We start from the raw sequence: 144179 nt of genomic DNA, 5'->3' as shown, positions 1-144179 counted from the left end.
CGATGTGACACACCCCGACAAAAGTGCCCCGCCCCATGTCGCGACATAGAGCCGCATATCACGATATGACATACCCCGACAAAAGTGCCCCGCCCCCATGTCGCGACATAGAGCCCGCATATCGCGATGACATACCCCGACAAAAGTGCCCCGCCCCCATGTCGCGACATAGAGCCCGCATATCGCGATATGACATACCCCGACAAAAGTGCCCCGCCCCCATGTCACGACATAGAGCCCGCATATCGCGATATGACATACCCCGACAAAAGTGCCCTGCCCCATGTCGCGACATAGAGCCTGCATATCGCGATATGACATACCCCGACAAAAGTGCCCCGCCCCCATGTCGCGACATAGAGCCCGCATATCGCGATATGACATACCCGTCAAAAGTGCCCCGCCCCCATGTCGCGACATAGAGCCCGCATATCGCGATATGACATACCCCGACAAAAGTGCCCCGCCCCATTATCGCGATATGACATACCCCGACAAAAGTGCCCTGCCGCCATGTCGCGACATAGAGCCTGCATATCGTGATAGAACATACCTGGTCAAAAGTGCCCCGCCCCCATGTCACGACATAGAGCCCGCATATCGCGATATGACATACCCGAAAAAAGTGCCCCACCGCCATGTTGCGACATAGAGCCTGCATATCGCGATATGCGTGCCGACTCACGTCCCGACATGGAGTCCATATGTTGCGATAGGACATACCCTGACAGGATATGCTGACCCCATGTCGCGACACAAAGTCCATATATCGCTACACGTCCTGTCTGGGTATATCATGTCCGGATATGAGACCTTTGGTGCGACAGCGGTACCAGGGTGGCATGGAAGCAAGGCGCCAGTCGTGATATACACTGCCTCGATATACATGCGATATACATGGGGTCCCTATCATGACATGCTGCGGAGGGCTTGGCGCGATGGTATCCCACATTTACGCGTTTTGCTACAGCGTGTCATGGTAAGGAAAGCAAAGGAAAACGTGCCTTAGAAAATAAAAACCATAGATCTTACAATCACGGTGATTTTACATACATTACAACCACAGCTTGTAAATGCATCGCCCCAAGGGTAATATCGAGTGAGGCGCCATGAGAATAAAAACTGCAAAGGTATTAAAATATTAAGTTCTGAAGATCTTGCTTGATTCTTTCATGATGCTTCTAAACTTGTATGAAACCCACGAAATTACTATTGTAGCGCATTCGCCTGGCGCTGCGGCCGAAGAGCGCCCGGCTGGGGTACTAGGAAAGCCGCTGAGCAGTAAAGCTGACCCACTGCAAAACGGGCGTACAGTTTGGTGAGATCGGCCGCATTCTTGTAAATAATTCCCTGCTTTCGCACCCCTTTTATACTTGTACCCAGTTGCCACCCTATCGCTGTGTAACTACCTGCTCGCTCACTCTCTCTGCTAGCGCCGGGGCGCGGGGGTGCTGTGCTGCCTGTGCCGAAAAATAAAAGCACGTGTTTCATTCAACGACTGTAGGAATCTCTGTGTCCGTCCTCGCCGACCCCGAAAATACTACACGTTTCTATTTTCGATGCCAAAAGACACCTACAGTAATTGGGAAATTCGTGACTTCCCACAAGACTTAACACTCAATTGTTACAGTCGCACTACAGTGCCAATTCATCGTACCTTTAATTGCAAGATAGTGTGCTAATAAAAGCGGCAAATACAGACTTTGGATGTATTTTAGCTCTGTAAACGTCGTTCACTTAAAAATACTGCAGGGCATTCAGAGGCGATCTGAATAGTTATCTGGAAAACGCACACTCGCATCTATCCGTCCATATTATCTTAATGCTATTCATGCATTCCAAAACTTGTAATGTGTTTACAGGAGAAATTTTAGAACCTCTTCGTGCTCACCCTCCAATTTACAATCCTCGATCGGTATAATCAGCAGAATTAGCGGAACCTTATGTATGTATACATAGTGTCTCCCTCACATACACACAGAGGTTAAGCAACAATTACCTAGGCTGCTGAACGCTACTGTGCCACGGCGGACACACACAAAAAACAATCAGTGCCTGCCTCTGTTGTGAGCTTTTGGCCTTCTAGACCAGACGCAGGCGTCGGGACTTGGAATTGAATATGGCGATAATCTCGTCACTGTCTAAGAGTCGGCAAATTCCCGTTCAAATGACAGCTAGTTTGCAAAGGTCTCTCATATGAGGACATTGTCTTCAGCTAAAGAAACGCTGCACGAGCTCATTTTCACTTGTTGCTTGTAACAGTTCTAAGTATTTCTTATGCTTGCTTTTCGATTATTCAGTATTTTACGACTTACTCAGAAGTTCATCATTTATTGCAAAACACAATGAACACAACGTAAAACGCAAGATTCAAAATCCGTCCGAAATATTGTATTTAAAATACCATGCAGAACCAATACTTCTATGTTAGAACATTGAGTTAGATATTTTCTTTTCATTTTTAACCATGTTCTCGAAAATGTATTGCTTGTGTACTCCTTTCATTGGTGAAGAGACGCCAGTTTCCAAATTGCCGCTGGTACAACACGAGAGCCCATATTCACATTTTTAGTATTCGTTTCAAGATCGATATAATTTAACAAAAAAAATAAAATTTAAAAGCACGAGCATAATAATAGAATCAAAATAAACTTTACATGTCTATTCATGTTTGAAGCACAAAGCAGAAGGTGTTTCCCCTACCTTAAACGATTAAAATTCAACAAATACCATGTATTCGTTACAGAAAGCAGCGGAGACGGTTATATTGCAAATAAAAAATGTATTTATTTCGAAGAGTACGGGACATTGTGAATCAATAAAGACGGTTCAAAATAAGCCGATGTAGTTATAGTGCAAATAAGGAAAGCATTTTAAAAAAAGATTCTCATTTACAGTAAACAAGCCGATCCACCTGGCGCTGCTGGCTTGAACAGCTCTCAGACCCGTGACTGGCTAAACCCCCCAACAGTTCGGCCGCGATTGGGTGAAAAGTGAGAATCGAAACTCTGATAGGGTAAAGCGCCACAGCCGAGGTTCCGTGTGTACTGTGTGTGCTGTATGAGCACGCTGGATATGCAGTAACACCTGCATTGGTTTCCAATTACTGATAATTCTAAATGAAGTCGCAATGAGGTCAAAACTGAATAGCAGACAAAGAACGTCATGGCATCCACAGCGCGGTCATGACTCCGATAGCATGTCACGATAGGAGTGCGCGCATCACGATCACATCGCGATACCCATTGCGACTGGAGCACCACAGTCATGGCGCCACTCGCGACATTAAGTCCATATATCGTGATATGACATACCTCGACAAAACACCCCCACCCCCATATCATGACATGAAGCCCACATATCGCGATGTGACACACCCCGACAAAAGTGCCCCGCCCCATGTCGCGACATAGAGCCGCATATCACGATATGACATACCCCGACAAAAGTGCCCCGCCCCCATGTCGCGACATAGAGCCCGCATATCGCGATGACATACCCCGACAAAAGTGCCCCGCCCCCATGTCGCGACATAGAGCCCGCATATCGCGATATGACATACCCCGACAAAAGTGCCCCGCCCCCATGTCACGACATAGAGCCCGCATATCGCGATATGACATACCCCGACAAAAGTGCCCTGCCCCATGTCGCGACATAGAGCCTGCATATCGCGATATGACATACCCCGACAAAAGTGCCCCGCCCCCATGTCGCGACATAGAGCCCGCATATCGCGATATGACATACCCGTCAAAAGTGCCCCGCCCCCATGTCGCGACATAGAGCCCGCATATCGCGATATGACATACCCCGACAAAAGTGCCCCGCCCCATTATCGCGATATGACATACCCCGACAAAAGTGCCCTGCCGCCATGTCGCGACATAGAGCCTGCATATCGTGATAGAACATACCTGGTCAAAAGTGCCCCGCCCCCATGTCACGACATAGAGCCCGCATATCGCGATATGACATACCCGAAAAAAGTGCCCCACCGCCATGTTGCGACATAGAGCCTGCATATCGCGATATGCGTGCCGACTCACGTCCCGACATGGAGTCCATATGTTGCGATAGGACATACCCTGACAGGATATGCTGACCCCATGTCGCGACACAAAGTCCATATATCGCTACACGTCCTGTCTGGGTATATCATGTCCGGATATGAGACCTTTGGTGCGACAGCGGTACCAGGGTGGCATGGAAGCAAGGCGCCAGTCGTGATATACACTGCCTCGATATACATGCGATATACATGGGGTCCCTATCATGACATGCTGCGGAGGGCTTGGCGCGATGGTATCCCACATTTACGCGTTTTGCTACAGCGTGTCATGGTAAGGAAAGCAAAGGAAAACGTGCCTTAGAAAATAAAAACCATAGATCTTACAATCACGGTGATTTTACATACATTACAACCACAGCTTGTAAATGCATCGCCCCAAGGGTAATATCGAGTGAGGCGCCATGAGAATAAAAACTGCAAAGGTATTAAAATATTAAGTTCTGAAGATCTTGCTTGATTCTTTCATGATGCTTCTAAACTTGTATGAAACCCACGAAATTACTATTGTAGCGCATTCGCCTGGCGCTGCGGCCGAAGAGCGCCCGGCTGGGGTACTAGGAAAGCCGCTGAGCAGTAAAGCTGACCCACTGCAAAACGGGCGTACAGTTTGGTGAGATCGGCCGCATTCTTGTAAATAATTCCCTGCTTTCGCACCCCTTTTATACTTGTACCCAGTTGCCACCCTATCGCTGTGTAACTACCTGCTCGCTCACTCTCTCTGCTAGCGCCGGGGCGCGGGGGTGCTGTGCTGCCTGTGCCGAAAAATAAAAGCACGTGTTTCATTCAACGACTGTAGGAATCTCTGTGTCCGTCCTCGCCGACCCCGAAAATACTACACGTTTCTATTTTCGATGCCAAAAGACACCTACAGTAATTGGGAAATTCGTGACTTCCCACAAGACTTAACACTCAATTGTTACAGTCGCACTACAGTGCCAATTCATCGTACCTTTAATTGCAAGATAGTGTGCTAATAAAAGCGGCAAATACAGACTTTGGATGTATTTTAGCTCTGTAAACGTCGTTCACTTAAAAATACTGCAGGGCATTCAGAGGCGATCTGAATAGTTATCTGGAAAACGCACACTCGCATCTATCCGTCCATATTATCTTAATGCTATTCATGCATTCCAAAACTTGTAATGTGTTTACAGGAGAAATTTTAGAACCTCTTCGTGCTCACCCTCCAATTTACAATCCTCGATCGGTATAATCAGCAGAATTAGCGGAACCTTATGTATGTATACATAGTGTCTCCCTCACATACACACAGAGGTTAAGCAACAATTACCTAGGCTGCTGAACGCTACTGTGCCACGGCGGACACACACAAAAAACAATCAGTGCCTGCCTCTGTTGTGAGCTTTTGGCCTTCTAGACCAGACGCAGGCGTCGGGACTTGGAATTGAATATGGCGATAATCTCGTCACTGTCTAAGAGTCGGCAAATTCCCGTTCAAATGACAGCTAGTTTGCAAAGGTCTCTCATATGAGGACATTGTCTTCAGCTAAAGAAACGCTGCACGAGCTCATTTTCACTTGTTGCTTGTAACAGTTCTAAGTATTTCTTATGCTTGCTTTTCGATTATTCAGTATTTTACGACTTACTCAGAAGTTCATCATTTATTGCAAAACACAATGAACACAACGTAAAACGCAAGATTCAAAATCCGTCCGAAATATTGTATTTAAAATACCATGCAGAACCAATACTTCTATGTTAGAACATTGAGTTAGATATTTTCTTTTCATTTTTAACCATGTTCTCGAAAATGTATTGCTTGTGTACTCCTTTCATTGGTGAAGAGACGCCAGTTTCCAAATTGCCGCTGGTACAACACGAGAGCCCATATTCACATTTTTAGTATTCGTTTCAAGATCGATATAATTTAACAAAAAAAATAAAATTTAAAAGCACGAGCATAATAATAGAATCAAAATAAACTTTACATGTCTATTCATGTTTGAAGCACAAAGCAGAAGGTGTTTCCCCTACCTTAAACGATTAAAATTCAACAAATACCATGTATTCGTTACAGAAAGCAGCGGAGACGGTTATATTGCAAATAAAAAATGTATTTATTTCGAAGAGTACGGGACATTGTGAATCAATAAAGACGGTTCAAAATAAGCCGATGTAGTTATAGTGCAAATAAGGAAAGCATTTTAAAAAAAGATTCTCATTTACAGTAAACAAGCCGATCCACCTGGCGCTGCTGGCTTGAACAGCTCTCAGACCCGTGACTGGCTAAACCCCCCAACAGTTCGGCCGCGATTGGGTGAAAAGTGAGAATCGAAACTCTGATAGGGTAAAGCGCCACAGCCGAGGTTCCGTGTGTACTGTGTGTGCTGTATGAGCACGCTGGATATGCAGTAACACCTGCATTGGTTTCCAATTACTGATAATTCTAAATGAAGTCGCAATGAGGTCAAAACTGAATAGCAGACAAAGAACGTCATGGCATCCACAGCGCGGTCATGACTCCGATAGCATGTCACGATAGGAGTGCGCGCATCACGATCACATCGCGATACCCATTGCGACTGGAGCACCACAGTCATGGCGCCACTCGCGACATTAAGTCCATATATCGTGATATGACATACCTCGACAAAACACCCCCACCCCCATATCATGACATGAAGCCCACATATCGCGATGTGACACACCCCGACAAAAGTGCCCCGCCCCATGTCGCGACATAGAGCCGCATATCACGATATGACATACCCCGACAAAAGTGCCCCGCCCCCATGTCGCGACATAGAGCCCGCATATCGCGATGACATACCCCGACAAAAGTGCCCCGCCCCCATGTCGCGACATAGAGCCCGCATATCGCGATATGACATACCCCGACAAAAGTGCCCCGCCCCCATGTCACGACATAGAGCCCGCATATCGCGATATGACATACCCCGACAAAAGTGCCCTGCCCCATGTCGCGACATAGAGCCTGCATATCGCGATATGACATACCCCGACAAAAGTGCCCCGCCCCCATGTCGCGACATAGAGCCCGCATATCGCGATATGACATACCCGTCAAAAGTGCCCCGCCCCCATGTCGCGACATAGAGCCCGCATATCGCGATATGACATACCCCGACAAAAGTGCCCCGCCCCATTATCGCGATATGACATACCCCGACAAAAGTGCCCTGCCGCCATGTCGCGACATAGAGCCTGCATATCGTGATAGAACATACCTGGTCAAAAGTGCCCCGCCCCCATGTCACGACATAGAGCCCGCATATCGCGATATGACATACCCGAAAAAAGTGCCCCACCGCCATGTTGCGACATAGAGCCTGCATATCGCGATATGCGTGCCGACTCACGTCCCGACATGGAGTCCATATGTTGCGATAGGACATACCCTGACAGGATATGCTGACCCCATGTCGCGACACAAAGTCCATATATCGCTACACGTCCTGTCTGGGTATATCATGTCCGGATATGAGACCTTTGGTGCGACAGCGGTACCAGGGTGGCATGGAAGCAAGGCGCCAGTCGTGATATACACTGCCTCGATATACATGCGATATACATGGGGTCCCTATCATGACATGCTGCGGAGGGCTTGGCGCGATGGTATCCCACATTTACGCGTTTTGCTACAGCGTGTCATGGTAAGGAAAGCAAAGGAAAACGTGCCTTAGAAAATAAAAACCATAGATCTTACAATCACGGTGATTTTACATACATTACAACCACAGCTTGTAAATGCATCGCCCCAAGGGTAATATCGAGTGAGGCGCCATGAGAATAAAAACTGCAAAGGTATTAAAATATTAAGTTCTGAAGATCTTGCTTGATTCTTTCATGATGCTTCTAAACTTGTATGAAACCCACGAAATTACTATTGTAGCGCATTCGCCTGGCGCTGCGGCCGAAGAGCGCCCGGCTGGGGTACTAGGAAAGCCGCTGAGCAGTAAAGCTGACCCACTGCAAAACGGGCGTACAGTTTGGTGAGATCGGCCGCATTCTTGTAAATAATTCCCTGCTTTCGCACCCCTTTTATACTTGTACCCAGTTGCCACCCTATCGCTGTGTAACTACCTGCTCGCTCACTCTCTCTGCTAGCGCCGGGGCGCGGGGGTGCTGTGCTGCCTGTGCCGAAAAATAAAAGCACGTGTTTCATTCAACGACTGTAGGAATCTCTGTGTCCGTCCTCGCCGACCCCGAAAATACTACACGTTTCTATTTTCGATGCCAAAAGACACCTACAGTAATTGGGAAATTCGTGACTTCCCACAAGACTTAACACTCAATTGTTACAGTCGCACTACAGTGCCAATTCATCGTACCTTTAATTGCAAGATAGTGTGCTAATAAAAGCGGCAAATACAGACTTTGGATGTATTTTAGCTCTGTAAACGTCGTTCACTTAAAAATACTGCAGGGCATTCAGAGGCGATCTGAATAGTTATCTGGAAAACGCACACTCGCATCTATCCGTCCATATTATCTTAATGCTATTCATGCATTCCAAAACTTGTAATGTGTTTACAGGAGAAATTTTAGAACCTCTTCGTGCTCACCCTCCAATTTACAATCCTCGATCGGTATAATCAGCAGAATTAGCGGAACCTTATGTATGTATACATAGTGTCTCCCTCACATACACACAGAGGTTAAGCAACAATTACCTAGGCTGCTGAACGCTACTGTGCCACGGCGGACACACACAAAAAACAATCAGTGCCTGCCTCTGTTGTGAGCTTTTGGCCTTCTAGACCAGACGCAGGCGTCGGGACTTGGAATTGAATATGGCGATAATCTCGTCACTGTCTAAGAGTCGGCAAATTCCCGTTCAAATGACAGCTAGTTTGCAAAGGTCTCTCATATGAGGACATTGTCTTCAGCTAAAGAAACGCTGCACGAGCTCATTTTCACTTGTTGCTTGTAACAGTTCTAAGTATTTCTTATGCTTGCTTTTCGATTATTCAGTATTTTACGACTTACTCAGAAGTTCATCATTTATTGCAAAACACAATGAACACAACGTAAAACGCAAGATTCAAAATCCGTCCGAAATATTGTATTTAAAATACCATGCAGAACCAATACTTCTATGTTAGAACATTGAGTTAGATATTTTCTTTTCATTTTTAACCATGTTCTCGAAAATGTATTGCTTGTGTACTCCTTTCATTGGTGAAGAGACGCCAGTTTCCAAATTGCCGCTGGTACAACACGAGAGCCCATATTCACATTTTTAGTATTCGTTTCAAGATCGATATAATTTAACAAAAAAAATAAAATTTAAAAGCACGAGCATAATAATAGAATCAAAATAAACTTTACATGTCTATTCATGTTTGAAGCACAAAGCAGAAGGTGTTTCCCCTACCTTAAACGATTAAAATTCAACAAATACCATGTATTCGTTACAGAAAGCAGCGGAGACGGTTATATTGCAAATAAAAAATGTATTTATTTCGAAGAGTACGGGACATTGTGAATCAATAAAGACGGTTCAAAATAAGCCGATGTAGTTATAGTGCAAATAAGGAAAGCATTTTAAAAAAAGATTCTCATTTACAGTAAACAAGCCGATCCACCTGGCGCTGCTGGCTTGAACAGCTCTCAGACCCGTGACTGGCTAAACCCCCCAACAGTTCGGCCGCGATTGGGTGAAAAGTGAGAATCGAAACTCTGATAGGGTAAAGCGCCACAGCCGAGGTTCCGTGTGTACTGTGTGTGCTGTATGAGCACGCTGGATATGCAGTAACACCTGCATTGGTTTCCAATTACTGATAATTCTAAATGAAGTCGCAATGAGGTCAAAACTGAATAGCAGACAAAGAACGTCATGGCATCCACAGCGCGGTCATGACTCCGATAGCATGTCACGATAGGAGTGCGCGCATCACGATCACATCGCGATACCCATTGCGACTGGAGCACCACAGTCATGGCGCCACTCGCGACATTAAGTCCATATATCGTGATATGACATACCTCGACAAAACACCCCCACCCCCATATCATGACATGAAGCCCACATATCGCGATGTGACACACCCCGACAAAAGTGCCCCGCCCCATGTCGCGACATAGAGCCGCATATCACGATATGACATACCCCGACAAAAGTGCCCCGCCCCCATGTCGCGACATAGAGCCCGCATATCGCGATGACATACCCCGACAAAAGTGCCCCGCCCCCATGTCGCGACATAGAGCCCGCATATCGCGATATGACATACCCCGACAAAAGTGCCCCGCCCCCATGTCACGACATAGAGCCCGCATATCGCGATATGACATACCCCGACAAAAGTGCCCTGCCCCATGTCGCGACATAGAGCCTGCATATCGCGATATGACATACCCCGACAAAAGTGCCCCGCCCCCATGTCGCGACATAGAGCCCGCATATCGCGATATGACATACCCGTCAAAAGTGCCCCGCCCCCATGTCGCGACATAGAGCCCGCATATCGCGATATGACATACCCCGACAAAAGTGCCCCGCCCCATTATCGCGATATGACATACCCCGACAAAAGTGCCCTGCCGCCATGTCGCGACATAGAGCCTGCATATCGCGATATGACATACCCCGACAAAAGTGCCCCGTCCCCATGTCGCGACATAGAGCCCGCATATCGCGATATGACATACCCGAAAAAAGTGCCCTGCCGCCATGTCGCGACATAGAGCCTGCATATCGCGATAGAACATACCTGGTCAAAAGTGCCCCACCCCCATGTCACGACATAGAGCCCGCATATCGCGATATGACATACCCGAAAAAAGTGCCCCGCCGCCATGTCGCGACATAGAGCCTGCATATCGCGATATGCGTCCCGACTCACGTCCTGACATGGAGTCCATATGTTGCGATAGGACATACCCTGACAGGATATGCTGACCCCATGTCGCGACACAAAGTCCATATATCGCTACACGTCCTGTCTGGGTATATCATGTCCGGATATGAGACCTTTGGTGCGACAGCGGTACCAGGGTGGCATGGAAGCAAGGCGCCAGTCGTGATATACACTGCCTCGATATACATGCGATATACATGGGGTCCCTATCATGACATGCTGCGGAGGGCTTGGCGCGATGGTATCCCACATTTACGCGTTTTGCTACAGCGTGTCATGGTAAGGAAAGCAAAGGAAAACGTGCCTTAGAAAATAAAAACCATAGATCTTACAATCACGGTGATTTTACATACATTACAACCACAGCTTGTAAATGCATCGCCCCAAGGGTAATATCGAGTGAGGCGCCATGAGAATAAAAACTGCAAAGGTATTAAAATATTAAGTTCTGAAGATCTTGCTTGATTCTTTCATGATGCTTCTAAACTTGTATGAAACCCACGAAATTACTATTGTAGCGCATTCGCCTGGCGCTGCGGCCGAAGAGCGCCCGGCTGGGGTACTAGGAAAGCCGCTGAGCAGTAAAGCTGACCCACTGCAAAACGGGCGTACAGTTTGGTGAGATCGGCCGCATTCTTGTAAATAATTCCCTGCTTTCGCACCCCTTTTATACTTGTACCCAATTGCCACCCTATCGCTGTGTAACTACCTGCTCGCTCACTCTCTCTGCTAGCGCAGGGGCGCGGGGGTGCTGTGCTGCCTGTGCCGAAAAATAAAAGCACGTGTTTCATTCAACGACTGTAGGAATCTCTGTGTCCGTCCTCGCCGACCCCGAAAATACTACACGTTTCTATTTTCGATGCCAAAAGACACCTACAGTAATTGGGAAATTCGTGACTTCCCACAAGACTTAACACTCAATTGTTACAGTCGCATTACAGTGCCAATTCATCGTACCTTTAATTGCAAGATAGTGTGCTAATAAGAGCGGAAAATACAGACTTTGGATGTATTTTAGCTCTGTAAACGTCGTTCACTTAAAAATCCTGCAGGGCATTCAGAGGCGATCTGAATAGTTATCTGGAAAACGCACACTCGCATCTATCCGTCCATATTATCTTAATGCTATTCATGCATTCCAAAACTTGCAATGTGTTTACAGGAGAAATTTTAGAACCTCTTCGTGCTCACCCTCCAATTTACAATCCTCGATCGGTATAATCAGCAGAATTAGCGGAACCTTATGTATGTATACATAGTGTCTCTCCCTCACATACACACAGAGGTTAAGCAACAATTACCTAGGCTGCTGAACGCTACTATGCCACGGCGGACACACACAAAAAACAATCAGTGCCTGCCTCTGTTGTGAGCTTTTGGCCTTCTAGACAGGACGCAGGCGTCGGGACTTGGAATTGAATATGGCGATAATCTCGTCACTGTCTAAGAGTCGGCAAATTCCCGTTCAAATGACAGCTAGTTTGCAAAGGTCTCTCATATGAGGACATTGTCTTCAGCTAAAGAAACGCTGCACGAGCTCATTTTCACTTGTTGCTTGTAACAGTTCTAAGTATTTCTTATGCTTGCTTTTCGATTATTCAGTATTTTACGACTTACTCAGAAGATTCTCATTTACAGTAAACAAGCCGATCCACCTGGCGCTGCTGGCTTGAACAGCTCTCAGACCCGTGACTGGCTAAACCCCCCAACAGTTCGGCCGCGATTGGGTGAAAAGTGAGAATCGAAACTCTGATTGGGTAAAGCGCCACAGCCGAGGTTCTGTGTGTACTGTGTGTGCTGTATGAGCACGCTGGATATGCAGTAACACCTGCATTGGTTTCCAATTACTGATAATTCTGAATGAAGTCGCAAATGGTCAAAACTGAATAGCAGACAAACAACGTCATGGCATCCACAGCGCGGTCATAACTCCGATAGCATGTCACGATAGGAGTGCGCGCATCACGATCACTTCGCGATACCCATTGCGACTGGAGCACCACAGTCATGGCGCCACTCGCGACATTAAGTCCATATATCGTGATATGACATACCTCGACAAAACACGGCCACCCCCATATCACGACATGAAGCCCAAATTTCGCGATATGACACACCCAGACATAAGTGAACTGCCCCATGTCGTGACATAGAACCCGCATATCGCGATATGACATAACCCGACAAAAGTGCCCAGCCCGCATGTCGCGACATAGAGCCCGCATATCGCGATATGACATACCCCGACAAAAGTGCCCCGCCCCCATGTCGCGACATAGAGCCCGCATATCGCGATATGACATACCCCGACAAAAGTGCCCCGCCCCCATGTCGCGACATAGAGCCCGCATATCGCGATATGACATACCCGAAAAAAGTGCCCCGCCGCCATGTCGCGACATAGAGCCTGCATATCGCGATATGACATACCCCGACAAAAGTGCCCCGCCCCCATGTCGCGACATAGAGCCCGCATATCGCGATATGACATACCCCGACAAAAGTGCCCTGCCCCATGTCGCGACATAGAGCCTGCATATCGCGATATGACATACCCCGACAAAAGTGCCCTGCCCCCATGTCGCGACATAGAGCCCGCATATCGCGATATGACATACCCCAACAAAAGTGCCCCGCCCCATGTCGCGACATAGAGCCCGCATATCGCGACATGACATACCCCGACAAAAGTGCCCCGCCCCCATGTCGCGACATAGAGCCCGCATATCGCGATATAAAATACCCCAACAAATGTGCCCCGCCCCCATGTCGCGACATAGAGCCCGCATATCGCGATATGACATACCCCGACAAAAGTGCCCCGCCCCCATGTCGCGACATAGAGCCCGCATATCGCGATATGACATACCCCGACAAAAGTGCCCCGCCCCCATGTCGCGACATAGAGCCCGCATATGGCGATATGACATTCCCCGACAAAAGTGCCCCGCCCCCATATCGCGATATGACATACCCCGACAAAAGTGCCCTGCCGCCATGTCGCGACATAGAACCTGCATATCGCGATAGAACATACCTGGTCAAAAGTGCCCCGCCCCCATGTCGCGACATAGAGCCCGCATATCGCAATATGACATACCCGAAAAAAGTGCCCTGCCGCCATGTCGCGACATAGAGCCTGCATATCGCGATATAACATACCTGGTCAAAAGTGCCCCGCCCCCATGTAACGACATAGAGCCCGCATATCGCGATATGACATACCCGAAAAAAGTGCCCCGCCGCCATGTCGCGACATAGAGCCTGCATATCGCGATATGACATACCCCGACAAAAGTGCCCCGCCCCCATGTCGCGACATAGAGCCCGCATATCGCGATATGACATACCCGAAAAAAGTGCCCTGCCGCCATGTCGCGACATAGAGCCTGCATATCGCGATATGCGTCCCGACTCACGTCCCGACATGGAGTCCATATGTTGCGATAGGACATACCCTGACAGGATATGCTGACCCCATGTCGCGACACAAAGTCCATATATCGCTACACGTCCTGTCTGGGTATATCATGTCCGGATATGAGACCTTTGGTGCGACAGCGGTACCAGAGTGGCATGGAAGCAAGGCACCAGTCGTGATATACACTGCCTCGATATACATGCGATATACATGGGGTCCCTATCATGACATGCTGCGGAGGGCTTGGCGCGATGGTATCCCACATTTACGCGTTTTGCTACAGCGTGTCATGGTAAGGAAAGCAAAGGAAAACGTGCCTTAGAAAATAAAAACCATAGATCTTACAATCACGGTGATTTTACATACATTACAACCACAGCTTGTAAATGCATCGCCCCAAGGGTAATATCGAGTGAGGCGCCATGAGAATAAAAACTGCAAAGGTATTAAAATATTAAGTTCTGAAGATCTTGCTTGATTCTTTCATGATGCTTCTAAACTTGTATGAAACCCACGAAATTACTATTGTAGCGCATTCGCCTGGCGCTGCGGCCGAAGAGCGCCCGGCTGGGGTACTAGGAAAGCCGCTGAGCAGTAAAGCTGACCCACTGCAAAACGGGCGTACAGTTTGGTGAGATCGGCCGCATTCTTGTAAATAATTCCCTGCTTTCGCACCCCTTTTATACTTGTACCCAATTGCCACCCTATCGCTGTGTAACTACCTGCTCGCTCACTCTCTCTGCTAGCGCAGGGGCGCGGGGGTGCTGTGCTGCCTGTGCCGAAAAATAAAAGCACGTGTTTCATTCAACGACTGTAGGAATCTCTGTGTCCGTCCTCGCCGACCCCGAAAATACTACACGTTTCTATTTTCGATGCCAAAAGACACCTACAGTAATTGGGAAATTCGTGACTTCCCACAAGACTTAACACTCAATTGTTACAGTCGCATTACAGTGCCAATTCATCGTACCTTTAATTGCAAGATAGTGTGCTAATAAAAGCGGCAAATACAGACTTTGGATGTATTTTAGCTCTGTAAACGTCGTTCACTTAAAAATACTGCAGGGCATTCAGAGGCGATCTGAATAGTTATCTGGAAAACGCACACTCGCATCTATCCGTCCATATTATCTTAATGCTATTCATGCATTCCAAAACTTGTAATGTGTTTACAGGAGAAATTTTAGAACCTCTTCGTGCTCACCCTCCAATTTACAATCCACGATCGGTATAATCAGCAGAATTAGCGGAACCTTATGTATGTATACATAGTGTCTCCCTCACATACACACAGAGGTTAAGCAACAATTACCTAGGCTGCTGAACGCTACTATGCCACGGCGGACACACACAAAAAACAATCAGTGCCTGCCTCTGTTGTGAGCTTTTGGCCTTCTAGACCAGACGCAGGCGTCGGGACTTGGAATTGAATATGGCGATAATCTCGTCACTGTCTAAGAGTCGGCAAATTCCCGTTCAAATGACAGCTAGTTTGCAAAGGTCTCTCATATGAGGACATTGTCTTCAGCTAAAGAAACGCTGCACGAGCTCATTTTCACTTGTTGCTTGTAACAGTTCTAAGTATTTCTTATGCTTGCTTTTCGATTATTCAGTATTTTACGACTTACTCAGAAGTTCATCATTTATTGCAAAACACAATGAACACAACGTAAAACGCAAGATTCAAAATCCGTCCGAAATATTGTATTTAAAAGACCATGCAGAACCAATACTTCTATGTTAGAACATTGAGTTAGATATTTTCTTTTCATTTTTAACCATGTTCTCGAAAATGTATTGCTTGTGTACTCCTTTCATTGGTGAAGAGACGCCAGTTTCCAAATTGCCGCTGGTACAACACGAGAGCCCATATTCACATTTTTAGTATTCGTTTCAAGATCGATATAATTTAACAAAAAACAAAATTTAAAAGCACGAGCATAATAATAGAATGAAAATAAACTTTACATGTCTATTCATGTTTGAAGCACAAAGCAGAAGGTGTTTCCCCTACCGTAAACGATTAAAATTCAACAAATACCATGTATTCGTTACAGAAAGCAGCGGAGACGGTTATATTGCAAATAAAAAATGTATTTATTTCGAAGCTAACGGGACATTGTGAATCAATAAAGACGGTTCAAAATAAGCCGATGTAGTTATAGTGCAAATTAGGAAAGCATTTTAAAAAAAGATTCTCATTTACAGTAAACAAGCCGATCCACCTGGCGCTGCTGGCTTGAACAGCTCTCAGACCCTTGACTGGCTAAACCCCCCAACAGTTCGGCCGCGATTGGGTGAAAAGTGAGAATCGAAACTCTGATTGGGTAAAGCGCCACAGCCGAGGTTCCGTGTGTACTGTGTGTGCTGTATGAGCACGCGGGATATGCAGTAACACCTGCATTGGTTTCCAATTACTGATAATTCTAAATGAAGTCGCAATGAGGTCAAAACTGAATAGCAGACAAAGAACGTCATGGCATCCACAGCGCGGTCATGACTCCGATAGCATGTCACGATAGGAGTGCGCGCATCACGATCACATCGCGATACCCATTGCGACTGGAGCACCACAGTCATGGCGCCACTCGCGACATTAAGTCCATATATCGTGATATGACATACCTCGACAAAACACCCCCACCCCCATATCATGACATGAAGCCCACATATCGCGATATGACACACCCCGACAAAAGTGCCCCGCCCCATGTCGCGACATAGAGCCCGCATATCACGATATGACATACCCCGACAAAAGTGCCCCGCCCCCATGTCGCGACATAGAGCCCTCATATAGCGATTTGACATACCCCGACAAAAGTGCCCCGCCCCCATGTCGCGACATAGAGCACGCATATCGCGATATGACATACCCCGACAAAAGTGCCCCGCCCCCATGTCGCGAAATAGAGCCCGCATATCGCGATATGACATACCCAACAACAGTGCCCCGCCCCCATGTCGCGACATAGAGCCCGCATATCGCGATATGACATACCCGAAAAAAGTGCCCTGCCGCCATGTCGCGACATAGAGTCTGCATATCGCGATATAACATACCTGGTCAAAAGTGCCCCGCCCCCATGTCACGACATAGAGCCCGCATATCGCGATATGACATACCCGAAAAAAGTGCCCCGCCGCCATGTCGCGACATAGAGCCTGCATATCGCGATATGCGTCCCGACTCACGTCCCGACATGGAGTCCATATGTTGCGATAGGACATACCCTGACAGGATATGCTGACCCCATGTCGCGACACAAAGTCCATATATCGCTACACGTCCTGTCTGGGTATATCATGTCCGGATATGAGACCTTTGGTGCGACAGCGGTACCAGAGTGGCATGGAAGCAAGGCACCAGTCGTGATATACACTGCCTCGATATACATGCGATATACATGGGGTCCCTATCATGACATGCTGCGGAGGGCTTGGCGCGATGGTATCCCACATTTACGCGTTTTGCTACAGCGTGTCATGGTAAGGAAAGCAAAGGAAAACGTGCCTTAGAAAATAAAAACCATAGATCTTACAATCACGGTGATTCTACATACATTACAACCACAGCTTGTAAATGCATCGCCCCAAGGGTAATATCGAGTGAGGCGCCATGAGAATAAAAACTGCAAAGGTATTAAAATATTAAGTTCTGAAGATCTTGCTTGATTCTTTCATGATGCTTCTAAACTTGTATGAAACCCACGAAATTACTATTGTAGCGCATTCGCCTGGCGCTGCGGCCGAAGAGCGCCCGGCTGGGGTACTAGGAAAGCCGCTGAGCAGTAAAGCTGACCCACTGCAAAACGGGCGTACAGTTTGGTGAGATCGGCCGCATTCTTGTAAATAATTCCCTGCTTTCGCACCCCTTTTATACTTGTACCCAATTGCCACCCTATCGCTGTGTAACTACCTGCTCGCTCACTCTCTCTGCTAGCGCAGGGGCGCGGGGGTGCTGTGCTGCCTGTGCCGAAAAATAAAAGCACGTGTTTCATTCAACGACTGTAGGAATCTCTGTGTCCGTCCTCGCCGACCCCGAAAATACTACACGTTTCTATTTTCGATGCCAAAAGACACCTACAGTAATTGGGAAATTCGTGACTTCCCACAAGACTTAACACTCAATTGTTACAGTCGCATTACAGTGCCAATTCATCGTACCTTTAATTGCAAGATAGTGTGCTAATAAAAGCGGCAAATACAGACTTTGGATGTATTTTAGCTCTGTAAACGTCGTTCACTTAAAAATACTGCAGGGCATTCAGAGGCGATCTGAATAGTTATCTGGAAAACGCACACTCGCATCTATCCGTCCATATTATCTTAATGCTATTCATGCATTCCAAAACTTGCAATGTGTTTACAGGAGAAATTTTAGAACCTCTTCGTGCTCACCCTCCAATTTACAATCCTCGATCGGTATAATCAGCAGAATTAGCGGAACCTTATGTATGTATACATAGTGTCTCTCCCTCACATACACACAGAGGTTAAGCAACAATTACCTAGGCTGCTGAACGCTACTGTGCCACGGCGGACACACACAAAAAACAATCAGTGCCTGCCTCTGTTGTGAGCTTTTGGCCTTCTAGACCAGACGCAGGCGTCGGGACTTGGAATTGAATATGGCGATAATCTCGTCACTGTCTAAGAGTCGGCAAATTCCCGTTCAAATGACAGCTAGTTTGCAAAGGTCTCTCATATGAGGACATTGTCTTCAGCTAAAGAAACGCTGTACGAGCTCATTTTCACTTGTTGCTTGTAACAGTTCTAAGTATTTCTTATGCTTGCTTTTCGATTATTCAGTATTTTACGACTTACTCAGAAGTTCATCATTTATTGCAAAACACAATGAACACAACGTAAAACGCAAGATTCAAAATCCGTCCGAAATATTGTATTTAAAAGACCATGCAGAACCAGTACTTCTATGTTAGAACATTGAGTTAGATATTTTCTTTTCATTTTTAACCATGTTCTCGAAAATGTATTGCTTGTGTACTCCTTTCATTGGTGAAGAGACGCCAGTTTCCAAATTGCCGCTGGTACAACACGAGAGCTCATATTCACATTTTTAGTATTCGTTTCAAGATCGATATAATTTAACAATAAAAAACAAAATTTAAAAGCACGAGCATAATAATAGAATCAAAATAAACTTTACATGTCTATTCATGTTTGAAGCACAAAGCAGAAGGTGTTTCCCCTACCTTAAACGATTAAAATTCAACAAATACCATGTGTTCGTTACAGAAAGCAGCGGAGACGGTTATATTGCAAATAAAAAATGTATTTATTTCGAAGAGTACGGGACATTGTGAATCAATAAAGACGGTTCAAAATAAGCCCATGTAGTTATAGTGCAAATAAGGAAAGCATTTTAAAAAAAGATTCTCATTTACAGTAAACAAGCCGATCCACCTGGCGCTGCTGGCTTGAACAGCTCTCAGACCCGTGACTGGCTAAACCCCCCAACAGTTCGGCCGCGATTGGGTGAAAAGTGAGAATCGAAACTCTGATTGGGTAAAGCGCCACAGCCGAGGTTCCGTGTGTACTGTGTGTGCTGTATGAGCACGCTGGATATGCAGTAACACCTGCATTGGTTTCCAAATACTGATAATTCTAAATGAAGTCGCAATGAGGTCAAAACTGAATAGCAGACAAAGAACGTCATGGCATCCACAGCGCGGTCATGACTCCGATAGCATGTCACGATAGGAGGGCGCGCATCACGATCACATCGCGATACCCATTGCGACTGGAGCACCACAGTCATGGCGCCACTCGCGACATTAAGTCCATATATCATGATATGACATACCTCGACAAAACACCCCCACTCCCATATCACGACATGAAGCCCACATATCGCGATATGACACACCCCGACAAAAGTGCCCCGCCCCATGTCGCGACATAGAGCCCGCATATCACGATATGACATACCCCGACAAAAGTGCCCCGCCCCCATGTCGCGACATAGAGCCCGCGTATCGCGATATGACATACCCCGACAAAAGTGCCCCGCCCCCATGTCGCGACATAGAGCCCGCATATCGCGATATAAAATACCCTGACAAAAGTGCCCCGCCCTCATGTCGCGACATAGAGCCCGCATATCGCGATATGACATACCCCAACAAATGTGCCCCGCCCCCATGTCGCGACATAGAGCCCGCATATCGCGATATGACATACCCCGACAAAAGTGCCCCGCCCCCATGTCGCGACATAGAGCCCGCATATCGCGATATGACATACCCGAAAAAAGTGCCCTGCCGCCATGTCGCGACATAGAGCCTGCATATCGCGATAGAACATACCTGGTCGAAAGTGCCCCGCCCCCATGTCACGACATAGAGCCCGCATATCGCGATATGACATACCCGAAAAAAGTGCCCCACCGCCATGTTGCGACATAGAGCCTGCATATCGCGATATGCGTCCCGACTCACGTCCCGACATGGAGTCCATATGTTGCGATAGGACATACCCTGACAGGATATGCTGACCCCATTTCGCGGGACAAAGTCCATATATCGCTACACGTCCTGTCTGGGTATATCATGTCCGGATATGAGACCTTTGGTGCGACAGCGGTACCAGGGTGGCATGGAAGCAAGGCGCCAGTCGTGATATACACTGCCTCGATATACATGCGATATACATGGGGTCCCTTTCATGACATGCTGCGGAGGGCTTGGCGCGATGGTATCCCACATTTACGCGTTTTGCTACAGCGTGTCATGGTAAGGAAAGCAAAGGAAAACGTGCCTTAGAAAATAAAAACCATAGATCTTACAATCACGGTGATTTTACATACATTACAACCACAGCTTGTAAATGCATCGCCCCAAGGGTAATATCGAGTGAGGCGCCATGAGAATAAAAACTGCAAAGGTATTAAAATATTAAGTTCTGAAGATCTTGCTTGATTCTTTCATGATGCTTCTAAACTTGTATGAAACCCACGAAATTACTATTGTAGCGCATTCGCCTGGCGCTGCGGCCGAAGAGCGCCCGGCTGGGGTACTAGGAAAGCCGCTGAGCAGTAAAGCTGACCCACTGCAAAACGGGCGTACAGTTTGGTGAGATCGGCCGCATTCTTGTAAATAATTTCCTGCTTTCGCACCCCTTTTATACTTGTACCCAATTGCCACCCTATCGCTGTGTAACTACCTGCTCGCTCACTCTCTCTGCTAGCGCAGGGGCGCGGGGGTGCTGTGCTGCCTGTGCCGAAAAATAAAAGCACGTGTTTCATTCAACGACTGTAGGAATCTCTGTGTCCGTCCTCGCCGACCCCGAAAATACTACACGTTTCTATTTTCGATGCCAAAAGACACCTACAGTAATTGGGAAATTCGTGACTTCCCACAAGACTTAACACTCAATTGTTACAGTCGCATTACAGTGCCAATTCATCGTACCTTTAATTGCAAGATAGTGTGCTAATAAAAGCGGAAAATACAGACTTTGGATGTATTTTAGCTCTGTAAACGTCGTTCACTTAAAAATACTGCAGGGCATTCAGAGGCGATCTGAATAGTTATCTGGAAAACGCACACTCGCATCTATCCGTCCATATTATCTTAATGCTATTCATGCATTCCAAAACTTGTAATGTGTTTACAGGAGAAATTTAAGAACCTCTTCGTGCTCACCCTCCAATGTACAATCCTCGATCGGTATAATCAGCAGAATTAGCGGAACCTTATGTATGTATACATAGTGTCTCCCTCACATACACACAGAGGTTAAGCAACAATTACCTAGGCTGCTGAACGCTACTATGCCACGGCGGACACACACAAAAAACAATCAGTGCCTGCCTCTGTTGTGAGCTTTTGGCCTTCTAGACAGGACGCAGGCGTCGGGACTTGGAATTGAATATGGCGATAATCTCGTCACTGTCTAAGAGTCGGCAAATTCCCGTTCAAATGACAGCTAGTTTGCAAAGGTCTCTCATATGAGGACATTGTCTTCAGCTAAAGAAACGCTGCACGAGCTCATTTTCACTTGTTGCTTGTAACAGTTCTAAGTATTTCTTATGCTTGCTTTTCGATTATTCAGTATTTTACGACTTACTCAGAAGTTCATCATTTATTGCAAAACACAATGAACACAACGTAAAACGCAAGATTCAAAATCCGTCCGAAATATTGTATTTAAAAGACCATGCAGAACCAATACTTCTATGTTAGAACATTGAGTTAGATATTGTCTTTTCATTTTTAACCATGTTCTCGAAAATGTATTGCTTGTGTACTCCTTTCATTGGTGAAGAGACGCCAGTTTCCAAATTGCCGCTGGTACAACACGAGAGCTCATATTCACATTTTTAGTATTCGTTTCAAGATCGATATAATTTAACAATAAAAAACAAAATTTAAAAGCACGAGCATAATAATAGAATCAAAATAAACTTTTACATGTCTATTCATGTTTGAAGCACAAAGCAGAAGGTGTTTCCCCTACCTTAAACGATTAAAATTCAACAAATACCATGTATTCGTTACAGAAAGCAGCGGAGACGGTTATATTGCAAATAAAAATGTATTTATTTCGAAGAGTACGGGACATTGTGAATCAATAAAGACGGTTCAAAATAAGCCGATGTAGTTATAGTGCAAATAAGGAAAGCATTTTAAAAAAAGATTCTCATTTACAGTAAACAAGCCGATCCACCTGGCGCTGCTGGCTTGAACAGCTCTCAGACCCGTGACTGGCTAAACCCCCCAACAGTTCGGCCGCGATTGGGTGAAAAGTGAGAATCGAAACTCTGATTGGGTAAAGCGCCACAGCCGAGGTTCCGTGTGTACTGTGTGTGCTGTATGAGCACGCTGGATATGCAGTAACACCTGCATTGGTTTCCAATTACTGATAATTCTGAATGAAGTCGCAAATGGTCAAAACTGAATAGCAGACAAACAACGTCATGGCATCCACAGCGCGGTCATGACTCCGATAGCATGTCACGATAGGAGGGCGCGCATCACGATCACATCGCGATACCCATTGCGCCTGGAGCACCACAGTCATGGCGCCACTCGCGACATTAAGTCCATATATCGTGATATGACATACCTCGACAAAACACCCCCACTCCCATATCACGACATGAAGCCCACATATCGCGATATGACACACCCCGACAAAAGTGCCCCGCCCCCATGTCGCGACATAGAGCCCGCGTATCGCGATATGACATACCCCGACAAAAGTGCCCCGCCCCCATGTCGCGACATAGAGCCCGCATATCGCGATATAAAATACCCTGACAAAAGTGCCCGCCCTCATGTCGCGACATAGAGCCCGCATATCGCGATATGACATACCCCTAAAAATGTGCCCCGCCCCCATGTCGCGACATAGAGCCCGCATATCGCGATATGACATACCCCGACAAAAGTGCCCCGCCCCCATGTCGCGACATAGAGCCCGCATATCGCGATATGACATACCCGAAAAAAGTGCCCTGCCGCCATGTCGCGACATAGAGCCTGCATATCGCGATAGAACATACCTGGTCAAAAGTGCCCCGCCCCCATGTCACGACATAGAGCCCGCATATCGCGATATGACATACCCGAAAAAAGTGCCCCACCGCCATGTTGCGACATAGAGCCTGCATATCGCGATATGCGTCCCGACTCACGTCCCGACATGGAGTCCATATGTTGCGATAGGACATACCCTGACAGGATATGCTGACCCCATTTCGCGAGACAAAGTCCATATATCGCTACACGTCCTGTCTGGGTATATCATGTCCGGATATGAGACCTTTGGTGCGACAGCGGTACCAGGGTGGCATGGAAGCAAGGCGCCAGTCGTGATATACACTGCCTCGATATACATGCGATATACATGGGGTCCCTTTCATGACATGCTGCGGAGGGCTTGGCGCGATGGTATCCCACATTTACGCGTTTTGCTACAGCGTGTCATGGTAAGGAAAGCAAAGGAAAACGTGCCTTAGAAAATAAAAACCATAGATCTTACAATCACGGTGATTTTACATACATTACAACCACAGCTTGTAAATGCATCGCCCCAAGGGTAATATCGAGTGAGGCGCCATGAGAATAAAAACTGCAAAGGTATTAAAATATTAAGTTCTGAAGATCTTGCTTGATTCTTTCATGATGCTTCTAAACTTGTATGAAACCCACGAAATTACTATTGTAGCGCATTCGCCTGGCGCTGCGGCCGAAGAGCGCCCGGCTGCGGTACTAGGAAAGCCGCTGAGCAGTAAAGCTGACCCACTGCAAAACGGGCGTACAGTTTGGTGAGATCGGCCGCATTCTTGTAAATAATTTCCTGCTTTCGCACCCCTTTTATACTTGTACCCAATTGCCACCCTATCGCTGTGTAACTACCTGCTCGCTCACTCTCTCTGCTAGCGCAGGGGCGCGGGGGTGCTGTGCTGCCTGTGCCGAAAAATAAAAGCACGTGTTTCATTCAACGACTGTAGGAATCTCTGTGTCCGTCCTCGCCGACCCCGAAAATACTACACGTTTCTATTTTCGATGCCAAAAGACACCTACAGTAATTGGGAAATTCGTGACTTCCCACAAGACTTAACACTCAATTGTTACAGTCGCATTACAGTGCCAATTCATCGTACCTTTAATTGCAAGATAGTGTGCTAATAAAAGCGGAAAATACAGACTTTGGATGTATTTTAGCTCTGTAAACGTCGTTCACTTAAAAATACTGCAGGGCATTCAGAGGCGATCTGAATAGTTATCTGGAAAACGCACACTCGCATCTATCCGTCCATATTATCTTAATGCTATTCATGCATTCCAAAACTTGTAATGTGTTTACAGGAGAAATTTAAGAACCTCTTCGTGCTCACCCTCCAATGTACAATCCTCGATCGGTATAATCAGCAGAATTAGCGGAACCTTATGTATGTATACATAGTGTCTCCCTCACATACACACAGAGGTTAAGCAACAATTACCTAGGCTGCTGAACGCTACTATGCCACGGCGGACACACACAAAAAACAATCAGTGCCTGCCTCTGTTGTGAGCTTTTGGCCTTCTAGACAGGACGCAGGCGTCGGGACTTGGAATTGAATATGGCGATAATCTCGTCACTGTCTAAGAGTCGGCAAATTCCCGTTCAAATGACAGCTAGTTTGCAAAGGTCTCTCATATGAGGACATTGTCTTCAGCTAAAGAAACGCTGCACGAGCTCATTTTCACTTGTTGCTTGTAACAGTTCTAAGTATTTCTTATGCTTGCTTTTCGATTATTCAGTATTTTACGACTTACTCAGAAGTTCATCATTTATTGCAAAACACAATGAACACAACGTAAAACGCAAGATTCAAAATCCGTCCGAAATATTGTATTTAAAAGACCATGCAGAACCAATACTTCTATGTTAGAACATTGAGTTAGATATTTTCTTTTCATTTTTAACCATGTTCTCGAAAATGTATTGCTTGTGTACTCCTTTCATTGGTGAAGAGACGCCAGTTTCCAAATTGCCGCTGGTACAACACGAGAGCTCATATTCACATTTTTAGTATTCGTTTCAAGATCGATATAATTTAACAATAAAAAACAAAATTTAAAAGCACGAGCATAATAATAGAATCAAAATAAACTTTTACATGTCTATTCATGTTTGAAGCACAAAGCAGAAGGTGTTTCCCCTACCTTAAACGATTAAAATTCAACAAATACCATGTATTCGTTACAGAAAGCAGCGGAGACGGTTATATTGCAAATAAAAATGTATTTATTTCGAAGAGTACGGGACATTGTGAATCAATAAAGACGGTTCAAAATAAGCCGATGTAGTTATAGTGCAAATAAGGAAAGCATTTTAAAAAAAGATTCTCATTTACAGTAAACAAGCCGATCCACCTGGCGCTGCTGGCTTGAACAGCTCTCAGACCCGTGACTGGCTAAACCCCCCAACAGTTCGGCCGCGATTGGGTGAAAAGTGAGAATCGAAACTCTGATTCGGTAAAGCGCCACAGCCGAGGTTCCGTGTGTACTGTGTGTGCTGTATGAGCACGCTGGATATGCAGTAACACCTGCATTGGTTTCCAAATACTGATAATTCTAAATGAAGTCGCAATGAGGTCAAAACTGAATAGCAGACAAAGAACGTCATGGCATCCACAGCGCGGTCATGACTCCGATAGCATATCACGATAGGAGGGCGCGCATCACGATCACATCGCGATACCCATTGCGACTGGAGCACCACAGTCATGGCGCCACTCGCGACATTAAGTCCATATATCGTGATATGACATACCTCGACAAAACACCCCCACTCCCATATCACGACATGAAGCCCACATATCGCGATATGACACACCCCGACAAAAGTGCCCCTCCCCATGTCGCGACATAGAGCCCGCATATCACGATATGACATACCCCGACAAAAGTGCCCCGCCCCCATGTCGCGACATAGAGCCCGCGTATCGCGATATGACATACCCCGACAAAAGTGCCCCGCCCCCATGTCGCGACATAGAGCCCGCATATCGCGATATGACATACCCCGACAAAAGTGCCCCGCCCCCATGTCGCGACATAGAGCCCGCATATCGCGATATGACATACCCGAAAAAAGTGCCCTGCCGCCATGTCGCGACATAGAGCCTGCATATCGCGATAGAACATACCTGGTCAAAAGTGCCCCGCCCCCATGTCACGACATAGAGCCCGCATATCGCGATATGACATACCCGAAAAAAGTGCCCCGTCGCCATGTCGCGACATAGAGCCCGCATATCGCGATATGACATACCCGAAAAAAGTGCCCCGCCCCATGTCGCGACATAGAGCCCGCATATCACGATATGACATACCCCGACAAAAGTGCCCCGCCCCCATGTCGCGACATAGAGCCCTCATATACCGATATGACATACCCGACAAAAGTGCCCCGCCCCCATGTCGCGACATAGAGGCCGCAGATCGCGATATGACATACCCCGACAAAAGTGCCCCGCCCCCATGTCGCGACATAGAGCCCGCATATCGCGATATGACATACCCCGACAAAAGTGCCCCGCCCCCATGTCGCGACATAGAGCCTGCATATCGTGATATGACATACCCGAAAAAAGTGCCCCGCCCACATGTCGTGACATAGAGCCCGCATATCGCGATATGACATACCCATCAAAAGTGCCCCGCCCCCATGTCGCGACATAGAGCCCGCATATCGCGATATGACATACCCCAACAAAAGTGCCCCGCCCCCATGTCGCGACATAGAGCCCGCATATCGCGATATGACATACCCGAAAAAAGTGCCCTGCCGCCATGTCGCGACATAGAGCCTGCATATCGCGATATAACATACCTGGTCAAAAGTGCCCCGCCCCCATGTCGCGACATAGAGCCCGCATATTGCGATATGACATACCTGAAAAAAGTGCCCCGCCGTCATGTCGCGACATAGAGCCTGCATATCGCGATATGCGTCCCGACTCACGTCCCGACATGGAGTCCATATGTTGCGATAGGACATACCCTGACAGGATATGCTGACCCCATGTCGCGACACAAAGTCCATATATCGCTACACCTCCTGTCTGGGTATATCATGTCCGGATATGAGACCTTTGGTGCGACACGGGTACCAGGGTGGCATGGAAGCAAGGCGCCAGTCGTGATATACACTGCCTCGATATACATGCGATATACATGGGGTCCCTATCATGACATGCTGCGGAGGGCTTGGCGCGATGGTATCCCACATTTACGCGTTTTGCTACAGCGTGTCATGGTAAGGAAAGCAAAGGAAAACGTGCCTTAGAAAATAAAAACCATAGATCTTACAATCACGGTGATTTTACATACATTACAACCACAGCTTGTAAATGCATTGCCCCAAGGGTAATATCGAGTGAGGCGCCATGAGAATAAAAACTGCAAAGGTATTAAAATATTAAGTTCTGAAGATCTTGCTTGATTCTTTCATGATGCTTCTAAACTTGTATGAAACCCACGAAATTACTATTGTAGCGCATTCGCCTGGCGCTGCGGCCGAAGAGCGCCCGGCTGGGGTACTAGGAAAGCCGCTGAGCAGTAAAGCTGACCCACTGCAAAACGGGCGTACAGTTTGGTGAGATCGGCCGCATTCTTGTAAATAATTCCCTGGTTTCGCACCCCTTTTATACTTGTACCCAATTGCCACCCTATCGCTGTGTAACTACCTGCTCGCTCACTCTCTCTGCTAGCGCACGGGCGCGGGGGTGCTGTACTGCCTGTGTCGAAAAATAAAAGCACGTCTTTCATTCAACGACTGTAGGAATCTCTGTGTCCGTCCTCGCCGACCCCGAAAATACTACACGTTTCTATTTTCGATGCCAAAAGACACCTACAGTAATTGGGAAATTCGTGACTTCCCACAAGACTTAACACTCAATTGTTACAGTCGCATTACAGTGCCAATTCATCGTACCTTTAATTGCAAGACAGTGTGCTAATAAAAGCGGCAAATACAGACTTTGGATGTATTTTAGCTCTGTAAACGTCGTTCACTTAAAAATACTGCAGGGCATTCAGAGGCGATCTGAATAGTTATCTGGAAAACGCACACTCGCATCTATCCGTCCATATTATCTTAATGCTATTCATGCATTCCAAAACTTGTAATGTGTTTACAGGAGAAATTTTAGAACCTCTTCGTGCTCACCCTCCAATTTACAATCCTCGATCGGTATAATCAGCAGAATTAGCGGAACCTTATGTATGTATACATAGTGTCTCCCTCACATACACACAGAGGTTAAGCAACAATTACCTAGGCTGCTGAACGCTACTATGCCACGGCGGACACACACAAAAAACAATCAGTGCCTGCCTCTGTTGTGAGCTTTTGGCCTTCTAGACCAGACGCAGGCGTCGGGACTTGGAATTGAATATGGCGATAATCTCGTCACTGTCTAAGAGTCGGCAAATTCCCGTTCAAATGACAGCTAGTTTGCAAAGGTCTCTCATATGAGGACATTGTCTTCAGCTAAAGAAACGCTGCACGAGCTCATTTTCACTTGTTGCTTGTAACAGTTCTAAGTATTTCTTATGCTTGCTTTTCGATTATTCAGTATTTTACGACTTACTCAGAAGTTAATCATTTATTGCAAAACACAATGAACACAACGTAAAACGCAAGATTCAAAATCCGTCCGAAATATTGTATTTAAAATACCATGCAGAACCAATACTTCTATGTTAGAACATTGAGTTAGATATTTTCTTTTCATTTTTAACCATGTTCTCGAAAATGTATTGCTTGTGTACTCCTTTCATTGGTGAAGAGACGCCAGTTTCCAAATTGCCGCTGGTACGACACGAGAGCCCATATTCATATTTTTAGTATTCGTTTCAAGATCGATATAATTTAACAATAAAAAACAAAATTTAAAAGCACGAGCATAATAATAGAATCAAAATAAACTTTACATGTCTATTCATGTTTGAAGCACAAAGCAGAAGGTGTTTCCCCTACCTTAAACGATTAAAATTCAACAAATACCATGTATTCGTTACAGAAAGCAGCGGAGACGGTTATATTGCAAATAAAAAATGTATTTATTTCGAAGAGTACGGGACATTGTGAATCAATAAAGACGGTTCAAAATAAGCCGATGTAGTTATAGTGCAAATAAGGAAAGCATTTTAAAAAAAGATTCTCATTTACAGTAAACAAGCCGATCCACCTGGCGCTGCTGGCTTGAACAGCTCTCAGACCCTTGACTGGCTAAACCCCCCAACAGTTCGGCCGCGATTGGGTGAAAAGTGAGAATCGAAACTCTGATTGGGTAAAGCGCCACAGCCGAGGTTCCGTGTGTACTGTGTGTGCGGTATGAGCACGCTAGATATGCAGTAACACCTGCATTGGTTTCCAATTACTGATAATTCTAAATGAAGTCGCAATGAGGTCAAAACTGAATAGCAGACAAAGAACGTCATGGCATCCACAGCGCGGTCATGACTCCGATAGCATGTCACGATAGGAGTGCGCGCATCACGATCACATCGCGATACCCATTGCGACTGGAGCTCCACAGTCATGGCGCCACTCGCGACATTAAGTCCATATATCGTGATATGACATACCTCGACAAAACACCCCCACCCCCATATCATGACATGAAGCCCACATATCGCGATATGACACACCCCGACAAATGTGCCCCGCCCCATGTCGCGACATAGAGCCCGCATATCACGATATGACATACCCCGACAAAAGTGCCCCGCCCCCATGTCGCGACATAGAGCCCTCATATAGCGATATGACATACCCGACAAAAGTGCCCCGCCCCAATGTCGCGACATAGAGGCCACATATCGCGATATGACATACCCCGACAAAAGTGCCCCGCCCCCATGTCGCGACATAGAGCCTGCATATCGCGATATGACATACCCCGACAAAAGTGCCCCGTCCCCATGTCGCGACATAGAGCCCGCATATCGCGATATGACATACCCGAAAAAAGTGCCCTGCCGCCATGTCGCGACATAGAGCCTGCATATCGCGATAGAACATACCTGGTCAAAAGTGCCCCACCCCCATGTCACGACATAGAGCCCGCATATCGCGATATGACATACCCGAAAAAAGTGCCCCGCCGCCATGTCGCGACATAGAGCCTGCATATCGCGATATGCGTCCCGACTCACGTCCTGACATGGAGTCCATATGTTGCGATAGGACATACCCTGACAGGATATGCTGACCCCATGTCGCGACACAAAGTCCATATATCGCTACACGTCCTGTCTGGGTATATCATGTCCGGATATGAGACCTTTGGTGCGACAGCGGTACCAGGGTGGCATGGAAGCAAGGCGCCAGTCGTGATATACACTGCCTCGATATACATGCGATATACATGGGGTCCCTATCATGACATGCTGCGGAGGGCTTGGCGCGATGGTATCCCACATTTACGCGTTTTGCTACAGCGTGTCATGGTAAGGAAAGCAAAGGAAAACGTGCCTTAGAAAATAAAAACCATAGATCTTACAATCACGGTGATTTTACATACATTACAACCACAGCTTGTAAATGCATCGCCCCAAGGGTAATATCGAGTGAGGCGCCATGAGAATAAAAACTGCAAAGGTATTAAAATATTAAGTTCTGAAGATCTTGCTTGATTCTTTCATGATGCTTCTAAACTTGTATGAAACCCACGAAATTACTATTGTAGCGCATTCGCCTGGCGCTGCGGCCGAAGAGCGCCCGGCTGGGGTACTAGGAAAGCCGCTGAGCAGTAAAGCTGACCCACTGCAAAACGGGCGTACAGTTTGGTGAGATCGGCCGCATTCTTGTAAATAATTCCCTGCTTTCGCACCCCTTTTATACTTGTACCCAATTGCCACCCTATCGCTGTGTAACTACCTGCTCGCTCACTCTCTCTGCTAGCGCAGGGGCGCGGGGGTGCTGTGCTGCCTGTGCCGAAAAATAAAAGCACGTGTTTCATTCAACGACTGTAGGAATCTCTGTGTCCGTCCTCGCCGACCCCGAAAATACTACACGTTTCTATTTTCGATGCCAAAAGACACCTACAGTAATTGGGAAATTCGTGACTTCCCACAAGACTTAACACTCAATTGTTACAGTCGCATTACAGTGCCAATTCATCGTACCTTTAATTGCAAGATAGTGTGCCAATAAAAGCGGCAAATACAGACTTTGGATGTATTTTAGCTCTGTAAACGTCGTTCACTTAAAAATACTGCAGGGCATTCAGAGGCGATCTGAATAGTTATCTGGAAAACGCACACTCGCATCTATCCTTCCATATTATCTTAATGCTATTCATGCATTCCAAAACTTGTAATGTGTTTACAGGAGAAATTTTAGAACCTCTTCGTGCTCACCCTCCAATTTACAATGCAATCCTCGATCGGTATAATCAGCAGAATTAGCGGAACCTTATGTATTTAGCCTGTATCGTGGTCACCGGTGACCACGCTGGTCTCCCCAGACTTTACTTTTTTTAAGATAAACTTAAAATAAACAACGTTTTTTTTTCAAACCGCTCCACAAATTTTCTCACATGCACGTATTCTCCAATATCATCACAACAAAACCATAAAGTTTGTTTCCACAGATATAACACTATTGTGCAATAAACCAATAAATTAATGAACTAGCAGAATCCCAATAAAAACACCCGGCCAGCACAGCATGTCAAAATCATACATTTTTACCAACAAAACCGCAAAAGCAAAAACCAGCAAAAAATATATATATCCCATGTTTTTACCTTATTCTGAAGCATAACATATATCCAAAATAACCTAGAAGACTATCTTATCTCCAGACCTGGAGGCTATTGAACGTTATTGACTTTGTAGTAAGTGTTTGAAAAAGGACCGCGAGAAATAAGGCAATCTGATTGGCAAAATACGCTGTCATTTATTATCATTTCAGCCATTCAGAGCACTTAGGGGGTAAGACTTCCTCTAGAGGCTTCAGGCCTCATTCCACCTGCCTTTTAGGTGTCAATCATTGACTCAGAAGGGGTAATCAATCAGTTTTTTATCAGTTTCTCATCAGTGCTCCTTTTTTTCACACCAGAAGGCAACTCTGAGGTTTTTTTTCATTGCATAACAGCAGATAAAGGCTCTCTAGCAGTGTCTAACGGTTTTTATAGCAATTGCAATGGTTTTTATTCTTATTATTTTCAATATTTTTATATTTTTTTTATTATAGGCGTGAAATTTCATTCCAGGTCCAGTCTTCACAAAACATGATGTAGAATTTTTTCTAATTGATCAATTTGTCCCAGATTTTTATCCAAGCTAGTAGTCACCTAGAACGAGGGTTTTAAATCATTCCCAGGATTCTGAAAGACCTAGAATTGAAAATTCTGACCTCTGAAGACCAAAAAAAACATTTTCGCTTGCTGTTTTTTTGGGTTTATATTTTCATATGTTTGTCTGCTGAGTGGACACATTAAGAAATATAAGAAATTTGACTGTTCACACTCACAGCCAAGGGGGTTACCTTCAATTTAAGACCTAAACCAGACTCTTGCTATGTTCTGCTGCAGACATATAACAAATGTATAAGGGGGAGGAAATTCCAGGCGGAAATTGTCTACATGTGTCAATGGTTAGAAGAGAAAAGAGTCGGCAAATTCCCGTTCAAATGACAGCTAGTTTGCAAAGGTCTCTCAGATGAGGACTTTGTCTTCAGCTAAAGAAACGCTGCAAGAGCTCATTTTCACTTGCTGCTTGTAACAGTTCTAAGTATTTCTTATGCTTGCTTTTAGACTATTCAGTATTTTATGAGTTACTCCGAAGTTAATAATTTATTGCAAAACACAATGAACACAACGTAAAACGCAAGATTCAATATCCGTCCGAAATATTGTATTTAAAAGACCATGCAGGGTTTGCCTTGAGCTCCGTGAAGTTGCCCCCCCCCCCCCCCCCCCTGCAGAGAGCACAATGAAATCCACCTCATTCGTTTGTGCCGAGGTTCCGTGTGTACTGTGTGTGCTGTATGAGCACGCTGGATATGCAGTAACACCTGCATTGGTTTCCAATTACTGATAATTTTAAGAGAAGTCGCAATGAGGTCAAAACTGAATAGCAGACAAAGAACGTCATGGCATCCACAGCGCGGTCACGACTCCGATAGCATGTCACGATAGGAGTGGGGATCACATCGCGATACCCATTGCGACTGGCCCACCACTGTCATGGCGCCACTCGCGACATTAAGTCCATATATCGTGTAAAAATACTGCAGGGCGTTTAGAGGCGATCTGAATAGTTATCTGTAAAATGCACACTCGCATCTATCCATCAATATTATCTTAATGTTATTCATGCATTCCAAATCTTGTAATGTGTTTGCAGGAGAAATTTTAGAACCTCTGCGTGCTCAACTCCTACAGATCGAGCTTGTATCGACCTGCTACAAGCAAACGTTCCAGAAACACTTGTATTCGGGAAGCCAGGCTGTACTCCTTAAAACCCAAGATGCCTGTAGCATCCCATGTGTCTTATTTGTTTCGGGACTGGTCTGGTCATCTACAGGCGGCTTTTTGAAAAAATGTAGATATATGCATTTGTTTTGCCATGTTGGCCAACAAACCAAAAGCCTAGCGCTAGAGAGCTCTAAGAGCGTCTGACGACAGCAATAGCCAATCAGGCTACGGCTACGCATTCACCGCCCCACAACTGTTACATAATTTTTTTATTGGTCACAAAAGATACAGCGAGCCAATAGCAAATCACATACGATGAAAAAATTCCAAAATCCAATTCGTAACATTAAAAAATCAAATCATGTAAGGCAAACAAGGGAAAAATCTTACATTACTTTGGACTGATTGGGTAGGCCTAGGATCAATCAGGATGGGCCTGGTGCGAAAAAGAAAATTCCCAATACAAGAAACTGTGCACGGTTAATAAAGCGATCTGATCTTATAAAACACCTCAAAGTGTCACCTGCAGCCCCAGATTTATAGTGTTACCAGTATGTGAAAATCATGTGTGGTTTCACATGTCCCACTTCTCCCTTTGGTATTTTTGTACTATTTTTTTCCTGATTATATTTATATTTCCATTCTATGTTTGGCTAGTTTTTATTCTAGCTGCAGTGACAACAGGCTGCTATATATAACTCTGGTTCCCTGGAAAGGGCTACAGTCGTTCCCTGAACTGCTGCACGGGATGACTCCTTTACTCACCGCGCAAATAATCACGCCGGAGGGGGCAACCTGTTGATAGCAGTTTTCAAAAGGAAGTACCGTAGATAATTAAAAAACCTTAGTGCTACTACGTACCCCACAGTTATGTTTAAATTTAAAAAAAAACTGTACATATCACAATGGTAAAAAAAAAAGTGCCTCCTAGATTTTACCACGCGCGACCCTTTGCGCCCACCGTTCGCATTTTGTTTAGGAAATGTGTTAAACATTCAACAACAGTAAAAGTGGTAGGAACGAAAACACCATCCCATTGATTTCGGGACCTTCATTTCAAAACGATTTGCACACACTTGAAAGATAAAATCGCATAAAGCTGTGTTCGGAAACATGTACAGTTAGCACATGTACGCTGTGTTTGTTTTCACACTGATCACAATGAAAATATTTGCATCTTTTAAACATAGTTGTCAGAGTTAGTGTCATAGTTCAATGCCGGTTTTGACTTCTTCCCCCCATTTTTTCTTTGTCTTTGATTGAATCCATTGTTGACCATTTGCGCAATCAGACACCATCCAAGCTCCAGGATCAGTACTAGAAAAATAATTCAGACTGCACAGCTCGCCCGCGTACTTTGCTCACTGTGGAATAGAGGGCCTCTGTATTCTTCTCCCCCGTGTCTCGCTCGGCCTGACCGGGGCCGGCTGGCTTAGCTTTCTGAACCTGGGCGTAGACGGGGAAGGAGGGCTCGGCGTCCGTGGCGTTGCCCGGGTAGCATCTCATCTCCTCGTACAGGTTGTTGCAATCTGACGTTTGCCTCCGCGACACCCTGCATTCGGCGGTCCACTTGCTCCTGACCTCACCCACCTCTTCGTACTCATTGGCGCTGTGGTAGCTGCTGTGCCTCCTCACAGACCGCTTCGTGGGCACGTCGGGCAGCTGCCTCGTTTCCTTAGTCACCGGTGTGCCCTGTTCATTCCCTGCAAACCGCGCAAAAAAAACAGTCTGAGCGCCACGCTGTCCGTGTCGCCTGTTACCGCAGCATTGTCATCTGTGCCTACTAATCCGCAGTGCAGGATTTCTAAATCTCAGTTTTGCACTCTTTCAATGACTGTGCATAGAGTAGTGACATGTGGCTCCAAAATATTCTCCTCCTAGCCACTTTACTCGTGTGTTTTTAAGATCTTCAATACGTTAAGGATGCTTTGTGGTTTTGCAATGTATAGTTCATCAGGTGGTTGGGGGTGTAAATAGCTGGCTCATGCTCTTTTTAGGTGTTTGGTTACTTTGGAGAATTTTCCAATTTAATCTCAGCCGGGACTTATCCCAGCAAGGCAGGATACATCCTGGATGTATCCTGACTGACACACACACACACACACACACCAATTTTCCAGAAGCCAATTAACCTTCCGGCATGTCTTTGGACTGTGGAAGGAAACCAGAGCACCCAGAGGAAACCCATGTATGCAAACTGCACACAAAGTGGAGTCTGGACTTGAGGCCAGGTCCCCCACGCTGGGAGTCAGTAATGCTAACCACTGCGCCACAGCGCTGCTTGTAATCATACTTGATTCAGATAATCACACCTAGCCCATTGTTCTCACAATTCATATGCAAATGTGTATTTTTCCTTTTCTCTGAAGTGACTCCGTGTAAAATGTGAATTTAAATATTTGGATGAAGAGGAGATCAGAGCAGTTTCTGAGTTCACCGGGGCTGGGGTACCCTGTTCCCCAGTGTCAGCCTGTTACTAACACAGTGGCACTTGAGCACCGAACGCAGTCGCTCTGCAGCGGAGCGACAACACGAAACGGCACCGACCTTTCCGTGACTCCCCTGCGTCCTGCCGCTGGGGTTCGGAGGCAGTCTGCGCGGACTCCTGCTGCTCCGCTGTTTCCGGTGGCTGGAACAGGAACAGCATGGAAAGACAGGGTGATGAAACCTAGAGAGGGGCAGACAGCTTCCTCTTCACGGGCCGCACAGGTGGGAGGAGCAGCGTCGTTTAACACTAAACGCGGCAATAAACGCCCACTATGTAACGCTCACATGCACTTAATTTCACTGCACCTGTATCCTACAATGATCAGTTAGCTGGTCAGTACTGACAGTGCGCGTCACTGCCCATGTACAAGCATGCATTTGTTTGCTCAGTATAGTCCTTCCAGTAGACGACAGTGATGACTTTCACTCAAGCTTCACTTCATTTCTCAGACCTTCGACTCTCTGAGTTCTTGAAGCGCATTTCAATGCTTATAGTCCCAACCTGCATATGTTTTGCACATAACGTAACCCACCACAATCTAGCCTTCACAAGTAGCCAACATATAGCTTTGCTTAATGTGAATTCTGTACTTTTCAGTTTATATCCTGAAATGAAATATACAATATATCATTGTTTATTTCATTATATTATATATAATGAAATTATATAATGACATATATAATGGCAATATAATAATTATATAATGGCAATATAATGAAATTATATACTTCATTATATATGGTTTATTTTTTATTTGCTCCCCATATTGTTTAAATGAGATTTTTGAGTCCACTTAAGCCCAGATGCCATTATCGGTTTTTAACAGCACACTGCTTTTTCTGCCCAGGGCCTCAGTAAAGACAGGGGGCATTTGCGACAAAGATGTCTTTAAAAGCCTATATTCATCAAACCTGTAGATTAAAACGATGTTGCATCATTTTGCGCAGGAGGTAACACACTGAGTAGAACCGGGACGTCTGCAGTTGCCATCCCTGAGCTGTGGCGATAGATGGAAAGCTGACTTGTCTGGAACGGTACTGGAATGTTTCAGTTTGTAACCATGAAGTGAGACATGCTAGCTGAACACATCTGGACATACAGCTTTTCCAGGATACTTGGAATGTGTAGTTGACTTACTACTGAGGAGAGATCTGCTACCCCGCTGGTCTTTGAGTCAGTGGGTGATTTAGGCTTCCTGAAAAAAGAGATGTTATTGAATTTAGCCTGCATTATCTCCAAGCATTTTAACTTCTTAAAAGAAAGAATTCCATTACAGGACAGTATATTACAGTAGCGCAGAACAGCAGTGTTGAGCAAAGTAACATTGTGTTGTTTTCATGGAGTTCATATGAGTGGTCTTCAGAGCAATGAGACTGGAGTGCAAAGATCTGTTAGATCAGAGGGACATTCACAGAAATCTATGCAACAGCAAGAGAGTCCTTGTAACACCAGCAGTCCCACATGCAGACCAGCCTGTGTTTACCGGTGCGGCATCCCCTTTGAACCGAGGGCAGGACCCAGCTGCCTCAACTGAGGAGGCCGGCTTCTGTCAGCTGAGGCCCAGGCCCGCCAACGCACCCCTTACCTCTTTCCACAGTGGCTGCACAGCAGGAGCAGCAGGACAAGGAAGACGCAGGAAACGCCGAGGATGCCAGCACTCCACGGCAGGGACGAGGTCAGGAAGAGCGTCTCCAGGGCCATGTCCCGCGCGTCTCCTGTCTCCCGTCTGTGGATGAGTATAAAACTGCTCTAACTGCGGACCGCAATCAAACACAGGCCTCCTGCGTTCGCAGCGCAGTTTGAGGAAACTCTTTTGGTACTGGAAAAGGTTTGGGGGTGTTGTCCTATCTGGCAGCCCATGAAACACCAACTTCCTGAAGCTTTTCTATGGCACTTCAATCCACACTGGCCTCCCTGTGCTTCCACAGATACGAAGGCTCAGGTGAGAGGACACCTGTACACCTGGCATGCTGCTCTGATATGAAAACTAATGGAACATACTGCCTGATTAGTCAAGCGACATTTTGACTAATCAAAATAAAGGTTAAGTAGTTCCAACTGATTTTCCTTTTGAAAGAAAATAGAAGTTACAATAGAAGTTCAAGTAGGCAGCTGCATCTGCTTGCGTAGGCTGCAAAGGAACAGGTAAAGGTTTATTCCAGCTGAAAGGAAAAGTAAAGAGGCACAACATTTCGGCTGCAGAGCCTTCTTCAGGTGTGTGGATATTGCTGGATGTATCAGTGTGGATATCCAGCAATCACATTACGTTTTTCTATCATAGTATACGAGTTATCCTGGTTTAAGGAGAAAGCAGTGATTTCCATCATTTTCAAAATAATTGTTACACAACAACAAAAGATAGATTTGTCCCTTTTATAAAGGAGATGTAAAGACAGTCAGAGCTAAACACAAAGATTCAACAGCAGAAACAGCAGATTTAATCATCTTATTTGGCTATCATCTAAAATTGAATTTCCCATCAAAATATTTTCCAGCCTCAGGAGTGTTTCAGTATTCTCTGGGTGATTGCTGTTGACCGAAGAAATCTGTAAAAGAGGTGAGGTATATGAAGTTTAGCTCAGTTTGACTTACCCAGCGTATTGAGTTCTAAAGCACTCTCCCAGCCAAGTCTCAAAGTTATGTTCCCTCAAGCCTGTACAGTGAATGGCAGACACACCACAGAGACCAGGAAGAGAAGTGATTTTGAGGAAATTGCACACTACCTGCTCTGCTCTTCTCCTATTTACTTCTATGATTTAATGTCCCACATCAGAGGAGGTTATTAGACACAGTAGCTTCCTCATTGCTCTGGATCCTAGTTGGTTCACACTCTGTTTTTGAAGTTCTGTTTTTTTCAAGCTGCTGCTATGCGTTCTAAATTTACCAATGGTGTTTGATTTTAGGAAATAAAAATAGTTATGGTTTCTGAAAAAGTGTAGGATCTTGATGACCATCTTTGCACCAGAGGCTATTAAAAAGACAGTATGATGCCCATCATCCTCTGCTAGCACATGGTTATATCTTTCACATTTTAGGTCAGTATTGCTATAGATCTAACAGAAACCTTCTTTAGCCACGTACGGACTATGTATAACCTTACTATGAGGATATTCTTAACACATCCATTTGTATGGGCCTGTATCAGAGGCTTTCAGTGCAAGAAGTCTGAAATGTAGAGGTGATTTCAACATCCTTTGACCAACCTGTTCCTTTGCAGCCTATGCATGCTGACGCAGCTGCCTACTTGAAATAGGTATTTGTCAAATTAAAAAAAGGGGAACTTCTGATGGAAGTTCCTACTCAGTTGGATGACCGAAGAAGAGTCCTTCCTCAATAACTGGCTCCAATCAGCTACTGCAGCTAAAGGTCTTTTTTATCTGCACCGAATCGGAGGTCTTCTGGAGTTCAGCACTGGGAGTGTGAGTCAGGCAGGCCCGGAGATACTGACATCACAACGAGTAACCAACACCATATGGGTGCTGCATAATGAGGACAAATGGACCAAAGACATGGCAGAGGGAGCCATTGTAGCCCTGGTGTAGAGTAGTAGAAGAGTAGTTTTGTCGGTAGGTTGTTAAGGAATACAGTATTAAAAACATATGCATTTATTGTCACACCATACTTTAGCAAAGTCAGTAGGAAAACTCAATTACCACTTGCATGAATGAATTTAAGAAACCTAGAAGTGGTTTCTTCTAGGTTGGAAGTATCATTGGAGCATAACTGTAGTTTAACACTAGAATATTAGGCCTGCAGACACAATGCATCTGGTGTTCAGACTTTACACATGTCAGTGGTCAAATCTACAGCGTCAGAGTTACATAAGAACGGTTACAATCGAGAGGAGAAGATTTTACTATCTAGCTTCCGTGATTTAACAAAACTCTCCATTTATAGAACGTACACTGTGATGGACAGCAACAGGAAATGATTTCATTAGTATCACAATAGGTGTACTGGGATCAATGCACATGCAACATCTGGCCACCAGAGGGCGACCATTAACAACAAACAAGTGATAAGAAGAGGAAAATGCTAATAATGCCTTCAAATATAAATCACCACAGTGGCTGATTTTTTTTTACAATTTATTACAAAACAAAAGTGATAAATAGGCATGATATTCACTATGTACAGCGGCACTAAAAAGGTGCACATACATTTTTATAACTCAGAGCAAAAGAAAACCTACTAGGATAAGTAAAAGAAAATGATGACATTATCCATGTCTTGCCCAGCTCTGCAAAACCACCAGCCCATCAGGATGGGACAGCCCTGCATTAATCTCTTCTGTGCAGCTCTTAAACAACAAGTGAGATTGTAAGTTACTGTTGTTTTGTTGCCACGTGTATGCATTAAGAATCACTTGAAATGAGACTTTGTGCCACAGAAATGTTAGGCAAGAGCATTTATCTTACAGTGGCAAACTATGACTTACAGTAATTCATAACACAGATGTGAATCATGCTGCAGAATTATCTTACATGCCACATCTAAAAAAAAATTTAGAGATAGTATTTTTTCTGTGCGATATATTTTCTTTTACAAGGTCAAATTAACAGTACTGCACCTCAGTTTGGAACTGCCATTCCTCACCGAGCTCAGCTCACTGAAGATGAAGAGGACGCACACACGCATGCTTTCGTACGTGCAGGCACTAAGCTTGATGCACCAACAGCAGAACTGACGCCCTGGACAGCGGGACAGGCACAATTCTCACCGTCTCGATCCCGCCTAACCCCAGCGGTATTCAGCCTGCTCTGCGGATCTCCCTGGGAGAATCAGCATATGCCACAACCCGGACCAGAATCCAAGATCTCTTAGGAGATTTACTTTGTCATTTTCCCTAGACCGTCCCACTGAAGCATGCACCAGGTGACTCTCCCACCTGGGCAACCCTCCATAAACAATTAGATTTAATAACTATATTTTTACCAACATCCTTAGAGCACTCGGTCACCAATGTTCAACAACGCCAGCTTCTGTCTTGCAGCATAATGATGGATTTAGGCGTTTCCTGAATGCATCCCAGGTTATTATTCAAAGTGCTCCTATGTGCTTACGTGTGTTATGGGCTAATGGTGAAAAATGAAATTATGTCTGTTTTAGTTTCAGGCCTAAGCTCAGTGGGAAGCCTGATGCATGGTAGCTCATTAATACATACCTGTACATCCTGATCTCAACAAGGGGAATTAGCTCTCATTTATAGCACAGCAACAGGCTTTTATCAGCTCAATATGTGGCTTGATTAATAGGTGTGTATGGCCTAAGATTTCCCCTTTTTACAATCACTGAATACTACCTGCAACTGCCTTGATATTTTCTGTATATTGTCTTTTTTTCTTTTTTAAAATGAACACAAACTCACCAAAGAGGACAGAATAAAGGAAAGAAACCTCTGAACGAATACACTATGCAGATCATCCTCTTGCCTGTTCTAGCACAGTACATTCATCACAGGAGCTGGGCAGGACTGCTGCCTCGTGAGCAGTCCCCATGGTGATCTCTGTGCCCCAGCCAATCAGCACTGCTGCCTACGCTGGCTGGTGACAGACAGCACGGAGCACAAAAAAAAAAAAACAAGACAAAAAGCAAAGCAGAAATCCACAGAGTTCAGGGATGCAACAAATTTGGCAAGACCCGACTGTACCCATCAAACAGGCCAAAGACATTCGCAAAATAAGCAGTCAGTGTTACAGTACAGCTGGGGAAAAGGCTACTGGAAGTGAAACATTCATGATTCTTAAAATCTGTGGATTTTGGTGCTCATGGCTACTAACAAGACTCCATGAGCATCTTCTTTAACAGAACTATTAACATGTACCTTATTGTTGATTGGATTACCTTGTGCAAATTCCACCCCAGCTCCCTCTGAAGAAAGCTGTGTAACATATTTCAGTGATATAGAGTCCTGTGGTCTCATTTTAATTTATTAACCTCAGCTCTGACAACAAACCAGCATAAATAAAGAATACTGATGTTGTCCTCTGCTTTGCTTACAATTGCATTTCGACATGCGTGTAAAATGCAAGCAAGGATGCACATTCTGTCTTATTTTAAATCTATCCGCATTTAATGCGCACTATGCATATTTAACCAGGCCCTGGTAAAATTAAAAATCGAATCTTTTTTGGGTCAATGTAGAAAACCAAACATGAAAAAACAGCATTGCATCCATCCATCTCCTTTCTAACTGCTTCATCCAATACAGGGGTGAGGGGGAGCCATAGCCTATCTGGGAATTTAACACATTCATATTCCACCAATGTCTGTGACCAAAAAAAAAAAATTGGGAACATTTGAACAACAGATTTGATCCAAGCTGTGAAAATAATGCCCTTGCAGTGGATCAGTATATGTAACAGGGCCTCCAACTACTGTATTTTTCACAGCTAAAAACACAAAATATAGACACAAGTGACCCTTACAGAAATAGACCTTCATTTTCAACAGGTACTGTACTAGAAGAGAAGCTCTGCATTTTTGTGGCAGGTAGGAAGGCACTTCGAGAACTGTAGAGACTTCAAAACAGTACTCGCATACCTCAAACAATTAGTCTTCACAGTCTGAGTGATACTGTAGAGCACGTCTTCAGCAATAATAAGATGTTAGCAGTGAAAAAGTACAAGAGCAATAGGCAGCATTTATAGTACATCCTTAAACCACAAGCTAGGGCATTAACACCAAGATCAGCAGTGTCTTCACTTCGATTTGTCTCTGTGGTCAAGGGAGCAGCGGACTTTCCCACTCATGACAACAGCGGTCAGGGCACTGACGGCTCCAGTGAAGACAAACAGGAGGGAAAAGAGGAGGGCGGCCGCGTCACCATGGAGACGCTGGTACAGCGGCCGTCTGCCCAGGTAGTCCAGGTGGGAGGCCTCGATCTGGCTGAGGGTGCAGAGGGCCAGCAGCACGTGGAAAAGCTGGTGGCCCTGTCCCAGGACGTCACACCTCCCCGGGAACCACTTCTGAGGTAGAGGCTGGGTGAAGAAGAAGGCGCTGGACAGGAAGAAGGCCACCTGGCCGCAGTGGAAAAACACCGCGGGATCCTGGGAGCAGGGGTGGCACGAGAAGATCCGGTGCACCACGGGGCTGATGTCCCAGGCATAGGCCAGGCCAGAGGGCACCACCTGAACCACCTTGCGGTGCCAGTATGGCAGGTTGTGGCTCCAGTACTTGCTGTAACAGCAGGCCAGGCAGGAGAACCAAGATAAGAAGGCAGCACAGGGCATGAACATACCTTGAAGGAGAGAGTGCCAGCTGCCCTCGATGGCATAGTAAAAATGAACCAAGGCGCTGCCATACTGGTACAGCGCCACCCCCACGTAGTCCAGGAAAAAGAAGGCGTAGTGGCAGAACTCTGACTTGGCAGAGAGGAGGTGGGCAAGGGTGCTGCACATCATGTAGGCCAAAGAGGACAGGAGGAGAATGAGGAGGGGCCAGGCATGGACGTCCCCCACAAAATCCACCGTCTCCGCCAGCTGGGACAGCTTCATCAGGACCACCAGGGTGGACAGGAGGTGGCTCCACACGTTGACCGTCTCATTGTGGCGCTGGAAGAGGGACAGGAAGTAGTAGCGCCAACCCTGGTGCATCTGGCGGTAGCCGGTGTGGATGTAGCGCTCCCGGAGGTAGTAGGGCACCTCACCCTCCCTCAGGGTGCAGGGTAGGGAGGGCGCGGCCTCCTTCAGCATCTGAGGGACCTGCTGGACTTGCTGGAGGTTGATGAACAGCCGGCCAATCTTCTCCATGACAGTGGTAGCAATCGCTGTTTATGCTGCCAGTGTCTCTGCAGTTTTCACCCAGAGCCTGCTGGGAAGCAGAAGAAACACCTGTATTGACATTTTGCATTGTATTGACAAACACCCCCCCAAAAAAGCATAAAATGACTAGAAGTTGGCTTAAAGTCTCCCTGGGCTTTGATCCCACAGAAGAACCCTTCCTCGATGAAGGATCCAGCCAGCTAGAAACAGAGTAAGCACATGGGAGATTAACTTATCATTCTTCAGCCTTTTCAGTAGTAACTGAAGAGGAACCGTGTTGGATTTCAAGGAATTCTGCGAAATTAAGACCACAGCCTCCAAAAATATTTTTGGAGACAGATGTTTGGAGCACCAACTGACCATTCAAAGCAGCGCTGATTTTCAAAAACTGAATGAAATTGATTCTTATAAGAACAATGCATAAGTTAATACAAAGAAATACAGCGTTTTTATCGTTTATTTAAGCAGATGGATTTAGTGGGAAACGATGACCACATGGAGCTTCTGTACCCAGTTACTGCATACCACAGAGCCCGTATGGCAGCAATCAGAATGAAGGCCTTCACACATCCTGCCTAGCCTTCAAACCCATAACACCCTGGCTTGGAGTCCAACCACCTAACACTACTCACTGTGCCCTCCACTAAAAATGTAAAATGGATCAATATTTTTTTTAAAAGACAATCAAGTGGCTGAAGGAGTGTGAGAAAACACACACATCCTTGCATGTCGTAGACTGACATGGCCAGGAAATGCGATACAGCTGCCTGAATTATCTCTACTGTATTATCTTTAGTCATACACAGCCCATCAACTCACTCTGCCACCTCACTGGAACATTTATCAAACCAGACGAGCCAACAGAGAGCACAGTCTCATTTCCTCCGCCAGCGCGACAAAATCAGACCAGACCCTCCTTCACTCTGTCACCTTATGCTTCCCCCTCTGGGAAATTTGTTTTCTGCTGTGGGATTCGGGAGCACAGAGCCCAGTGGTAATCTCAGTCTTTTATTTAATTAGCCTGCCAGACATCTCAATTTAAAATGTTTTTTTAACCCTCTAAAGACAACACACTGCTGGCCCTAAACAGAGTTTACACATGTACTGTAGCTATGAAACTCTTCTGCTGACCCTGCTGTCAAAATGCGAATGTGAGTTTCCACCCAGTTCCTCCAGGGCTCACCAGTAGTGAGAAACTCCTCAAGTCCAGTGGTTTGGAAAACCAGCACTCTTACCTAGTTAATTCACTCTGACTGGGCTTTTTGTGGATCTGTGATAATACCTTGCATTCATCTGATCCCAAAGGACGCACTTTACACATTGAACAGGACCCCCTTCATCTGCATCTGAAGAACAGCCCCCACCTGGGAGACGCACAGCGGTCATTCTACATCAACAGCCCCACTGCACAGGAAACTGGAGCAAGAAATCGCTTCGCTGATGAAATGAAATGGGATGTGCAGAAAGTACAGAATGTACAACAAGGAAACATTAAAGCATTTGCAGGTCCTTTAATGATGGTGTACTCAACGCTCATTCTAATGTCTCATTTTCTGCAGCATCATGTCCCCCATCACCATACTGGAGCTTCGGTCAGGAAATTCTGTTTGAGAGGGAAGAGCGCCACCTACTGGCCCACAAACACCACTGACAGCAGCATCCGGAATTTTCTTGGAGGTCTCCCATCCCAGTACTGACCAGGCCTAGCCTTGCTAATCTTTCTTACACTGTTAGGATACAAGGCGTTAACACTAATTTTAACTTTTTTATATGTAACAATAACGATCAGAATTACTTATCATTTAAAAAAGTTTTATTTATTATTTAAATATTTTATTTTCAATAACGCTGCATTTCATTTTGACAAATCTCTCCCCTTCCTATCACTGAAACTGAAAAATGAAACTTCCCCAATATTTTAGATTGTTTTGCACCTCAGATAATGTCCCAGGACCTTTCTCAAAAAAATAAAATTCAGGGATAGGGAGCACTGGCTCTGTGGCTAAGGATCTGTGCCTGTGGCTGGAAGGTTGCCGGTTCAAATCCAGCGGCCGGCAGAGGAATCCTACTCTGTTAGGCCCCTGGCCAAGGCCCTTAACCCCAACTGCTCCAGGAGCACTGTACAATGGCTGACTCTGCGCGCTGACCCCAAGCTTCTCTCCCTGTCTGTGTGTCTGTGTCTCATGGAGAGCAGGCTGGGGCATGCAAAAAGATGAATTCCTAATACAAGAAATTGTATATGGGTAATAAAGTGATCTTATCTTATCTTACATGTCAGTGTGATTCATTAGAACATGGTTCTGCAGGTGGAGGAATCCAACACAATTATTAAATCATGCAGACAGAGCAACGGCTATTTCCTTCAGTAACAAACAGCCCCGATGTTCAGATTGTACATTGAGTGGTTTTCTGATAACAGAGTCATTTTCTGGAGCTTCATCAAGCAAACATACAAGGCTGCTTTACGTCAGCTCACTGTGAGACAAAGCAGTGTCTGCGGTGAGCACATTCACACCTATACAGAGCAGAAATCAGAATGCAGTTGGTATCTGCTACCTGGACTGACTCTGAAGTCCAAGCTTCTAAAAGCAACTTCAAATGCAGTAACAAAAATTCACTAACCACAAAAAAAAAAATCAGATGCATTAAAAAGAACATATTAACCCATTTCACAATAAGCTGTTTTTTTTTAGGAACCACAACCTCTTTTACCGTCGTTATCAATTAGTGTTGTGCCCAACTGCCGCTCTACAAAGGCTGAAATTAATTCTAAAAGATGCGAAGTTAGTACATGTACGATTCGGTGCAAAAACATTAGATGTAATCAACAGAGTACGTGATCAGTGAGGGGAAGGGAACATCTGGTCTTTTCTCCATGTCAACATTTTTTCTGTCTGTCTGGAAAAACAAGATAAGCCAGTGCAATGTTTTTAGAAGAACCTAGAAAATCAAATTGCTGTGGGTGCTGCAGGCCCAAAAGTAATAATACCTTTAAGTATTTATAATGTATTCATACAATGAATAATAAACACTTTGGTCACATTTTAGATTAATTTGCATAAGGGCAGGTTTGATAGTTATTCAATTAGTCTTTAGCATCAGCTGAAGCTCTACTTTCTACTCTACATTCATAGATTGTAGATAAGAGGTAACATTAAGGACAGGGTTAGGAAATACACCATTGAGTATTTATACAGTAGATGCCTTATTAAAATTCAATAATGATCCATTTGATATTAAACCCTTCTTAATACAACTAAATGTAAAGGTAATTGTTTAAACAATAACATCCTTTCATTTTCAAGATCGTTTGATCGCTTACAAAGTGGGCTTTTTAGTTCGTTCTTTGAAGTGCTGGAAATAAAAACACTTGTGCTTTTGAAAAGCATTTGCCTACACAAATGTTTTCAGATAACTTGCTGCACTGTTGAGCTGGAATAGGCCAAAAGCGGGTTTTGTTTCCAGCTCTGGAGAGCACAAAATGAACACCACCCAGCACAGAAGACAAAGACAGCGAAGCAAAGCAAAGCACCTGTAGGCGGAAAGGGAGCAAAGCCAGTCTTGATATAGTGTAAGGCTTAGAAAACCAACAGGGAAACTGAACCTGACTCATCTCTGCAGTCAAAGACGCATACTGTATCTGTGTCTGCAGTAGGACAGTGAATTATCAAACAACCAGACTCCGCTTTGAACAGACATTTGTTAGAAGGGTTAAAAACGAGAGAAGGCCACACAGCACCATTTAGCCCTGCCGTTTTTAGAAAGTAAACCAGGGTTTCGGCTGTTTAGCATGTTCCACACTCCCACAGATTTAATTTTTATTCTCCAAAGACGTCCAGCATGCCTGTGTGTAAACAGGTACGGTGTACGAACGTGACGATGACAACAAACAGCTAGTGCCACAGTTTCACGAAGTCACACTGAAATCCAGTCCTTCTAGGATTCACTGTTCCTGTGGTTTTTGTTTCCGTAGGTGTTGAAAGTCTGGTCCCTCTCGTGTAGTCCCTCATCCCTAAGGCCTGCGACCCCCTTGTAAATGAAGCTTCATTATTTTAACAAGTGCACTTCAGATTAGGGCCGCCTGCCCGGTAAAAACGCGGTCAGCAGTGCAGTTCTGAGCACATGGTTGTTTTTTCCTGTTTATCTAAAAGTGCCTTTTGCGGTTCGAGATTTCAGACTGTTTATACTGTTCTTTCTCCAAGTAAAATGTTCTCTTCCAGGCAGCAGCTGTAGAAGTCTGTGACGGGGAGTACAGTATGGGGGTACACTGAAGGTGGGGTCCTGAGGCCAGGTGTTCAAAACGACTGGTCATCAGTGGTCAAGCTAACACAAAAGGCCCATGGGATCTGACTTTCTACAAGCCTACAGTAGTATAGAGGTGTACAGTGACAATTGTCTTTAAAAAACCCACTTTTAAGGAAATATTTACAAAAGGTTTATGTCCTATAAATATAGTTATACATCTCATCATATATATTCAGTGTTTGACAGAAAAGGGATTTGACTGTATTCATCTATTTTCATAACCCACTGTGTGCCGTGCAAGTCAAACCTATACACACGAAGTTTGAACCGCATCTTATCTCACCAGCTCGAAGACAACAGGAAGGTCTTGGCAATTTGACTTTGACATGAACTGTTGATTTACAAAAATAAAATTCCGCCTTCTTAAGAACGTCGCGCAGACAATGTTTTCACTTGTCCCCCGTGCTTAATATCGTCCTTCTCCGAACATTATTTTTTCAGCTTTGTATTTCTCTAGAGGGAAACTTTAATCAACTCAACCGAAAAGAATGCGTTATAAATAAGTCTGCACGTATGCACTGAACGCTTAAGAAATCCCACTTTGATCTTAAAAATAAAAAAAAAACGTTTTTAAGAGCAAGGGAGTGTTTTATTGCGGATTAACGGATATAACCAGACCGAAATACGTGATCATTCGGCTTCTTCACTCCACTTTATGCGTTCACCACGCAGTTACTTTTCGCAACCGACAAGCGTTATGTAACCAACGCGTCGTCCGGGTTGTTACTCCTAACAACATCCTAACGAAAAGTATCGCGACTGGAGGGAACCGCCGCGAAATGAAGTCGTCACCTGCTTCAGCGTCCCAGAGGTTCATCAGCTGTACCTCGGCTTCTATCCAGCGCAGAGACGAGGTGCACACACAGCTCGCACGTCTGTCCCTCCCAACTGCGAGAGCTCTCGGTGAACCACGGCTCGGCCGCAGTCACGCCTTCTGAAGGCGGGCTGACCGGCGCCGCAGCCACTGGGAGTATTGGAGACCTGAGCAGACACCTGGGTGTCAGTGCGGGGGAGCCAATAGCCTCGGAATAAGTAGGCGGTCAACAAAAATTAACAAAAATGGAAATGTATCGCTTTGGAAGTAGAAAGCGGTTGCTTTTTTTTTTTACCAGTTCATGAGATAAAGATGCGCACCCGGGGTTTTGCACATTTCATGCAGGAGAAAACCACAGTGTTGGCCAGGACGGCAGGGTTTTTAATAAGTACAGTAAATGCTAAAATTCGTGCTAAACATTGCACGGCTGAGGCTTATAATGTGTGCTGTCTTTGGTGACCGCACCCAGATACAGCGGAAAATGGGGAAAAAAAACGTTTTGGCTCCGGTTTGTCTTCACGTTACCGCCCTCTTTTTAAACAAAAAAACTAAAATGCATAGGTTAACGTAAGGCCTGTAGCGTACGGAATGTACAGTAAACTATGTAAAAGCGTGATACATCGTAGCTGCTAGTTCCTTGCAGATAAAATCCCACAGGGATTCAGTCCAGTTTTCAGTACGTATATTGTAGAAAATACTTGAACCCTATTGCTAAATAATTTGGACAGTCTGGAAGACATTTTCACGTCAAGATAGCGAAAAATGAAGAGGGAATCACGTATAAAATGTGGGAAAAAGTAGTATCAACAGCAGAGATCTGTGTATTTCCTTGTTGTTTGTGCAATGAACTGAGAATTATGAAACTGTAAAATACTTATAGTGCAACACTTAAACCATACAATAAGCAATGGCAAAGAAGGGGACTGAATTATCCATCCTTTGGATATGGTTTGTGAAAAATGTTGAGGCTACTGCATAAAAGAAAAGTGATAGCAGGCCAGAGTAACAACATGTTGTCTTGACAGCCCAAGTTGACGAAAGGAAATAACATCAGAAATGGGGAAGTCGCTGACCTTTGCTATTGTGCCTAATCATCCCATTAGGGCCCTGTCATGCCACTCTGCCCCCTCCTCTTCTTCCTCTGGAGGATCAGGGTATCCTAGTTTAGTCCATGCATCCATTTTCTCACCTCTTAATCCAGTTCAGGGGGAGCCGCGGTATGCTTCCTGGACAGTCCATCGCAGAGCAGGCACACAGAAACACACACACACTTCCTGGTTTAGGACCAACCCAGAATAATAATTATTAATAATAATTCCTTACACTTTCTATAGAGCTTTACAGGTAATGGGGACTCCCCTCCTCCACCACCAATGTGTAGGCCAGTACACGCAGCACACAGCTATGACTGGGGAGGAGAGCAGAGTGATGAAGCCAGTTCAGGATTATTAGGAGGCCATGAGGGGTAAAGGCCAGGGGGAAATTTGGCCAGGATACCGGCGTAACACCCCTACTCCTTTCGAGAAACGCCCTGGGATTTTTAATGACCACAGAGAGTCAGGACCTCGGTTCTACATCTCATCCGAAGGACGGAGCCTTTTTCATGGGTGTCAAGAGCTTTCCTCTTCAGTGAGGGTGCTGAAGGCAAGCAGGACAGAGTGCAGCTGTCACCAGGGGGGACGGGCCTACCCGAGCTGGGCCAGAGAAGTGACCTGTGTTCAGATGAGATGTGCCCAGATGAGTCCCAGGGCTGGGTATCCATGACCCAGTGGGCTGGTCTGTGACTGGAGAGGATGGAACCAGGGTTCCTGCCCGCACAAGTGACACAAAACAGGCCTACATGAACTGGAACCAGGTTACAAGACGCCCAAAGCCTGCATTGGGCGTAACAAGTTTGGAGACGGGCCCATGCAGGGTGCCACAGGAAAGAAAAACTGGAAATGCCAGAAGGCCAGATTGGGAACGGCGAAGTGAGAGTCAGGAACAACCACCTCAAGCTCGTCGACTTGGTGGGGAGAGGGGATGGCCAAGAAAAAAATCATCTCCGCGCCTGGATGTATGGAACTGTGGCATCCAGCGGTTTGGAGGGAAAGGGCATCGGGGCTCTCTAGGCCAAAGGAAGAGGGAAGCCAGCCCTGACCCCCCAAAAGCAGCGCTACCATCCAGAAGAAACCCCCACGCGCCTGCAAAATCACACAACCCCAGCACCCGCCCCTGTTCACCATGAGGCCCAGGCTGACAGGAAGCACAGAAGCAGATGCACGTGGGACTAATACTGATGCTAATGCTAATGCTAATACTAATATCGATACCAATGGCAATACCAGTACAAATACCAATACCAATACTAATATTAGTACTAATAAATATAATAAGTAATAATGAACTTTATTTTATATAGCACCTTTAAAAATAACTTCCCAAAGCACTTGTGTATTAGAAGGGCCAAATGGACAGTACCAATGCAAGGGGTCACTGAGTTTCCCAGCAGTAGGAGGAACTGATAAAAGTGGCCGGCTGTGGATCCCTGTATAGACAGATTTGGTACAGCAGCATTAAAAAAAACAGAGCTATCGGCCACAGATCAAGGGAAATTGGTTATTTTTACTCGTTTTTGTTTTTGCTCTAAGGCCCGTGTGTGCTGTATACACAGAATCCCGGGCCAGTCTTCCCAAGATGTAGTGCATGAGAAACAAATGAGAACGCCTCTTGAACCTGTGATGACTCCTGCCAGTCCATCACACAGCTCCTTGTAGAAGACATGCTGATCAAGAACCGATTGAAGAGATCTCACACAGCAGTGCAAAGCTGTGCTCCACCAGTCCACCCCCGGACTCTGTGTCCCAGAATGTAATTTCAATTATTTTGTTCCTGTGTTTGATATTTCGGAACATTTGATGATGATTTTATTCATCTTATGGTATGATCATCCGTAAAACTTCAGCGTTTGGTCAGAATCCCCAGAAAATAACTTGTATAAATTATAATTAAGCTGTCTCTAAATCGTCATTGTCTAGCGTGTGTGTATGACCTGTGACTTGCGTCCCGTCTGGGGTGCATTAGGCCTGTGTTAAAATATCTCATTTAAATTAAACATTTAGCACTGAGAATAACATTACAAGAACTTGCTGAAACGATCGACTATCCAATGAACTACAAATCCCACAGTGCCCCACGAATGATCCCATCAGCCACGGCCCTCCGGTGTTACCTTGGAATATTTTCCCCACCCTTTTTTCTCAAATGCCTCTGTTCCAGCGTTGCCTCATCTTTTGTCCCATTGGTTGAGAAATCTGTTCATAAAGCAGTAGGTTGGTAGACTCTGCCCGTGCTTTTCGGCAGACAGGGTTGCGACAAAACAGAACCTGCGTTGCAATTCACTAAAGTTCTTACGACCAATATTGGCGCAAGATCGCTACACGAGCCAGGACCAAGTTGAAAACATTGCGTAAGAGTTTAGAGGAGGGATCAGTCCTAGAACGGCAGTTGGGAGAAACAGATATTGAAGTACGAATTCCGAAGATGAAATTATAACATGCATTTTTTTTTAGCTTGTGATTATCAGAGGCGTGAGTTGTACTGAGTGTGGGTCGGACTGTCGGTTTTTCTGGTGGATGCGCGAATTAATTGGAGGCTGTTTTTGATTCACTGCTGCAAATTCCAGGCCAGACAGGTAAGTAAAAGGTCCGTGTGCGGTATTTATACTCAGTGCCCGACAAAGAAACCGTGCTTCATGGCACTTAGGGACTGATCAAGAATTTACTGGAGCACAGGTATTCATGAGAACAGTAGGTTTTCATTTACACGCGATAACCTAGCTGGCAAGTACAGTAAAAGGCAGCAGAGAGACTGTACGTCAAGTGAACAATACCACTGAGAAAGAAAGTGTACCCTGTACCAGAAACCTGTTCTCACACAGCATAGGAATGTGGAAACAGCTACACCTGATATTTGTAGGAACTTTTCTAAAGGATCTGGTGTACGAGTGTTATTATGTTTCGTCTGTGGTAGGCTCCTAAATGGTCACTTTAGACCCGAATCCTGAAAGTGTACTAGACGGCGAACCAATGACGAGAATCACAATTTACACCCATGATTATGTTGACCATATACGCAATAGCTGTATGTTTAATTTATCCCTTTACGTGCCGTTTCACGATAGCCAAATAAAAGGTTCGCGTGACGTGATATTTTGAAAAACAACGCAGTGTTGCAAATTAATGCGATATGTTGAAGACATTATTTTATTAGGTTTGTTTACTTCCACCTTCAGACTGTGTTCGATTTTTTTAACGGGGTCATTGGTGAGACGTGCAGGTCTCTATTGACACAGACTACTGCGTGTGCGGTTTAAATGAACACAATGGTCAGTCAGTTTGGCCGCCCTGTTTTTGGCACGTCTGTAGCTTCAACTAGTCAGCTGACCCACCGAAATGATACATGATGAAAATCAAACACAACTCTTTGGTGTTGCACAAAAACAGCGCAGGTATTAAATAAAAGTCCGGAGCAATGAGTAGTTTTTGTATATTTACCAAGTAGAGAGCAGTGCTGGGCGGTCGTGGTACTGGAGGGCCGGTATATTCGCAGGTTTCCATTCCTGAATCAGCTCGTCACTATCTTCATTTGACCAGTTTAACACCTTCTCACAGCTCATCTGTTGCTGGTGCTGTAAAGAGATCTACAATACCTGAAAACACATAGGGTCTTCTTTTTCTGCGGAGGTCATATTTTGTGTAAGGTGTTTATTCAGAGGGTGGCATGGTGGCGCAGGAGTTTTGCGCCCTCGTAAAATTCCTGGGGTGCTATCTGTGTGGAGTTTGCATGTTCTCCTTGTATCCACCTGGATTTCCCCCAGGTGCTCAGGTTACCTCCCACAGGCTAACCTCCAGGAGAACCGGCCCTGCTGTGAGCGTGTGTGTCTGTCTGCCCTGTGATGGACTGGCCGCCCGTCCAGGGTGTACCCTGCCTTGCGCCCATTTTCTTGCCAGGATAGATTTGGTCTCCCCCACGACCCTGTCTTAGGTGACGCAGTTAGAAAATGAATGAAAGGATGGACTTTTTATTAACAGACTTTTATTGAATTAGTTCTTTGATTTGGTAAGTGTTTAGAGAGACCATAGTAAAACCAACATAGTGCTGGCTTGCACCCAGGTATCATGGTCCAAAGCAGCTGGCTGTCACTTGGCAGCTGCCATAAATGTGCAGTTATTCCCTGCCTGACTGTTATGGAATGTATGCTGACCTCCCAGTTTAACTTATGCGTTTAGTTTTTGTTTTCTAGGTTTGTCATTTTCCATAGCTGAAACAATCACACTTTGCAGATGTATCCGTTAAGGAGACGGCACGTGTACTCCGTCACTGGCAAAAACATCCGCGTTTCTGTCAGAAGCGCCAAGAACAACAGTGCGAACCAAGGTTGTGGACATGCTTTTGCTGGGGAAAGTGATTGATTCTATTGAAAAACAGCACAAGTTAAACTGGGAGGTCAGCATACATTTCATAACAGGTGTCGGTCCTAAAGGACCAGCCTACCTATGTAAGTGGTGTATAGATGATCAGCTGCACATTGTTGATTGTGTTCTGGTGTTGTCTCCTCAGACTGTGCTTTGTAGTTCTTACAGCAGCTGAATGCTTGAAGCAGCTGATTATAGGGAAGTGTGGAAGGGGAAGTAAATCTGCGTTGCACCTTTGTGCCACACTTTACTCCCTCCCCACCTCCAGTCCACAGATCCGGCCTTGAAGAGTTGTTCATGTACAGCTGCTGTACAGCTTTGTGTGTTTATCAGGACCAGAAGAAATCTGGACAGATTCTGCAACAAAGCAAATCACATGCTGTACTTTGAAACATATAACAGCTTTAAATCACAGAGGCCAAGGCTGTCAACATAAACATATGTGCAGGGTGCACTCCGCTGGTTTGTTCAGTAATATCAAATACGCGGTCATGCAATGTGTAGAAATCAACCAAAGCAACAGACGCAGAACATTTCTGCTTCTGTCTGCTTGCACTGTATAGAAGACATCAGTTGAATACTGTAACCCTGTTCCGTCCTTTTTATTTCATAGTAAAAACGGGCTTCGATGTCCTATACATCCGCATTTCTTCTCAATCTAATCTCGCTTTTCTTTTTCCTTTTTTCTCCCAGCTTGTTAAATGTCTTTTCTGCGGGGAAGCCTGCAAGCACAGAGAGGCTGGGACTGCCCCAATGCACGCTGAATGCTGACCCAGTCTTTATCTTATGATTTGCTGTGAGGCTATGGCTACTGTCAATATCATCAATGACATCCTGCACAGACAGATCAGGGTAAGAGCCACACAGTTTGGCAGCTTTTCTCTGTGCATTCCTAGGACTATGGGATCTGTTCCATGAGTAAGTTCACAGTGAGAAAGCTGAGACGTATTTCGTGTCTTTAGTTTTTGAATATTGAGATATTTCTTTTATACCATACTTTTATTCCAGTTCAGAATCCTCAGTTAATTCTCTGACTCTCCACTGTCACTTTTGAGTCAGGTGGACATGAATTAGGTGTACCTGTACTTTCTGCTGGAAAAGTGCTCACTCACTCACACACACCCAGAAAGCCACAAGGGGGAGCTGTGTGCCAAAAAACCGTGGACACTCTGGTCACCTGTGGCCCAAATGACCCTCATGCTGTTGTCCACTTGTGTGCCATCTCTAGGAAGAACCTGACACCAATCTTGTGGCAAGCCCAGAACCCAGAGCCCAGACTCACAATCATGTGCTTGACTGCTCTCCATATGAGTGCTTTGATGTTTTGAGGCACTTTAGAGTTTCTGCTTTGCCTTTTTTGGTAGCTGTTAATGTTAGTCTTGCTTTTAATTTTTTTTACCTTGACATATTCCCAGGAGTTAACATTTTCAATGTACAGTGAAAGACAAATGAGGCTCAGTCCATTTAGCTTTATAGTCTTGTCAGATGATGGTGCTTTCTCAAGGTGTCATTCCCACTGATAGGATATTAGGAGTGCAGGTTTGTGAATTCACTGTCTCTGGATTTTCTCTGAAAGAAAATCAAGCTGTAGCTTTGGTTATTGTTTAAGAACATAAACACAGTTACAAGCAAGAGGAGACCGTTCGGCCTCTCTAGCCCTCCTGGTAATTAGGTGGTGATTGAGCCAAGGATCTCACCCTTCCAGTTCTCGAAAGAAGCCAGAGTGTTGACCTGCTTGTTCCATACTCCCGCAACCCTTTGCGTAAAGAAGCGCCTCCTTTGCCGACTTCAGATGAAAATCCTCAGAGTTCCCACTTTTGTCCTCGGGTTTGTGTTTCACTGCTGATTGTGAAGACGTCTGTAGGGTTGTCTTTGTCAGTGCCCTTGAGCATTTGAACACTTGGTGTGGGTTCCTGGATTTACCTCTCGGTAGTAATCATAGACATTTTGTCTTGGATTAACTGGATAGCTTCTCCCAAGAGATCCTGAAGTAAATCCCAAAGGTGGGAGTAAATACTTCAGGCTGGCTTTGGTTAATGGCTATTTCATGGTGTGTCAAACAGAGCTACATGCAGAACCATGTAAGAAAAAAGTGTTGGCGCTCTTTGCCAAGTGTAAACGTTGTGGTTCTGGCGTGGGACTTCCGTTTCTGCTGCTGTGTCAGAGATGGGTGGTCGACCATCGATATCTGGAGCAGCGACCAGTGAAGTAAGTGAAGCACCAATGACTTGGGGTCTCGGTCTTGTCGTGGCAGGATAAGAGCGCATTGGGATTCCAGAGGCACTACCACGTCACTGATCCGTTGATCAAGAGGCTGGGCCTTGAGGCAGAGTTACAGGTATGGCTTGGCGTGACTGCCACACACCACACACCGCACACCAGCTTGCCTCGGGTTTGACTTTCGGGCTGCCAGCTTTAGACACAGAGCACGCCCGTGTACTTTGTGTCGTGGAGCTGCATTTAAAAAAAAAAAAAAATGTAATCGTACTCGTCTCTCGATGGTGAAACAAGGTCAGATCTGTTGTATTTTAGCTGTGTTTGTGTTTAAGAAAAAAATACCACTTTGTCTCGGAGTGTGAGGAGGCCATCACAGCACGCTGCTTGTTTTCTGGAATAAATGCATGGTGTCTGGAAACAAAGCAGTCTGAAGAGACCAGAAATAAGCAGGATAGGTTGCTAAGGAGGGAACAAAGCTGTCAATTTAAAGTGTGACTAAGAGCATGTCTTTGAAAATATGAACATGGGCCCATCCCCGTCACATTAAATCATGTAGTCATTATATTAAGATACTTCAAGTAGGTAGCTGCGTCGGCATGCTTATTCCATGCTATAAAGAGAAGAAAGGAAACAGCGTTTCGGCTGTGGAGAAGGCACATGAGGAAGGCTTCACAGCCGAAACGTTGTTTCCTTTCTTCTCTTTTCAGCAGGGAATAAACCTCTAACTTGTTCCATTATCTTAATATGATTAAGTACTAAATAAAGGTTGGTATTTTGTGTTGTAGTTGAATTTCAGGAAGGAGTGACGATGCTTCATTGTGTTCGAGTTCAAAATCCACAAACATAATTGCCTTCGGACTGAGAGACCCTGTACAAAATCAGAATCCCTTAATTTGATATATAACAGCAGCACAGAGCAGTTATCTTCATCAAGGAATTTTGGTCCGAGACACAAGACACAACTAATTACTGAGAAATTTAATCTGGGGGTAAAAGGTTTTCCAGGGTACCTGGAGAATATCGAATATTACTCAGGCTTCCTGGTTCCTGGTCCCTAGAAGGGGAGAAAATTATAGCACCTAGTCAGCGCGTCCAAGACAGTCATGGTTGTGCGATGCTGATGGTATACCACAAGGTGGCGATGTAATACACATCCTTAAATTCTACACAATGTTTCAAAGAGTTAATTTGCCAAGCCCCTTACAATGGCCTTTGGCACGTTGGAAACATGAGTCATATCTGACAGATTGAACAGATTTAATATTGTGTCATGTAGATTATTTTTCCAATTAATAGTGCCTGCCTGAAGAACTTTCAAGACTAATTGCAAGCTCCTTTCTTTTCATGGGTCTTTTAGTACAGCATTCCTGTAAATTGTTTTTAGCCATCATAGGTGATCCTGTTTCTCAGTGGGGCTGAGGCAGTCTGTTTTCATGTTCATTCGTAGCTTGTGTGGCTAGAGGTTTCAAGCCGTCACAAGGTCATAATACTCCGGTGAATCATGGCAGGCAGCAGTTAAGGTACAGGAATAATAATTTCTTGAATCTATGTATTGGTTTTCATTCCTAAAGGTCCCTAAGCACTCTACACAATGGAAGCCCCATTACACAGAAAAGTGGGTGGAAACGTGAGCTGTGCATCTCCTGAATTAAGAGGGAACTTTAGGGAGGCTAGGTTGCTCAAGCTCGGAGTGGAATTTATGCGGGACACTTTTTTTTTGTGTTGTGTTTCAGGGCCACTCAGGCTGTGTGAACTGCCTGGAATGGAACGAAAAAGGAGAGTAAGTATTAGTGTTTAAACCCCACCCACTACCGCCGCCCTGCTGTTGGGCAGGGTCTTGCACTTTCACCTGAAGCTGGCTTGACAGCCAAAGGGCCTGGAAAGAGCCTGTCTAGGGGGGTGTGGGACCCCCCTAGAGCTGCGGACCCTAGTCCAGACCCCAGAGCTGCGGTGTGCCTGCAAAGACCGAGGGCACCCTTAGAGATGGGGACAGCGTAGTTACGAAGTGAGCGGTCAGCAGTACACCTCCCTCAGACCCAGAAGCGTGGAGTCACTGTGGAACCACAGAAAAGAGCTGGGCAGGTTTAAGCTCTGGTGCTGTTTTTAAGGTTATTTCGTACACAAAGCTCTTTTCATACTCCCCTCTTCTTCCATCTTAAAATGAGCTTTTACATCAGAGCTCTGCTTTGTTGTTAACTTATTGTCTTTGCGATGGAACACCAAGACAACATCGAAGGAGACCAGGAGCCTGGTTTCTTTTAAAGGGGAGCACATTAGGAAAAATCTTCCACTTCACATACATGTTCAGTGTACATAACATTCCAGCAAAAGTTTGGTAATTATTGAGATAGGGAAGCAGGATCTGTGCTTGTGCTAACATTTAAATTAAGATGTTTTTTTTGTTCTATGTAATAATCATTAGGGCCCTACTTAATTACTCAAATTGTGAATCTCACAAAATTACGCTTCTACCACAATTTTAGCAGTGTGTCAGTACAGCATTATAAACTACAGAGCTCCAGCAAGAAACAGATTCTTAAGACTTGTCAGCTGCTAAGAATTTACAGAGTAGGCTGGTTGTTTTTTCCTGACTTCTCTCCATAGTAAAGTAAACTGCTCCCAACCTCTGTTCCAGTGCTTTTATTTTTGTGCAGCATCCAGTTAGATCAGTTCTCTGAAAACTAAAATCCCTACAATATAAGGTTTTTAGTGAGGCAAAAATAGCCACACTCCCCTGTCTCTTTTGTGCAGAGTCATGGTTAAACTACACAAGTAAGATGGGTGTTGATGTTTTAGACTGAAGGGATATTGCCAAAAAGGAAGTGGACGCTGATCTGGTATTTAAAGGAAAGCAGCTGTTGGCAGTTGTGCAGTCGTAAGTGCATAAGTTGTGAAATACTGCTCATTGAAGTGCAGAAACAGCACTGAGGAAACTATAAATGAGTTATATATACCTGTAGAGATAAACAATGGGTAAAAAAATTCCAAGCACAGCCCTAACTAATATTTGAGTTTTTTCTTTGTTCTCATTTGCGTGAATCCTTAGTTGTTTCAAAACACTTCGTTTTTATTTTCTTGTGTTTAACAATAATACAATTTGACTTTGTAAATTCAGCTATTCAAGAGGTATAATTACTTCTCTTCCATTCTTTTTGCTTTACCTTCAGCTGAGCTGCCCGTTCTCACATTTTTACCGCAGTGGTCGTATGGCTGCAGCTGTCGGATTTGCAGTCAAGAGTTTTAATCCGTTTTGAGTTGGGAAAACCGTGGGAGAGAAAGGCTGTAATGTCTTTGTTTCTCACAACCCCCCAAGCTCTGTTCTTGCTCAGGGGCTCTCCTTGCTCAGTGCCGTCCAAACCGGGTCGGGCCTGAGCCCTGTGACCCAGACGGGCTGCTGGCTGTGTCTCCGGCGCTCGGCATGTCCTCCCCCTCAAGCGTGCTCCGCCTCCGGTTTGTGCTCTTCCAGGTTGTTGGCGTCCGGCTCCGACGACCAGCATGCCATCGTGTGGGATCCCTTCCACCACAAGAAGCTTCTAACTATGCACACCGGTCACTCGGCTAACATCTTCTCCGTCAAGGTAACCACGAGGTCAGCCGGTCTGTCGGAATTGCTTCTGCGGGCCTTCAGTCGTGTTTCCAGAGCAGCCCCATTCCCATAAGGGAAAGCTACAGTAGGTTTCCTCATGAACTACTGACGCTCTTTGTTTTTGTCGTACTTAATGTGCCAGGGGTTGAAAGTTGCCCTGTATTTTCTCAAGTGAACAGCAGTTACCTCTGTTTTTTTTTTTAATTCGGATCTTGTTGGGTGTATGCTAAATAATACTTGCATCTTCAGTGATTACTTTGTAGCAATGGTTCCCAGTCCTGGTCCTGGTGACCCACACCCACCTGTTGGTTTTTGTTGCAGCTGGGCCCTCAGTTACACAATCAAACCCTTCATTGACTTAATAATAAGATTCACTTGAACTGTGTGTTCCCAGCTCTTCCAAATGGTAGAGCTGTAGCTGTTGTATTTTGTAAGTGAAATAAAGTCCCAAACTTGTGACTAGAAACAAAATGCAAAAATTCGATTCAAGGTATCTCTTAGATCAATTCAGGCTTGGGTGATCTAATTAGGGTGAGATGGAAAGAAAACCAGCAGGTGTGTCTCACCGGGACCTGGAACCACTGCTTTATGGCATTCTAACTAAACCAAAAGTGGAGCGACTTCTAAAAATGCCCCTTAAAACCAAATGAGAGGACGTTACAGGAAGTACACAGTGTTACTGTAGTATCCCAGAGTGCCTTGCCTCCCTTTGAGAGTAATGCCATTGGCATGTTTTTCCAATCTCCAGTCTTCTAGAGCTGTTGATCAGTTTTAAAGTGGTCTTAAAAACCACATGAGAAAATAGTCTGTATTGCGTTAATGAAAATTGAGCTAATGAAAGGGAATAGTTTTCGTTAGTGCCTTGGCTAATCGCCACACCTGGCCTTTGCCCCTCTCCTGTGAAACGGCCAGTTCCTGCCTCACTCGGGGGATCGGATCCTGGTGACCGGGGCGGCCGACTCCAAGGTCCACGTCCACGACCTGACGGTGAAGGAGACCATCCACATGTTCGCCGACCACACCAACCGGGTCAAGAGGATCGCCACCGCCCCCATGTGGCCCAACACCTTCTGGAGCGCCGCCGAGGACGGGGTCATCAGGTGAGGCGCCGAGCTTGGAGACCTCGATGGCATCTTCGTCCTCGGGGGGGCTTCCAATTAGTAGTCCGTTGTCCTGCCAGTTTTAGGGTTTTGATACACCGTGCTCTCTCATTGTTCCATGGGCTGGTAATTCATGCCAAGCAACTGTACTGGGTTTGGAAAGCCTGGTATTTCCTCTGAGCTCAGGAAGGGCCCGTTGGCCCAATGGCTGTACTGGATCCAGGTCATGAAAGCTTGAAAGCAGTATCTAAAAACATACATGACATTTAACACTGTAATGGGGTGGGTAAATTGGGGTGGAAGCTGTGGGTTAATTGAGAATCAGTAATGATAGTTCCTGGAAAAACGGCAAATTACCACACGTTTCCTGCAGTATTAGGCCAGTGCGATTGGATGTTGTCCTCCAAACAAATGTGATCCCTGTTGTTTCCTGTCCGGTGTGCGGTGGGTTCAAATACTGGGCTCCACCACTTACCCGCGAGAACACCAGAAGAAGCTTGAACATCTGTAAAGGAAGTCCAGGCTCATGTTCCATTGTTCCCTGGTTGAAGGACTTTTTCTGACAACCTGTCCAGCCGTAGTCCCGCTGCCATTCTGTTGTGAGTACTCTCATGCTTCAGCTCGACCAAGGATACAGTTGTTCCCATTATTAAATGTCAGCGGGGGAGGGGTTGCCTTGTGGGGAAGGCTGCATTTGCAGAACCCTCATCTCCCTCCACAGCCGTGAGACGAGTTCACAGTGGCACGTCTTCGGTGGTTCTGCAGAATGGGGTCTGTCTCGGTCCTGTGTTGTGTCCTGACGGCCTGTGTCCGTTCCCCTGTGTTGGCACAGGCAGTATGACCTGAGGGAGAGCAGCAAGCACTCGGAGGTGCTCATCGACTTGACGGAGTACTGCGGCCAGCTGGTGGAGGCCAAGTGTCTGGCTGTCAACCCTCGAGACAACAACTACCTGGCTGTGGGAGCCAACGGCCCCTTTGTTCGCCTCTATGACATCCGGATGATCCATGACCACAGGTTCGCCTGCACCTCGCCTCCTGCTGCTCGCACAGGCTAAAGCTCTTAACGCACAGGCCGCAGGCCACAGTCATGGGGACTGCCTCTCCTTCTTTGCTTTGCTTGTTCGGAATATTTACTCAGCCCTGCTTTAAAATAATTGCATTTTAAATCTATAGAGGACTGCATTTTTGTTTTGTTTTAACGAATGTGCACCCTCCCCTGTTTCTGGAAGAGTGTCTTGGTGTACGCTTGTTTTCTGAAAGGGAGCTGAAGAGCCTTTAGTAGGCTTTCAGTACGACAGGCCACCAGTTTGCACTGAGAACGGAGCCCTGTGTAGGCGGCATAAACCAGCTGTGAAATGGGAGTGCTTTGTTTTTCAGGAAGTCAATGAGTCAGAGCACATCAGCAGGAGTGCACACTTTCTGTGAGAGACAGAAGCCGATCCCTGATGGAGCTGGCCAATATTATGTAGCAGGTCAGTTAAACATTGTTACCATGTGAACATGAGTCAGCGCAGGGGTGTTTTACATCATGGGCTAATAATGATTAAAGATGGGTTGTTTTAAGATTGTTAATTATGGAGTCACCAGCATTTCACACAAAGCAATGTCAGATCAGTTGATCTCACAGCACTATCCTGTCCTTAAGAGATACTAATGCAAAAGAAGAAGTGCTATAAAAGAAAAACATTGCACTCAAAGCTTAAATGCATGTTATACACATCTATTAAAGTCTAAGAATATCACGTTTTGGGCTTTGAGCTCTTTGATAATGCTCGCTTTGCATTAGCACAAGCAGAAGCTTTGGTGAGATTGATTCTGCAAAGGCTGAATCAGGTCAGGTTATTTTAACTGTCTCCTTAGGTCTTTCCATGCAGCACAGTTCCCGCCGCTGATAAAAAATAGGGGGGCACTAGGGGGCATTCTTTCTCATGCGATGCCTCAGTCCTGCATCACGCAGCAGTGCCAAATGAGGAACATTTGACATTTTTTGGTTCAAGCTGAAAAGGCACTTGTTCCTTCTCGATATTTTAGATCCTGCACAGACTGCAGCATCAAGACACTACTCCCACATAACAGATTGTGCTAACTTGCAGGAAAATTTGTGGGAAGCTGTACTGCTCAGGTTTGGTGAGTCTCTTATTGAAGCATGCAGCAACACTGAATTAAACCCCTCGCTTGTCTTATTTCAGGTCATCTCCCAGTGAAACTACCTGATTACAACAACAGGCTAAGAGTCCTGGTAGCAACATACGTGACCTTTAGCCCTGATGGCACTGAGCTGCTGGTCAACATGGGAGGGGAGCAGGTAAGAAGGCACTACCCAGGGCTTGTAACCAGCTCTTCTCTTGCACGGGCTCCTTAGATTTTGGTGGTTCACCCAGCAGTCTCAAAGCAAGTACGGGGTTTATCAGCAATGCTGTAGTTTCATTTTTTTTAACTCTGGGCTTGCAAGGTGATGGAGTTTGATTAAGTGATTCCTCCTTGCCGCTCTGCTGTGCCCGCCGTACCAGCCTGGGGCAGTCGGTGACCTTGCACGCCTTTTCTGCGGAATTGTTCTCCCGCCTCCCGTTTCTCATTCCACGAGTCCTGCTGTGCCCAGAGGAGACTTCCCTTCACCTGGCAGAGCTCCGTCACTCTGGCTGGCAGTGACGCAAGCTGGCACCCCAGGCGGGGCGCTCACACAGCAGGCTGATGACATTCTGTCCAGCAGGAGATGGCTGGAGGCCAGTTACTTGCCCCTGTTGCTGTCCGCTCTCAGTGTAGCACGGGGTGGGGATTTGTTAATGACCTCCCGACATTGTAGCTCTTGTTTAAGTCCAGAGACGGGAATAAGGGTTTGTGCACCAAATACTAAAAAAGCGGTGAAAGTGTTCTGCACCTCTCCCTAGTTCTCACGTAGCACATTCATCGGATTGTTACATCAAGCCTAATTCCTGTCCTCTGCCTTAGGCTCTGTTACAGTGGCTCCAGTGAGTGCTGTAAGCTCTGCACATCATCTCAGGAATGATTCTCATTTAATACGTTGTATCTTTTCACCTGCAGGAAGCAGCACCTGTAGTCCACTGCTGCCGTGTTCCAGCACTCTCCAGTGCAGGGTGTTGGAAGGCGTTGCAGTGATTTCGGCAACATTTGCATTAGATAGAGTGCAGTAAAACTCAAAAGGCTGTCCCCAGCTAATTTGAGGGAGTCCACAATTCATACAGAAAAAAGGTCCAACTTAATACAAAGAAGCCATATCTCATATTCAGAGACAAAGCCAACGCATGAGGCTGTAAACCTTGTATGTGCTCTTTTTGTTAATGTTGTTTTTCCTTTCCTTTCTAGGTGTATTTGTTTGACTTGACTTTTAAGCAGAGGCCATACACCTTCCTGTTGCCAAAAAAGTGCCACTCGTCCGGAGGTCAGTGTTTTATTTCTTCTTATTTTAACGAACTTCACACCAGCAGGAAGATGCTCTGCAGTGGAGGCCATGAAGCGCATCTTGTGGCACACACAGAAGCCCGCCTTTAGAATGAACAGTGCTCTGTGGAGACAGACGCAGGGAGCTGTTCCCCCGTATCCCAAGAACCCTGCTGTTTGTCGGGCTCTCGTATGCTAACTGCCCTCCTCCTCACTGTGAGGCTAGGGCCGTGGAGTGCTTTTTCAACACGTTGTCACAGGCTACAGAGCTGCCAGTGTTCCCAAGGGGGGGGGTGCATGAGTGTCTCGGGCAAGGAAATGCCTCTTTGCAAGAACCCGCCCGGCAGCACCCCAGTTTCCGCGAGCCTCGGGCACGGTCATGTCGAGAGTGCGAGGGCCTCCATGCGCCTGTCTCGTTGTTCCCTGCAGAGGTCCAGAACGGAAAGACCTCCACCAACGGGGTCTCCAATGGGGTTCACCTGCCCAGCAGCCGCTTCCGCCTGGCCGAGGCCAAGATCTGCACCAGGTAAGGACCCTCTCCGCGCCTGAATCCCATGGAGGTGCGGGGCGTACTCTTAAACATACACTGCGGGCTACACTGCGGTATACAGCTGTCAAAAACTCAGCTCTGTCGTGGTTAAAGGAAGAAAAATCGCGGGAAAGTAATTAGCCCTCTTTGGTCTTTGCAGAGTTGTGGCTAACTCAGTTATTTCTTATTAAACATCAATGAAAATGAAAATGTACCATGTTCCGTTCTATTGTGTTACCCAAGTGCTTACTGTGACTGTGCGTTCTGTGAGCAGAACGCCACCCGTTTTTCTGGTTCGGACTATGTTCAGTTATTTTTGTACTTGAATGCACGGTGTTTATTACTGCATTTCACAGTGGTTTGTCTTTTCACAACTCTCCGCGTTTTCAAACACGGCGTTTCAGGAAAGGTGATTTGGGGAGTAACCTCATCCGCTTGGCTGCAGTGCCTTTTGGTGGCGTTTAATTTTATTTTATTGGTGTCGTATTTAGTCGGAAGAAAAAGAGGTTCTGGATCAGAGATTCGGAGTGGTGTGGCAAATCAGTGCACCACTGAGGAGAGAAGGGATGCCATGGTGATGGAAGGAAGACAGGAAAACCAACCAGGCAGCTCGGCAAATCTGAGCAGCTTGTAGTGTTACAAAATGACAGGTTTCAAAGCTGCAGGTTCTGTAACAAGCAGAGGAACCTCTTGTGAAGCTCTGTGTTTTGTAAAGCTGTATTGGTACACCACTAGAAACTGCAATAGAAATCTAACGTTGCAGAATCTGCAGTTTCTGTAGTATTGCTTATTATGCTGAGCCGTATTTGAAAACATGTAAACTACAGTACACTATAATGAAAAATAGGGCGATGACAAATATCATTCTCTTTGACATCATGGATTCCCGCTGAAAGTCCCCAGAAAAATCCAGGAAGAACTGGAAAATGTCAGCCTGGCTCGTTTCTGTGATGCTCTGTTTTCTGTGCTGAGACGGGCAGCCCACCCTGTGTGTGTGCTCTCAGCCGCGTGGCGCGGTCTGAGCGCTGTGCGTTGCGTTTTCTTCTTCCAGCTTGTCGGGGGAGCTGCCCCCCCGGCTGGAGAGGATCAAGCAGCAGGCCAACGACGCCTTCGCGCGGCAGCAGTGGACCCAGGCCATCCAGCTCTACAGCCGAGGCATCCAGGAGGCCAGCAGGAACGCCATGCTCTACGGCAACAGGGCTGCTGCCTACATGAAACGCAAGTGGTGAGTCGGGAAGCGAGGCCAAGACTGGAGACTGACGACCCACAGGGCTGTGGTCCTGCACTAACAAGGCCGAGACTGGAGACTGACCTGCAGAGCCCTGGTCCTGCACTAACAAGGCTGAGACTGGAGACTGACCTGCAGAGCCCTGGTCCTGCACTAACAAGGCCAAGACTGGAGACTGACCTGCAGAGCCCTGGTCCTGCACTAACAAGGCCGAGACTGGAGACTGACCTGCAGAGCCCTGGTCCTGCACTAACAAGGCCGAGACTGGAGACTGACCTGCAGAGCCCTGGTCCTGCACTAACAAGGCCGAGACTGGAGACTGACCTGCAGAGCCCTGGTCCTGCACTAACAAGGCCGAGACTGGAGACTGACCTGCAGAGCCCTGGTCCTGCACTAACAGGGCCGAGACTGGAGACTGACCTGCAGAGCCACACCACCACAGATATAAACACAGACCAGCACCACCACTAGAAGTTACAGAACCCAGTTAAAACTGCCAGTATGTTTTTGGACTATGGGAGGAAACCAGAAGCACCCTATTAATTAACCCCAGAACCCCACTAACCACATTGCACCAAGATGGGAGACTGTTATATTAAAATGAGTTCAAACACGGATGCATTGTGCATGTATTGGTGCCCTGTGTACTGACCTGGTGCACGGTGTTGGCAGGGACGGAGATCACTATGATGCCCTGAGAGACTGCCTGAAGGCCATCTCCCTGAACCCCGGCCACCTGAAGGCTCACTTCCGCCTGGCCCGCTGCCTGTTTGAGCTCAAGTATGTGGCGGAGGCCATGGAGTGCCTGGACGACTTCAAGGGGAAGTTCCCAGAGCAGGCTCACAGCAGCGCCTGTGATGCTCTGGACAAGGACATCAAGGCAGCCCTCTTCTCCAAGAATGATACCTGTGAGTACAGTTACTCCCTGGTTTGACCTGATACTCGTGTGGTGTTCAGTAGCTAATTGATGCAAGGATCTCATCCAGCTGTTTCTTGAAAAAAGCCCGGGTATCAGTATGGTTATCAACAACATGTCTGGGTAGCTTGATCCAAATTCCAACAACCCTTTGGGTAAAGACGTGCTCCCTTTTCTCAGTTTTTAACTTACTTCCAGTTTCCTCTGGTTCATATTTCTCTGTTAGTCCATAAGAGGCCTATTGGGTTGACTTTTCAAAATCCTTGAAGGCATTGATCAACTTGAATTGGGTCTCCTTGTCCTCCTCTCTGTTCACTTCCTTCAGCCCGTCAGTGAAGGATGTTCCCTAAGGCCGCAGGATGCATCTGGGTGCTCTTCTCTGGACAGATTCCAGAGCAGCACGTGCAACGTCCTAGAACTGTAGCACAAATAAAATACTGTAAAACCTTCCGAATGATCGGAAATGCATTGATCCTGGTTTGCTGAGGTCCCTCCGTGTTTTCCAGCGGACGACAAGAAGGGCGGGGGGGCTCTGCGCTTCCGCTCCATCGGCAGGAAGGACTCCATATCGGAGGACGAGGCCGTGCTGAGGGAGAGGAGCTACGACTACAAGCACCGATACTGCGGCCACTGCAACACCACCACCGACATCAAAGAGGCCAACTTCTTCGGCAGGTAGGAGCCCCACGGCTGCGCTGGCTCAGAGGTGGGAACCCAAGGCTGTGTCTTAAAATATATATATTTTTTAAATCGGGTCTTGCTTGCGCACACAGGGTGCTTGTAACGTGCCCTGGCCTGTTCGAACAGCTGCATCGCGACAACGGTCCGCCGTGAAGCAGTGAACGTTGGCTTGCTGCATGCAAAAGGAACCATCTTAGTTTTTATGATAACCTGAGTGGTAGAGAGTCAGAAAAGGTTGCCTTTTCTTTCTGCTGCCAAATACTGACATTTATATTTTCAAATAGCTAATGTGCAGCACTTGAATATAAACACGCATATATAAAACTGGAATATAAAACAATTTGAAGGACTCACAATTTGCAGTTTTCTTCTCTCATGGAGTAAAGTGCTAATATTTATTATGCTTTTCTAGTCCTTTTCAAGGATGTGATTGAGAGCTTTTTCCTAAATGTTTTTGTGAAATACAACTGAAGTTGTATTTAGTTGATAATTTCAGAATACAGTACATTATGCTCTCAATGCACGCCTATTGCGATGGACTGGCAGTCCGTCCAGGGTGTATTCTGTCTTGGCGCCTGTTGTTTGCTAGGATGGTCTCCAGCCTCCCCTGTTCTCTGTAGGGGATGAAGCAGTTTGAAAATGGATGGACTTAATAACACGAGGTCATTAGCAGAAAGGATGGACTGCTAGATGCATGCCTCTGTTGTTTTTGGAAAAATGTTCCAGTCCAAACTGCTGTTGACCATCATAAGGCTTTTGCTGAAATTTTATCCGACGGCCTGTCTGACAGGCCCAGGTCAGATTTGTGGAACTCGGCTTTGTCCTCACGCTCGCTCTTGCTTGCAGTAAAGGGCAGTACATTGTGAGCGGCTCGGACGATGGCTCTTTCTTCATCTGGGAGAAGGAGACTACGAACCTGGCGCGGATCCTGCAGGGCGACGAGTCCATCGTGAACTGCCTCCAGCCCCACCCCAGCTACTGCTTCCTCGCCACCAGCGGCATCGACCCCGTGGTCAGACTCTGGAACCCCCGGCCAGAGGTACGCCTGCACCCCCAGACTCCACCCCCCTCAACTCCCAAACATTTTCCGTTTCTGCGGACATGCTTCCATCAAAAGAGACGGAACTGTCATAATGCTCAATTACATCATCGTATTCCTCCTGAAGTCGCAGAATGAGAATTTGGTGCAGTAGGTTTGAGCGAATGGTGCTCATTTCGTATTGTTGTTGCTGGGCGGTGAGTATATTTCTCTGGCGGTTGTTAATCAGTATTTCCACCCATAATCCTGGCTCATGTTCCTGTACAGATTGTAATCTCGGCTATTCTCCTCAGTGCTTGCTGTTTATCTCTGTCCTGTTTTTTGCGAATCACTAGAAGACGAGTGCTGATACTTCTGTGGCATGACTGATTGCAAAGGGAGATCAGGGAGTCTCAGAAATTCATCTTTAAACGATCTTCTTCAAGGGGGGAAACTTCATTCCTCTTCCTCCTTCTCTCAGGGCTTGCTCTCCTTTTCCGATTGTGTCCCTCTTTCTCGCCTGAGCCCGTCCTCCTCGCCTCTGGGTAAGAGCTCTCTTCTTCCCTCTCCCCCTGCAGAGCGAGGATGTGAATGGCAGGGTGGTGGAGGACATGGAGGGGGCAGCCCAGGCCAACCAGAGGCGGATGAACGCCGACCCCCTGGAAGTGATGCTGCTCAACATGGGCTACCGGATCACAGGGCTCAGTAACGGGGGGCCGGACGGTTCCGACGATGAGGACAGCTCTGAGGGCCAGGTGCAGTGCCGGCCCAGCTAGAGAAACCCCATGCTGGGCCTGGCCCGGCCCAGACTGTGGGGAGTGGGGGATAGTGTGTGTGTGGGGGGGGTGGGGGCTTAGATTTTCTGTTCCATTATTATTTTTCTGTTTTTTTTTCCCCTTTTTCCTTGGGAAAACGTGCGATCGAAAGCCTGCCACTGTTCTACGCTATGCATACAATTGTGGAGGGCGGGGGCAGGGGAGGGTGTGCCCCTGCTGTCCCTGCCGCCCTGTCCACTCCTCCTCACTCCTCCTCCTCTTCCCCGTCAAGCAGAGGGCTGTGAGGCAGAATGCTTTTTTGGCGCCTGTTTTTTTTTTGCGGAGGACGATGGAAAAGTCGACAGTTGGATTAGCGCTACGGATTTGCGGACAGCTCCTGGGGTGGGGGGGTAGAGGAGCACGGGCCCCCCCACCACCACCACCACCACCACCACCTCCCCCAACCAAAATGAGTCGGCTCCCACAGCGCGTCGTTCCAAAGCCCACGTATACGATGTCAGGTTGTTCTCTAGTTGTATTTTTCTTGTCCGTTCTTCCAACTGTTGGATGGAGGAGAGATGCAGTCTCCCAGCTGCGCACGTCTGCAATGCTCACACAAGCATCTCTGGTTCCCCTGAGGCTTTCTGGCAGTGGGTTGGTGCCTCAGCATGGGTTTCCAAGGGAGTTTCCAATCTCACCTTTTTAAATGAGTCATAGAAGCTGCCTTTGTTGAGAGAAAACAAAAACATTAGCTGTGCCCGCTCTCGCTTGTAGCAGTGCTGAGCTCCTGCCTTCTCCAGGAGAATGTAGAGGCTTGGAGAAGTAGCAAAGGCGCTGAGGAAAGCCGACAGTTGACGTGAGTCAGGATATGGGGGCTTCTGGGACAGGTTCTGTTCATTTTAGTTGGGAAATGTTCTTGGCAAACAGTGTTATGTCTCGTTATCACTTTTTTGAGACACTGTAGCTTATTTAAGTGCTCATTTTCCTGAGGGGGGGTAGAGGTAAAAAAAAAAAAAAATTTATGTGTTGAAAGCTGATGCTGGTGTTGGTTCATGGATTTTTTTTCTTAAAATGATTTGCTTTAAAAGCAACCTTAAAGAGGAAATTGACTTTTACCTCAAAATAAACATGCTTTACCACACCTGTCCGTCAAATGTGTCAAACTCAAAACACAGAGAAAATGTTAACACAAACATAGCATCTTGCAAACGTATTTTAAGCTAATAACATTTAAATTCAGAACATTTTAAGAACATAATTGTGATACATGAAAAATTGCACATTTTTGTTGTTTCTTTAATTTCTTTACTAATATTCCGAAAGTAGACCATTGCTGTTTCAGATATGTTTCTAAATAGGTAAATCACATTAATTTTAAAGTTCCTTGTGTATCTTCTGTGTTTACCTTAACTGTATGATTACTTAGCATTTAGTTGGAAAATATAGCAGGATAACTTAATGTATGAAAGATATGAATGAATTTATATTTGCGTTCTTTTGTTAATAATAAGCCATAATATTAGGCGTCTCCCTAGCTTTAAGAGGATGAAATTACTGGAGAAATTTAAAAAATCAATAAGAATGTTTACCAAATTCTATAATTGTTTAGGATTTAAACCTGTCTGAAATAGCTTTGGTTTTATGCTGGCATTGGGGAAAAAAATATATAAAATATTTGTGTTAACTTGATGTTTTTTATTTTATCTCTAAAGAGCAGGTATAGTGTATAATCTGTAAACCCCAACACCTGCAGTGTGTGTTGCTGCCGTGTTCCAGAGGTGAAACTGGGACCTAGGCCTATATATTAACATTTTTTAGTACTGAATTTTGTGATGCACGCTTTAACATTTTGCTGAGGGTTTGTTATCAACTTAAAATGTGTGATAGGCACATTTGGTCAACATGTTAGGGTGTGTTTATTCTTCAAAAACCAACTTCCCCTTTAAGGTACAGGTGTATTTGCTTTGTGTGTTCTGAAACATTACTAATTGTGATAAGTTTGGTGGAAACTTTCTCTTTTCCTTTCCTCATGTGCCTTTAGGGTGCTTTTCCCATAAAAGCATGTGACGGAGAGGAATAATTATTTTTTAGAGGAAGAAATTCCCCAGGTTACACAGTTTAGGGTAGAGAATAAAATGCAGGTGTACATGACAGCTGAAACTAAATGACCCGCTGACATAGATGTTTAGAAAAGAGCAGGGGGGAATGTAAGCGGTTTCTACTGCGATTTTCACATGTGCACACAACTACTAGCTGTCATTCACCGATAAACACATTACTGGTTTTACTTAGGGTACAGAACATGACACTGGCAAATTATAAAGGAACGAGATTAGGGAATTCAGAAAAGTGAATATATTTCTGTTATATCTGGCAGGTCAGTGGAATCAGTACTGTGGATTCACACAAGCATGTGGTCTCCAGGTGAATATGGTCTTCTTTGTGGACTTAATGATTAATGTCCTACATGATATGAATCGCATTGGTTTACTGCTTTGTCCCAGATGGAACTGGCCGTTTGCGAATCCTTGCTTTTCTTTTAGAAAAGGGACAGATTGGACTCCCTAGATACAGGTGTGTGAATATACCCAGCATTTCAAGCTTATGCTTCTTTGGACACTTCAGTTTTAGGTCCCCACAAGCTCTGAATTCTTGTTTTATTAAAAAGGAAATCACCATATAAAGATTTGAGCTTCTAACACTAGACTTCCATGTGTATTTCTTGTTCATCTCATTTTTACTCTGCCAATCTGATGACTGGATTTTGCTACAAGAGGTATAAAAGAATAAAGCTGGATTACTGCTGTAGGAAAATTACCTCACATGTTGTCTGACTAGCATTTCTGTTCCTTTGTTGAACAGCTGCCCTTTCTAGTCCAGAATATTGGAACAACGTTTTTTTTTTTTGCTCTGCCCCTGTTGGAAAACCTGGAGATCATTTTTCTCCTCCATATAACTCTTTAATACATTTCTATCCAATTTGTGTTACCAGCACCAGGGTAACACTGAGGTCAATATCATTCACATTAAATGGGCATCTAAGTAGAAGAAAACAATTTTTTCAACGTAATCGTTTCAGGTCTGGATAGCTTTTTGTATGGAACTTATAAGCATCTGTGTGCATGTGGACATGTGTACCTTAAACCTTTGTAACCTGTAGTCTTCCCAATACAGGCGGGATACTACATCATAAAAGTAAAAAATCTGAGAACCTTTTGTACAAACGTTCTTGAACACCTTCTGGAGCTGATCTTTGAAAGGTCTCTCTATTGCAGTTTGCACAACATCCTCCGGGGATCAATTAGGGAGTCCTGGAGTTCCTAATTTTTTTGTAGCGCTTGCAGAGTTGCAGATAAAAAAGCGAACACCTTTTGGTCAAAGAGCCCCAGCTCCTTCACTAAGAAAACAATCCCTGACATTTCATTGTGGTGGCCTTCGATTTGGAACTCTTAAAAAAAAAAGAGCTGGAAAGTTCTAGCCACTTAAACATGAGCACCGCTCATGGTGACTTAATTGGCCGCTTTTCCTCAGCCAAATATTGAAGTGGTATTTTACAAAAGAGCTCCCTGGGCTCCAATATGATGGACTCACTGTATCGGTGCTGTTTCGGCTTCGTTTATCAATGTCTGCTGGTTTTTGCTGAGTAGTTTGTTTCTGCTGCTCCTACAGTACATCAGCTGCTGCTTGTCTGGCTAGCCTTCTTGAAGACGGATCCAATCACCTGCCAGCGAGAGAAATGTGGGGTCTGTGGGGGTGACTGAGCCGTTCAGAGTTCTCCGTAATGAAACAGGTGCCCTCACGGGGCAGAAAATTAGCAAAGTGCGTCACAGTATCAGTCTGTCCTGCCTCTCTGCAGGTAGCTATAAAAGGCAGCGATCGTCCCAGTTTGCTCAAACCCACTTCCAAAGAAAAAAAAAAACAGAGCAGTGAAAGTTTGTGTGTTTATGGTTCAGGCGTTTTTTTATTGGCCAGTGCCAGGTAAAACCTGAATGGATCTTGTGAATGACGTCTGTGGAATGTTCATGTGGTTACTTCTAAGCCCAAATGAGTGGGGACCAGGACAAGCATCCAAACCGGCTGGCGGATGGGATTTTCTAAAAGTGCCACTTGTGACATCATTAAAAAAGGTGATCTGGGACCAATTCTGTGGGATGTTTTTAGGGGGCACATTAGTTTGTGCTTTATTGGACTAAAAACACCTTCAGAATGTGCAATCTTATTCCTGCAGCAAGATATGCACCCTGTATTAATACTCTTACCCTGGTCATCTTGCAGATGAGAAAGCAGTTTGAGCACTGTGGTTCATTTGTAAGGCCTGCTAAGGAGGTGCAGTCCTGCTCTGATTTTTCTGAATATACAGTATGACTTCATTGAAATTCAGGGAGTTCCCTGTCATTCAAGACCTCTGCCACGCATAGGTGCCCAGCAGTATGTGCTCCGTGTATTAGCAGGGGGAAGGTACAGTAGCTAGCCAGGCCACAGAGAGCCCCCCCACATGCTTCCCTCAGAAGCTCAACAGCATCTCGTCTTGAATTTGTCCACGCCACAGCTGGACGTGCTGATGAAAGAGGAGACCTGGAGCCAGCTGGCACAGGTGGCGCACCTGAGAAGGTGAGAGTGTCTGGCAAGTACCCGGCCTGCCACCTGGCGCTGCTTTGCCATGTCTGCCTCGCAGGGAATCCAAGGAGCCCGTACTGTCAGGAGAGAGAAATGACATTTTTAAAAACGTTAAGCAGCAGGAGTACTGGTAAAAACGCAATGTGAATTGGTGAACACAATTACCCTCATCACACCCTGAGGTAAAGGCGATCCTGCTGGGAGAGTTGGGATATTTTAATATATATTAATATTTTAAAAGCTTGTGGGGCGCGTGTCATTTCCTGTTCAAGCCGCTTTTGGTGCCCTCGGAGGCCTAACATGTTAGACAGTCAGGGGGTCCTAATATTTTGACCACTGGGTGCAAAAAGAAATACCAGAGCCTATCTTGGCTATTCATACACTGTACATGCTGTATTATTTCATTAGCAGTGTCAGTGTGTCAAATCTAAGTAGATTGAGTCAATCTTAAAAATCTAAAGTCTGCATTTTCTATTGGCTTGACAAAAAAAACCCTGTAAATCTAAAAAGAAATGGATGTTTAATTTTCTGCTCCATTACATTCCAATGCATTCTGGGCCAGCTGAGCAGACAGCCCGAACAGCTGTTGGGATATTAAGATCCCGCCGCTGTCTCCCACACTTACTTCCTGCATGTTGCTTTCCAAGGAGACTCCAGCTGTTAGATTTCACCAAGTGAGAATCACAAACAAGCGAGGGGACATATTGTCTGCACAGTTCGAGAGAAGCCTGCAGCTCATGGGCTGATGGGTCTGTCATATGTACATTTAAACTGCTCTTTAAGGCTGGGAAAAAAGGGATATTATTTACAGAAAATAATGTTTCAGATGCAAGGGGGGAGAAAGGATATTACCAGCAACAGAACAAAGATTAGTGTGAAGAACTTATTGAATGGTATTTATCAATGGCGTTCAAACCAAGAGGCCTAGTGTCTGCTTGTCACTCTTTAAGGTGCTTCTGGTCTTTTACATTTTCATTCTGGGATGTCTTGTGCCATGCCTTTCCACAGCAAGCTGGTAGTGACATGCTAAATCTCAGTGGAAACAACATCATTCATTTTTATGTTTGACAGCAGTAATAAAGCCCAGCTAGAGGTTTATTTTAACAATTAAGGAGCAAGGGGAAGATATCACTGTATCACGAAAGGTCTGGGTCTTGATTTTTTTACTCGACCACTGCAATGACGCGGCTGGTGATTGGTCAGAACTCCAGTGCAAGAGACCGGAGAGGCATAAGTGAAAAGGTGAAAATTAATAATTGATTAACGGCCAGCAGGGCTAATCAGCCCAGGCCGGTCTGTAATGGGGAGGAACGATGATCCCAGGAGAAGCTAATTCACGTGGATCACGAAAAGGTGATCCGGTCAGAACAGCGAACCTTGAGCCCTCGTGAGAATACGATGGTTTCTCAGGGCTACCGCTAGCCAAAGGACGCTGTCTTGACGACGCCTTTTCCACAAGCAACCGGTTGAGCTCTGCGTTTTTAAAGAATTACTGCAGCCCCTTCCCTTACATAACTGCGTGGTCCGACACAGCCTATTTGGATACTGGTCGTACGGGGAGAGAGAGTTATGTTTCTGTAAGTGGGCCATATCGTCACTCAGCCATAATGTCCCCTGAGATGATATTCGAGTAAAATCCGTTGGCTGTAAGATTTAACTAAACGGCTTCTCACCGCTTGGCACGATTTCTTTAAAAACAAAATGTAAGAATACAAAATATTTCCTATAGGCTGATTTTTTTTGCAGATTAGACTGTAGGTTTATGCTGTCCATATGCTACAGGTTTATTTTTGAACGTGCCATATGTGTGTTTGAAGATCGAGATAGCTGATGCAATGCAGAATGCATGCGGCTCGCTCCTACGAGTTTAAGGCTCTTGACTTTGGCATCGGTGGGTCCTGAACACAATACTTCCTCTACTGACAGGCTAGGATTTTGTATCTATTCCATAAAAGCTGCACATAACACAATAATAACAATGACTTAAAACCCTGTCTTCGGTTTAGTGTTTCAGGCATTCCAATGAAGGGAACCAGAGCTTTCACTGGCCGATTATCAAACTTTATTGATTAGAAAAACAGACCAAAAAAAAAGAGAATAGAGAAAGAATAACGGACACAGCCCTAGCCTGCGATCTTTCCTCAACCGTCCACCCCACACTTTTTCCCTGGGTCAGAGATTAAATAAAACTTCACTCCCATTAAATGAACTACCACATACAAAACACTGAATATGTTAACCCAAATATGTCTCACATTAATAAATAATAATAACAGGGCCTCCAACACGGCTCTTCCGTATTTTCATACAACAACTTTCTTGCTTCTGTCTGGTTGCTGCTCTCGTCTTTAGAAAGTGTTGGTGGACGGCCGGTGCCCGCCTGCCAGCCAGCCGCCCCACTCAGCGCAGGAAGCGATCACTTCCCCCGGCGAGGTCGTCAGGAAACGGAACCAAAAAGCTTCACTGCCATTAGTGATGGCGGATGTGCACGAAGCGGACGCGATGAAGAATTTCCACGGGGGTTTCGATCGGATAGACGCGGATATGTGCCGCTTCCCATACTGCATCGTATGGACTCCCATTCCGGTGCTGTCGTGAGTCGCTCTCATTTACCTTTCTGCGACTGGGGTTTTTAAATGGGCTGGTTCCGCGGGTACCGTTTTTGTCATATTGTATCAGTTCAAATCCTGTGCCGAGGTTGTTGGGTAATCGCAGTGTGGGGCCCGTGTCGTTTTTTATTATGAGTTACAAAAATGGGCTCCGTTAGTGCTCACTGAGAGAAAGCAGCGTTTCGTTGCTGTTGCCGAAGTGAAACAGACAGGTATTCGGGGCCAGTAAGATGTCTTCTTAAATCATTCACAACATCCCCAGAGTGACATTCAGGATGCGCGGCTGATGGTGGCTCAGGAAAAACAGCGCGGATGTAGGTCTTCCTTATTGTCCAAATGTAGGTCTCGACAGCTGATCGTGAAAATAGAATAGCTGAGACAGCGAAGCAAAGTGACCCATTTTTCCATAACGTGGTGATCTAAAAATCAACTGTCCCACGTAAATCATTGTCTCTCCTGTGAGGTCGGAGAAGAAAATGGGGAAAGGTATAAAAACTTCCACTTCCGAGGACTGTATCTGTAAGCTCTTTTACAAATTTCAAGTTAATATTATGATTATTGTAGCATGAAGCAGTACTTGAGTTTATTCAATACTATGTGAACTACACCTGTCATCTCATGCAGAGAATCGGGTCCTGCACCTGTTTTTAGCTTGTAAGAGCATATGAATCCGAAGCAAATCGAGCTGTCATGTTGTAGCACTCTTCCTTTTCCTTGCTAAATCTCTGAATTTATTTAGTAGACGTCACAAGTTCATTATGTCCAGAGGGCTGTGAGGTGGGTCTGAACGTTAACATCCTTTTCAGTTGACATAAGTGCCTGGTATTTTCAAAGATTATTTCACTACCAATAGTTACTTTCAGTTCTGGAAGAAGTACACCTGGATTCTATTAAGAACATCAGGAAAATTACAAACGAGAGAAAGGTCATGTGGCCCATTTAGCTTGTTTTTTTGGCAGCTATATGATCTGAGGGTCTCATCCAGCCACTTCCTGAAGGAAGCCAGGTTATTGAACAACATGGCTGGTTTGCTTGATCCAGACTCCCACAGCTCTTTGTGTAAAGTTGTGCCCTCCCCCTGCTGTGTCTATGAAATGCACTTCCACTTGCTTTCCATTTACTAGAAGCTTTTGACCTGGATTTGACCATTGATGCAAAGGCTTAGCTTGTATAGTGTGTGGTTTATTAACATTGTCCACACACAAGATGGACGCTGATTACTTGTTAAATGTTAAATAAAGGCATTTATGCACACTGGACCCATAGGAGTTTCTGTGTAAAGCTGTCAAAATAAACGAGAACGTGTGCATAAACTACAGGGACTGGTGTGGTGTGCTAGTCCCAGAATCCCACTCTCACCAGCAGGCTTCATTGTACAGTATGTGGCTCAGCAGTCATTGCAGGAAGGCTGTGGAGATTAATGTTCATTGGGACCTGCCCTGGAAGCCTGCATGCATATATCCTCCTTCAGGTCACAGTTCAACCCAGCCGCAGGCTGTAAGTCATTAAAAAAAACTGCATTACAAGAGTTTGTTTTCCAGTGCCATCTTTGGACACATACACAGGGAGCCTTGCTTTTCTACTAATCCGGCCCAGAAGGGGGCGGCTGAGATGGGGCATCGTTGACAGTCTCTGCACTATCAGGAGTTCTTTACAAGAACCAAGTAAAAACTAGCAGAAACGATTTCTGAGTGTGTAAACGTGGAGCCCCATCGTGTCAGTCTAACTGTCTTTATATAGAGGGGATCTTTGGGCAGCAGTGTGGAGTACTGATTAGGGTTCTGACTCATAACCTGAACGTGAGACACTGCTGTTGTAGTCCTCAGCAAAGTAATTCACCTAATTAAAGCCATGGCACCAGATTCATTTGAAAGTAGTAATGGTACAACTAGGCAGAAGATACAAAATTTCTTGGCCATGCAGGGCCTGATATAGACAGTCATGCAGGTGGCTTCTCTTTGCTCCAGGAGTATAGAAGAGTTCCAGGGAATTCTGGGTTCTGCTTTTAGTCTGGCGGAGCACTGTCTTGCCATTGATTCAAATGTGCAGCTGTTCTTAAAGACCCACTTTCTCATCATGCTCTTTTTTTTTGGTTCTATTTCAGGTATTTACTGCCTTTCATTGGGCACATGGGAATCTGCACGTCTACTGGTGTGATCCGAGACTTTGCTGGACCTTATTTTGTGTCGGTAAGAAGTGACTGGAGATGTGAGGTTTTGTCCAGTTCTTGAGGATGATACTGTCGGTGGTCGTTCCAGTTGTTGATTTGGCTGTTTCAGGATAAACTACACAGGTGCACAGCAAGTGTGATCAGATCTCTCTCAAGCCATGAAACATTGTGGTGTTGGTTTGCTGATACAGAAGGGTTTTTTCCCCCCAGGTAAAACGTTTCCTTTGTTTGCATCATCTGATTTTCTCCAAACGTGTTTCTGTACCAGAAAATCCTCAGGTAGTTAACAGATTTATTTCCCCTTCATGGAAAGAAGAACTGATTGATCCAGTTTCTTACAATAGCAGTTCATTCAGAGTAGTAGAGTAGTTTATTGCCATATGCACATGTGCATTGGAATTCTTAACCGCGCTGATCTCTCGGGACATACACAGTAAAAAGGAAAACACCACACAATGTAGACAGAACATTACAAACATAATAAATAATAACAGGAACAATAATGAGCTGTGGGACAATAAATATGTAATAGTGAGAAAGAAAACATGGTAGACCATGTTAAAAACTTCATAGTGCAGGTGTGTATTGAGTCTGAGGCATTGCAGTTAGCTGGTGAGGATGCGTTCTGCAGAGGGATAGAAGCTGTTCTTGAGTCTAGTGGCCCTTGCTTTAATAGTACGGTACTGCTTGCCAGAGCACAGGGGGGAGAGCAGTTTGTGGCCGGGATGGTTGTTTGAGTGAAATGTCAGTTGCCTTTCTGGAACATTTAGCAGTATAACCTTTGTCAAGGTGACTTACCGACAGTCATGTTATTTTTGTTTTACAGGAAGACAACATGGCCTTTGGGAAACCCACGAAGTAAGAGTGTTAATCTAGATTGGGGGTAGATTGCACTGGGAGGTGAGGGCCACAGTTGTTCATGGCACTGGGTAACATCTCCATATTGTGGTTGGCCAGGTTGAGGGAGTTAATAGTAAAAACAAAATCAAACTGTAACGGATCCCCCTGGTGCTGCAACCCTTACCAGAAAAGTAAGCAGTCAGAAAATGAATGAATGGATGGAAATTCTCTGGGTTCTCTGGTAGTATGTACTTTGATGCGAGTTCTGTTGCTGGCCTTGAGGAGCTGCCACAGTGCAGTATGATTCGGCTGTGTGTTGACTTGTGCTGTTTGTCCTGTCCTTCGCTCAGGTACTGGAAGTTAAATGTGAACAAGGTGTACGCTGGCGGATCCAACGCCTGGGACACGGCGGTTCACGATGCCTCTGAGGAGTACAAGCATAGAATGGTGAGGAGCGGCTCGCGTTACTCTCGAGGGTGGTGGCGGAGGTGGATGCTGGGATGGATCTTTTCTTTGTGGAGCTCCTGATTGGCTGAATGAGCCGGTGAAGGCCCTGGCTCCGAGCTTGGGTTGGGCTCTGGGGCTCAGGCGTGGCAGGTCTGAGCTTGGGCTGTCTCTCTGTGACTGGGATTCCAGGAAATCAGAAGATATTTAGAAACTCCTCTGCACTTTCTCACAGCAGTATAATTTAAAGCAAAAAAAAGTCTCTCAAAATTGAAGGCTACTTAAAGATGGAACCCAATTATCAGGTTTCTGAGTAAAATGTTTTCAGATCGGTCTGCATTCTTGTAGACTGTAGAAAAAATAATACATCTCACGTTTGGGAAGACTTTAAGATTTTAAAAAGATTAGATTCAATTTCAAAAAGCTCTGTTTTTTTCGTTTTTGTCACGCATCAACTTTTCACCAGCTCAAACCACTGCAGTGTAGCTGTAGCTGCTCCTCCCACGATCATGAATCTCCCATGTCTTTCATTTCCAGCATAACCTGTGCTGTGACAACTGCCATTCGCACGTGGCCATGGCCCTGAACCTGATGCGCTATGACAACAGCACCTCCTGGAACATGGTGAAGCTGTGCATCCTGTTCACAATCTACAGCAAGCACATCAGGTAGGAGCTCGCCCCCTGTGGCCATCGTAGTGAACTGCACCGCGGGGAGTGGAGTCCAATCAGGGTGGTGCTCTTCAGAGAGCCTGTTACAGTGGCACATTACAGAAGCACACTGCATTTCCTGCTTTCATTTCATTTATTGCTTCTCAGGTTTTGTATTTTGCCCCTGTATGTTGTATTGCATGTATTGATATTTGTTTGACTGACTCTTTTATCCAAAAGTAAAAGTATTGTTTATTCTGAGTAATTTAATAAAACCTTCCAGGTGAAGAATTTTGCTCAAGAGTACAATTGCTGTGTGTCACCTGGGATTTGGACCCGTCCAGAACCTTAATATACCTCCTCACTCCTATATATATATAGGAAACCCCTATAATACAGTTGTTACAAACACGTATTATAATAAAGTACCATATTTTTATAATAGACCACAAAGAACGTGCAACTGGTTTGAATGTTTTTGTTTTTTAGAAGTATAAAAATTAGCAAAAATTCAAAATCAATGATATGAAGGCAAAAAAAATTAAGATGACTTGTGATATGATAGTATGTTATAGTTAGGCTGAGAAGTTCATCTGTTTAATACAGTAACATTCAATTAATAAACTTTAGGCCATATCGGGTGTTTTTACATTTAAAACTACCGCGATCTCAGATCAATTTATTTTGTACTGTAAATACAAAATATTTGCTCTTATATAGTGCTAAAGGGAAATGATGACTCAAACTAAAGCTCATCTCTTCTGCAAGTAATTTGTTTATAATCATCGTAATTCATTCCAGGGTGTGGATACAAAAATTGTAATTTCAGGTAGCTAAGCAGCTGATAAGCAGCTAAGCAGGAAGAATTCAAGGAAGGACAGTTAAATGGTACATCTTTTGGTTTTATTTTAGTGAATTCTAAAATGAGCACCAGAAAATCAGAATATGATAAATGTATTTCCACGGTACCCGGTTCATTTGTTTTTTAAAATCATTAGAGGAAAGATATTTTAGCGCACTGATGCTGCCGCTCCGGATAAATGAGTTTGATCCTCACTCCATCACAGAGCCTTGATGTTGTCTTTTGTCAGAAGAAATAATAAGTGGTTAGCCTTGTCTTTTCAGGATGTAGGTCGGTAGGAGACGTGTGAAAATATACAGAGCAACAAGACAAGCCTTGGGGAAAGCTGGTATATTAGTCCTGTGTGTCCTTTGCTGTCTTCAGTCACAGGCGGTAGATGACGAATGAGGTGCTCTGTTCCTCAGGGAGCGGCCAGCCTAGTGTTGGTACTATACCAGCGACCTTGTAACCCTGGTGCATTCACACTGAACACGCTAGGTCTGCTTTTGTGCAGCTTTTGCAGCTGTGCCCCTTGCTCACCCTGCGGTCCAGGTGGGTCCTAATGCCCCAGTATAGTGACGGGGACGCTATACTGTAAATAAGCGCCGTCCTTCGGATGAGACGTAAAACCGAGGTCCTGACTCTCTGTGGTCATCCCAGGGTGTAACCCCGGCGTCCTGTCCAAATTTTCCATGCCTCCTAATAATCCCCCTCTATCCCCCCCCCCCCAACTCCGACGGCAGGCGGAGCGACGCGCCGGTTGGAGTACTTCTCGGTCGCAGTTCATGGCAACGTCAGCTCAAAGATTTGGTTCAAACCACCAAATGGAGACAAGCGGACCCTGCTGATGCGGGATTAACGCGAGGAAAGAGAGAGTTGCAGCTGTGCCCCTCCACAGACAAAGCTAGTACTCAGCTAACTCATGTTGCACCAAAGTCTGAGCACATTCAATAAAAAATTGCCTTTCGGGGAAAAAAATAATTTTCTTCTGGGGTAAAAATATTGGGCAGCATGTTGGTACAGTGGTTAGCATTGAGGTCCTGAGGTGCTATCTGTGTGGAGTTTATATGTTCTCCCCTTGTTCACTTGGGTTTCCTCACAGAGTCCCCAGACATACTGGTAGATTAATTGGCCCTGGTGTGAGTGTGTGTCTGCCCTGTGATGGACTGGTGTCCCATCCAGTGTGTGTCCTACCTTGCATCCACTGCTTGCCTGGGTGGGCTCCAGTACCCCGTGGCCCTGAATTGGATAAAGCAGTGTAGAAAATGGGTGAAAGCAGAAAAAATATTTTACCACCTGCTTTTAACTGGGTTTGTGTTCTGCTTTTAATAATGAGATCTCATTGGGCTTCTACAGCCTAGACTAGAGACGAGTTAGGCTTATGCAGCGCTCTCTGAATCTTCAGCTCTGATAGGGTTAGGTCACAGCCCAGTCTCACGTTCCTGCTCTGCATTCTAAAAAACAAGCTCATCCTTTTCCCGTTGATAGAAGACAAGAACAATTACAATGGAGTGGAGGCTATGCGGTCCAGCTAGCTTGTTTGGTGCTTATTAACAAGTTGATTGAAGGATCTCATCCAGCCCTTTCTAGAAAGAAGCCCGGATATCGACTTCAACAACATGCCTGGGCAGTTAATTCCTTAATCCCACGCCCCCTCTGTGTAAAGAACTGTCTCCTGCTCTGGGGTTTAAATACACTTCCATGCAGTTTCTGCTTGTGTCCTCCGGTTCGTGTTTCACTGTTCATTCTGAAACACAGAGAGAAAAGGCTCTTGGGACAGATGTTCAGCTGAGCTTGTGAGAACAAGTTTCCTTTTTTTCTGAATTCAGTTGTCAGTGTTGAGGGAGATGGGGACATTTTAACATGTAAGGGATTTTCTTTATGTAACTGTTGTTTGTTCCAGGAAACGTGCTCGCAAATGAGAAAGGCACACAGGATGAAATGTGGCCTTTTATTTTAACCATGTCTTTTGAATTTATCACCGTGGACATTTAGAGCCAAGCCACCAGTACCTTGAGTGGGTTCAGAGTCAGTTAAGTTGTGCATGTGGGAAACTGCTCTGGATCATCGTGTGGGAACAGGTGAGATTAAAGCTCACTTTGGAAAACCCCTGTGACATCACTGGTAAAATATTAGGGATTCTTGTGGCTAAACCGCAGTGTTTTAAAAGGTGTTTTGAAGCTACACCTTGTGTACCACACCAGAACTGTTACAGCGTCTGTGCTGGAGGGAGCATTTAAAAGCTTTTTAAAATAGGCCAGTGATGACAAGAGTGCAGATTTCAGCTGCTTGGATCCACAGCTATACTGTGCAACACCTTTCTGGTAGGTGGCTGTGATGAACTGCTTACAGCTTCTAGACCTGTAGCTGTTTGTGTATGGATTCTGACGTGGTTTATGTTTTTAAACCCTTTTAGTTGTGTCAGTTTTCTGAAAACCTGGCTGCCCTTCGTGCTGGTGCTGGGGATTGTCCTGACTGTGGCCTTGGCTCTGAACATGCGGTGAGGAGGGGGCAGCTCTTGACACTGAAGGTGGGACAGCAGGCCTGGCTCATGTGGAATGCAAACCGAACACACGACGGCCTTCCTGTAGCTGAAGACCCCTCTCCAGACGTGGCATTGTAACCCATCTCTGCGTTTTCCAGCGTTGTACTCTCGGTTGGATTTCCTTTTTCTTTTTTGTTAAAGCAGTCTCTTACTAACGGAAGCTGAAGAGGAAAGCAAACGAAAGCAAACAAGCGAGATGTAAGTTGCAGCGGTGGGGGTGGTTTGTGCAGTCTGGACTTGGGGATTGCATTCCCTTCAACAGCGGTAGAAGGGATTCGACTCCCTGATTGTCCCATGATGCACGCCTGAGCTGTGGAGCAGGGTGGGCGGACAGGCTGGGAATGGGAATGGGACAAAGGGGTAGGGGGAGTAGGTGGAAGAGCCTGATCAATCAGAGCAAGTGAATGATGTGCCCTCCGCCAGCAAGGATGAGCCAGACCCCCTGTGTAACAAGCTTCTCCATTATCTTCTCGCTTCCTGGCTTTTGTCATTATCTGGATCATCTGCCTCAGAACTACATCTGTTGTCAGACACACCGTACTTTCTCCTGTTTTTTCTTGGGCGGGAGCCAGTCAATTTTATCTAATAGTTCTGTTTTATTTGTCCTCCCTCTGCAGGATGCATGATTTTGTTTGATTGCTCACCTGTGGTTTACTCTGTATTATTTGACTTTTCAGGACACATGATTCTGGGGTGCGACAATATCTAAACAACAAAGAAGTGAAACATCTCGTCAGAACTGAGTAGCTGAAGTATCTGTTCTAGTTACCAGAGTCCCTGCAGGCATATGATAGTTGGTGTTAAGTGCTGTGTAAAATTCACTCTAAACCAAAAGCTTAATAATTGCAGCTGAATTGCACTGGAACATCTGGGATGCTTCTTGTGTGTTTATTCCTGATAGTCTTTAAGGATATTGTTGGCATCTTGAGATGCATATTACTTTCTTGTCTCGCAGGTTCAATATTTCAATATTAATTCACACTTTGAATATCAAAAATACTTAAATAAAAACAATTTTCATACCTGTTTTTAAGCTTGGAAATATCCAAGTCTTAATACTGGCCATGGTCTAATGTAGCAGAGAGTTTTGTCTTTGTCTTTCCCCTCATTTTCAGTATTCCTCCCCTTCAAGGGAAAACAGTTCTGGACTAATGTAGTAGATTCTAGAATTCAGTTTCAGCATGATTTCAAGGTGCAAAAGTAAAATACCAATGTGCTTTGTAAATATGCCAAATGAAAAAGACATAAGGAAATTCACCAAAGAGAAATTTACAGCAGAGAAAATCTTTCTAACAGCCAGAACTGTCTAAAATACATTTGCACTTACAAGCTAATTAAATGTTAGTAGCGTATTTATCCAGCAATATACTGTTTGTATGCTAAAATAATACTCTCTATCTGCCAAAAAGAAACACATAAAGGTGAAATAGTCCAGTTTGTTTTCAGATGTCTTTGCAAATGTTTTTTTTTTTGGTAGCTTTAACCCCAGCACACTTCATTTCAAGCATTCTGGAACACACAGAAAAAAAGAACTTCCCATTTCATAAAGCTGGCTCTGCACGTACAAGCCTTTGAATATATTGCATTTTGCAAATGTCTGCATTGTTTTGAAATTAGACTACTGCAAACCCAAAACAGACAGTTGGCAGCACTTATCTTTCCAGCCCTGGAAAGCTGTATGCACAACTTGTCTCTGCCTGCTGTATAGTCAGAGTCCTGTACACCTATTAGAACACTTCACCATTTGCCACAAACTTCATTTTTCAAATATTTTTTTACAAATTTGCCTTTAAAGGTGGCTTAAATTGAAATTGGTCAGCAGTTTGCAGTGGTAGACATTGCTGCCTCACAGTGCTGGGGTTTAATTCCTGAGCTGGGGTGCTATCTGCATGAACTTCGTCAGTGTGTAGGTTAATTGGCTCCTAGGAAGATTAGCCCTAGTGTGAGTGTGTGTGTGTGCGCGTGTCTGCCCTGTGATGGATTGGCGTCCTGTCCAGGGTGTACCCTGCTTTATGCCCGCTGCTTCCCAGGACAGGGTCTGACTCCCCCACATCCATGAACTGGAAGAAGTGGTTAGAAAAGGGATAAATAAATTAAAAATTGTCTAAGCAGTTCAGTTCCACAACTGCAGAAAAGGGAATCTCTTAATCCCACTTAGTAACAGAAGAGCATAAGAAGCTTCTTGATGAAAACTATTCTTTATTATGTTGAGGGCAAGCAGGTTTAAAATGTGCATGTAAGATTTTTGAAGGATTTTCGAGGATTTATTTTGGGGTGGTGCTCTTTGGCCAAAGTGGCACTCCCCGAGTTCTTGCACACTGGCGTCGGAGAAGAGGCCTGTTGCTAAGGTCCTGTGGTCTCGGTGACAGATTTAATCCCTTCATTGTTGGTGGAATGGAACAAATAGCTGACCTTCACTTTCTCTGCCAAGCAACCAAAAGCAGCAGGTAGTGTCTTGGAAGTATGGCCTAAAAAACGCTAAGAAGGAGTTGTGATAATGCCTTCCTTTTGTTTCCACCTTCTGCTGTCCAGTCGAATGTTGTATTTTTCTGTTCGGTGCCGCTTGTTTCAGGGTTAAAATGAATGATTTTGGATTTTCCTTCTTGGGCCACAGACCATTAAAAAAAATCTGACGCTTAAATCCCACACTAATATTCACTTAGGTTTGCATAAAGAGCAATAATAACCAAGCTACTTAAGACTATAACAGAAGTCGTTTCCCTGTGTTACCTTATGTCTGATCAGCAGACCTATCTTTCCTTTGTTTTGGAAAGCACCTGTTACCCATTGAGCACCATCCCAAAGTGCTTAATGGGATGCGTTTACTGATTGAAGCAGTGCAGTCACTGTCATCAGGTTTCAATGGAAATCGAGCTTGTCTGACTACTAGAACGACATATTTTACTTTAATCTTTAGAGTAATAGGAATATATGTTATTGGTGTAATTGGGGATGTCAAGCTTTCTAAAATAAATCTTGCTCAAAGATTTATTTGAAATAAAACGTGGTCTAATTCTTATTAGTGTGCTTCCATGTTGGTGGGCATATTGGGCAGACGTCTGCACCCTGACGTTTCCTTGTACAGTGAACATGCCGGCTTTGAGCCCCTGATGGTATCCTGATGTTTAATGTCTTGATCATTTGTAGTGGTAATTGAGGGCTCAAGGAAATCATTTTAAATGGGTTTAGAGATGATCCTGGGAAGTACATTCAAACAGAAAATAAAGGAACAAGCAGTTGTTACCTTCATGCTGACAAGTGAAAAGAATGAAGGGGAAAATGTCATTTTGGCTGTGGGGCCATCAGTACATCTGAACTGAAGAGAGCTTCACAGCTGAAACACTTCTCTTCCTTTTTACTTTTCAAGGTGAAATTAACCTCTGCATGTTCCCAATCTAAATTGTAGATACTCCTCTCGGTGTTTGACAGCTTTTCTGATCTTTTAAATAATTCTTCCCGTTTCTATATATTTCAAGTGGTGAGTAACGATAGCAGAGTGCATCTTCCCCCAGTATCCTACAGGATCCTGTAGATGTTGTTAGCTGTGTGTCATAGCGCGTAGGAGGGTGTTGTGCGGATTCTTTTACAATCGAAGTCTCAGAACTCTTCCTGCAGAAGCAGAGATATAATACAATCAACAATACAGCAGTACAAGGCAACAACTCCTGAAGCATAGAAAAACAGAGGATGTCTGTAAAATATAGTTGCACTTGGTAACATTTTCCTACTGTGTTCCGAGATCCTCAAAAAGTACAATAAGGTGGTTGGAATTAAATCAGCTTTCTTGTATAGCTCTGTTGCGGATGTGATCATTCTCCTATTTTTGTAAGAAATGAATAAAGGATTGTGAATGTAATTGTAATATTCTTGACAACTCCCTGTACAGCAAGTGTTGGTGTTCATGTCAGTGAACCTGGTTTGCATCTGTCACTGTTTTCATTTCCAAGCAGCAAACAAGACTTCGTGGTGACTCCTGGCATGTAGATCGAAAAACAGAGGACACGTTACAAATGCGGGTAGGCCCTTCACCTCATCTCGTCAGCAGATAGCTAGTGGCTAAAGCACTTTCATCTCTTCTAGCCCTGTCCTGAAGGCAGCCAGGATATCGGCTTCAACAGCATGGCTGGAGAGCTTCCAGGTCCTTTCCACCCTCTGGGGCAAAGATAATTGGTCTCCTCTTCTTAGGTTTCACTGTGCTCTGCCCTTTAGTGCCCATCTTCCTGTGTCCGTGGGTTCTGCTTTGTCCACTCCCTTGGGGATTTCGAGTGCTTGAATCGGGTTGAAGCCGAGGTCGATCTTTGTTCACCCTGGACAAACTTCAGTTTCATGGGTTGCAAACCTACCGGCATTGTTTTTCTAAATACCTTGCACTGAGGAAAGTTAGTAAAGGCTTCAGTTCTCCCTCCTCTTATTGTCTCCTGTTTTTCAACAGCATGTATGCTGTTTGTATGTATGCGTTAGGAATGTGTTGGGCTCTTTAAGTGCTTTCTTGAGAAAGCACTGCTACAGGGTGACTCTTCTGTGCTGTGTTCAGATCTGGGTGTGGGGTTTTGAACTGAAATTCATTTACACTGGTGCTGATGAGATCTAGGTTTATTCAGACCTCTTTATAAAAATACTTTATGGGTTTTATGCCGAGCAGTGCTTGTTAAGAGACAGTCTTTTTTTTTATTGATAGCCGATTTTGGATCATTACGAATGCGTTTCTTTCAAGGCCTGACTGGCTAATCGTGTTCAACTGGCTGAACACTGCCAGGCTCTCCTGGGTACTGCCTGAGGGACAGGTGGTTGTTGGTGGAATTTTAACCTTTCCTCTTCCTGGTACTAAAGCTTTTCAGTCTTTAGTTCAGTTTTCTTCAGTTATTTTCAGCTCAAACCACACAGGATCTTAAAATCTTATTCTGGTAATGTAAAACGTTTCCTATAAATGTTAAGACGTCCTAGAATACAGGACGGATTACTGTAAATTGATCCAATACATCGAGTCAATTCTGTGCACTCCTTCCCTAAATTCCTATTTAGACGATGAACCGTAAGAAAGCTGCTGCCAGGCTGGAAATAAATCGTCACTGAGCACGGCGTTCGTACAGGATGTCCCGAGACAGTACCTCGCACGCCTGGTGAGGGGGGGGTGTGACTCACGCTTAGGCTGTGAAGGCTTAGCTGTGAAATATCGGCAGGTTGGTTTAAGATCCAATAATATCCTTTTCCAAGAGCCAAGGGTTCGTTATTAAGAACCACTGGCATTCAGGATCCTGGAGTCTGGCCGCTGGAATGCAGAACCCTGCGGTAAACTGACAAAGCCGTCCTTAAAGATCACCAAGAAACCCGTGTCTTTGAAGTGATCAGACTACAGCTCCGACACCTCCACCCTGTGTAGTGCTGGGTTGTTCTGTATTCATGTCTATCTGAACTAAATCATATGAGCACGAGTAAGAAATTGTACCTTTCCCTTTTCACCTTGCTGTACTTGAACTGAAATGATACCAGGTTCCGTTTTGCAATAGTTTATGAGCAATAGATTGATGATCTATAAATATGTCAATAGAGATGTTTACTTGAGAAGTGTGCCCTTTTTCTAAGCGTGTTTTTAGTGATTTTAATATGACGGGCAACAGTATATTAATAGATATCAGTTCTAAATATGTTGCGGCTCAAATCATACAGTTTATCATTATTTTATTAAGCGTGTCTTAGTTTCGCATTTGGAAAGTATCTGCGAACCTTTTTATGTTCTGCTTTTACATTCTCTTGGTCAGAAAGCGTTCACATCGTTTCATGACAAGTCAATACTTCAGGAACTGGAAAAAGAAGTCGGTAGTGTTTGATCTAGAATCGGAGACAAGGACTGAAAATTGTAAACAGTCATGACATAGCTAGTCGGGTCTAAAGAGAGAAAAATCGTGAATTCTCTTATCTTTCTGGGGTTTCTCTCTCTTGTGTGGGAGCCGCGGTAGGAACAGAATATTTTTAATATGACTTGTGTGAAAGGCCATAAACTTTTTTCTGTCTTTATCAGAATTGACACATAGCTGTCAAAAGCTTGTCTGCTTTGATTCATTTCCTGTGGTTTCTATGCGATCTCGGTGGAGTTTAACCGGGCTGTAGGAGGTATTATCGTGGCAGGAGCCCAGTCTGTGATCTTTCCTCGTGTTAGCCAACATGAAAGAGATGCAGAGCGCCAAAACTTTTGTTAAGTTGTTAGCTCAAAGGGGCGCCCGCTGTTTTCTTGACACCACTGCCTCCTGTCATTTTTTTAACATTCAAGACGCAGGAGGTGTTTGAATTGCTAATACTGTAGGGGACAAAGTGCGTTATTTACATAGTGTTAATGAGTGCGCCTTTTCGTGCTTATCTGATTTTTAGTACTGAATCAGAAAGCATGAAATATTTCTACCGTTTGCTAACTTTAAGTAAACGCCGCTCTCACTGATACGTTTTCACAGTTTCTTGGTACAAGAAGTCATTGACAAAAAAACTAACTAAAGTTTTCCATACGTCCATTTTCTTTCAAAACTTAACAATTCCTACACCAGAGCGGAGTAAGAAACCAGCATGCACTCAAAAAATCCCATTTTAAATGGGACTAAATGATCTTCCGGTGGATCCACCAGTTTCCGTTATGATGTTTTCAGTGGATTACAGAGGGATTAGGATACACAAAACCACAGACTGTCAGATCTTTATTTCTCACAAGAGCATCCTTTTACTACCAGATTCTGTTTTTATTTAGCTAAGCCACATCTCCAGCTTTACGAAACCTAGGAGTCTCCCCAGGTACCAAGGTCTGTGTCTCGACTCACTGAATATTAATATAAATTCATGATCCAACGGCTTCCAGGAAAATAGCTCACACGCTATTATTGCATTGTCTTACATTATTATTATTATTAAATTATATGGAGTTCCACGGATCAAGATATCAGTAAACTGTTGAAGATCAGGGATGAAAAGTTTTACTTTTTCGGTTGAATTTCTGTGGTGCCCTGGGTTTGTGTTTGTTGTGTTGTTGTGTTTGTCCGGTGTGCACTGGGACATTATGTCTTTCCTCCAGTCCTCAAAGAGCCAGTGAATAATCAAACTCTAATGATGGATTTGCACAGCGAGAGATTTTCTAAATGACACCGTCTCCAGCTGTCGTCTTCGGCTTTCATCTCGTACGTCTCCATTGTCCTCGCCGAGATGCAGGAGTGAATGCGGTTTGAGCAGTGACGGGAGTCTTGCCAGGGCCTAATGTGTGTTTTGCTGCAAAGAGAAAGTTACTGAAACAGATAAGTGCGGCAGTACACACGTCAGAGTGCGTGCGCCTGGTCTATAACTGAGCAATTCAACGCCCTGTACATTTCCTGGAACTGACCACCCTGGTTTAATAAAGCGTTTAATATAGATCTTAGCCGGGAAGTCGAGCATTCACCTGTCTGCCTCTATGTGTTTGTATACTTCAGTTTTTGTCTTAATGCGTTTTCGTTACACGAGTGTATTTTGCGATCACAAATACCGGCAATAAACACTGAAGGGCTTGTTTCGAACTTGTTGCGTGAGGTTTATGTTGTTTCAAACTTTAAGGTGTACAAAGTTATTTATTCCAGACTGCTAGTAGCATTGTTCCCCAAAACGCAAACTGCTGATTTATTTTAACAAATCTGAATAGCCTTCGGTAAAGGAATTAACGGTACGTTAATTAACGACTTTTTTATTTCTTAACGACTGCAGGTTCTTGCCAGATATCGTCTTTAATGTTGTGCTTATAGCCGGTCTTACGAGGGACCTCCCGTTGTCTGTAATTGAAATTCTAATGGAAAATCGTGCACTGATGAGAATATTTTTTGTCACAGGTTTCTTGTGAACCTCTTCTCACTCAGTTTTAAGAAGCCTTTGCTGTAGTGGAGGTTTAGCCGAAATGAAGTTGCTCTGCGTACAGCAGTTTTGCACACGAGGGGAAAACCTCCGCACCAGCGGCGCGCACTTCTGGCCGGGTGGAAAACGATATCATGGTCGGCAAATAGCCTAATAAACGCCGCAGATGGAAAATGAAATTGATACCGCCTTTAATGGACCTTGAAGATTTCCATTTTACCACCGCAGGTCCTGATTTTCTCCCTCGAGACGGGAGCAAGGCTCGCTCGACGACGTTTTGGCGCGAGCTGTTCCCTCGCGTCGTTTGTCATCGTGTCACCCCTCGTCTCCGGCAGAGAGGCGCTGCCAGGCAGCTCCCCCGGCTGCCGGCTTGCCCCAGATGAGCCGCACGTTGACCTCTCAGATTAAGCCAAGTGACGAGCCAGCTACACGGAATAAGAATGATTTTCTTCTGCGTCTGCCGGAGGTTCCTGTAATCAGGTGGTCTGAATATCCCATCTCTGCCACTGACTTCTAGCGACGTGTTTTGTGAATTAAGTCGAAGCATTTATTAAAAATCTTCATAATATGGGAACTCTAAAATGACAACAATGAAACAAAGGAAATCGTGCAAATACGGAATATTCAGGATCGGTCTACCCCATTTTTTTTTTCCACATAACGATACTTTAACGATAAAACCGATAAAGACCTGTTCCTTAATTTTAAGAGTTGGCTTTATGACTTGTTCCATTACAGCTCGCATGCTTCCAGATCTCCCCTCACTGACTGATTTCAGTGACGGCTAGTGTTAATTAAGTAACAAGTTCCAGCTGGCAGACAATACATTTTCAGTTTAGATGCTGATGTATTTTAAGTTTAGATGCTCAGAGGAAAGACCCGCCCTTTTCTGAAAGCTGAGCTGGACCCAGTTGACAACCGTAGCAGTACCTGATGCTCGTGCAAGCAATCCGATCATCTCGAAATAATAATAATAATAATAATAATAATAATAATTAATGTGAACAATCGGCTCTTGAGGAGTTAAATAAGCTAGTTGCTCGGCTACATGCCAGGGCCAGGTCAGAAGCACCTCTTCAAGTGCCGGTTCTGTAATGAGACCCCGAACCGGGCCAGCATGGGACAGTCTGCATCCGAGCGCCGGCTGGTCCCTGGGGCTCCAGACCGCGTCCTGTCGCTATTCTCGTCTCCGCCACGCAGAGCGCAATCTGCTCCAGAGTTATTTGCGTGTTTTGCGTAGGATTGAAGCGAAACGTTTAGCTTCCAGGCACGTTTTGGGCTATGCTGGGCACTTGCCTCAATCTGGCACTAAACCGTAGACACCACGTGACATCTTTAAAAAAAAAAGTTTTTTTTGGTCATTTCGTTATAACATCTAACCCGTATCGTTACGTGTGACTGGCGCAATTGCCGTGATCCCTCTTGGCGATCGGGTGCGTCTGCTTGAGCCCGGTCCGGGTGTGTAGTGGTGGCCCGTCTCGCTTCGTCCGGGCGGGACCCCGCGATCAAAGTGCGAATTCATTCAGAGCTCAAATAGGATGCTTAACTGACACGGCGAGCGACTTGGACTGACATGAACTATTTAAAACAATCGCATCTGACTGCTCGTGACTTAAAACACAGCGTGGAATGAATCAGTCCCATCGTGTCACACACACGAACACGGTTCTCCAAACGACGCCAAGAACAGCTCTGCTGCTTTTTCAAATCAGTCCTGTATTCGGAGATTCTCCAACGAATCATTTTGTGGTGTAAATGTGTATTATCGAACGCATAAAAGCACAATTTGACATGAGTTATAAGGTAGCACTTTTAAAGACCTTCCATAACGTTTTTTATCATCAGTTTGGGGACAGCCAGCTTTATGGTGCAGTATAATGCATAAACGTTCGTACTTTTCGAATCAAAGGGTATAAAAGGCTAAATTTATCGTTGAAGTGGAAGGTCTGATTTCACGCCTAAACTGCCTGCTTCTTATTTTTCATCTTCAAACAGCTGAACAACGGAGTTGTAAAGTCGAGCGGTCGTGCGAGTTTCGCAACAGGGCGATTCCAAGCCCTCCCGTGTCAGCTACAGTGTTTCTTTAAGAATGATGGTACCCCTTTGTGTCCACTGCCCCTCCCCCGTTATTTCCCGCCGCTGTGATCGTGAGGTTGTGTTTAATCCCATTGTTTGAGAGAGATCTCCGCACCAACCACCGTGAGCATCAAACACTGAGGTGGCCAGCTCGCTGCTTTCACATGGAAATCAGGCTGAGCAGTTCACACACAAGAGCCTCTGAGATGCCAAAGGCGTCCGCCAGACCGGCACTCCAGACGGCACGCAGCGGAGGGGACGAGTTCTGAGACAAGTTTCACCGCGGAGACCGAAGCAGACCCGCAATCTCCTCTCGCTGTTACTTTCTGACCAGGAGCTAAGCTTAAAAAAAAAAACATTTCGCTGTATTAAGCGCGTCTGGAGTCGGGCGCAACAGAAGCAACAGAAGCGCGCTCGGACCCAGTTTGCTCAGCGGCGGGCGGGGGTATTTCAAATTAAAGAACACGAGAAGCTAGTTTCAGGAGCCGCATTGAAAAGACCTCAAAAACGTTTATTTTCCGTTACTTTTTTTCTGGTTCTTTTAAAAAAAAAATCTACCCACAGACAACTACTTTTATTGAAGAAAGTAACAGGTTTTACTTATTTTTTTATTCTCAATTAGTGGTTGTTGTTGGGGTTTTGTGTGTGTGTGTTCTGGTCAAAATGTTCAGCGCCGTCTTCCGAGTGAGCCTGTGCGCGCTGTTGCTCTCGCCGGGGCTGTGCGGCGCCTGTCCTTTCCCGTGCGAGTGCTCGGAGGCGGCCAAGACGGTGAAATGCGTCTTGAAAGACCTGAAAGACATTCCCGCGGGCATCCCGGGGTACACGAGGAACCTCTTCATCACGGGGAACCAGATCAGACGAATCGGGCCGAAGTCGTTTCAGGGGCTGGAAAACGTCACCACGCTGTCTTTGAGTAATAACAGGTAAGACCAGGCATTCAGACTCCACAGCCGAAAAGCAGGGTCTCTTTTCCCTTGCCTGTCAGCACGGAATGAATCTTTACGTGCTCCCATGCAGTGAAATAACGGCTTTACGGCTTCAGTTCCCATGTGCTTGTTTCGACCGGTGTGCTGTATAGCACAGCCTGCTTCAGTTTGGCGCAGCAGACGTCACCACCAAAAATGGAATTTTGAGCCACAGATTAGTTCGGAAATCGACACCTGTGTGGCATTAATTTGCTTCAAAGAGCGAAGTGTCGCAATCGGCAGAATTGGAGGTCATAAAATTGGTCAGAACGTCTTTTATTATTTTATTTGTATCATCCCTTTTCGTATCTTTCCTCTTTACCGAGAATTAAAAAAAAAAAACTTGATAGCCTTACATGTATATATGCAAAAATAACATTGTGTCAGTGGCATGCAGATGTAATTTATAATCTACCTTCCCTAAAGCAACACCCAATACTCTGGTCTCTAACCTTAATTTTAAACGTCGATTTGCTGCCTTTGACGTTAAGTGGAAACCGTTTGTAAGTTGTGAATGTTGCTGATTTCTAAAAGTTATCTAAATGTCATTTAACGTTTATACTCAAAATGATTTTGTAAAGAACCGCCTTTTGAACAATTTGAATCGCAGACTTAAAATGTGCTGCGTCCTACAAGACTGGTTCTTTTATCACCCGGTCTGTCATCTCTTTTTACCCGACCAGAGTGCTTTGATCGACAGCCGGTTTAACCAGGAGTATGATGATCAATGTTACATGCTTGTCCTTTACATCTTGCGGGTAGAATAGAAGTTCACTTCCATTAGAGAACACGATCAAATTTCTCCATCAAAAAAATTCTCGTTATCCATTTAAAAAATGCTCTGTGATCCACGCATGACGCAAAACGCCAATTGCTTTGGAACATCTTACAAACGATTTGTCAATTTACACACTATTTGTAATACATCTCTGTAAATCCAGCACGCTGTATTAAAACACATCTCAGTCACTTAAAGGTGAAAAGCTTTGTCATATTTCATATATATTACCAAGACTTTATTTTTGACTCAATTAGTATATGAATATTAAAGATTCAACACATAGATTCCAGGAAAATGGTTTACCCTCTTCCATTGCATTATCATTGACAACTTATTATTATTAATTTATTAAAATGATAGAGTTTCATGAAGAGATCTACAATATAGTCAATTTTGAAGAACCAGTTTGAAAACTCCCAACAAACAGCTGCCCATAAAGACTAACAGGCTGGATGAGTTTAGAATAAAGAAGAATTGGTTTATGGGCATGTGCAATTAGTGGTTATGTGCAAAAATGAAAGGTATTGTGCAATTATAGGGGCTTTGGGTGAATGTTTGGGGAATTCAACTTTCACATTCTGGAATACCTGTAATTACTATGCATGGGTTGTTATCTTTTATGCGACTTTATACTTATTTTGAATGTAACGTTTATATAGACCGTTTGTTTTTCTGTAAGTCTCTGTGTTTGTAAAACATAGCTGCTTGGGTTCAAACAAACCTCCGAGGCATCGGATGATGGGGTATTATCGTATCTGTAATGGGGGCTGTAATGGGCAGCTGTGAAGAAACGCAGAGTCTGGACTGATCGGCGTCGTGGTCGCCAGCTCCGTGTAACCTCTTTCCCTGTCGCAGGATCAACACGGTGGAGTCGCGGGCATTTGCCGGCCTCCGCAGCCTGCGGTCCCTGGACCTCAGCAACAACCAGCTCTCCGGCATCCACCCCGAAGCCTTCCTCCTGGAGAACAGCTCCCTGCAGGAGCTGGATCTCAGCCAGGCTCTCTACAACCACTCGGCCGTCACCCCGCTGGCCTCCTCCCTGCGGCTGGGCAGGGGCCGGGGCCTGGGCCGGCTGCTCCGGCTGGACCTGTCCGACAACGGGCTGATCTTCCTGCCGCCGGGCATGTTCGCCAACCTGTCAGGCCTGCAGCAGCTGGATCTGAGCAACAACTCCCTGGTGGCCATCATGGACTCCACGTTCCTGGGCCTGGACCTGCGCAAGCTGGACCTCAGCCTGAACGCCTTCAAGACCTTCAAGGAGGACAGCCTGCGGGAGCTGGGGGGGCAGAGGCAGGCCCAGATCCTGCTCAGGGACAACCCCTTCGTGTGCAACTGCGACGTCGAGGACTTTGCCCGCTGGCTCAACTCCACCAGCAGGGTGCCGGACGCGGACAGGCTGGTGTGCGTGGACCCCAGGGAGCTCCACAACGTGTCCCTCTTGAGCCTGGGGGAGCTGGCGCTGGAGTGCCACGCCAGCAAGGGCGCCGACCTGGCCCTGCAGACCTCCTACGTCTTCCTCGGCATCGTGCTGGGCTTTGTGGGGGTCATCTTCCTCTTCGTCCTCTACCTCAACCGGAAAGGGATCAAAAAGTGGATCTACGAAACCAGGGACGCCTGCCGGGAACTCATGGAGGGGTACCATTATCGGTACGAGATCGAGTCTGACCCCCGACTGGCACAGGTCTCCACCACCTCTTCAGACTTGTGATACCGAGCACCCTGGGGCCCACGCCCTCTCTTCCTCTCCTTCTGCATAAGGATTTTTCAAATGGATTTACAGGGATTTATTAGACTGGTAAATACACGTATGCTATCTGTACATAAATGTATAAATATCGAAAATGCACAACTTTTTTCTGGTGGAAGCATGTTCCGAATTGCATTTTCCTTTTCAACTTGTTTTAAAAAAATGTTCTTCGCATGCATGATCCCGGATTATGCTTGGGCATTCCATTTGTGTTATTAGGAACCTGTTCATATTGTAGGTGCCGGCCAGTAAAAACAAAGGCATTTAGTACTCTTATGTGGTAGGCAGGTGTTTCATGAGTGCGCTTACTTAGATGTGTCCACCACTGCCGACAGTAGATTTCTGTATCTGGTCATCATGCATATAAGTGCCTTGGTCTATCGGTCCCATAACGTAGCTGGACCACTTTTCTCTGCCTGGCCTTCCTCAGGTGTGACTCAGGTGGTGTACAGAGCTGGGGTGAAGAGGGTAAGCAGTCATTCCCCAGCAGGTATTAATACAATTACTGTACAACTCTGGGTCTCCAAGCATGTTCCATTTAAACTCAGGCCTAGATAATCAATTGCCTAAGCCTGATGATTGATCATGCAGTTTTGACATTCCCTGCAGATCCGTATCGTAAAGGTTTTATGGTCCAAATACTAGACAAATTGGTGAAGCATTTTATTGAAGCATTCCTGTTTTCATTCAAATTTAAAGGGAATGCAAATTTGCTTCAGATTTGAGAATTCGGATTTTCTTGCTGTTGTGCCAGTGGTTTTAGCAATTGGGAAGCCTCGCTGCATCTTTTGGCAGGCTTCACGTTGTTTTGAATTTAAAGAACCAGTGGTCCAAAAGCTAATTAGCTGCAGGGAAGACTGAAGAGGAAATGTTGGGAGACCATTTGAAGCATGGAAACTGTTTCCAAATTAGAAAGGGTTTTGTCGACTCGGAGGAGACGACTGGTTCCTTAAATTCAGATTCGACCCCAGAGAAAGTTGAAATGCTCAGATTAAGATAAGGGGACATTTCTTGTTGTTACTTCTTTGATATTTTAAATGTGATTAATTCTGCCGTAATGTGATAGATAAATAAATGAAATGAGGATAAGTACGTTTTTTGGAGAACATGCCTTTGATTTGCATGCACTTGTATGTTTGGAAAAAACAAGCAATAATTGTTTTTAATATTTCTAGTATGAGAACTGCCTATCTAAGGAGATGCATGAGTGAGGAGTAACACTTTGTTGATTTCATGTTTCTTGGTCTTTATAACAGAATCTATAATTTTAGAGATATATTAATTTGGACTAAATGCCAGTAGTAATTTCTGATTGGATTCTTTACCTTACTGTTTGTTCTGTCCTTACAAACGTTTTCAAAATCATTTTATATGAAACTCTTTATTGGAATAGGCTTACAGTGAATGAGGGGGTACAAATCAAGCAGAAATGACAAAAGCCAGTCCGCCAGCATATACTGTATATAATTGAGTATGTAAATATCAATCTAAGCTAATTCTTTGACACTTTTAGAATGGCACCACTTTGAAAATAGATCCTGTCCTTGCTTTCAATATTTTAAAAAAGAATTCAGTTCCTAAAGTGAAACAATATATTGTATATATATTGACCTGTCATGCGAGAAGGTTTAAATTCAATTAAAAATGGGTAAGGGCAGTCAGCGAGTCTTGCTGCTGAAAGAAAGTGTGGCTTTGTAGCACCACAGAAGCAAAAATGGCCATCAGACTGTCCTCCAGAACTCCTGCTACACGAATCGTCGTGAATTTGTCATGGCACATCTCAGTGGCCATGGAGCAGCACTAACTACTGATGATTACATTACAAGACGAAGATGAACATCACACCAGCCAGTAGTGAAGGGTGCTATAAAAAATACTTGTTTCCAGATCTCCAGCCTTGGTCATTGAAAGCTCATTTGCTATATTTTAAAGATAATATTAGTTCCAATCTTCCAGACTTCGCTGGTATGAGCACAGGCAGTCTTTTGGGTGATGATTTAGCCAAATGGCATAAATGTGGTCTTCGAAGATCAGTGATGGGATCTGTGACGATGGGTTCAACATATGGAAGGTGGGAGGGAGTTGCTAGTGTGGACTTGTGAGGATGGAAGTAACAGGGTAAATACTTGGACCGAGGGCTGTGTGTTTAAAAAGTCTCTTCAATGATGTAAGACAAAGGGAACCCCAAAATGACCCCTTCACCCCTAGGAGTTAGGATCGGAAAATTGGGCTTAGGAGTAATTTGCTTTGTATATCACCATGAAGTTAGTTGAAACGTTAAAATCACTAAGGATAGTTATATTCTCACATGAGGGCTGGAAGAAAGCTGGAATCAGATGTTCCTATAAAAATCTGGGACATTAAATTTCAAACAATAAAATCACATGATAGAATTTGTTGCACCCTTGACTGGAAAACTGATGGGTATTACTTAGAGCTGACTAAATGACCTGTCATGAGTGATCCCAATAGTGGTGATAAACCATTCGCAAACCCACCACAATTCTAGCAAGACTGGAATGGAATTCTTCACATGAGTTTTTATTTCTGGCTTCTCTCCATGTGCTAAACTCTTTTTAAAGTAGGGATTTTCATTTCATTGTGGATTTGTAATCGGGCAAATGGCACAAAATCCAGAGTGCAAACTCTTACTAATTGTTTTATTGTTCTAATAAGAGATTGGTTCATGCAGTTCTGGTATTAAGGTCTTATGCATTCCAAACTCATGCCGAAGTTTTGATATGTTGTGTGAAAGGAGTAAGCCTATGTTTAGCATGCTGGGAAAAAAAAGATACAATAAAAAATGATTGTTAATATGACTGTTTTCTTTCCTTAGTGGTAGGCTGAACATCATCCACAGCAATTCACTCACTGTATTTGCCTTTTTGAATATCATTGCAAAGCCACATTCCATCAATTTATCTTCTGACCACTTCATCCAATACAAAGCTCTGGGGGAGCCAGAGCCTATCCCAGCAAGCACCAGGCACAAGGCAGGTCCTTCTGGACGGGACGCCAGCCCATCACAGGGCACACACAGACACACACACTCACATCAGGGACAGTTTTCCCAGAAGCCAGTTAACCTACCAGCATGTCTTTGGATTGTGGAAGGAAACTGGAGCCCCAGGAGGAAACCCACATGAACACAAGGGTTCGGATCTGGACCTGGGGTGCTATCTGCATGGAGTTTTAGTGTTCTCCCCATGTTCGCATGGAAGCCGCTCACTTCAGCACCACCATGCTGCCCAAGCCACCTTCTGTGTTTTTCACATTTTTGGTGTCCATATGTAAAATTCTAAAGATACACGATGATGATGATTTGTATTTTGGAACATGTTGCCTGCACCTGGGCTGAACTCCAGGAAGCACCACTAATGACATTTTGAGAATCAGGCTGGGTGGATTGAAAAGGGAGGAAACCCAGAGCAGTAATCTTGTCTCTCACATTCAGACCCACTGAGGCATCCCGTCTGGGCTGAATAAAAAACTGCCTTAAACTCATGCCTTCCTCTCTAACATCAACGCTGCAGGATGTGGAAAACATCGTCCAGCCTACAAAAAAAACAAAGAGTTTGTCAGATTGAAATAATTACATTTACAAAGAGACCGCTTCGTTTTTTGAAAGATGATTCTGGTTTTGCACACATTGACATCATTGTGGGTTTACACTGACAGAAGTGTCAGCTACAAGGAGACATGCAGCGCTCTTAAGTGCGAAGATCTATAGTAATATTCTCACAGTGCTGCCTCCATGATCTAATTTCTGTTCTCTTCTGCGGGAGTTCTAGTGAAACATAGGAAGTCTGATATCGACAGAACACCGTGTCCTAATTCACCCTATATTTCAAATGCGCTAGCTAATGTCACTATCATTCTTAATAGAGGCCCACAGTGTAAGTACAAGTTGCTTGTCATTTATTGGAAACTCCCAGATTGCCTGAACAGCATTTTTAGAGCTGCCCATTACTTAACAGTGAATGTTTAATAGAACCTTATTAATTCCTAAATAAATGCATAAGCGTGTACATATACCACAAGTTGGTTGTGATTAAACTAAAACTTTTTATAGACTATATTTGAGACTACACTCAAAAAGATTATTAGAAAAATTATTTATAGGTGTTCCTTGTTAATATTTTGAAATGCTGTCCTAACTCATTCAACGATCGTTTACTGATATCAGTCTGTGAACAATTGTACATTTTCTTATCGCATCTTTAGTGCAAATACAAGAAACTAATTTGAACAGTTTGATTACCTCTTGCAATGCATGATCGGCTTCATCTGATACATTACACCCTTGACGATACAACATGCCTGATGCCTCAATGGATAGTTTCTCCAGTGGTTAGAGAAACCTGGCCGTTCCACCCAGCACTCGGCTAATTGCACACCATGCTTGGGTCCCAGCTGGCTAGTGACATGACCGGGACTTGAATTGGTGATGTCTGTGCTACAGACCTCGCCTTGTGCTCCAGGAGCTCTTCTTTAGCATGTGAGCCACTAGAGAGCACTCTGCAATTAAATTCTTTCCCAATGGACTACTTTATGTACTGTATATATGAAAATATATAATTAAGCCTTTGATTTGGTGGCACGGTGACACAGTGGTTAGCATTGCTGGGTTCAATTCTAGTCATGGTGTTCCATCTGCGTGGAGATTGTGTGTTCACACCTTGTTCATATGGGTGATTAGTGTGGCAGCCTTGCAGCGCTGGGGGCTTGGGTTCCATTCCTAGGGGTCTGTCTGTGTGGAGTTTGTAAGTTCTTCCTGTATTCACATGGGTTTCCTCTGGGTGCTCTGGTTTCTCCACACAGTGAAAAGACATACTAGTAGAAGAATTGTCTTTTGGTTAAACTGTTCCTGGTGCGAGAGTGTGTCTGTGTGTGGACTGGCGTGCCGGCCAGGGTGTAGTGTGCCTTGTGTCCATTGCTTGCTGAGATGGCACGCCCGTGGCTCTGACTTGGATTAAGCAGTTAGAAAATGAATGGATGTAAGTCAGTGATTTGTGCATTTTGCTTCCATGTTGCTGTGTACTTTCTGTAGAGGAGCACTCATCTAATTTGGTCCCAAATGGTTTTTCCATTGCTGTTCCCAACGCACACAGAGAATGTTTATGGATTGCTTTTGTGTCATTCCAATATTGGGATTTTTAAATACATAAAAGCAGAAACTACCGCAGATCTGAGAAAAGAAAGTTGACTTCACTCTTTCATATTCTCCTCAGTGGCTGGAAAGCTATAAATATATTTTGGAGGCTTTATAAGGCATCCATTTTCAATTTTTGTCTGCGACAATTAGCCCTTTCTGTATGGATCGAGTTCAATTACTCTGAACATCTTGCTACCATTAAGTGGGTTTAATGGCTTTGTTAGTCAATATGGCTTAAAAGTATATATGACATCTGCAAATAATTGAACATCTTAAAAACCACAACAGTCTTTGCTGTAATGATGAAGAAAGCAGCGTTTTGATTCGCCACAGACTTTCGATTGGTAAACAAAGTTTTAAATAACAAGAGCCTAGCTTTGCCTTCAGTCGTTTTGCATTTATTTTTGTCTAAAAAAGGGAACAGTGCAATTCAATAAGTGACAAATACTCTTCGGTTCATTTTTTTCTTAGACCACGCCATTTATTGTTAAGACGATGACAGTCAAATCCAGTGTATTTGGAAAATGGATTTCATAGTCAAGTAAATATGCACCTTAGTGAGAAAAAAGGTGGCTCACTTTAAATATACATAAAGGAAATACACATATACAACCCAACATCAGAGCAGATAAGATCACACCTTTTTTTCCAGCTTGGCTTTTCCTGTCCTGTGAAAACCGACGCTAACACTCAAGCAAACGCCTGATATTCGTACCTAGGGAATCGAAACATTACTGAAAAACTCGGGGAGCGATTTGTTAAATTACGTAATTTAAAGACTGTATAACCTGATATTAACAACAGGTTTATTAATTTACAAATTCTCAAGCAAGCGATGGCTATGAGTGGAAAGTATTCTGCGTAAAACCCAAGGTTGATATTGCCAGCAGAAGCAGCCACGGCGGTGTGAAAATGTGACACTTGACGATGCCGAGAGAACTGTACCAGGTTTGGGCGTTGAACTTTAAATGTTTATGTCGGCGTCCCCCAAAACCCGTCTCTGCTCTTCGGCGCTTTTCTTGTTCTTCAGCTCGGTCTTTTTCTCTCCCTCTTATTTGATGCTTTATAATGTAATATACAACATTAGTGGGCGAGAACTAGGGAAGAGATAAAGAAATGGCTATTTCCGCTCCCTTTGTCTTTCTAGCAGGCTTTCTTGATCAATGGTCCTTAACTGCGGTTGATGCTGGGGGGCGGTAGGTACTCCCGGAAGACTCGCATTAACGCCTTCCTTACCCTAACACCTCATTTGTCTCATTAGCAGGGGAATTCGTCTGTTTCATTGACAGACTGCGGTACGGCTGTTTCCACGGCGCCAGTTTTACTTCTCAAGACGGCTGAAGTATCGACCACGTTATGCCACTATCCCGTTTCAGCTGAATGAACATTACTTCGCACCGTTTTTTATGTCCTGTATATTTTAATATGATAAATGTTGCAAAGGAACAAGTAATAGGTCCATGCTGAAGAGAAGAAATAAAACACAACTTTTCGGCTGTGGAGCCTTCTTCGGGTGGAAATATACATATACTTCTTCACACACAAAGAAGGCTTCACAGCCGAAACGTTGTGTTTTCTTTCTTTTCTTTTCAGCCTGGAACAAACATATTGTTCCTTTGCAGCCTACGCATGATGAACTATGATAAACATTGGCTATTAGCCATGCAATGAGAATGCCTGATCACTTCCCCTAACGTTAGTTGCCACTTTTAAACGGTGTATATGTACAACAAAAAACAACATCAGTACTGAGGAGGATAAGAGGTACAGCGTCTTTTAGAAAATGTGTAATTACTAACAATCTTCTACCCCATTGGTCAAATTGCTTAATTAAATTTGATCTTAAATTGCTAAATATTATAAAAAAATACAATAGACGTGAAAGAATAATTACAGATCATAAGCCAAGATGTAATGTAACTGCACAGCCATTTTTCAAGGAGTATCTCACCTGCTTTAGGGAAAAATGATATCACAACTGTTTGTCGCGAGTGCTTTGGGTACACGTTTGTGGGGTCTCGTAGCCGGATTCGCAAAAGAGTTAAAACAATTGAAGAAATGATGTTGTTATTTATACAGGAGGCCAGGTAATAGCGTGACGGATTATGAATTAATTACATGCGGCTTTATTTATGACGACTATTTGCAGTCTTCCATCTCTATATATAAAGACGTGCAGCCTGTTTCAGGATTGCCGGTATAGCGAGAGATGGATAGATTTGTCAGCTTCAAAGCCGGCATTCACTTCGTCCTTGTCAGAGTCTATACCATACACACTGAGCGCATCGCAAGTGCTTCGCAGAGAACACACAAGCACACAGGGACAGTTTAGAGACACTAATTACCCAAGTCAGCATCATCATTTGGGAGAAAACTAGAGTACTCTAATACGATGGGAACATACAATCTTTACAAATAAAAAAAAAAACAGTCCAGAATTGAACCCAGGACTAAAGTCGTGCAAGTACAATTCTCTAGTTTTGAAAGTCCAGGTAAGATGTACAACAGGATTTTTGTGCGTTTTTTAAGAGTAGCATTGGTACAGTAATAAGGATAAAAAGTCTTCATGGCTTCAACTACCTACTACTAATAATAAAGGGTTGTCATTCCATTATTTGCATTTGCCTCTTTAGAGGGCAGAGGTTAGTTGATAAAGGCTTATCTATTGTAAAAAATTCTCACAGGACAGGTTTCAAAGGGGTTTTTTTTTAGAAAAATGGCACCACTTTTCACAGAAGGAAAAAAACTCCCAGTTTCCTATCACGTAAGAAGAGAGAGAAAAGTGGTTTTATGTATTCACATTTGTCTCGCTAGATTTACATCTGTAAATCTTTGCAATGGCTTTACGAAAAAAAGGATAAGATTAACTTTATTGTCTCTTAGAGAAAAACCTTTAATGGACACATAGCACTACTTACTCTGCATTTCAGAACCCCAAAACATGTTTCAGAATTCAAATTGATTGCTGTTCGGACAAGATCAAATGTCACTTATAGCAAAAAAAAGCTTTGAAATTGACCCTTAGTGTCAGTGTAAAGATTGTACTGAATGCACAGTGTGGATTGTAGAATATAGGTTCTGCCTGAACACTGGGAACTTTTTTTAATACAAATGGATTTTTGAAAGACTCTCAATGGAGAGAGGCTTACCTGTCTAAGTGTGCTTGCTTTTTCATTTTTTAACCATCACTTCTGCCTTCCTGAGGAATTCTAAGTGTCAGCAGGCAATTTAAACTGGAGCAGCACTCTGTCTCCTCAAGCTAATTTAATTCCAGCAGTGGCAACAGAGAGTTAATGGTGTGAGCATAGGTTTTATTTTGCAGCAACAGCAAAAACGATATATAAAGTACAGGAAAACCGACTTTCACATAAAGGGTAGCCGACAAGACATAAAAGAGATACATTGGCAGTTCTGGGTGAGTATGAAACTGCTGGATTTATGAGAAGAATGCTAATTTTAAGACTTCAACCACAACAATATTATAATGTCCCACAGATGTCTCCTAAAAACGTAACCCTAAGCTTTAATTAAAGGGGTGTGTCTATCTTTTGAAGTCATTGTTTCAAACAGCGGGCATGTAACCAGAGACAAGTTTCAAAATCCCTCTTTGAGGTTGCTGTGGAGGAAAAGTGGAGACTATTTTCGCTGAGCAACTCTCACTGAAGTTTCTTTTTCATCTAGCATGTATTTGTTTTTAATATTCTTTTTCCAGTTTTCAGTTTTGTAACATAAACACACACACAACTTCAGCTGTGTCAGTGGCTTCACCACTCTGTTCTCATCCCCACTGATAGCTGGTGTGAGCTGAGCGTACTGGTTCATTATTGCTGCCGTCGCATCATCCAGGTGGGGCTGCACACTGGTGGTGGTTGGAGGGGAGTCCCCATTACCTGTAAAGTGCTTTGAGTGGAGTATCCAGAAAGGTGCTATATCAGTGTGAGGAATTATTATTTTCTGAAATAGTTGTGTGATTTTATATTATATAGTTGAGAGGTTGTTGGGTATCAGTGTTACCATCTTACAGTCTGATCTGATCAGGTCTCAGCAGCTCAGCAAGGCTGGGCCTGATGGGTAGTGTGATGAAAGACCTCTAAGCTAAACCAAATTGCTGCTGTAAATGGTGTTGATTGGCACCTGTAGGAGGCGCTCTTCCCTCTTGACCTGAAATTCCCTCCATTATGGTGCCCAGGGTCACTGTGCTATAGGAGGTGCCATCTGTTGAATGAAATATTATAAGATCACTTAATTAGCCATATACAATTTCTTGTATTAGGAATTTGTCTTTTCGCATACCCCATCTTGCTCTCCATGATACACACAGACAGGGAGAGAGAAGCTTGGGGTCAGAGCGCAAAGGAATACTACTCCCGACGGAGTAGTATTCCTCTGCCGGCTGTAGGATTTGAACCAGCAATTTTCTAAATATGGCGCAGATCCTTAGCCACAGTGCCACCACTCCACCTTTAACCTAAACCCTTAACCCTAACCCTTAATATAAAACCAAGGTTCTCACCACTTGATTCTGCCTAACAAGTCTGGCTACACTGCCTAATGTATGATTACAGTACATAATATCATATAAATAGGGAGCTTAATTCAACAACTGAAATCTGAAATAAGTATATTACCGGTCATATTTGAGTTAGGATGTTTTTTCTGTGAGCAACCTTAGTTGCCTGGCGTTTCTGATAGTCAAGGTAATGATGAGGTTTTGATTCAAAGGAGTGTTTTTGGTTATGAATGAAGGATTTTATAGCATGAGAAACAGCTTACACATGGCTCATTTGATGGGCATGTTGTCACCTCCTAGTGATTAGACGCAGATGGGAATCCACAGGATTAAAGGTGTTACCGGAGCCCTGTCTTCTCTGGTCACTGATCTCTGTTGAAAAAAGTCAATGAGTTGTGATTCTCACATGACACAGGGGCACAGAGAATACCACTTTGTAACTTGCCTGTTGAAAAAAGCTCACTTCAGATCTTTGCAAGCTGTAGAGTCAAAGAACCGGCATCGGGCAGCTCGCAGTTTCCCCACAATTCCAATTTCCTGCTTATCTTCAAGAGGATCAGTTCTGAGTCTGAGTACAAAATCACAAAAGGAAGACAAAATTCCCAACATTCCTTTTGTCCTGTGAATAAATAGAGCCTTCGACGTGTTCAAAATATACAGCGCTTTCACACTACAGAATAAATCAATTTGTCACGGACGTCCAAAGGGACTAACCGTGGAGAGCAGGAGAGCGGATAAAGACCCATATGCGTAGCGGCGAGACGGGAAAAAGGCCCGGGCTCGTTAGTGCAAAGAGTTCAGGACTGCCGTATAAAAACCTATGCCCTCAGGGAGCGGACGTGGGGCGACCTGGTGCTAGGCGGGTCTCAGGACTTCTGAATGTCAATGCTGAGCCAGGGCAGAGTGCAAGACCCGGAAATATATAGCCCAAGGGAAAGAGAGGGACCGGAAGGACAGCAGGCAGGAAACTAGGGACAGGACAGAGTAGGAGCGCCCTCAGGCTGCAGAGGCCGTGACAAATTGTGACAAAGCACAAAGCAGAAACTTGAGCACTCACAAACCCCTCTGTACCTGGCAGCAAGCCTTGTGTGCCACGCAGTGCCAAATATAAAGGGTCATGCTGAAGGTATATTCCTGCCCTTTTATAGTCACGAACATATTGTGATCCGTGCTCATACAATTCAGGAGTCTTTTGTCACAGTTTATGATTTTATTCTCTTTCAGTGCACAAATGGTGCAGTGCAGAAAACAAAAGACCATCATTTATGCTCAGTTCTCATGTATCACAGGTGGAGAGGTAGCACTGGAGGGAAGGATGAAACCAGCCATCCAAAGCCTGGAAAATTAATGGAATTTTGAAAGTCATACAGCTTAATATGACAATAAAACACACAGGTGTTGTGAGACTAAACCCGCAGAAATATATCCATCCAGTTTCTAACTGCTTTATCCAGTTCAGCATCGCGTGGGGGCCAGAGCCTATCCCAGCAAACAACGCGTGCAAGGATAAACCCTGGATGGGACTCCAGCCCATCACAGAACACACACAGACACACACACACTCACACACCCTGGACAAGACACCAGTCCATCACAGAACACACACAGACACACACACACTCACACACCCTGGATGGGGACACCAGTCCATCACAGGACACACACAGACACACACACACTCACACACCCTGGACAAGACACCAGTCCATCACAGGACACACACAGACACACACACACTCACACACCCTGGATGGGACTCCAGCCCATCACAGAACACACACAGACACACACACTCACACACCCTGGATGGGGACACCAGTCCATCACAGAACACACACAGACACACACACACTCACACACCCTGGATGGGGACACCAGTCCATCACAGGACACACAGACACACACACCCACACACCCTGGACAAGACACCAGTCCATCACAGGACACACACAGACACACACACCCACACACCCTGGACAAGACACCTGTCCATCACAGGACACACACAGACACACACACCCACACACCCTGGACAAGACACCAGTCCATCACAGGACACACACAGACACACACACTCACACACCCTGGATGGGGACACCAGTCCATCACAGGACACACAGACACACACACCCACACACCCTGGACAAGACACCAGTCCATCATAGGACACACACAGACACAGACACACACTCACACACCCTGGACAAGACACCAGTCCATCACGGGACACACACACTCACACACCGTGGACAAACACCAGCCCATCACAGGACACACACAGACACACACACTCACACCAGGGCCAATTTACATGAAGTTAATTAACTTACCAGTATGTCTTTGGACTGTGGGAGGAAAGCAAAGCACCAAGAGGAAACCCAAAAGAACACAGGGAGACTAAGAAGCTCCACACACGACGGTGATCGAACCGGGGCCCCAGCTCTGCGAGGGTGAAGGAATATAAAACATTTTTAAAAATCAATATACAGTATATTGAAAAGTTAAAAATGGAAAAAGGTAAAAAATCTTCAGGTTACTTCTACTATGTTTGAAAAGAATAGCTTCATGAAAGGAGCTGCTCACTATAGCTCAATCAGCTTTGCATCATTTGTCTGCACAGTGGTCTGTTTCCACCTATGATTCTATATTGCGCATTTTTCTTTACTTACTGCCTCTCCGTGTAAGGTACTGTCTGTTACTTCTAAATTATCTGCTGAAATGTACCACCATCTTTTTAAAAAGAAAATTGTTTACGTCTTCTGCAATTTTTATGAAATTGCACCTTATATTCCAAAAATTCCAAATGTTTGTTTTCTAAAATTATAGCAAAACATAAATCATTTGGTATATGTTTTTTATTTATATTCTAATGATACAAACCAGTGCGTCACATATTAGTATTCTGCATTAGACACAAAGACAGGAAGAGAGAAACTTTATAATTTACACTATAGAAATAAATTAAAGTGCTTTAGACATTAAACTGACAGCTAAGCAAATATTTATTGGTGAAGTGCTGCCATTGGTTTTCAATTGTGTTTGTTGGCATGTTTTGCAAGCTCTAGGGATAGAGTGCATTCATGTATTAAAAATATTACTTTGGCCTTTTTCTATGAAGGAAAAGCACTTTTTGAATTTTCCCTACTTCATTATCTTACAATATTTATCAATACTGATGTATTATGCGCAAGGCTTATATATCTTACTCCAGAATGCACTGCCAGGAAGAAAAGAAAGAAAATTCCCATTGTTCCAAAAAGGCTAATTAAGGCACCTCAGGCAAAGCATCTGGTTCTGCTTGGTAAATGTCATTTTTGTGTGTATAAACCCAAAGGAGCATGACCTTAATAACTGCAGCAGGACCACAACAAGATACACAACAACATGCAAGGTAGTTATGAAGAAAAACACCTAGAGTGGATATAAAACCAATTCAATTTCATAAACCATGTCCAGCAGAACGTCCCACATTCACAGGCTGAAGGAAGAAACATTGTGTTTTTGTTATTCTCTTTTCAGCATGGAATAAACCTGTTACCTGTTCCTTTGCAGCCTACGCATGCTGATGCAGCTACCTACTTGAATCTAGTATCAATACAGCCTTGAAAAACAAAGCAATTCCCAACAAAAGCATGAAGAACCATCATGGTAATATCAAGGTTGCCAGCCAGAATTTGCCTTGTCAGGGAATGTCTCATCTGTTTAAAATGTTTTACTGCACAGATGTTCCACATCGCACTCAATGTTTTTCATGGGTGAGAGAATGTATTGGACTCAACGTGTATTGGATTGTTACTCTACAAATGTGTGTTTGGCTGTATTGATTTTTGCGCAATCAGAATAGGAAGGTGCAGGCACAGCCCAGTGTGTTGAACACACGTCCCACATCACACAGCTCCAGATACAACAGCCACAACAAGAGAAATGTATTTGCAGATGATGTGGCCATTAACTAGGTGGACCTTTGAGACTGTAGACTGTTTGTCAGACAAACGTTAATTAAAAAGGTGATTTTTGTATGTTTCACAACTATATAATAATTTTACCCTTTGGTGCAGATGGATATCCACTTCTCAAACTGTTGCCTGCAGTGAGACCTTTGTGTCATACTTGTATTTGATGTAGCTGTGTGTCTTCTTCAGAGATGATAAGTGCTTCCTAGAGTTGGCCAGGTGGTGTCACTTTTGATGTAGATGAACAATGCCTTGGACTAGGATCAAAGGTCAGTGCCATGAAGTGGCACTGAATATCTGCCCAGTGTTCCTTTGAATAATACATTCACAATAATTTAATTTAACTAGCAACCCACGTTTATTTATTCATTCTAATTTCCTGTGTCACATTTTAGGACTCTTTAAAATTTAACTGCTTCGTGATTTTTTTATTTTATTTTTTGTGTATTTGAGATGGGTTTGACGACCTGCAAATATGTCTTAGACGTAGTACATTTGTAAATGATATGCAGAGGGAAACAGCTCCGTGAAGTTGCCCCCCTACAGACAGCACAAACGATTGTGCTCATTCGTTAGTGCTACGTTTGTGTCGTTGTATGTAGCGTTTGTGCTGCTTTCTTTCCCGAGATATAGCGCCTTGTTTTTTCGGAGTCTTAACTTCACTCAGCCCCCCTACAATGTCGTAGGGAAACCAAACCGGTCTCATTCCTTAGTGCTACGTTTGCTGCTTTCCTTCCCGAGAACGTGAGTTCCGGTGAGTCACGTGAGAATGCACGGTGACTTTGACCTCCAGTAACCCCATCTGCCGAGTTCAAGCGCTCTGTAACACTTTAGCTCCTACCCTTAACATTTTAAAGACAATCAAGATCCATAAACATAATAGCCTCCTTAGATGTGAAAAATACTAAGACATGACGCATGCCAACAAGTTAACCATCTATGACATAAACCTGTGGTTGTAATGTATGTAAAATCACCGTGATTGTAAGATCTGTGGTTTTTATTTTCTAAGGCACGTTTTCCTTTTCTTTCCCTACCGTGACACACTGTTGCCAAACGCGTAACTGTGGGATACCATCGCGACAACCCCTCCGCAGCATGTCATGATAGGGACCCCATGTATATCGCATGTATATCGAGGCAGTGTATATCACGACCGGCGCCTTGCTTCCATGCCACCCTGGTACCGCTGTCGCACCAAAGGTCTCATATCCGGACATGATATACCCAGATAGGACACGTCGCAATATATGGACTTTGTGTCGTGACATCCTGTCAATATATCCTGTCATGGTATGTCCTATTGCAACATATGGACTCCGTGTCGCAACATGGGGGCTGGGCATTTTGTCGGGGTATGTCATATCGCGATATACGGGCTTCATGTCGCGACATGGAAGTGACGGTTTTTGTCATATCGCGATATATGGACTCCATGTCGTGACATGGAGGGGGTGGGCGTTTTGGCTGGGCATGTCATATCGCGACATACGGTGTTCATGTCGCGACATGGGCGTGGAAGTTTTTGTCATATCGCGATATGTGGACTCCATGTCGCGACATGGGGGGGGGGGGGGCGTTTTAGCAGGGCATGTCATATCGCGATATAGGGGCTTTCATGTCGCGACATGGGGCGGGGGCATTTTTGCCGGGGTATGTCATATCGCGATATGCGGGCTCCATGTCGCGACATGGGGACAGGGCGTTTTTATCGGGTATGTCATATCGCGATATATGGGCTTAATGTCGCGACAGCAGCGCCATGACAGTGATGCGCCAGTCGCGATGTGATCGTGATGCGCGCACTTCTATCGTGACATGCTATCGGAGTCGTGAACGCGCTGTGGATGCCATGACATTCTTTGTCTGCTATTCAGTTTCGACTTCAGTGCGACTTCTCTTAGATTGATCAGTAATTGGAAACCAATGGATGTGTTACTGTATATCCAGCGTGCTCATACAGCACACACAGTACACACGGTTAACCGAGGCTACAGTATTTGGACCAAGAAGAAAATTCATCACCTACTGTATGTATCTACATGTTCTCTGAACTTCCGCTGTGGCGCTTTACCCAATCAGAGTGTCGATTCTCACTTTTCACCCAATCGCGGCCGAACTGTTGGGGGGTTTAGCCAATCACGGGTCTGAGAGCTGTTCAAGCCAGCAGCGCCAGGTGGATCGGCTTGTTTACCGTCAATAAGAATCTATTTTTCTTTATTGTTTCACAATGTCCCGTACTCTTCGAAATAAATACATTTTTATTTGCAATATAACTGTCTCCGCTGCTTTCTGTAATGAATACATGGTATTTGAACAATTTTAATCGTATATTTAAGGTAGGGGAAACACCTTCTGCTTTGTACTTCAAAAATGAATAGAAATGTAAAGTCTATGATCGTTATATTATTATGCTCGTGCTTTCAATTTTGCTTTTAATTGTTAAAGTATATCGATCTTGAAACTAATACTAAAAATGTGAATATTGGCCGGGGGCTGTCCAGTGTGCCTTTACAGGACCTTGCCAGCTGGGGCTCACCATCCGAAGCCGGGACAGCTGGGACTACATAGGCGAGGTGCCGTCCTTCCCCCTGGGCTCCGCCTCCACACTGGACACGCCCCCGCGTAATGCCACTTGAGGAATAATGAAGCAAATTCGACTGCTCATATTTCAGAAGTGTTTTATCATAAAAAGTCTGTCATGCGCTTTTTATGTACGAGTTCCAAAAACCGCCAAAAGAATCTGATCTGAGGCCAGTTGTACAGTTTTCCCTTCATTTCCCTCACTACAGTTTCTTTAAAGGTTTTGGATGAAGCCGCCGCACATAATGGAGGCAATACTGGGTTAAGGGAAAAGTTTCTGGATTTTATATTTAAAGTATTAGGTGATCTCCAAATTAGTAGGATTATTTTGTTAACCAATCTTCTCTAAACAAATACTAAATATATTTTTTCGCCTCCTAGAGACAGTCATAAAAAGAAAGAGGTCTGTTCTTGACAGTTTTTGTTGCATTCCAGATCAGAACTCGATTACAGTACCACAGTTCTTCGTGCTTGGACCTCTGTTGCTGCAATACACTACAGTGCAAACAGTACAGATTCACACAGCACGTTTCATGAAGAGTTGGCCTTGAAATAAATGGCTTACAGAGAAAAGTTGTGTCTCAGATCGTAATAACGGAAACAGATGCATACTCCGGTTTAAGACAAAAGGAGGTTTTCTCGACATGGAGTTCAAAACAGTCGTGTGTTTGTAGAGTTCCAGTAATCCTAGCGATCAGGAATCCTCTGCTCTTGGGATGATGCGGAGAGAGTGTGCTTATGATGATAAAACCATACAGCAACAGGAAATCAGAGAGAGGGTCACACAGGGGTGGCGAAGATGAAAGAGTAGCTACTTTCTTCTGATCTGCTTTAAAGCCCGTCTGAAGCGTTGCATGCTTTGTTTTGCTCTAGAGTAAATGTTTCCAGACAGCCTGTATCCAATGCACACAAGTCCGTGTAACCCACACAAGTCTCAGTCCCTGATATCAGATCAGATGCGGATTCAGAGCTGTTTTTTGTTTGTCTTGAGCTTAAAATTCACAATCAAAATCAGCATTTGACACACCTGAAAGGCTGTGGCTATTATTCATTTACCGTACTGTATGTATATTTTATGGAAAGTGCCTTGAAAATGGTCAGGATTTAAAGGCGCTATATTCTAATAAGAAATTCGAATTCATGCTGGGTGCAGTGCAGTGGTTAGCATTGCTGCCTCGCAGCACGGGGGCCCCTGGGTCGATGCTGGGACATGGGTGCTATCTGTGTGGAGTTTGCATGTTGCTCTGCCCTCCTCCCATACTGGTAGGTTAACTGGCTTCTGGGAGAACTGGCCCTTGTATGAGTGTGTGTCTGTGTCTATGTGTCCGTGTGTGCCCTGCGATGGACTGTCATCCCATCCAGGGTGTATCCTGCCTTGCGCCTGCTGCTTTCTGGGTTAGGCGCCGGCATTCCTGTGACCCCTGTACTGCATAAAGCAGTTTGGAAAAGGACAGATGGATGAATGAATTCATGTTTTGCACAACTATGGCCATTTCCAGCTCGTCAGGCCATCCAGATCCTTAGGGAACATAAGTAAATGGTCACCCTGTGCTCCTTATACCATTCAGTTCTCCAGTTTCAGAAGTACAAGTCCAGAATATGGATTTGTTGAGCATGTTAGATGTGAGTTTTTACCATCTTGCGCTGAATGTAGCCTGGTGAGCTAGTAGCAGTGCCCGGGCCTTTACCAAATATTAAAAGGCCACCAGACAGGAGGAAAAAAGGGACATTTTAATCTTGTGCATTTACATATTTTTTTGAGCTCTTTGAAGCAGCCAAAGCTGAGATACAGGACCTAGTGTCTGTGCACATACACAGGAGTTGCCCTTCTTTACTCATTTGCGGTACGTTTGTCTAGGCTGATTCTGCCTGTGATTGAGGAATCCAGGTTAGCTCTGTACTAATGGAGCTCAGGCCAGTCATTAATAAGGCCAGTTACAGATTTGGATTGTGTCTTTGGGGACCCCCATATCGTTAATCATGAGAGGAGCCTTATTTGTTTAATTTTGAAGCCCCTGTCTAGCAGGATAAATGAGCGAAAACTCCACCTAGCTACCCACCCCCACCCCTCCCCTGCCATCACCACTCTCTTCCTCTCCCTTTAGCCTGATATTGATGGCCCTTTGTGGTTTTGCTTTACGGGTCAGTTACTCAGTTCCCTTATTAAAAAGCAGGCAGCATGACAAGAACAGCGCTAGCAGGTTGTGGTGGGCTGTGCACCTCATTCTCTCCCAGATGGCGAAAGTGGGTCACCCCAATCAAAAGTATCGAATCCGTGCAGGAGGATGGATAATGGCCGGGTTCCTGCGGTGCATTAAACAAAAAATGCTTTTATTTCTTTGTTGGCATAGAGAATCCCGTGCCGTTGTGTTGTACCGCTGCTGCGGTGTCTTGTTGAAAAGTCCCGTGGTGTGAAACTGTCATTAAACTCTAGCCGGTATAAACGTGGAGCTTGAAAAATCTAGTACATGGCAAAGTACAATATTAGGTAAGAAAATCCAATTTAAAAGGGAGCTTTTCTTGAATTCCTCTGAAGATTACATCAGGCACATATTTCAATATACAGATCTTCCTGTATGAGGCCGTCATTGGGATCAGGAATTGAATGTGTGCTCTGGGTTTGAGTCAGAGCATGTTACCGCATTTCCTACAAATGGCTCCCAGGATGTGTGCTAACGATCCCCGTTGGAGATAAATATTCCTCACTGGAATCAACAGCAGCTTCTGCTGCTCTCCGTGAGCAGTCAGATACAACCGTTTAAGATCTAATTTCTCCAGCTCAGCAGAAGGATTTTGCTTCAGTAAATGAGTTTGTTTATTTTGAGACTCTTATTCATAGAGGCATGTTTAAGTTGAATCAAACAGGACTTGGGTCCAATCGCTCACGTCATTATGAAGTTCTGCTGACATGGGTGGAAGTCTTTGTTGCCAGCCCCGGACAGAGAGCTCCACACATCTGAAGGTGCAGCGTCCTGTTTTTCCAAGGGGTGGTTGTAGATCCTTTCTTTTTTGGGGTGGGGGGGGGGGAATGTGGTGGTAAAACAGAATAGAAAGCCACATCCCTTCCTATCACTCCGTGGTGCTTTCTGTGTGCTGGTTTTCTCCCAGACAATTCATCACGCTCTTGGTAGTAGACATCTGTTTATCTTCTCTTCCAATTGAAGGAAGTTTATTTTGGTTCTATTGTGCACAAGCAAGCTGTTATATTACCTTCTGAGCTCCACCTTGCAGTGGTTCTGTACTCCAGGACTGCAGGCTGGAGCTCCTCAGAATTGATGGCTCCTGCTCCTTTAAGAAACTCGGCACGGTGATGAATGACCCAGCTGATAAAGCACTGTGACAGAGGAAAGTGGGGCAGGGTGACAGATACACATGCTATCCTGAGCCATTTGCACAACCAGGCAGCAAATCTTTCTCGCATTTCATCTGCAGGAGGTTGAGACTAATAATCCCTATTGATCAATGGGAGATTGACACGAGGCATTTGTCTCTGCCTGAGCTCTGGGGAAAGGGGAGACAGAGGGGGAGGAGGGTGTTGGGGATGCAGGAAAAGTGCGTGTGTGGGGGTTGTTTGGGTGCGTGTGTGTTGGGGTAGCAGGATGCGGTTGAAGTGACTGGATTTTGTCTTTAACTCTCCTGAGCCTGATGGATTCCTGCCTTGAATTAAGAGTCCCATTTGCTTTGAATCATCAGGCTACTGTCCAGATCTGGAGGCGCTGTATTGTCCTGAAGGTATTACCACACTGTTCCACTACACTTGTGCCACAGGCACTTTTTACTGTGCCGAGGTATTTTTATGGCTCGAGTCTCTCTCTCTCTCTGAGCTTTTCTATGCTGTTATCGCACTTTCAAGCTCAACACTGCATTATTCTGCTGCTCCACAGTAAACCATTACAAAGGTAGACGGGATCGCTGTTCACATGAAAAACAGAACACCGACAGTATGCCCTTGCACATGATTCGTGTGAAGCACGTCATGAATTATTTTATTTTTAAATGTATGGCTTGGAAACAAGCCTGAGACAGCAGTTGGACTCTGGGGTTTTGGCTCAAATGCCACACAGAGGAGAAACAGATTCAGGGCCTTTCTCAAACTCCTGTATTTTAGCTTCACCATCTTTAATAAAGCTGAAGAAAAAAACATTTTTTAATCATGTGAATCAGTAAGTGGTAAGTTACGGTAATGAATATGAAACCAAAGAGGACGCATTTGTTTCATTTTTTCACAGTAATTTACAACTTTTTTTTCTGTGTGATTAGTTGATGAAAACAGTCCTGCCCAATAGCATGGTGGTCATCACTGCTGCCTCATACATCTTGGATACTGATTGATACTGAACTGGAGCACCTGTGTGGAGCTGAAGATGTTCTCCCTGTGTTTCCCTGTGAGGATTTCAGCTTACTCCTACCTTACAAAGACATCCAGGCTAGGGGCATCAATGTCTCTGAATTTTGTTTGTCTGTGTGACCAGTAAAGCACTGATTAATTGTATGGGCTGTATGGGTTGTAGCCATTCCTTGTGCCCTGTGCTTCAGGGATAGGTTCTGTGTGGCTGTGACTCTTACCACATGCAGGTTTGTGATTATGGATGCACGAACACAGCACTTTGCTGGCGATTCCAGTGTACAGCTAGTGCTCTGGCAGCAGTGCATTCTGGGGTCTCCCATCATGCCTTAGGGGTTGTGTACAGTGAACAGCGCGAGGAGACACTTCCTTTATTTCTCCTTATCTTGCTTTGTGTGCCCTGCTGAACTCTCACTGTTTCCACTTTCCCCAGAAAACTGACAGCATTGCAAAATCATTCTTCATTTCACAGTCCATTAAAGAAAGAGAGTTTTATCACCTGTACTAAGAAGAGTGGCTCTGTTTTTCTTTGAGTCACTGCATCTTTTATGAAAATTTACTGTGGTAAAAAGACAGCAAAATGTATGAAAAAGTATTGGGCAGATAGGTAACTAGAGGAACCACTGCAAAGTAAATGAAGAGTGCAGTAGAAACATGGTAGAATGCAATGTTTATTCTACAAATTTACTATTTCAAACTATATAAGGGATATGCATACATCATTGGGGTTGTGCATACAGGTAATACCTTTGTTCTCCTTATTCTATCTGTTATTTAGGTTGTCGTTGCTTTATGTTTAGTATTTTAGCTCCAGCTCATCTAGGAAGACTAAAAGAACTACATTGATTAAATGTAGCACTGCTGCTGCCAGCTTACGAAATGTAACTGAATCACAATTGCAGAGACTCCTCTCAAGAGCCAGGCTGGAACAGCCAAATTCTTAAGACAGGCCAAGAGCTTAACAGGCATTAAAGGAAGATAAATAGCTGTGTTGAGTATAAGGCCTTTGCTTGGGAACTTTTTGTACAGATTTTTCTTTTAAAAAAGACATGTAGGTTTCATTATTTTGTGACAGTGACCTGCAGTAATCAGTAGGAAAACTAAAATCATGCTGGGCTGTAAGAGATTAAGATTCAAGGAGGTGGGCTTGTGTGCCGAAACATGGGTAACAGCACAATATTTTAACGTTTTGATTTTCATTGCTCTTAATTCTCTGCCTGCAAAACGTAAAGCACAGGTAAGGAAGAAAGCAGAATATTGTGGAGCACTGGGACTTGACTGTTGGAAAATCCACAATGTCCTGCAAAACCTACAGCCTCTGGCGTTTTTACTATTGACTCAGAAAATATTGGAATTTCACACCCACGTAGAAACAAGGAGGAATTTTGTTTTCCTAGGATGCACCTACTTGTGACGGAAACAGGAAATGACGTACTTCCTGGAAATGACATGTTGCAGGAAGGGGTGAAGTGGCCTGGTATGTATTTACCTGGGGCTGTACTGAGGATGGATGGAGGAACAAGCCTGGGAAGTCATAAAGAAGGAGTTTCTGTGATTCAGGAACCCCAGATTAGATTGTGATTCATGATGGCACTACAGCAGAGGGTTCTAAATAAACCTATGCAAATAAATAGAGTATGGCGGTCTGTAATCAGTGAAGATTCAATATTAGTGTTAACTGGGAAAGGCAAATGACAACGTTTATGATTCATTTTAAAAATTAGGATTCGTACATTTATAAGTTATAAGTTGAACTTGTAACAAAATATAGCCGAAGACTGGTATTTTGTACAAACCTTTCCACCCTGGGCTGGAAATTGTTTTCTTGGTAGAGAACGGGAGGCCTAAGCCTTTTAGTTCAATACTTTATTGCCATAAAAACGAGTCGCACGGAATTCTTTTGGTGCGGAAGCTAACCTTGGTGAATTGTGAATTGTGGAAATCATTTCTCAGATGGCACCAGAATACTTGGGCGGTTTGGGGTCGGTTCCTCGCTGGATGAATAAGTAAGACGCTGTTTAGAAGTAGGCGGTGGGTATTCTTCCAGGCCAGTCCTAAAAGGCTTTAATTGCATTTGAGGACCTCGGGGTGCCCGTGCAGTCCGCCGAGGCAGAGTTGTCGTGTGCAGCCAGCCGCAGCCGTTACCTGGGGCTTGACGATGTGCTCCGTCTTCAGCTGCTTCAGAGCTCTTCCCATAGCACTCCTGTGTCCGTCTCCTGTCCCCATTGTTCTGGTTAAGGATGATTTTAATTACATGCACAATAGACACCTGAAGTGGGGGGAGAGAGGAGAGTGGAGAGTGTGTGTGTTGGGGGGGGGCAGCAGTATCCAGGCTGTGGGCCAGCCTCTCAGTGAGACACTTTCCCTGCCTCCCTTCTTTTCTTTGTATCCCGGTCCTCTGGCTTTGGCGTTTCCATGGAAATATGATCCGTGACAACAATTGAGCTGGTAAACAAGTGCTCTCCTCTAATGGGAAAAGCACTACATGCTGATATTGAGGGATACAAGGGGCTTGTTTACAGAATTCCTATTGCCCAGCGACCAACTGGCATCCTTGATGATACCCTGTAAGTTACACCCAGAACTGATTTGTTTATTGGCCTGACCCTTTTGATCCCCAGCAATTTAAAAAGTTTATTTAGGTGTAGAATTGTGGGTAAAGCATCTTGTTAATAGGAGCAGTAGCTGTAACCTCACCTGGGACTCCAGTCCACATACTCCACCTCCAGTCAGGAGTCCTCACCACAACTCTACACTGCCCTTCATACATTAGGATGCATGCAGTGTTGTCAAAAACTATAGACTTGTCTTTCTTTAAGGGAAACCTGGTAGTGTTGGCCCTGGTAAAATATATATACGGCTGTGAAGTGTCTACAAAATATATCAGTATCTGAGGAACTGACATTCACTTTTTAGGCATGATCAGAAGAGTTACACTCATCAGAACGATACTCATCCGAGAAGTAAAGGCACAAGAATTGTTCGGAAGACAGATTGATCTTTCAATGAAAGTAAATATTATGCTAATAATAGAAAATGCCATTTATTTACTTTATCTTGGAAATGAGATTCCACGCCATTGCACATGAGAGTCTAACACGGGATTAACTTTCACAGGACTTAAATTGTTGCTGAATAGCATCTTAACAAACAGGTTTTGATCCTTTGTGTTCATGAGTGCAGTCCTGCCTCTCTCTCTCTCTGCACATTCCAGGAGGGGGAAGTCCAAGATAACTCAAATACAGTAACTATAGCCCCGTGCTGTTCTCTAATCGGACAAGTTCATTAAGAGGGATTAGTTTCCTTGGCCCCTGTAGCCAGAACCATTGTCCCCTCGATTTCCATCAGCTCAGAGACATCCCAACGCTGAAAGTGAAATCCACATGCAATAGAGTCTTTGACTCCAGCTGAGCAAGTAAGGTCAGGGACACTGTGGGACTGTCAGGCTTGGATTGCAGTGGGAACAGAAGCTCAACCCCAGTTTCAGAGCTCACAGGAAACCAGAAAGGAGTAATGAATGTGTCTGTGTATGTTGAAATGCATTTGCAGACATTAAAATTGTTTGAAATGTTCTTCACATCTGGCATACCTCCAATATGCTAAAATAACACTGCATCAAAAAGACTAGAACCATGTTTGGGGTTTACTAACCATCAGCATTTTTCACTACAGCCTTAATGTGATCAGAATTTACTTACACAGGAAACAACATTCTTTTTTGGAAGGGGGGACTGTTATAATCTATAGAGTTGCATATACTTATCTGCCCAGAAAACCTGGGTTTTCACAGGCAAGGACTGGCCAGGTTATCCAGGTAAGACCAAAACATCCTGCAAGGAAATTCTGATGCTGATTTTGTTGTACCTAACAAAGGAGAACATTAAAGGCTGGTGGTATTGAGCCATATCTAGGGATCTGTGCAGAAAGATGGCAGAAAATGCTCATTCCTTCATGTCAGCTTAGCACTGGGTTTGTGTGCATCAGCCCTATAGCACACATTTCTATTATCCTATAGAGTATAATACAAGATGTGTGTATTTCAAATTCCCCATGCACCCCACTCTCCAGATTTCTTCATTACTGCCAGGTGTACGTAGTGTCCAGATGCAACACCTGGAGTCAACAGACAAAGGCCCCCAAAGCTTTTGCAGATCAATTAGCATCAGTGATGACTCTTATCTAAATAAAGTCATACCTAGGGTATCCTCTTCCACTCACACGAGCATATTTACATGTTCACTTCTGTTTATTTGATGCTAAGTTGATGGGAGCTTCTTTTTATAAACACAGAAGAACACCCATCCATTTTTCAACACTGAAAAGAAATGTTGGCAGCTTCCCCTGTGACTCCTACATGAGCAAGTCGACAGATTTTTACGGCACCTTGTGGAAAAGACAGAAAAGGAGTCAAATGTACTGTAGTACAATGCTGAGTATTTTAGGAATACGGATAACAATGACTTGAGGCTCAGCTGAATTAACTAGCTGATTACTTCGGCTTCAGTACAGAAAAGGACTGTTGTTTTTTCTGCTTCTGCAGAACACACTGCACTAACGAAGAAATGTATATACTCTATATTGTATGCTGCATATAGATGAAAAAGACATCCATCAGTTTTCTAACTCCAGTTCATCCAATTCAGAGTCCCAAGGGAGCCACAGCCTATTCTGGCAAGCAACGGGTGTAAGGCAGGGTGTATGCCACTCCATCACAGTGCACACACAGACTGAAAACACACTACACCCAGGGAGAACATACATACTCCACACAGAGGGCACCCCAGGAATTGAACCCAGGGCCCCAGCGCTGCAAGGCAGCAAAACTAATGCCAACCTACAGCAGATTAGAAACAGATGCTATATACAGTATATCCGGTATGTGTATATCAGGTGCTGACCTGAAAGGCAGTGTGAGGATTTTGCATGCAAGACATGGATTTGTTACTTTTTCCACCCTGTCATTAATAAAATTAAAATTCTATGAGCTCTTTTTAATGCCCTCTTCTTAGAGCCAGGTGAGATAAGACTTTTGAAATGTAAAGGCTTTGGAATTGGTAAAACTGCTTACAAATTTAAGATACACAAATCTTCTGATTAAAGAAGAAGGAAAAATGTAGATTCAGGATAATCTGAATTGAAAATGATTTGAGTTGTCAAGCCTTAGACTAGACTCTGTTATGATAATCATGCAATAATATCTTCCATAACCTTTGCCCCTAGTGCACTAGTACTAGTTAATTGAAAATAAAATGCAAATTATATTTTAAAAAAACTCTACTGGAACCATTACAGAAGAATGGAACAAGTACAACAAGAAACAGAGGAAAACATGAATGACAATTAATGCAGAAAATATAGTCACTCATGTATTGTACCATCAGAGTGTCCTGTCAATATAACTCACCCTGCAGACATTTACCTTACCAGCAGAACTGTGAACTGGTAGGTCAGTGTGGAAGATGGTGATGAAAGTGATGATGGAGCAGTAATTGTAAGCTATTAATTTCACCAATTAAGCTGAAGTAACACATGGTATCTGAGTATATTGTATTCTCAGGAAATGGTGAAAGCAGGGTCAGATAAAATAACCAGATGGTTATTATAAATGTGCATCACAGCTGAGAAGAAGGGAGTGTAAGGAAACTGTTACACAGCTGTAAGAAAGTGCCAGTGCCAAAAGAGTGGAAAAGGGGGATCGTTGTGAAATTAGACAAAAAAAGGAGACCCTCTTGATGGGAACTGGAGAGGAACAGTCTTGCTATTGATACTGCAGAAAGTGCACATGAACCTGCACTGCATGAGGTTACAGGCTAATAACACATGAAGACAAGGAAGGCTTCACTCAGACTGGGCAGATTATGCCCAGACCAGATTTCACTCTACACAAGAAACTGGAAAACGCCTACAAAACACCCACCATCATTAACTGTCTTACTGACAGTTTAGACAGGCAAAGCCCATGGAGGATTATTGTTGTAAGGGACATTCCTCAGAGGGCTGTCTGGAGTTATTCAAAATCTTTGAGAAAACAGCTAATACAGTGCTAAACTGGAACAGGGTGTAACAGGCTGCTGTGTTCTCCAACAACACCATTTTCTTTCACTTCTGCTCTTCAAACTTGGAACGGATTTCATGACTGATGAAGGCATTCTGTCTCATGCAGCTCAAGATGGGTAAAATAAGCAACATGGGTGGAAGAATAGGTGTGAAAGTGGCAAGCAGAATAAGATAATGATGGTTAACACAGAGGACAGGATCAAGGTATTGGAAACTGCTAGATCCGGAGACTGAACTCACGTGCTTAGACAGCTTGCTGACAGCAGACAGCTGCACAGCAGCTGAATGAAATATTAGGGTAGGTAAGGCGGCTGCAGCCAGCAACAGACTCGACAAGATATAGAAAAGCGGGAAGTTCAGCTGTTTCTTGGTGAAAGCCAACCGCACAGCAGGGTAAGTTGCTCCAGACTCCCACAACCCTTTGTGTAAATAAATGCCTCCTCTTCTCAGGTGTCCCTTCATTGTCTTTGTTCAAAACTGAAGAGATTATGTTCCTTTAGCCTGTCTGAAACATTCTGTTAAGGACAGAAATTATCCCTCCTGGCCTCCTCAGGGCTAATTTAAATTTAAGAGTCCAACTTAATTTCCTGAAACACAGCGACCAAAAGTACAAACCATTTTCTACATAACTGCTGACCAGTGCTCTGTAGAATTTTGATACAACGTCCCTTTGTAGACATTTTTTGTATATCTTCAACCTGAGTGCAGGTTTAATACTGCTCAACTAAAATACAAGTATCCTGAGTGACTAAAAGTGTGTAGTGTTGATTTTCCTTTGTTTCAAAACAGGTAAGGTCACAAGTGAAGACGAGGGACATTAGCCCAGACATTCTCAATGTACTGGGTTTCCCTCAACTGGCTCCTCTCGATCTGGAGGAGCCGCAAAAAACAGAAAAAACAAAAACAGAACCGAAAGACTTTTACCATTAAACAAACATTCAGTGTGTTGTGGGAAAGAGCAGGGGTCCCTTTAAAACAAGGATTACTGAGGGAAACCATACAAGAACAAACGGAGGAGACTGACCCCTGACAGGCTGAACAAAGCCTACATGGGCATTTTGGTCTAAAAATACCTCACATTTAAGAAATCCCAAGTGCTGTATCTCTGGCTGCTGCAGATCGATCTTAAATAACTGGGCTCTGGAGAATGGTTCTGTTGGCCTAGCCAGCCTGACTAGCGCAAACTGGGAGGGGGCAGGAATAGAGCCATTCTTTCAAAAGTTAATCAAAGTGTATATCTCCCTTTTCCTATATTTAGTAAGTGTTTTACATGCACGAATGTGAAACTAACTTTTTTATAGTCTCGTCCAAACATTTTTTTGTGCATGGGTCATATACAATTAAGCTCCTTCGTGGAGCTGGGTTTCATATTCTGTACCGCTGTATGTGAGTGAACTCATCTTATTGTAAATTAATATTCCAGTGGCGCAAGGGTTCACCTCAATAAATGTAATCCTGGAACAAAACTGAGCAATTATCTCATTCTCCTCCACCTTCGGAGAGATCTTGTTAAATTACAAGCTTCTAACCTTGGATTAATCCAATTGCCACAGAGTCCCACATCAGCCATTAAAGCCCTAATACAGCGTGTAATGGAATTACACACAAAAAAAGTTCATTAACATCAGTCACACGGGGGAGTGTGGCTTTCTGCAGGAGGAGTAGGATCAGGAAATTACAATAATCGTTTATCATCCAGCGTCTTTGCGGTCTAATAGAAGCGCAATCGCTGAGATCTGTGTGCGCGCCCCTAATTATCTCGGGGACTTGTGTGTAAAAGAATATTAATACACCGCAATTGCTTGTGCTGATTATGCCATCTAAAAAAGCCTCTGAACCAAAATGAGTTTATTGGAACTCAGACATCACCAGAGCAGCCTACCGTCACTTTGTTTTTCGTGTCTCGTCAAAGATTTCCACTAGCAAAATCAATCCGGCGTGTAAAACCATCAGGTTTTGTTGCGTTTTTCGGTATTAGACAAGTACACACCCCCGTTTAAAAAGTTTCTACCCCAGGAAAGAAAAAAAATAACACCAAGCTTCACGGGAAAAAAAATATATCTTTAGGTAAAAACAGTTTCTTTATTGTTTCATTTACACGCATACGTAAATTCTGAGCGATACTTAAATTTGTGTCAGCTATATGTATTTTAAAATACCTTCTGTGTGCACAACACTGACTTTTTACTCACAGCTGGCGAGCTGGGAGGGAAAAGGTTTGTTCACAGGCTAGGAAGCTGAAGAGGTAGAAAACTACAGTTATCGACCTTACATCTGTTAACTTCATATCCAAACTGCTCAAAGATGCTCCAAACTGTGTTGCGACTCCGCGTGGCCCTAAGTGATAGTGGGGGTTATGAAGTTGAGTTGGGTAGCTACCTGCTGTCCCCTATAAGCATGCTTCATTTTACATTAGTGGGAAAACGAGATGTTTATACGTGATCAAGGGCATCACAATGTTCCCTGTTCAGATGAGATCAGACTTTCGATATGCATTACTGTTTTTATCACTAGTAATTGTTTTGTTGTCGCTGAAAGAACGTGAAAGAGTTCCGCCGGTTGGGACAGCGTTGGTCCAAAAACTCCCGTTTATTTTGTCAATTAAACCCGTCGATTCCGGGACCCCGGGCTGCGACGCTGTTGAAAATAACATCGTTTCCTTTGTCTCAGAAACCCAGCAAACGGGGGACGGTGTTGTATTACACCCTCATATTTACTTGTGCGGCGAATCTGTGGAGAAAGGTTAATGTTTCTCTGAGTGACAGAACAACTGAGAAATTGCCTTAACCGGTCCCTCGAGCCTGCCGCGAGATTAACGGCGTTCTTCGCTGTTAATTTCAGAGCGCAGATGGGGAAGATTCGGTCCGCCTTTCACCCTTCACACCCATCTGCTAGGGGAATTCTCTGCCACACGGATTTCTCTACATATCGTCGTTATTCAGGCAGTCTGATTAATTGCCAGAGTTGGAGCCGAGTATTTTAAGGCCATCTTTCTGAACCTGTAATTCATCCCACTTATGAAATGGAAGCAGTTTAAATCGCGCCTCCGACTCCAACACGCACATTCATACTGCGGGACATACACACCCGCCTCTCCTTTTTTTTTTGCGGAATGCTTTTGTTAAGAGGTGTGGCCATAATGACCGTGTATCCTGTTTCAGACAAAATATTCCCTTTCATTGTTCTCCCAGTGCTTAGAATTCAGTTATTAAGTCTATTTGGTCCGACATTTGGAAAATTGCATTTAATATCATATAATTAATCTACACCGATGACTCGTAATAATTATTAAATGCAATGAGTAGTTTACACTGTTCATACATCATTTTTCTGTGGTAAATGTTATATTGCTTTCATGACGTTTTTTTTTAAACGGAGTACTTTGTCCTCCTCGCATCACCGGAGACTGCTAGTCCCTCTTCTAAAAAGTATTCACCCCCACCACTGTACTACCACAGTACTACCGCCAAAACAGTACTGCACTTTGGCCTCTCCTTTTGAGTCGGGCTAGAATGTCGACTCACCTGAAGGCTGAACCCTGTTTGCTCCAGCCCACGGAAAATCAAATTTAAAATGTGAAGGAAGGGGGTAACTCGTAGTCTGTTCCGGACTGATACTGCTATATAGTGCTGGGGACCTCTAGCGTTCAGACCGAGAAGTAACGAAATCCCCTTTTCAGGAGTTGTGAGTACAATACCGTGTGGACTTCTCTGCGCAATGTATTGGAAAGACTGTAAAGAAGGGGTGACACGATACCACTTCACCATATCAAACTGGTGGCACTGTTATTATTACTCCCAATCATATCATATCGTATCTATCAAACAGAACACGTGTTTTAATTATCTGCGCCAGTTTCTACGGTGCGTTTGAGCACATAAAACAAAGCATTTTATAATTATATGAAGTGTTGCTGCGTATATGTATGCGTATATGAATTAAAAGAGGTAGATACATCTTTATTGAATCTCCGTTTATTAATATTATTCCTGTTTTTCTTGTTGATGATAACGCATACAGTATGTGAATGGACTTCAACTCTGAGATATTTTACTGTCGCAGATATTAAATAATGCACAAACTGCTGGTCTCAATACGTCGCCATTAAGTCACTGACAGGGATGTTACCCGTGCGTTTGATTTGACGCTGTGGAGAGAAATTGTGGATGTGACGTCACCGCTCACCTGTGGGTGGGTGCGGGGCTTACCTGTATCTGCAGGTAACGCACAGGACGGCAAGGCAGCCGAGCGCCGGCTGATTGTCTGTAGGAACTGGGATTAAACTGGGCTGCTACAGCCGTACTGGACCGACTCAGTCGTCTGGCGTCGAAAACGGCGACTCCTCGTCTCCCCTCAGCTTTATCTGAGGGGAAAGTACAGGAATTGGAAGTTAAACAAGTTGCACAAAATACGAGCAAAGGAAGAATACCGCTTGACTTCCGGAATTAAAAAAAAGAACAGAAAGCAGAAGATTACCTCCTATGTGGTAAGTCGGAGTCAAAAATGAATCTGGACAAATTCATTGTTGCACTTTTCTCTACGCTGCCGAGAGACCGCGCATTTCATTACATACAGCTGGATGAGATTAATCGTGAGCATTCGTCAAAAAAAACAAACATCTGTTACCTCTATTCCCTGCGTTTTGGATGTTTCACGACCTGAAAAAAAACCTGCTCTATCTATACAAAGCAGCTTTGCAAAAACAACAACAACAACAACAACAACAATATAATATATACTGGGCCGCAGAGCAACTATAGTTTTCTGAATTGTAAATGTGTTTCGAAAGTGTTTTGCAGCCTAGTACACTAACAGTAACCATCACAGGCCCCGTTTACACAGTGTGGAAACAGTAAATTCAAAGCTGAAACGCGTTCCGCGAACAAGGTGGTATACTTCATCACACAAGTAATAATGGCTGAGTATGTTAGTAAATACGTGCGGATTAGTTTTGCCGAATTGTTTGCTGCATTCGTCCATGGCGCGCCTTGGGCCTCGTAGGGTTTTCTTGCTCTCGGTCAAAATACTGTGCACTGATTATAGGGTTGATAAGGAAAACCTTTGAAATATGTGGACATTAACAAGTACTTGTGTACAAATACACACCGAGACCCCCACCCCCTCCATATTTAAATTACTACAGTACGGTATACTCTACTCTCCGGTAGCTGCAAGCAGTATATATGGGCGGTGTTTTGAGGTCGATTTGTTACGTCCGATTTGCCTTTACGTTCCAGATGCAGTTCATTTTTCGATTAGATAGGACCGTGATATCATTAGACGCGACAGATTAAATCTGAAGCTACCGATTGTGACATACGAGGAAATAGAAGAGGCCCATTATGCCTGCGCTTTCTTCGGACCTGCATGTTGTTGCGTTGCGAATAAATGGGTTATTTTTAAGTTACCCAATCGACGCGAGCGATTGAAAGCTGTTCCTGAAAATACTTTTAGTCTACTTCTCTTTGTTGCTGTAATTGTAGGAACAGGGGTTTGTTAAGTTCGATGAAAGCTTCGATGGATTTGCCGAGGAGGTGTTCTCACGCGTTTAATTCGGGTCAATCCACGGTTGCTCATGGGTGTCATTCTGCAGCAGTTTCTGAGGAGCTCCTGGGCATCTTTGAATATGCTGCACACTAATGATGCCCGTGTCCATGCGGGATAAAAACTGCAGAGGTGCATTTCGTGCGGCATGCCATGAAATAACTCGAGTTTCAAACCAACCCTTCCCTAGAATAACACACCTAATTCCAGAATTCCCACACCTGTCACGAGCAGAACAACTTCCAGCATATACTGGGGGGCGTACGATCAGTGGGGCTGGCATCCCAGAATGCAGTCGCCTGTCCCAGCCTGAGGAACAGAGAGTGGGCCTCTCGAATATTTGATGTTCTAAATGTCTTGCCAATAGTTACTGCTTTGGCAACACTGCAATTCATTGGTCGTTCCAACAAAGCTGTTCAAATGCGATTGCAAGTTTCTGGAATCAGACTATGCATATGGTAAGAAAGTACCGTAATTTAGGGAACAGATGCTACATTTTTGTTCATTTCCGAGTTTAGTTAACACATAGCCTTAATGTGTTTGAAGATCAAGAGCTATACCAGTCCACACCAGCCTTAGGAACAAAGGGAAGGGAAACTGAAAACCTGTGGCTGTGTTTGCAGCGTTGTAGTACTAACTCTAGATCGGCGTGTGACGCTTATTGAATTGCATTGGAATGTCGTTCTGAAAAGAGTTCCTTGCACAGATCATGCTTTCCGTCTGCACCATGGGGTCGATAACCGCTGCAGAACGTTCTACTCTTCTGTCCTCTCGTGCTGCTGCAATGACCAGGGTTAATGGAACTAAATGGCAACGCATCCAGGGGAAAGCATTTGGGTGGGATTAATTCGCTCATCCTGAAAACAGGCCCGTGCGATGAACGCTTTTGGTCTGTTGTCAGGTGGCTTTATTTTCTCGTTCACTTCTTTCTGCACAGGGTGCAAGCCAATGTATAGTCGTGCAGGTTGTTCTTCAGAGCCAGGCGGGGTGTTGCTGTGTAGCCTGCACCACACACAGACTTTGTGCAAGACTGCCACGAGGGTCAATATCACTGCAGGCGTCTGTCGAGATACTAGGGGCTGCGAATGAGAACTTAAAGGATGACCAGTGACGAGTTAGGAATTTACTAGGGACAACAGCAGAGAAGTTTGTCTTAACTTGCTTGGTTAATGGGCAGCCACAAGGCCACAGGACAAGGCCACAGGACGAGCAGGCTCGAACCCCAGTCAGAGAGGAGTGCACCCAGGGGAAGCTCCAAGGTGGAGATGTGGTGGAGGGATGACAAGTGAGGAGTTTGTGTTCCATACACAGAGCTCATTTCATAATGATGGCAGTTAGGAGCAGCTGTGTGAGACTGACATGGCGTTGTTATCCCTCCTGGACTTGAGTCAATAACTTCCATGAAGCGCAGGTCATTTCACACCTCCAAGTCAAAAAGAAAAGGCGGTGTGTCGGCTGTGGAGAAACTTTCAGATGTGCGGGGTCACGAGGGGGGAAAATCGCAACGTGATGGGGGGCGGACAAAATAAAATAATTTTGAGTGCGGGAGAGGGGTGAAAATGGGGCTTATGGGATAGGTGACGATTGTCAGTGGAAGTGTGTAAAATGACAATTGGCAAAATGTACAGTTAAATGTCAGCTTATACATTATAGACCTTTGTACAGTATCTTATTATTCATCTGTTTTTTTATCCTAAGGGTCATTCCATGTGAAATGGATCAGAAAAAAAAGACGTAATTTCTCTCCCTTTGATTTTGCTGAGATTTTCCTCGTAGCATACTTTGCCTTTGAAGAATGGAATCTGTCTTTAGGAGAAATGGTTACAATGTAAACATTAGGCATGGGGGACATCCTGTTCACAAAACAGCTCATAAGGGGTGACCTGGGTTCTGACCTCTTGTCCATGACCGTAACTAACTCTGCAGTTGATCTAGAAGTGTGGTCTTTGTGTCACTTACAAATAGAGCTCCCTTGTCTTTCTATTGTTGCTTATACAAAATATAGGGAGAGAAAAGGTCGTATGATCTTGTGGCCTTTGGCCTCACCTAGGTCAGATTACATTTATTTCCTTTAGGCAGTAGCTGAAAGCACTTTGGTTCATGCCTTTCACATATCAATAGCATGTGGCAACACATCTTATTTAGCATATCTCCCTCTTAACAATCTGGCTTCTTTTTGTGAACATTCAGCCTGTGCAGCCTTTTCTGACGTCTGGTTGCCTCTCCAGCACAGACATTCACAACTTCTTCCCTGTTCTTTATACAGTGCTCCATGATGCCAGCATCATTTCAGCTTACTCATTTCAAGCACGTTTGTTTTGCAGTGTCTTCTTGTATGACCTGAGTTATGTGCATGTTCATTAGATGTGTGTATCTGATATGTTAATTATTTCCATTGCATGTGTGTACATGAGGATGACTCAGCATCATGAATTCAAATGTGTAGTTATTTCTCCTCTAATGGGGTACTGTTTGCATGTCCTTTTTGTCAATTTTTATTAAATCTATGTGAAGGAGGCCCCATTCCCCCAAGAAAATGGTTCTAAATATAATTTTTAAAACCCCAAATGAGTTTTATTCGAGTAATCCATCTGTCCAATGTCAGAAGGCTGCTTATTCCTAATAAAGGTTACAGCAACCGGTAGACTAGCCCAGAAGTGTGAGGTACAAGGAGGAGTTTTAGCCTGGGAAAGATGGGAGCTTTCCAGAAGACATGTGCATGCTCACTCAGTATTTACACCTTAGGGACTCTAATTAACCTCACCTCCATGTCTTTGGAATTTGGGAGAAAACCGGAATACCTGGAGAAATTCCATGCAAACTGCACACAGGAGGTGCCCCAGTCGAGAAACGAGAACAAAGAGGCCGAGTCAACTGTGACACGGCTGGTCTAGCCGGCAGACTGCCATGCAACATTATGGGATTAATGTACAATGGAAGCCTCTTTCTCCAGTAGTAAAGACAGTCTGGGATTCGTTTTGAACATGGCTGTCACTTTAAGCAAATATATTTTGGAAAATATTCCCCGTCTAGCTCAGCGGAGGGCAGCCTGAGGCTCCACTTCACCCTGTCTGCTGAGGATCACCCAAAACAAACTGTCCCACGTTTCAAATTCTACAGACTCCTTCAATGTCATTTACCCATAAAGAGATGTTTGAATGCATTTAGGCTGCCTGTGGTTTTACAGTTTATTGTGAATTCAGTGGTTAAGGATGCACTTGAAGCTACCTGAGCCACACACATTCAGCCTTCTACACGTGATAAATTGTGCACCAATGTTTTAATTGAGTCCACCTAAATTTTACATGGGAAGAGACAGTGGGAGTAAGATTAGTTCCTGTGATTCTCCCTTTGGAAGTTAGCATTGTTTTTAAGAGGCTTACATGCCCCTGTAACACCATGCTGTGTGCTAAACATTTGGCATTTTAAATAAATGGAGGGGAAAAACATTGAACAGTGTACTAGATAAGATTGGATTCTAAAACTCTGCAGTCCGATTTCCAGAGCTGCATTGTGGTTAGCCACAGATTCTTAGTGAGCCTTTTTGTGGGTGAAAGGAGACCAGCAGTGTCTTGCTAGAAGCTGTTATTTTGCCCTGGTGAACCTGACCAGACACTCAGACCTACAGATAAAACTTTACCTGTCCCACCCAGCAGACGGCTGTGGTGCTGGTGAGGTATCAAATCAGCTCATCTGTTCTACTGTAATTCACGGGGACATGGAGGTCAGCACTGTAGTTGTGGTGTGTGCCCATGCTTGTTTTCCTGTTGTTTGTTTATTGCTTGGTGGTTCTTAGAATTGGTCCCAGTTTAGTGTTTGTGAGTTTCTTTTGCTACCTAGTTGTGGTAGGCATTCAGACTTTTTGGCATTCCAACCAAAGCAGAAAGTTCAGTCTCCATTAATGAACCTGAATAGAGGGAAAGGGAGGATTGGAAGTGTTGCAGAATGGATGTCTTGAAGGATGGTGTGATGCCAGTTTGTTTGCACTGCACCCCTCCTGGCAATCGGCTTTGAACGGCTTGTCCTGAAGGTATGTCTGGACAGCTGTTACTGCAGGACACCCAGGAACACTGAGGCATGTTCATGGTGTAAATGCAGGGAAAGGATGAAAAGTGAAAGATACTCTATGCTGTGCTCAAATGAAATAAAAAGGCAGAGAACTACAGGCAGAATGAAGATACTCCTGGGACTAAGCCCTTTTCCACTCTTTACTATTGAGACTTGTTTACACTTTTTTTGTGAAAAAACTAAAATAAAGTGAAGGCACAGTGCAGAAATGTTACACACTACGGGTTTAGTTGGATGGCGGCTCTTGGCAGTATGTTTGAGAGACTAATACAGTGTCACTCCAGATCTTGGCTCTCTCCATTGGCTTTTCTAGTTAGAAGTCTGTATTTTGTTGCTCAATTAATTAATACTAGTGAGCATGGATTGAAACTTTTGCCGGAAAGAAAGCTTCCTGACTGGCTTTGATCATGGGTGGAAGGGTCTAGGGGCGGTGTGGTGGCTCTGTGGCTCAGGATCTGCGCCTGTGGCTGGAAGGTTGGTGGTTCGTATCCCGCGGCCAGCAGAGGAATCCTACTCCGTTGGGCCCTTGAGCAAGGCCCTTAACCCCAACTGCTCCAGGGCCGCTGTGTAAATGGCTGACCCTGTGCTCTGACCCCAAACTTCTCTCCCTGTCTGTGTGTCTCATGGAGAGCAAGTTGGGGTATGTGAAAAGACAAATTCCTAATGCAAGAAATTGTATATGGCCAATAAATTGATCTTATCTTATTCTTATCTGAAAGGGACTTTTCCGAACCTCTGACCTCAGATGTGAGGCTTTTGACCTCGTGAATGCTGTGCTCTCTCTCATGTGTTGTCTCTCTTCGCTTTCAGGCCTGGGAATTGGTGAGCCATGCCTGGCAGCAGTGCAGGGAGCCCTCAAAAACCCCACTACCAAGTGCAGGACAGGACCAGACAGGTGGCCGATAGCTACCGCCATGGAAAATCTGTCTCCAGAGACAGCAGTAGCAGCAACAAGGAGCCCTACAGGGAGTGTTCCTACAGAGAATATTCCCCGGAAATGAAAGGGACCAGGAGGCCCCCTCCTCAGCAGACCAGGAAAGCTCACCCCAGAGATGCCAATGGGAGGGAGTCGGAAACCATCGGTTTCATCCCAGGCTCCGCGGACAATCCTCCCAGCACCCAGACCTGCGGCTCCTGCACCTCGCTCGGCTGGAGCGGCTGCAAGGCCCTGATCTGCTGCATCTTCTCCTGCGGCTTCTACAAGACAGAGCCCAGCATCTACATCCCCTGCTTGGACAGGAACGAGACCTCCACCGAGGACGTCAAGAGCTCCCAGGAGCCAAAGCGGCCGAATGGCTTGGCTTTGTCCAATCCCACGTCCGGCATCTCCCTGGAGACCAAGCACAGTAAACCCCCACTGTCCGACAGCTTCAACTACCCCGACATCAAGTTCAAAGGCGAACGGGTGAAACTTGAGGGACGGGTGAACGTCCCCAAAAGAACCCCTTCTTCCAAGTCCGTGCAGAAGGGGGACAGCCTGCGTCCGTCCAGCTCCTACTCCCTGGAGGACCCCGATCAGTACCTGGATGACCTGAGCGACTGCGGCACGGACATAGACTCCCTCATCACCAAGAAGCTGCTGGAGCTCTACAAGCTGCACCAGATCGACCAGCTGGCCAAGTGCACCTCCGACTCCGTCTTCTTCCGCAAGACCAGCGAGATCACCGAGCTCATCAACAACATCGCCCAGGACTACAACCTGGACGAGCAGGACGCCGAGTGCCGGCTGGTGCACGGGGTCATCCGGATCAGCACCCGCAAGAGCAAGCGGGCCGCCCCACAGAAGTCCGACTCGGCGTACAGCTCCGGCAGCCACGTCCGAGAGCCGGGCCACAGGGCGGAGGACCGGGGGCGCCGTGATGGCACCCTGCCCGACAGCGGCAACGACACCATGATCGAGACGTCTCTCACCAGCCAGGAAAGTAAGGCCGGCTCCCGTTTCTTTGGCGTGATGGTGTTCCCATTCCCAAGGATTAGATGTGCGTTTCCAGACTCTTGCTGGAAAGTGAGGTTCCCTTGGCCTAGCAGATTTATTTATGAGCTGCGGGCCTTTGGGCAAATTGTGCTGCCCAGCAGAGGACATACTGTATGTCTTAATCCCTCTCTGTGCATGCAGTAGTTTCCCAAAATAAAGGAGCAAACAAGAAAGCCTCATTACTATTTGTTGCCTTAGGTTCACAAACCTGTAACCTCAAGATCCTAACGTGGCTCACTTCCATCCTTTTTATTGTACAAAACATTTAATGGACTCATAGGGGAGAGGGGGTGTCCTTTATTGCTGAATGTCCATTAAATTACAGATGATGCTTTTAACAGCTTTTACTTGTTTTTTAACTATTACAATCAACGCAGTCAATAAAAATTGTTCCTGTTAACCAGCTCTTTATTTCATGTGCCATAAATATACGGTATAAAACTCTCTAAGCCATACGAAACACAAGCAGCACACATTGAAGCAACTGACCTACCCCTATAGTGTGCCATATATATTCCTGAATTTTAAACTTATGTAGTGTTGATTTTTAATTCTTTTTTATTATTGGTACAATTACTGGGAAAGTGACATTTCTGATTTTACAGACAAAATTTCCCTTTCATAGATTTTATTTGCAAAATCCAGACTCCAGTAAAGCGAAGTCCGTTAAATCGAGGGTTTACTGTATTTTTGTACCACTATCAGGCTGCTCATCTAAGGTTTGGCAATTAAAAAACAGTTCTGTGCTGCCCCCAATAGATTGTAGCTTTTTACCTTAAAATCAAACTTCTGTGGCATATTTTCATATGTACACATGACAGGTTAGCATCAGATCACGGCTCAGTTGGTCTGTGTGGATGTACTGTGTGGGGTTTCTTTAGGAACCCTAAATAGGATATCTTGAACATCCCTGTGCACAGATGTTCATAAAGGAGATTCCAATTGACAGGAGATATTTACTGAGTTTCTTGGGAGATTCTGTGCACTCTAGGGTGACTGTGCGTATGCAGTATGCAATAGAGATGCAAATGCAATAGAATTATTCCACCTGTACAGTTTCACCATAAGTAAAGATTGTATTAATAGTTCAGTGCTAACATGCACAGTATAAAGTTCCTTACTATCCTTTTTTATTAAACAGGCCTTGTGCATCGTAAAAACAGAAACTGGATTAATTAATGTAATGTACACGTTCGGCATTGGGAACTTGTAGTAAACGGACATGCAAGTACCCCCCAAACTATTTGGGAATATTATTTTCCAGCAGAACCTCCCTGGGAATTATAATTGTTCTTGATGTACACGTGCCCATCAACTGAAATTTTTTATTTTCTGTCACTTGAAGCGGATCTGGACGTCAAGATATCGGAACAGACGTCGTCGGACAAACTAGCGAGACAGATGAGGCACAGCAGCAGCCAAGGTAAGATACTAAGACTTTGCTGTTGTTTAAGGACTTACACTTACAGGGCCAGACTCAGCACTGTGGTGCAGGTTGCTGTTCATGTTCTTTCACACACAACAGGCCAGTTTTGCCCTGTTTTCCCAAATGTTTCCTGCAGCTGAAGGTAAGCAGTTTTAATATTTTCTTGAATTTAAGTGATGCATCGTGTTAAATATGTGTAATGTTTAAATAAAATTTTAATATTTTCAATATAATTACAATATTAGTCTAATAATATTGTATATTATACAATATTAAGAGTATTTTTATTCTCTCTTTTTCTTTTTATGTGCTGTTCTATTTCTGTTGATACTATTTGTATTTCTGACAGACCACTAGGTCAGAAATATTTAAGATGAATGCAGAAAAACAGAAGGGAAATGGATAAAAGGTTTTGCTGTCTTCGGTGCGTAATGGGCTTCAAAATGTTAAACAAGCCCGATCTGAATCCCCACTGGTCTCTCCCACCTGCTCACTGGAGCTTTATTTTCAAAACCTGCCTTTTGTGCCTTCCTTTCTAAATCCACCTGCTTCTCTAGTGGGCAGAATGGACAACAGTACACAGAAGATCAATGCAGTAATTGGAGAAGGAGGAGCTACTCTAAGGGAGCAACAGGGCAATACAGAGCAAACCCCTGCATTAGGCAAGACTGCCGTAATGTAGCTGCTTTCCATCAGAACAAACCTCTGAGACAGAGGGGTGATGGGGGTGGATGGGCGTGATTATTGCCCTCAGTCATGGAGGAGTTTAACAATGGCGTATTATATTTCCGAGAGCTGCCAGAATTTTCTCACTCTTCTGCTTTCATCGTCACATTCCGAAGCATCGGTTTTCACAGGTATTTGGGAACGTGAGGCTGATAAGGCTACCAAAAGACTATTATTGTTCCTTGTCAGAACCTGAAACGCCTTAGCCTTAAGTCTTCTGTTACATGATACCTACTTCTGCAGCCTTGTGAGAGCCGTTATTAACCTGTGGGCTTTTTAACAAGATGTGGGTTTTGTGCAAGCTTTGACCTCTTCATTTCCATGCAGAGGATGCAATAGAGAACATTATACATTTCTTTTCATGATTTAGCTTTCCAATTATGTGAGATGACTTCTTTAACAGAGATGATGAGATCAAGTTCACGTAGTTATTAAGAGCTTATCGTGAGTTAGAACTATGCATGAGTCATCCTGGCATTAATCAAGATTAGAATGAACAGAAACCATGAACCCGAGGGCAAGAGTAGAAACTACAGGGAAATGTATTTGAATTGCAAATAGGAGTCACTTCTTTACACAAAGGGTTGTGGGAGTCTGGAACAAGCTGGCCAAATTGCAGCTGATACCGCGTGTTCTTTTAATAAATGGAGTATATCCTTGGATCAAAAAAAAATAAGCTGAATTATTTGCATCTGTTCTTTCTAGTGATTATTGAACAATGGAAAAACTAGGGGATGCCAATAAAATGTAGTCTACCCAATGTGATGAGATGTAATCAGGCATTCGCAGTCCGTTTCATCATTGATGTTGGCATAAAAGTGATGTTAAGGTGGACATGGGATTTGACAGGATTTCTGTCCAAGCCAACACTTCTGTGCACTGAACTACCACTCCCTACTTCCTCTTTTTTTGCCCTTGCTGACCTCACCAGGCAGAGCTGCAGGTAGAATTTCCTGTTCTACACACTGATAAGGATTAGAAATCCCTTTAACTGTGCTTCCTCGCTCTGGTGTGCTTCAGTGGAACATAACATTAAGACAGTTTAAATTAAAGAAGGTCTTCCAGTCTAATCAATCCCATATGGTAGTTCATTAAATAATTGATCCAAGACTCTCTCCTGCTATTTCTAGAAAGAATCCAAGGTACCTATATATCTATAATTACGATATGGCTGGGGAGTTTGTTCAATGTACTTCAGGGTTTTGAGTACTTGTATCAAGTCATTTCGCAATATTCTCTGCTTAAGTTAAAAAGCTTCAGTTGCTTCTGTCCACGTAGGACAATTTCTTAAGCCACAGATGGTATCTGACAAGCTTTTTCACACAAGACATCTGAATGTTTACTGATTTTTTTTTTTAATAACTAATGACAAAGCAAAATTTCTGTGTTCTTCGTCACATGAGGTTAGATTTATCTGCTGTTAGGATTTGGTGAGGACTAGAGGAATGTCAGGTATGCCTTAATACCTGCAACCATAGAATCTTCAGAGGGTGGGCTTTCTTTTTCACATCATTGTAGATGTCAGTGCATTGCTCCTAGGAGTGGGGGACAGTTTCCTGGCTAAATTCTACCCTGGGATGGGTCCCCCTTTAGTGAAACTGATAAGGCAGTGTCTCACCTCTGTGCCTGATGTGCTGTAAAAATCACATTTCACTGATGGATGTTTTGGGTCTCTCCCCTAGATGTAAAGCATTGCGAGACGAAAAGGGCGATATAAATGCAATTCATTATCATTAAATGATCTATGAAAGAAATGTAAAATGAAAAGGCGGTTGGCTGTACTGAGTGGCTTTCTGTGGGATCTGCTCGGTAGACACACCTCTGTTTCCCTAGCAATCTAAACCTGTCCTGGTGAGCTGTCAGTTTTAAATGACATCCTATTTGAGGCTTTGATTCTTTGCCAATATAATTTTCCTGAGGAGTTCCTTGTATGTTAATGTGTTGCTCCCATTTAGAAGGAAGTAGCTTTTGTTTAAAATTATAAGAGTATGTAGGTGGATTTCTTCAGCGCTTATCTCTGCAAAGGTAATCAAAATAAAATAAATAGTTTATCTTTTTATGTAAGTAACTTCTGTGAATGTATTAGTTATGGTGTTAGAAACTGGGTGGAAAACTGAAATCGCTGAGTCATTATATCATATATATATATAATATATCAGTACTTGGACTGCAGTCTCTTTTTTAATGTACTGATTCCTGTTTAGTAATTGGCCTGCCTTTGTTTTTTCCCCATCCTGGTCACTTTCTGAGACACTCAAAAGGAGCATAAATCAATTTGCTTGCTTTAAGTCCTATCTGCTGCATTCCAGTCTGCAAGCTGCATTGGTACTGATTTACTAAAGTTACAACCCTGAGCACATTTTCCCCACCATCTGATAACTATGGTTATCAGGAGATACTGCTGCTAACACATTGCGGCCAACAGGACTCACTTCATAAAACCATTACTGTTGGCCAGTAATTGTTTTAATTATTCACAGATTGACCAGCAGTAACAATAAACTAACAGCAGGTATAAGACTTAGTGTTACATTAAGTCATGTAACAAACAACATGTAGCCGACACCCTGTCTACACCATTTTTGCAGTTTCACATCAAGAATAAACATACATTTGTAAAGCTGTCTTTTCTGCTTTTCATAGAAATGGCGAAGATAATGTGTTTAACCCAGGAATGATTAATGACGGCAGGTTATATACTTCACATGTACAGAAGACTGTGCAAATTAATTAGCATTAAGGAGCATGTGTACTAACAGGACAATATTCCTCTTTTGTTAATGAAAATTGTACTATGCAATAATGTTGTCCCAAGCAAATATACCAATATTTTGCAATATTAGGAAATAGTTTACAAAATATTGCATTTCAAAGCAATCTTATCTCATTTAAGTGGTGCTAATAGGTTTCTGTAGTTTTCATTAATTTCTTTTTTTTTTTTACAACAGAGCAATGCGCTATAGCAACCTAGCTAACCAGTGACGTCTGAACATCCATCAGGGCAGGGGTGGGGTTCCCAGGCCTGGTTCTGCAGGACCCCCACACCTCCCGACTTTCGTTCCACCTGAGCACCCAATTCAATTACTGAGCCCTTATCGGACGTGATGATCGGCTTAATTGGAACTCTTCACAAATGTTCAGGTCCTAAACGTGTGTTTAGGAAAGAACTCAGATGAATTGAGAACCGTCAGGCTTGGGGGTCTCCAGGACCCAGATTGAAAGTCACACAGGTCTGACAGCGGTCTCCGCAGCGGGCTCTGAAATTGTGTTTGGTCATTGCTGCGGTTCAAGGTCAAACTAGTATTGTGTGCATTTTGTCACCTGTCAGAGCAGTCCCTTTCTCCCATGCTCTGATCCTTTCATCTCAAGCACTGTATAAGCATGCCTCTTTTTGTACTTCTTTTAGTTCTTTGAAGTAGCCTTCAATGCCTTTTTTCCATCACACCATGGTGATGACTTGCTGTTGTGTGATATTGTGGCTGACTGCCTTCCCTGTGTCACAGGTTACTCCTCGAGCTCTCCGACAGGGAACTACGCCTCTTTCCCAGACGCCGAGACGAACTCCTCTGGGACCCCTCTGCTGGATAAATACTTCCGAACGTGAAACATGCGGGGAGCGCAGGTCCTTTTCACCGGAACCCCTTTCCTTGGACACTGCCGAGACTGTTTAGAGCCAGATGCTGCAATGGGGGAGGAGGGAATGAGGCTGCACCCCTCCCGATGGGAGGAAACTCTCAGCTTGTCGAAGAGAAAATGCAACTTTCCACTGTCCTCAAGAGAACCTGGACTGCCTTAGGATACATAGAATCTGCAGGCAGGAATGCCACCTGTTTTCAAATACACAATTCCCCGAATGATTTTATTGGACTCCCTGGAATCTGGTACCTTGTAAAACCAATGTCCGTTTTCAGCAAAGTTCAGGTGGGCATGTGATGTGGAAAACGTTTCTGAGCCAGGAGACAACTTGTGCTGGTGTTTGCTGTGGTGTCCAAGCCTTCTGTTGCATTTTACAGCTTTTCAGCAGTGAAAACACTTGGGTATGTGCGTGACATTTGAGCTCTATGAATGTGCCTGTGCCTTCAGGGAAAGGAAAACTTAGACCTAACATTTTAAAATTGAGGGAGAGAGATTCTCACGTGGCCCGCTAAGTAAGCCACTTACCATTGCATCACCTTAGCAGACCCTCATATGGCTATTTCTTGGACAGCATGAATGAGTCGGTCATTTCTCTACCTTTGCCAAAGTCCAGAGGCAGACCTGGCTTTCTCCTGGGGTTTTGCCCCACAGCATATCTGATTGTACGTGGTACGAGGGAGGGAGGGAGGGAGGGTGGTGTTTTTCAAAAAAGGAGTATGTGAACATGCTCACTCCTAAAGCCAAGAATGAGGAACATTTGGAATGGTTCTCAGGTAGAGTAATATTTGTACTCCTTTAAAGCAAATTTGTGACTTGAGGCATTGCCAAAATAAGGAGCCCAAGCACTCTCAACAGACTGCAGATGCAAACTGAGGCACGAATCTTTGCCTAGTTAATCTGTATTCATTTTAACCCACTGCTTTTGGACCCAGAGGCATTGCCGATGCCTGGACATGTTTTTGGAAAGGGGAAAACTTATCTCTGTGGGCAATACTGGTAGTTTTCTTTTTTCCATTTGTTCTTCTGAGTCTCTCTGTGTTGCTAGAAATAAATAAGAGGAAGTGTCAGGTTTCTGATATTGTCTTCAGTTCCCATTGTTTCACCTCTTTTATAAAGTCACTGGAATGAGAGGGAGTGTTTGTACCAGAATAGTGCAGTTTGCTACAACATGGGATCAGTGCTTGAGGGGTGCAGTGGTGAATTACTGGATATGTAGTTCTCAGCGCTCTGCAAGGCAGTCACGATCTGAGCTTTTGTGGAAATTGTTTGCACACCTTTCTGCCTTCATGTCTATGTATAAGGTATAGGATCTGTCCATGAATGACCATGTAGAGAGAGAACTTAATGATGCAGTTTTATGCCTGGTCAAAGACGGGTAGTTTGAAAATCTGTGGAGGATTTCATTGTAACTAAACGATGTATTTTATATTGTTTTATTTTGTTCTGTGCCTTTTTTTGTTTGGGGGTTACATTCTCTCTCTCTGGGTGTGTGTAGAGCAAAGACAAAGCAAA

At 44.5% G+C, this 144179-nt stretch overlaps 6 protein-coding genes across 8 annotated transcripts; 4 read left to right on the top strand and 2 right to left on the bottom strand.

Annotated features, from left to right (window-relative positions):
• Positions 1-34547: 34547 nt before the first annotated feature.
• Positions 34548-39425, bottom strand: LOC148820525 (uncharacterized). Its single transcript, XM_088932714.1, has 5 exons — positions 39373-39425; positions 38366-38506; positions 37918-37975; positions 36840-36921; positions 34548-35995 (listed from the first exon to the last, which is right to left on the bottom strand). Exons 2-5 carry the CDS (start codon positions 38479-38481, stop codon positions 35610-35612), a joined length of 642 nt encoding a protein of 213 aa, XP_088788840.1. The 5' UTR covers positions 38482-38506; positions 39373-39425; the 3' UTR covers positions 34548-35609.
• Positions 39426-40851: 1426 nt separating this feature from the next.
• paqr7a (progestin and adipoQ receptor family member VII, a) lies at positions 40852-49781 on the bottom strand. Of its 2 annotated transcripts, none has more exons than XM_088932716.1 (2): positions 49641-49781; positions 40852-44592 (listed from the first exon to the last, which is right to left on the bottom strand). In XM_088932716.1, exon 2 carries the CDS (start codon positions 44529-44531, stop codon positions 43482-43484), a length of 1050 nt encoding a protein of 349 aa, XP_088788842.1. In that variant the 5' UTR covers positions 44532-44592; positions 49641-49781; the 3' UTR covers positions 40852-43481. The 2 variants fall into 2 exon arrangements, with proteins under 2 accessions (XP_088788842.1, XP_088788843.1); XM_088932717.1 differs by having other exon boundaries at positions 40858-44589.
• A 3084-nt stretch (positions 49782-52865) lies between these two features.
• Positions 52866-73243, top strand: wdtc1 (WD and tetratricopeptide repeats 1). The gene is made up of 16 exons (XM_088932694.1): positions 52866-53335; positions 55812-55970; positions 57373-57456; positions 59069-59115; positions 60802-60913; positions 61834-62021; positions 62854-63036; positions 63399-63493; positions 64211-64326; positions 65346-65421; positions 65850-65946; positions 67001-67174; positions 67850-68085; positions 68600-68768; positions 69621-69813; positions 70371-73243. Exons 2-16 carry the CDS (start codon positions 55905-55907, stop codon positions 70566-70568), a joined length of 2034 nt encoding a protein of 677 aa, XP_088788820.1. The 5' UTR covers positions 52866-53335; positions 55812-55904; the 3' UTR covers positions 70569-73243.
• A 4389-nt stretch (positions 73244-77632) lies between these two features.
• On the top strand, positions 77633-92786 carry LOC148820522 (transmembrane protein 222-like). The gene is made up of 6 exons (XM_088933196.1): positions 77633-77758; positions 79878-79962; positions 80770-80801; positions 81134-81230; positions 81765-81895; positions 85135-92786. The coding sequence occupies exons 1-6, from the start codon at positions 77640-77642 to the stop codon at positions 85220-85222; spliced, it is 552 nt and encodes a 183-aa protein (XP_088789322.1). The 5' UTR covers positions 77633-77639; the 3' UTR covers positions 85223-92786.
• A 2582-nt stretch (positions 92787-95368) lies between these two features.
• tpbg1b (trophoblast glycoprotein 1b) lies at positions 95369-101505 on the top strand. The gene is made up of 2 exons (XM_088932450.1): positions 95369-96119; positions 97798-101505. Exons 1-2 carry the CDS (start codon positions 95860-95862, stop codon positions 98648-98650), a joined length of 1113 nt encoding a protein of 370 aa, XP_088788576.1. The 5' UTR covers positions 95369-95859; the 3' UTR covers positions 98651-101505.
• Positions 101506-129505: 28000 nt separating this feature from the next.
• kdf1a (keratinocyte differentiation factor 1a) lies at positions 129506-143307 on the top strand. 2 transcript variants are annotated; one of them, XM_088932646.1, is made up of 4 exons: positions 129506-129778; positions 135715-136826; positions 138225-138302; positions 142535-143307. In XM_088932646.1, the coding sequence occupies exons 2-4, from the start codon at positions 135734-135736 to the stop codon at positions 142633-142635; spliced, it is 1272 nt and encodes a 423-aa protein (XP_088788772.1). In that variant the 5' UTR covers positions 129506-129778; positions 135715-135733; the 3' UTR covers positions 142636-143307. The 2 variants fall into 2 exon arrangements, with proteins under 2 accessions (XP_088788772.1, XP_088788770.1); XM_088932644.1 differs by lacking the exons at positions 138225-138302; positions 142535-143307 and having other exon boundaries at positions 135715-137436.
• Positions 143308-144179: the final 872 nt, after the last annotated feature.

This window comes from Atractosteus spatula, chromosome 14 (genome assembly GCF_055471065.1).
Source record: "Atractosteus spatula isolate fAtrSpa1 chromosome 14, fAtrSpa1.hap1, whole genome shotgun sequence".
Classification (NCBI taxonomy): domain Eukaryota; kingdom Metazoa; phylum Chordata; class Actinopteri; order Semionotiformes; family Lepisosteidae; genus Atractosteus; species Atractosteus spatula.
This window is presented reverse-complemented; position numbering and strand designations above follow the sequence as displayed.

What these genes read in the sequence shown, in the direction of transcription:
- LOC148820525 (XM_088932714.1), bottom strand. Translation starts at nt 38,481, where the DNA reads ATGGCCCTGGAGACGCTCTTCCTGACCTCGTCCCTGCCGTGGAGTGCT. An exon ending in TAGCAGATCTCTCCTCAGTA is followed by an intron (nt 36,922 to 37,917) that starts GTAAGTCAACTA and finishes TTCCTGTTCCAG; the next exon opens with CCACCGGAAACAGCGGAGCA. An exon ending in CGCAGGGGAGTCACGGAAAG is followed by an intron (nt 35,996 to 36,839) that starts GTCGGTGCCGTT and finishes CGCGGTTTGCAG; the next exon opens with GGAATGAACAGGGCACACCG.
- paqr7a (XM_088932716.1), bottom strand. Translation starts at nt 44,531, where the DNA reads ATGGAGAAGATTGGCCGGCTGTTCATCAACCTCCAGCAAGTCCAGCAG.
- wdtc1 (XM_088932694.1), top strand. Translation starts at nt 55,905, where the DNA reads ATGATTTGCTGTGAGGCTATGGCTACTGTCAATATCATCAATGACATC. An exon ending in TGGCCAATATTATGTAGCAG is followed by an intron (nt 63,494 to 64,210) that starts GTCAGTTAAACA and finishes GTCTTATTTCAG; the next exon opens with GTCATCTCCCAGTGAAACTA. An exon ending in GAGGCCAACTTCTTCGGCAG is followed by an intron (nt 68,769 to 69,620) that starts GTAGGAGCCCCA and finishes TCTTGCTTGCAG; the next exon opens with TAAAGGGCAGTACATTGTGA.
- LOC148820522 (XM_088933196.1), top strand. Translation starts at nt 77,640, where the DNA reads ATGGCGGATGTGCACGAAGCGGACGCGATGAAGAATTTCCACGGGGGT. An exon ending in ACTCCCATTCCGGTGCTGTC is followed by an intron (nt 77,759 to 79,877) that starts GTGAGTCGCTCT and finishes GTTCTATTTCAG; the next exon opens with GTATTTACTGCCTTTCATTG. An exon ending in AGGAGTACAAGCATAGAATG is followed by an intron (nt 81,231 to 81,764) that starts GTGAGGAGCGGC and finishes TTTCATTTCCAG; the next exon opens with CATAACCTGTGCTGTGACAA.
- tpbg1b (XM_088932450.1), top strand. Translation starts at nt 95,860, where the DNA reads ATGTTCAGCGCCGTCTTCCGAGTGAGCCTGTGCGCGCTGTTGCTCTCG. An exon ending in CTGTCTTTGAGTAATAACAG is followed by an intron (nt 96,120 to 97,797) that starts GTAAGACCAGGC and finishes TCCCTGTCGCAG; the next exon opens with GATCAACACGGTGGAGTCGC.
- kdf1a (XM_088932644.1), top strand. Translation starts at nt 135,734, where the DNA reads ATGCCTGGCAGCAGTGCAGGGAGCCCTCAAAAACCCCACTACCAAGTG.